The sequence below is a fragment of the Styela clava genome, chromosome 8, assembly GCF_964204865.1.
Source record: "Styela clava chromosome 8, kaStyClav1.hap1.2, whole genome shotgun sequence".
In the NCBI taxonomy this organism is placed as follows: domain Eukaryota; kingdom Metazoa; phylum Chordata; class Ascidiacea; order Stolidobranchia; family Styelidae; genus Styela; species Styela clava.
This window is the reverse complement of record NC_135257.1, coordinates 12,132,075-12,273,196: the sequence shown is the minus strand read 5'-3', so window position 1 is coordinate 12,273,196 and position 141,122 is coordinate 12,132,075. Positions and strand designations below refer to the sequence as shown.

The 141,122-nt window shown below is 34.0% G+C and overlaps 12 protein-coding genes and 1 pseudogene across 18 annotated transcripts; 8 read left to right on the top strand and 5 right to left on the bottom strand.

Moving 5' to 3' along the window:
• Positions 1–424: 424 nt before the first annotated feature.
• On the top strand, positions 425–2,140 carry LOC120346444 (adenosylhomocysteinase pseudogene; annotated as a pseudogene).
• A 9,282-nt stretch (positions 2,141–11,422) lies between these two features.
• On the top strand, positions 11,423–18,518 carry LOC120346434 (Na(+)/citrate cotransporter-like). The gene is made up of 14 exons (XM_039416172.2): positions 11,423–11,622; positions 11,888–12,016; positions 12,831–12,967; positions 13,563–13,689; positions 13,896–13,938; positions 14,083–14,198; positions 14,517–14,671; positions 15,017–15,139; positions 15,609–15,698; positions 16,072–16,176; positions 16,478–16,712; positions 17,335–17,443; positions 17,830–18,023; positions 18,143–18,518. The coding sequence occupies exons 1-14, from the start codon at positions 11,515–11,517 to the stop codon at positions 18,308–18,310; spliced, it is 1,839 nt and encodes a 612-aa protein (XP_039272106.2). The 5' UTR covers positions 11,423–11,514; the 3' UTR covers positions 18,311–18,518.
• A 1,410-nt stretch (positions 18,519–19,928) lies between these two features.
• Positions 19,929–30,866, top strand: LOC120346435 (Na(+)/citrate cotransporter-like). Of its 3 annotated transcripts, XM_039416173.2 has the most exons (14): positions 19,929–20,191; positions 20,386–20,514; positions 21,077–21,213; positions 21,616–21,742; positions 22,259–22,301; positions 22,509–22,621; positions 24,622–24,776; positions 25,350–25,472; positions 25,919–26,008; positions 28,143–28,247; positions 28,480–28,699; positions 29,046–29,154; positions 29,691–29,884; positions 30,353–30,864. In XM_039416173.2, exons 1-14 carry the CDS (start codon positions 20,084–20,086, stop codon positions 30,518–30,520), a joined length of 1,821 nt encoding a protein of 606 aa, XP_039272107.2. In that variant the 5' UTR covers positions 19,929–20,083; the 3' UTR covers positions 30,521–30,864. The 3 variants fall into 3 exon arrangements, with proteins under 3 accessions (XP_039272107.2, XP_039272109.2, XP_039272108.2); XM_039416175.2 differs by lacking the exon at positions 29,691–29,884 and having other exon boundaries at positions 30,353–30,866; XM_039416174.2 differs by lacking the exon at positions 28,143–28,247.
• Positions 30,867–31,419: 553 nt separating this feature from the next.
• Positions 31,420–32,954, bottom strand: LOC120346453 (uncharacterized). Its single transcript, XM_039416197.2, has one exon. The coding sequence runs from the start codon at positions 32,559–32,561 to the stop codon at positions 31,860–31,862; it is 702 nt and encodes a 233-aa protein (XP_039272131.2). The 5' UTR covers positions 32,562–32,954; the 3' UTR covers positions 31,420–31,859.
• An 84-nt stretch (positions 32,955–33,038) lies between these two features.
• LOC120346447 (SWI/SNF-related matrix-associated actin-dependent regulator of chromatin subfamily B member 1-A-like) lies at positions 33,039–36,999 on the top strand. 2 transcript variants are annotated; one of them, XM_078115027.1, is made up of 10 exons: positions 33,039–33,252; positions 33,437–33,544; positions 33,790–33,846; positions 34,438–34,570; positions 34,875–35,015; positions 35,154–35,281; positions 35,712–35,884; positions 36,071–36,261; positions 36,466–36,597; positions 36,820–36,999. In XM_078115027.1, exons 1-10 carry the CDS (start codon positions 33,153–33,155, stop codon positions 36,848–36,850), a joined length of 1,194 nt encoding a protein of 397 aa, XP_077971153.1. In that variant the 5' UTR covers positions 33,039–33,152; the 3' UTR covers positions 36,851–36,999. The 2 variants fall into 2 exon arrangements, with proteins under 2 accessions (XP_077971153.1, XP_077971154.1); XM_078115028.1 differs by lacking the exon at positions 33,790–33,846 and having other exon boundaries at positions 33,041–33,252.
• Positions 37,000–40,996: 3,997 nt separating this feature from the next.
• On the top strand, positions 40,997–42,693 carry LOC120346458 (adrenodoxin-like). The gene is made up of 2 exons (XM_039416202.2): positions 40,997–41,205; positions 41,477–42,693. The coding sequence occupies exon 2, from the start codon at positions 41,489–41,491 to the stop codon at positions 41,999–42,001; it is 513 nt and encodes a 170-aa protein (XP_039272136.2). The 5' UTR covers positions 40,997–41,205; positions 41,477–41,488; the 3' UTR covers positions 42,002–42,693.
• Positions 42,684–98,550, top strand: LOC120346426 (RIMS-binding protein 2-like). 2 transcript variants are annotated; one of them, XM_078115025.1, is made up of 33 exons: positions 42,769–42,860; positions 43,245–43,289; positions 44,257–44,384; positions 45,668–45,766; positions 47,519–47,712; positions 50,005–50,274; positions 50,998–51,093; positions 51,438–51,544; positions 52,124–52,344; positions 55,461–55,586; positions 56,277–56,471; positions 57,001–57,090; positions 62,968–63,192; positions 64,478–64,558; positions 67,126–67,247; positions 67,943–68,045; positions 68,284–68,404; positions 69,496–69,699; positions 76,548–76,622; positions 77,659–77,802; positions 78,203–78,326; positions 78,924–79,108; positions 79,862–79,992; positions 81,248–81,453; positions 89,322–89,474; positions 89,808–89,923; positions 90,893–92,002; positions 92,372–92,505; positions 92,957–93,094; positions 94,691–94,913; positions 95,452–95,627; positions 96,315–96,587; positions 97,053–98,550. In XM_078115025.1, the coding sequence occupies exons 5-33, from the start codon at positions 47,585–47,587 to the stop codon at positions 97,143–97,145; spliced, it is 5,370 nt and encodes a 1,789-aa protein (XP_077971151.1). In that variant the 5' UTR covers positions 42,769–42,860; positions 43,245–43,289; positions 44,257–44,384; positions 45,668–45,766; positions 47,519–47,584; the 3' UTR covers positions 97,146–98,550. The 2 variants fall into 2 exon arrangements, with proteins under 2 accessions (XP_077971150.1, XP_077971151.1); XM_078115024.1 differs by lacking the exon at positions 44,257–44,384 and having other exon boundaries at positions 42,684–42,860.
• LOC120346445 (uncharacterized) lies at positions 81,493–86,719 on the bottom strand. The gene is made up of 7 exons (XM_039416187.2): positions 86,489–86,719; positions 85,883–86,014; positions 85,472–85,590; positions 84,856–84,997; positions 84,379–84,429; positions 84,071–84,202; positions 81,493–83,539 (listed from the first exon to the last, which is right to left on the bottom strand). Exons 1-7 carry the CDS (start codon positions 86,655–86,657, stop codon positions 82,980–82,982), a joined length of 1,305 nt encoding a protein of 434 aa, XP_039272121.2. The 5' UTR covers positions 86,658–86,719; the 3' UTR covers positions 81,493–82,979.
• A 1,821-nt stretch (positions 98,551–100,371) lies between the features above and the next one.
• On the top strand, positions 100,372–107,473 carry LOC120346441 (acetylcholine receptor subunit beta-like). The gene is made up of 11 exons (XM_039416182.2): positions 100,372–100,515; positions 101,897–101,971; positions 102,489–102,643; positions 103,092–103,200; positions 103,517–103,637; positions 104,230–104,433; positions 105,075–105,231; positions 105,312–105,448; positions 105,861–105,955; positions 106,180–106,377; positions 106,864–107,473. The coding sequence occupies exons 1-11, from the start codon at positions 100,381–100,383 to the stop codon at positions 106,990–106,992; spliced, it is 1,515 nt and encodes a 504-aa protein (XP_039272116.2). The 5' UTR covers positions 100,372–100,380; the 3' UTR covers positions 106,993–107,473.
• A 2,905-nt stretch (positions 107,474–110,378) lies between these two features.
• Positions 110,379–119,981, top strand: LOC120346432 (sodium-coupled monocarboxylate transporter 1-like). Its single transcript, XM_039416167.2, has 14 exons — positions 110,379–110,555; positions 110,889–110,999; positions 111,523–111,613; positions 112,187–112,304; positions 113,957–114,024; positions 114,332–114,486; positions 114,776–114,916; positions 116,332–116,461; positions 116,623–116,711; positions 117,546–117,649; positions 117,885–118,045; positions 118,297–118,612; positions 118,940–119,076; positions 119,268–119,981. Exons 1-14 carry the CDS (start codon positions 110,410–110,412, stop codon positions 119,505–119,507), a joined length of 2,007 nt encoding a protein of 668 aa, XP_039272101.2. The 5' UTR covers positions 110,379–110,409; the 3' UTR covers positions 119,508–119,981.
• Positions 119,982–120,016: 35 nt separating this feature from the next.
• LOC120346438 (uncharacterized) lies at positions 120,017–127,753 on the bottom strand. 3 transcript variants are annotated; one of them, XM_039416179.2, is made up of 7 exons: positions 127,391–127,753; positions 126,461–126,560; positions 123,801–124,006; positions 123,450–123,557; positions 122,622–122,921; positions 121,158–122,135; positions 120,017–121,068 (listed from the first exon to the last, which is right to left on the bottom strand). In XM_039416179.2, the coding sequence occupies exons 1-6, from the start codon at positions 127,461–127,463 to the stop codon at positions 121,201–121,203; spliced, it is 1,722 nt and encodes a 573-aa protein (XP_039272113.2). In that variant the 5' UTR covers positions 127,464–127,753; the 3' UTR covers positions 120,017–121,068; positions 121,158–121,200. The 3 variants fall into 3 exon arrangements, with proteins under 3 accessions (XP_039272113.2, XP_077971555.1, XP_039272112.2); XM_039416178.2 differs by having other exon boundaries at positions 120,018–122,135; positions 127,391–127,750; XM_078115429.1 differs by lacking the exons at positions 126,461–126,560; positions 127,391–127,753 and having other exon boundaries at positions 120,017–122,135; positions 123,707–123,839.
• Positions 127,754–130,408: 2,655 nt separating this feature from the next.
• LOC120346437 (AP-4 complex subunit beta-1-like) lies at positions 130,409–133,011 on the bottom strand. The gene has a single exon (XM_039416177.2). The coding sequence runs from the start codon at positions 133,008–133,010 to the stop codon at positions 131,271–131,273; it is 1,740 nt and encodes a 579-aa protein (XP_039272111.2). The 5' UTR covers position 133,011; the 3' UTR covers positions 130,409–131,270.
• Positions 133,012–133,033: 22 nt separating this feature from the next.
• On the bottom strand, positions 133,034–135,658 carry LOC120346455 (mediator of RNA polymerase II transcription subunit 19-like). Its single transcript, XM_039416199.2, has one exon. It carries the CDS (start codon positions 134,337–134,339, stop codon positions 133,656–133,658), a length of 684 nt encoding a protein of 227 aa, XP_039272133.2. The 5' UTR covers positions 134,340–135,658; the 3' UTR covers positions 133,034–133,655.
• Between the last annotated feature and the right edge of the window lie 5,464 nt (positions 135,659–141,122).

Below are 141,122 nucleotides of genomic sequence, written 5' to 3'. Positions count from 1 at the left end.
CCACGAAGAATTCAAATATTAAGAAGAAGAGTGCCGACATAAAATGCAAAACGATCGTAATGTCCACTTACGAGTTCAATAAACTATCTATCGAACCACCCATATGTACACAAAATGTCTGAAACACAACCCCACCTCAATGGTCCCGGCCTATAATTCACCGTGCCCACATAACATTTGTCTGATTATTATTAAGGTAATTTTGCTCGCCATTACCTGATTGTTGACAAAAATATTTTTTTAGTGTTCTTAAATACTATATGTTATATAATCGTACTTGGTTTAGGAATCGCTGCTTGCTAAGCCTCAGTAACTAAAAAAGGGTTCAATCCGGATATAGTATTGTATGCTCCTGCCACCTAAAAGTTTTGCAATAGTGTTAGGTCACGGTTCAGTAACCTCCAGCAGTATATAAGCGTATTTCACGCTGTCGCGGTCTCCATTCCACCAGGTCTTCCTCGCTTGTCACGTAGCTGAGATATTGTTAAATATGACGCCGTTACCTTACAAAGTCGCTGATATAAGTCTCGCCGATTTTGGACGCAAAGAAATAAACATTGCAGAAAATGAAATGCCAGGACTCATGTCGCTACGTAAGGTGTATGGACCATCAAAACCACTGAAAGGTGCAAGGATAGCAGGGTGCCTGCATATGACAATTCAGACCGCAGTTTTAATAGAAACATTGAAAGAGTTGGGTGCAGAAGTACAGTGGTCGTCATGCAATATTTTTTCAACACAAGACCATGCTGCTGCAGCCATTGCGGCAACTGGTGTTCCAGTTTTTGCCTGGAAAGGGGAAACAGATGATGAGTACATGTGGTGCATTGAGCAAACTTTGGTTTTTGCTGATGGTCAACCATTGAACATGATTTTAGATGATGGAGGTGATCTTACAAACTTGGTACATGAAAAATTTTCTCAATATCTAGATGGTATCAAAGGAATTTCTGAAGAGACAACAACAGGCGTTCACAATCTTTATAAAATGATGGAAAAGGGAACTCTTCACACTCCTGCTATCAATGTGAATGACTCAGTCACAAAAAGCAAGTTTGACAATTTGTATGGTTGTAGGGAGTCCCTGGTTGATGGAATCAAACGAGCAACGGATGTTATGCTGGCAGGAAAAGTTGCAGTTGTTGCAGGATACGGTGATGTCGGGAAAGGAAGTGCTTCTTCCCTTCGTGCTTTTGGTTGCAGAGTTATAATTACTGAAATTGATCCGATCAATGCATTGCAGGCAGCAATGGAAGGATATGAAGTCACAACTATTCAAAAGGCTGCATCTCGTGCCAACATTATTGTTACAACCACTGGTTGCAAATCTATTGTTACTAAAGAAATATTCGAAAGTTTGCCTAATGATGCAATTGTTTGTAACATTGGACATTTTGATTGTGAACTTGATGTCGCATGGCTCAATGCAAATGCAGTCGAAAAAATAAATGTCAAGCCACAAGTTGACAGGTATAAACTGAAAAGCGGAAGACACATCATCTTACTTGCAGAAGGACGATTGGTCAATCTTGGATGTGCTACAGGTCACCCTAGCTTTGTAATGAGCAATTCATTTACTAATCAAACTCTTGCACAAATCGAATTATGGTCAAATAATCTTGACAACTGCAAATATGCAAAGGGAAAAGTTTACATGTTGCCTAAACATCTTGATGAAAAAGTTGCAGCATTACATCTCGACCATCTTGGTGTTGAGCTAACCAAATTGACAGAAGATCAGTCACAATACCTTGGTCTTCCAGTTAAAGGGCCCTACAAGCCAGATTATTATCGTTATTAATGTGTTAAATGGTTGGTGTACAGTGAATCTTGAAGGTCAGCTTATAGTTCAATTGCAAAAAGTGCTGGCAAACCGTAAAATATCAAACTATTTTTGCAAGATGGTTATATGTTTCTTCTCAAATCATAAAATATGTTACATTTTTAGCACTTCACAAATATTCCATTTGATTAAGCTACAATGTGTGTATTTTCTGATTTTTATGTACACCATGCTAATGCACAACTAGATATTGTCTCATGGATGAGATTGTACAATTCATGTATAAAAGAATTATGTGTTAGTATTTGTTTATGGTGTTTGAGACTTTAATATAATTAAATCATCAGATTTGCAAAATTTCGGAGCCTACTTGTTGGTATAGGATTGATTGTAGTTTTATAACTAAGAGCCTGAATGTGTACACCGTGGATATCCTAATTGAAATGTTTATTTAATACTCTCTGGTTGGGGGAAAAACTTTAGCATATTTCAGATTGAAAACCGAAGTTAAGCCCTATTTTTTGTTTTAATATCGTCATGTCTTTTTGTCTCTATACGCAACTCAAGTTGGAATACATCAATGTTAATTCTTCCATAGTTAGTACTTATCGATCTTAAGATCGTTAAGTATGTTGATAGGTATTTGTTTGTCTGTGTGTTAGATGCACGCGATATCTCACGAAAGCGAGGTTGAATCCGCTCCAAATTTTGCATTTGCATTCATCATAGCTCTGATCAGAAGCCTATTGATTTTGGATGGATTATGTCTTATAATTAGCGAGTTATTTATTAATTAGTAATGGGAAACACGGTGTCACTATGGAGTAAGACCACTGTTTTGGGGCATCCCCTAACCTTCGATCGATAAGTCTTCGGTTTCTAACCGATATTCTAGTTTCCATTTTGGCTACTCTTGATGGTGTACACAATTTTGAATGCACCAAGTCATATACATTTTTGTTCTGTTTTTAAGGCCTATAGTTCACAACAGAAACTGATATATAAAACTGTTATAATTTGGGGCTCAAACACTTGTGGTCTAGGACTAGGTAATAATCAGTTGTCAGAGCCTGATCAATAGAGGCATCTAGAGTGGGTGTGTTATCCTCTTTCACCATACAGATGCACACTTTTAAGGAGATCTCAATGCCCCACGTTTACCTTCATCTGCTGATAAGTAAGTCCACTTGCAGTTTTTAGCCATGTTTCAGTGGATACTAGTGACTCTACCCACAAGACGGGCGGCGATTTTTTTAGTAACGAGATTACATGAAAAGAACCATTTATATATTACCAGGCTCCTAACCGGATTATCGAATACCATTCTTTAAGTTTATAACATTACCGAATATAATAGCGCTTTGCCTCTTCTCATATCTATGGAGCGGAAGATGAAAGCTTTTGCAGAAATTTCGCATTACTCTGAAGAAAAAAGAGTTAGAGCAAATACCAAAAAAATATATTTTGCGATAGCTATTGTAATGGAGTTTTCCATGCCAAGAAGTGGGACGAATACATCAGCAGCAGAATACTGGGTCTTTTCCAACACAGGTTCAAATTTTGATAAATAAATCTTAGTATATATGCTTAAATACGGGGCTAAATCTGATGGTGATCGCATGCTGAAATACTCCGATAGAAGATTATACCGTCAGCTTCGTCGCTTCTCACATTTCGAATTCAAGTTGCGCAAGTTTTCCTCGTGGGGCAACTGTGTGCAGAGGATTACTGTATTCTTCATAGTCGCAGGGTAGCAAAGACTGGTTGCGCCTATTCCACTATTCGATTACATGCGTGTAGAACAATTATATCAAACTGTTACGATAGTTTAGTGTTACGTCAGAGGTTCCCAACCGCTGGTCCGCGAGAAATTTCGTTCAAACTGTTACGATAGTTTAGTGTTACGTCAGAGGTTCCCAACCGCTGGTCCGCGAGAAATTTCGTTGTTTTGTTATTCTCATGCCGCCTCAATCGCTTTACCGAAGACGAGGTTGCGTTTGTTTATTAGGCCATTCCTCTTTCGCCGTCATATTGCGACATCTTGGCGCCGAGTAATTACACTTTTCGCTTTTTCGGCTCCGATTCATCGCGAATGCGCTCCATCTTATCTCGCAAGATTCAGAAACATAAAAATCCGCACGAGTCCTTTTTCTGTTCTGCGTGCTTTTCTGAATTAATAGGACCATCCATATAAAACGCTATGCATATTTCTTTGTTTAAACAAGAAAACAGCCAAGAACAATATAATATTCCAGTAAGATATGAAGTTGTTGCGACTCTGCAGGTGATCACAAGACGTGCAAAAACACATAGTCTGCCTAGTTATTTTCCAGTCTTTTGTGCATACACAGTAGGATTTTGAGCCTGATGCCAAGTTACCGACGACTTTGTCATTGTAATGTAAATTCATTTCGTTTGAGGCGTCGATCAACTGCGGAGGGATTAACATGTTGAAACGACCAGATGAAAGGGAAAAAGCTTGATTAAATTTTTGATTCTACCTTACTGTCCAGATTTAAAAAAATAACCACTGTCACAATTTTGGATATCTCTTGATAACGAATACCCATCGCTAAGTAATCGAGCAATCAAACTTTTGTCCGTATTTTCAGCCAGGTACAAATGCGTTCTGCGAAAAAACATCCTCATCACTAGCTTTAATTAAAACAATGCAAACAAATGAGCTACAGCCGCTGCAGAGCTACGTGCTGCAGAAACTTCTTTGAGGCATCATATATTGGAAACGAAACAGCAGCAAAATTCTCACCAAATTCAATTGTGTTTGTTCATGATTTGGCATGTACATGTTTTTTAGGTGAGATGTTTTATGCCTGCATTTCTTACGCATAATGGGTGCCCAGCACTGCATTTCATTACACAAATATATGATATTATTTTATGTTCACCCATTTCAATTTTTTACCCGCACTAGTTTTTCTTCGTGTAAAATGTTTTAAGTGTGCCTTTTTTTGTCTAGAAGCATATTGAGTGCCCGACATTGCATTATATTACGCAAATATATGTTATTATTTTCTGTTCCACTCTTTTCAATTTTTTTGCCGGTCAGTGTGTACATTTAATTTAATTTTACCCGTCCACCACGGTAGAAAGGTCGGGAACCGCTGATCTACGTTATAAAGTAACTCCCGAAGAATCGGAATCGAAAATTCCCGTGTTACGGCTTCTAAAACATGCGCCGACTAAAGTGGGCCATGGTGTCAGCGTCTCCTTGTTCGCTGAATTGAAAAGCAGATGAAATCAAACAAACGAGAATTAAATCATCATGATTTGCTGAATAAATTCAATTCAGAAAATATAAGTTGAATATAGCGCGAGTTATGAAAAAAATGACTAAAGTAGTCAGTTGTGCTCTGAAACGTCATACACCACTAGTTAAAATGACCCCGTTTTTCATCGGTTCTTTTAGCACTGAATGCCACTTGAAATTATTTTCAAGATATCGCCGTTAGAAAAATTCCAAGGTCTGCCTTAAAATCTCGTAGAGCACAATTAGCAATTGCGCTAAGTATTCAATTCATGACCGATACGGGCGTAATTAAAATGTCTTGCTTTATTAATTTAATTGTGTTCAATGTAACCTGCTGTTCCGTCGACTGAAAATATAAAAGCATTACAAATGCTGCGATTTAAAATGTTTGAAAAGCATTTGGAGTAGGTGTATTATCTTCTTTTACCGTGCAAATACCCTTTAAGTAGACTTTAAAAGCTTCAAGAGGATGACCCGCCACTTTACGACGGAATTACGCCACGGAGAATCATATATATACTGCTCTTCGTGAGTTGGGCGAGGCCGATGAAGCTACTACCGAGGCCTTCCGTACCTGCATCAAGTCCTCCACTAGGGGTTCTGGAGAGTTTGCTGCAAACTTCTCGACAGTTTTGGCTATTCTTCTCGTAGCCGATTTGCGACCCTGTTTTCTGTTTATTCTTCGGCTTTTAATACAATTAGTCGCGCTCCTCTGGTTGATTTCCGAGTAGAGTTAAAATCTGAAGCCCGAGCCCGACCCGACCCGAAATTCGGGCCTGAAATGTCAATCACTACGTTCGGGTCGGGCTTCTCTACCGTCGACTTTTTTTAAAATGAGGCGTTTCAGTCCTGTTTTGGCGCGAGAGACCGTGGTCTGCAAAAAACAGAAGTTGCCTCATCAACACGACACATACTGTACTAAACTCATTCAATGACAATTCAATTAACTCCTAAATATAATACCAAATTTCGCGTTTGCTTCGGGCACGGGCCTGCAAATCCAGTTAATTAGTCAGGCTCGGGTCGGGTTTGATACCCACGGGCCCGGGTCGGGCTGGAATTTTTGGGCCCGACCTCTATTTCCGAGATCGTTTAAGAACTTAGCTCACCGAAATGAGTGTCCCGGTCCAATGATAGTAAATTCTGTTGCTTGCATTTTGTTCCCCGCAGAATACTTGCCTCCACAATATCAAACCTAAAGATTAGCTTGGACACAATAAAACCATACTTCACGCGTGAATTATATCACAGAAATTCATTATATATAATTTCACCATCGATACAGAAAGGTGAGCAGTGAATATTATTCTGTTGTGTATTCTTCAAATCTCAAACCCATCGCCTGGTCGGCCAACCCTATTAATCATTTTTCCAATTTCTTTTTCTGAGTAGCTTGCTGGACAGGTCAGCCATATCTGGCGTTGAAGCGCATCACCCAACTTTGAATGTGCGGATACGCCAGGTTTCGTGCCGACCTTCCACCTATTTGTTACAAATCTATTTCGTTAGGGAGCTATCCAAAGTTAGATTAATCGTAAGTTTTCTTCACATTGAAATGTTCTCGTTATACTACATTTTCAATTTGTTTTCTTTATTTAGTTATTACTTTCATTTCCAGTTGTGGTGACCTATGTCCAAGTAATTTGAGTTCCGAGATATTCAAGTTTGCATATCCTTGGGTAATGTCGATTTTATTACATTTTTTGTCGTATTTTAACTCAGCATTTGCCTCAATTTCAATATATCATACATACCTTTTATGTTTATCTTACTTATATAATAGGTTTCAGCAAATTTCATCTTATTTGTCTACTTTTATTGCCGTATTCTCACTACTTTGTCTTTCTTTCACACAAAACCCAATTTTTATATTTGGGTTTCCATTCAACGTTTTACTTTTTTCTAACGGGCCTTTATGAATGTCAGTGTCCTTTTACTTAACCATTAATCCTTCATTAAAACATTGGGTCGTCTTGAAGCAAGAGAGCACCATTCTCTTTAGCGGGCTTTTTCGTACCGTTTATGCGGCAATAAATTGGCGATTTTTTGAATTCACATTCGAGTTTGGGCTGGCATGTAGGGAACACGGTTAGTTATATACTACCAATGCCTTTTGCTTGAATCATTCTAACTATATATTTAATTATCAGCAATAACTCGTCTGTTTTTATAAGCTTGAATTCAACGGAGTATACGGTAGATCAGAAACACTGGAATAAGATACGGGTCAATTTTTCAAGAGAGTTAAATAACATAGGAGGCACAAGCCTAAAATTTCTATGAAAGCAGAGCAGTGTTAAAGTAATCACGAAATCCAATCTTTTATGCTACGCTATATTCACTAGGTTTTTATTTAAAGTATGATAGGTTTGTGGTCGTGCCTATATGCAAAGTCAAAAAAGAGTTTTCAGAGTAAGTTCTTCGTCAAATGAAGAACTTTTTCAGAAAGTGATTCTGAGTTAAAACTTATCCCACTTTATATGATGGGAATAAAATCGTTTCAACGTGGGTTGTCCCTATCATTTGTACATTTGGGAATAGTAATACAATGCGTCACTCACTTATCATATAAACCGATGGGATGGAGGTAACATCAACTTGCTTTGGATCGATTTACATCATTTTTCCCATGAAAGTGTTTCTTTCTGAACTGTACTGAACAATGTGAACATCAGTCAAACTGCAATGTTGCAAACGTCAATATGCGGATACATAGATTAATTGCTTGGTGCGCTACAGCTTTCCTGTAGCTACAATGGCGGTCTTTTGCGAAACCGTTAAAATTGAGCCTAGACAGTGGTTGTTTTTGAATCCTACTTGTAAAGTTGTAAGTCAAACTGCAATGTTGCCAAACATAAACATGCGGATACAGAGATTAATTGCTTGGTGCGCTCTGCCTTCATGCAGACTCACTTGAACAGCAGTTGAAATTTAGCCTGGAAAGGGGTTGTAAGTAAGTATAACATGGTGACCGTACATTTGAACCCACGTACATTTGAACCCATGTGTATATCAACGGGTTCAATCTATATGCGGGTGCTAAAACCCATGGGTTAGGGTTAGTGTGGGTTCAACTATCCGAAAAACAAAAAAAATTCCATAGGTGCAATAGCATACAGGTGCAATTGCCATGGGTTCAAATGTACGTGGGTTCAAATGTAATGGAACCGTATAACATAGGTATAACATCCTGCATAACGCAAGAAAACAATATAATTCATAAGCTTTTTCTAGCCGATATGCGACGTTTACGCTCCTTCGTGCTTAACTTTATTCACGTTTTTTACGAATACCCAATAATTAGTATAATATAAGTTAGAACTTATTTTTAAGAAGAGTACGTATGAGAGAATTGCAAGGCAATCCGCATAATCGATCTACCCGATAAAAAACGGCCCGGTTATGGGGCCAAAAACTTTTGCATCGATGAAACTATATTCATTTGTTGGAAATACACAAGCAGCTGAAAATTCGATTCGACTGAAATCATCGAATAAGAATATTGTGGAAAATATTATTGTCAAGATTTGTTGTTGTCAAGATTAGGCCTGTGTTACGCATTGATCCAAATATTCATCAGACGGACGAATGGCCTTTGTTGAACAGTATACACTACAGTTATATTTTCCGGCATGGTGCTTGTAATTGCAATATCTGCAATTGGCCTTCTTGCCCGACCTCGATATTTCTTGAATTTCTTCATTGGTCTTTTTCCTCTTCTTCTATGGCAGGGGTGGCCCCCTGCTTTCGACAAAAATCTCCAAAATAGCTCGCGACCGACTAATCGGTAATAAGCACAAAATAATACACAAAAACGAATGGGTACTAAATATGCAGATAACTACACACGCACTCATGCAAAAATTAGTTTGCTGCCAATAACGTCGGCTCTGTGTGCGCATTCTTAATGAAATCGTCACTAAAATTTGTATTCTATGTTCCAATTAATTAGTTAATTTGATTATGTAATTGTACCCGGAGTAAATATACCATCATTTATTTAAGATTTATTCAAATAATACAATAAGAGCTAAGGCCTGCCTACCTTTTAGTCGTGAGTGTTGAAAATTTCTCAAAAAACTTGCCAAGTATAAACAGCGAAAAATAAGTATTCTCAAACGATACATGTTACATGACTGATCAAACTTCAGTATCTCATTTACAGTTTTCTTCCAAGTCCGATTCTTCGATCGCTTGGATTTAAAAAAAATGTGCATTCTGATGTTACTGCTACCGTTGCGAATAAAATTTATCATGCGATTTTTGGAGGGAGACAATAACTTTTGCATACTGCAGAAGGTATTGTAAGATTGTTTTTAGGCAATACACGCGATATTTCCGCAAGCTTTTATATCAAGGCTATCTGGAGGTTTACACAACCTTCGGCCACTACGCTTATGCTTTATTTAATTATTTCATTGGTCTATGTTTTGCTCGATAGTGTCTTTTCAATTTGCGCTTGGTTTCGAGTTAGACTCAAACTTTGCTATTCCGTTCTGCATCAAGGTATGCAGATCCATCAACTTGAACTTATATTTGGTATGTGACGTCACATTTGTTTGTGAGGAAAGATAACGGGAGTTAAAATCCAAACTTAATTACGACGCGGTGAGGTATAAAATGTACTTTCTATGAGTTTGAAAATAGTTAAACATGTAAGTTTGCAATCACATAAAAGCGATGTCATATCAGAATTTAATAAGAAGATTATAAAATACACATCACAGTTAGTGCTTAAACAAGGTTCCTCAATATATAAAGGTATTCAAAATTAGATGGAGGAAGAATTGATGTGATGAAATCACGAATAACATTGACATAAATTAGAACTTAGCGATGAGAGAGAGATTTATTTGTTGCCACAAAACAAAGTCAACTCTATTAGAACAAAAGCCATTAAAGAAAATAATTTGACAGTAATTAACAGTGATTGATTGTTGTTTTGTGCTGGACGGTGTGTAGGACCGATGCCTGGACTTAGCTACGACAAATCGATCATTCTATTAACTCTTTCCGGGGTTGAAGCGCAACATTTTTGAGAGATCGTATATATTCATTCGCATGTGCTGCATCCGTCATTTGAAAACTGCATAATTATTTGAGGAATTTCTTTTCATTGTAAAACTATATAATAATAACATTATGCGTGTGTAGCGTGCTGCACTATTTGAAGTTCGAATCTGTAATGGAAAGTTTAATTTTGCAGTGATGGAAATTTATTGTATACAGGATTTAGGTATACAGTTGTAAATCAGTAAATATAGTAATTGCACGAGAAAGCATTGCATTGGTAGTTTGTTTTAGATATATATATATATGTATAGTTTACCGACGGGGAGGCCAACTGAATTTTCGAAGCTCGCTATTACATACTCATTATTTTATTGTCTGGGTTGCGATTGGGAAGTGAGCCCGCTCATAAAACAGTGATGAATGCAACTCAGTTACTGTGATCTTGTCTGAACAAATATTCATTGCAAACATAATCTTGTTTCAAACAATGAGCTTTACAGTTAAATTGGCTCCAGTTCGTAATATCAAATGTTATTTGCTTATGCATCCATGAAATATTATTTATTGTGACATTATAGTTCTCTTGAGCATAGAAAAACTTTTCGAAAATGACATTTCAAGATTTAGTCTGTTATTAAGATGAAGAGTATCAAGGTTATGGCATGTACAATGAGTTTTTTGAAAAAAAACTTAAAAGTGGATTTTCTAACAGAAGTAGAAAAAATTGTTTGTTACAAAGGTTCAACAGCAATATTCCAGTATTAAAACTAAATTATCACAATAGGCGTTTTTAAAATGTTGGAAACATAGATGCGCAATTATCATATACTTGATGAAATTTCACACATCGTAATTGAATTTGTTTTTATTTATTTGGTCGGAATATATAATGTTCAGCTTTTAGGATAAAAACGCGTAAAACAGACAGTCATTCAATTAAAAAAATAGATTGGAAATAAGAGAGTCGTAGGAAAGTCTACTTTCAGATTTTCTATATTGGAAGCAATTTTCTTTTCCTATAATCAGCACTATAGTAGTAAAATGCTATCTTGCCGATGGAAAATAATATAATTTTAAGTTTTGCACGTGGACTATAACTTTGGTATATGGAAACATGACAAAACTAGCGTTTCAGACACTGCAGCTTTTCATGTTGGCATGATTTGCTCATGGCTATCAGGATGCTTTAGTTAGACTCTATTCTACGGCCTCTTTTGTGGCTATCATAGCTCCACGTCTTCTTAATTTAGTATTTCTCATTATTTTTGAACGGACATTCCCCGTCGAACCGGTGCTGGTAAATATAAATGACGCTAAAAGTTAGCTAAAGATATATGCTATGGAGTTTTGTTCAGGAAACTTTCAATATAATTATCTTCATATATAATATTTTGCTGTTATTTTTATAAAGCGAGCATCGGGTGGGCACCAAAAGCCTATATATTCTAATATGTCTTTGTCGTACTTTTTCTCGTCGTTATGGAGGTTTCGCAAAAGTGCAATTCTTCTTTTGACTCCGATACTTCTTCTTCCAATGCTCATACTTGGGAATTCGAAGGTAAGACGATAATGTAAGTCAATAAAGACTATACCAAATACTGGTATTCACATCGAGTAGGCAGACTTACACAATCCAAAAACAAAAGCTTGAAATAACTCTAAAACTGCTAGTTAAGTCTATTTAATCACTATTATTTAATAATGTGTCCAATTACACTATTTTGAAATGGTTCACTTTCGTCAAAACTGATAAAATAAATCAATTAATTTGTAATGTCATGTGCCTGACGATATTTTTATAACTGAATACAATTTTCATCCAGGTGTCAAGTTGCGGATACGTGATTTGCATTATGTCTGTTTACTGGACGACTGAAGCATGTCCACTTGTTGTGACGTCACTAATTCCATTGTTACTGTTCCCGCTTTTTGGAATCCAGACAGCAGATGAGGTAACAGCTAACTTTGTTTAATTCCAAAGGTACAATGGCCATAGTTTAGTTACTGGAGCACGGGTGCAAAGTGTCAAAATATGATTGATCGGTTGACCGTGGCGTTGATTACAAAATAGTGTAGTATTTCTGTTTTGTGCGTTTACATTTATAGGTATTTTTGTGAATTTGCAAATTTCAACTTTGATTTAGTATTGTGCCAAAAATATCATTCGCCATATGAAGCGTATATTAAAATCCAAATATTTCCCACAATCGGCGGCAATTTTGTGGAGTGAATGTTGAATGTAATTTAGCTATTAGCACGTACGCGGCGCTAAAAGTCGTTTTTAGTTTTACTTTGAATTGTTATAAATCTTAAACATAAAAACAACTTCATATTTGCATCCAACATTGCCAAACTACAAAAATTATCACCGTCTACAGCAGAACAGATTCTAATATAAAATACTTATAAATTACGATGATTTTATTGCTTTTTGCTCTGAAAATGGCGTTTTTTTATTACCCTTTACTATTAAACCATAATTTTTTGACAGTGAAGTGAATATATTGTGTCAAAATTTTACGATTATTTATTTTATCCAATTTGACATTTGAGAACATCACCGCACGCAGTAATATAGTTATGCACACAATTTACTGCGCTGTATAGTATCGGCTTTGTTCACATTACCTTGATTTTAGCTAAAACGAGACACAATTTTTGTGACATAAATATCCCACCGACTCAACTGTTTTTCTCTTATAAAGTAATTTTTGTTTTGTACTTGAATGCGCTTGTCTCACATATTCAACGTTGTTATGTATCAAGGTTTCGATGAGTTACACGCGTCACACTTGTTTTCTCTTTCTGGGAACGTTCATCCTTTGCATTGCAATAGAAGAGTGGAATTTGCATAGAAGATTTTCTCTTCGAGTTTTGCTCCTTTTCGGATCTAAGCCATGCTGGTGAGCTACGGCCGATTTCCCTAATCTAATACAACTTTCAAACCATTCAATATACGTTTTTTAAAAACTATAATAAAAAATGGCCGGACCTCCTGAAGTATCCGCACCAAGATGGCGCACAACCTGAACTCAGGTTGTGTACCAGGTTAAGTAAGGTTCAGGTTATGCAACATCTTGGTGCACATACTTCAGGAGTACCAAATGACCTACTTGGTGCACCGGGTAAAGTAAAGGCAAGTGATAACCAAACCGTGATTTACTTGTGCTTGGAATTAAATTTGGATCTGGATGACGATAATCAATTTTAAATCAAAGACTGAATTTTGTTATGTCTACAATTAGGGGGTTCGGATATCCACAACAAGGTACTCCTGAAGTATGCGCACCAAGATGTCGCATAACCTGTACCCTAACCTGGTACACAACCTGAGTTCAGGTTGTGCATCATCTTGGTGCGCATACTTCAGGAGGGCCCACAAAAGATTTATCTATTATTTTCACTAAATACCATTTTTTTGAGAATTTTTTCTGAACGAACTTTGTTTACAACGAATGGAAATTACTGGTTAGATACTGTTATTGATTTCTTTTCAAGGATTATGTTAGGAATGATGTTTATCACTGGATTCCTGTCTATGTGGTTGAGCAACACTTCGACATGTGCTCTCATGCATCCGATTACTGTTGCTATATGTAGAGAGATTTCAACAGCAGAAAAGAACGTAAGTTGCAGATAATTCTCGACTGGTATAAAATAGTTTGACATTATATCTATGTGCATAACTGACATGCAGTAAAACAGTTTGGCTATGCCCATCATTTAGGTTTTCGCTTTATGATGTAGTCAGGAACGTTAGCATGAAAAAGCAAATTCCAAAACTATTAACGATGTCATCAAATCCCAAATAACATATTCTTACTTTTACAGAGACAGGAGCCACATAAGAATAAGAAGAATAAAGACGTGTCCGGTAAGTTATCTCTCTTGTTGTGTGACATTGTTAATCAAAAGTACTCGGAACATCAGGTAGAATATAAGTAATTTTTTTATTTTTCAATAAAACTATCTTTGAGGGGGCTATATATCACTATATATCAATTATATATCTTTGCAGACAACGTGTTGGAAGTTTCCGATAACACGGAAGACATGTATAATAATCCAGAAGTCACACAGTTTATCAGTAAAAACAACAACGACGATAAACTGAAAGTTCAGGAGGATAATGAGGTAGCACGTATCATTCTAATGCAGTAATATCCATTTTTGCTATTATACATCTTATCCAAATTTTTGTTTGACCAACTGCTGTCATATTAAATGTGTGGACAGGCTTAAAGTTATAGTTTTATGCTTTTTAAAAATATACAGCATCGTATTGATTAAATCGGGTTTTGCCATAAAGATTATTATGAGTTATGAGACAATAACGATTGGTACAATGTAATATTCGCAATTTGACAGTTATACTCCGTTCGGGCTTTTTTATCCGAACTCCTCGCAATAATATTTTCAAATTTCTTTCAATTTGGTTTGATCTGATTTCAGTTAGAAGAAGAATCTTCAACAAAAATAGATGGCAAATCGACCAATTTAGAAAAATCAATGCTACTCGCGGTGACATACGCTTCTACCTTGGGAGGTATATGTACTATAGTTGGAACACCAACGAACCTTGTGGCTATTGGAATTTTTATAGCAACGTAAGAATTATTAGCTTCTGCAAATTTTATGCTAAACCACACAGTCTATAATGGAACGGGTAAACAACGAAGCATTGCTGTTGAAAGAAGACGAGGGAAAAACATCCTTGCAAATATAATATTTATACACTTGAAATATGCATGTGAAATATCCAGCTTGTCGTATAATTTTTGCGGCCCGTTTCGAAGACAAGAAGCGAAAGCAAATATACAGTTACGATTCGCAGAGCCCAAGTTCAGAATACTCGTACACTTATAGATATATTATATGTCTGCAATCAAAAATTATTTCGTAAAAAACAACTAAAACTTGTCAAACAACACTATCATTGCTTATTTTTTCAGTTTTGGAGAAGAATCGGGACAAGACTTGAACTTCGTTTCGTGGTTCATATTCTGTCTTCCGATGACTATTATTTTGATAATCATCACATGGATTTGGGTGCTATGTCGGTTTCGAAGTCTTGGGTAAGCTATGATGCATTATATTTGGGATCCGGCGCTCCCGTAAAATGTGCATCAAGATGGCGGACACCAGAACATAGTATTTGTACCAGGTTAGGACATAATTTTATTTCAATTTTACTTCTATTACGAGTTCGGGAACTAGCCAAGTGACTCCCGTAGTATTAGTATTACATAAAATTATGGCCTAACACGGTACACATACTACGTTCCGGTGTCCGCCATCTTGGTTCACATACGACATGAGTACCTGGGAATGTTGGTTAAACTATTACTTCTAGAAATAAGAATTATGAGTCGGTGTGCATGAGAAAAACTATTGAAGGATATCTATATGGAATCGTTGCTAAAGAATATTCAGAATTACACAAACTAACCCAAATTCATCTTTGCGCTTTTCGGGTATATATATTGATAACCAACCAACTACATTCTATAATATTTGTTTCTATTTTCTTGATATTTATATCAGACAGTTGAGATCACGAAATACAAACACCACATCATCAAAGCGCATCAAGAAATTAATACAAGCCAACTATGACAAGTTGGCCCCTATGAGGTATGCGGTATATATAATAGTCTTTTGGAAACTTATTTGAATACATGAAATCAGAAAGTTGGGCAGAACACTTTTTTGTAAAGTACAAACATGTGGGTGAGGCCTACCGTTCCCGCCCCTGTCATATTCCGAAGGGTTGTTCATTTCATAAATTGTATAAGATAGGAACGGAAAGATTACAGTTGTTCTAACAATAATAGCTTCGAGGGCGTATATCTATATTTGGAGAATACTTTGTAGCCTAAAGATCACATAATGTTCACTTGGATAGACAACGTATACTTTACCTAATATATATGTATATACACATACGATAACTACGTACGAACCACATCTACGATAATTCTACCGTATTGCATTTTCTTTTGTTTAGTTTCGGTGAAATCTGTGTTGTGATTCATTTCCTTGTACTGATTCTACTATGGTTTCTTCGTGATCCGAAGATTATTCCTGGCTGGAGAGATTTATTCCCAAACGGGTAGGAATTTTTTAATTTTGTAGTATTACGTAATCCAGATAGCTGCCGATGCAGTATATATTTTATTGCATCAACAGACATGCATAGAATTATAATATATATACCTAACAATAAATTAAATTTGTTATAACATGATTAAAGCGATAAGCCACCACATTTTTATAATAATGTAAAACAAGACCAAACGCCATCATTCTAAAAAACATTATCATCGTCATAACATTTATAAAAATAGTTTATATATATATAGGGTGTTAGATGAGGAAAAAATACCACGTAGGCTATACAAATTTTACTCTAGATATGCAAAAGATTCTACAACTGCTGTATTGGTTGGAATGTGCGTCTTCTTATTCCCATCACAATCATCTTCCTTTACTTGGATATGGAAAAAACCGAAGACTGAGGGAAAAAAAGAATATTGTTTACCAACTACATCTCCCGCGTTATTATCTTGGAAAACATTTCAACAAAAATTTCCATGGGATGTGATGCTTCTGTTGGGTGCAGGATTTTCTTTGGCTGGAGCATGTGAGGTTAGCAAGTCTGACGAAAAGACAGTCAGTTTGGTGATTTTGACACTGTTGCCCGAAATAACGGCTGTTTGTATGCTCTGCTGGTATTGTAACATTTTGACACAATGCAAAAGAAATTCAGTCAAATAATAAAAAATATAACAAAGTATTTCATTATAATCGAGGAGGAACTATTAATTTGAATAGGAAAAGTTAAAGCATTGTCAAGATGTTTATCCTACATATTATCATATTATATCACGCACCGTCGCTTCAAACAATTCGGTCTCGTTCTGTCACAGTTTTATATTTATATGTAGCTTTATTACCAACCAAAATCTGACTTGAGCACGCATGTAGAACCATATATCGGCAATTCGGGGCTCCCGAAGTATGCGAACCAAGATGGCGGACATCGGAATGCAATATGTGTACTAGGTTAGGGTTAGGCCATAATTTTAGCTATAAATACTACGGGAGGCTCTTGGCTAGTCTTCGAACTGATAATAGGACTAAAATGAGGAAAATTGGAAAAATTTATCGCCTAACCCTAACCTGTTACCCATGTTACGTTCCGATGTCCGCCATCTTGGTTCGCATACTTCGGGAGCACCGGCAATTCTTATTTATTATTTTGCTCCAGAATTCCGGATTGTCAGAATGGTTTGGCCGTAACCTTACAGCGGGACTTCGAGGAACACCTGTGTGGATTGTGCTACTGGTGGTTTCGATTTCAATATCATTATTGACAGGTAAAAGAGGGTTTGTGCATCTAAGTTATGTTACATATATATATAATGTTATAAGCCTCTTAAATGTGCCGAGAACACAATTGCAAATATTATCATAATCTTTAGTATGCTCTGTTTGATATGCTGAAAAAATAATTTACAGGTATATATTTGTAAAAATGTGACTTCTTTTAATCAAAAACAAATGTGTGTTGCTTCCGTTAGCATTAACCAGCTTTTTCGTTAGCTTCAGAGTTTGGACTATTAGAATTTGAACAAATGTTCAATGGTATTCAACAAGCGCGTTGAAAATTTTCACTAGTAATTGTTCGGGCATGTTGTCAGATATATCCTTTTACAGTGTAGGAAAATATGACATTTCACTTACAATGTTTTCCATGTTACAGAATTCACAAGCAATGTGGCAACCACCAGCATATTTTTACCAATCATGATAGGATTATCCAGAGACCTGAGTATAAATCCAGTTTATATTTTACTCATTGCAACATTATCTTGCTCATTCGCATTCTCTTTGCCGATCGCAACTCCACCAAATGCTCTGGCATTCACATTCGGATCTTTGCGGGTAACGGATATGGTAAGTAGTAGTTTAAATAATATTTTCCCGCCAGCATAAAAATATATGTAATTTGTAATGCAGTCTATATGGGCTAAATAAATCCTCCGATTAATTTCGAAATGGCATTAATTTTTCAGGTGACAACAGGCTTGCCGCTAAATTTCATATGTGTCGGAATACTAAATGCTTTTATTCACATGACTGGCGTCTCAATATTTCATCTCGACGTTATTCCGGCCTGGGCTATGATGAATGGAACATATGTTGTCCCTCTTAATAGTACACTTACGCCGGGGCAGAACTAATTCATGACACTCGATTCCAAAAGTTTTGTCCAAAAACGATATCTTTGACTTTAAGCCCAGCACACGATAAACCGGTATAAAGAGTCTTTAGGTTTACAGTGGCCTAATTGAAATATAAATTCACTCACCTATGCCTCAACAAAAATATGATCTTATTATTTCATCGTGTGTAATTCAACAGAATTATATTATAAATATATATGCCTGCTATAAATTATTGTGTTTTTTTCTGATTTTAAGGGGGTACATTATACACACCTGCGTCAGGTATGTCATCTCTATGATGATATAACTTGTATTGTATTAGTATTGTAGTGCGATTCCACGGAGTTGTTTAGGTTTTCCGGAAAGTGATTGTGACACAATAATTGAAGTAGATTAGAAACTTTTTTGGTGTGTTTTGGGGAAGTTCAGAAAAACGCAATCCATTACTATATATATGCAAAACAAGAGAGCAATGCTCAAATATATGGACACGCAACTCAACGACAACGAACTCAATAAAGTCGGAGCTATTCTTCTCATATTGTGACATGGCAGTGATGTAATTTTTGGATGGCGTAGTCAGGTCCGAACAGACAGATATCCGTTTTTAACTCAGAGTATCAAAACTTTAACGAACCTCAAAAGATTGTTTTACTATCTGCTACATACCAATAATATATATAAAGAAATGATATGGTTGAATGCGAACAGGTTGCCATTTAGTGCCATTTTCAACTGAAACCGGTGGACTGGAACCACAACCGATGATCGATCATTCTATTCTACATGATGAGCGGACACTTTTTATTGGAGGCAGTATTCAAATATGGTTTTATAGAAGGTTGAGATCTAACATAGTTTGCCCTTTAACATACGTTGAACTCATTGATCGTATATTATTAACTTATACGTATTTGAAATACTGATCAAATTCAGGACTAATGTAGCTAGTTTTGTAGTTTTTCGTCTTGATGTTGTAATCGCGTTCGGGTAGGACCATGTTCTTTCACGACCGGAATGAGTCCGTTGAACATTGAAAAAAACTGTTGAACATTGAGTCAACATGCACTCTAATTGCCTATTGTTTCAATTTCGTCTAAACGACTTCTAAATAAATTGTTCTTTATTAGAGTTTTTTTTTCAACCCAGCCCGCTAAGCCATTTAGTTTCTTGTCTCCACTCCAGCAAACATGAAATCCTAATCCGACAGTTCATGTTTAAAAAACATGGGTAGTAATACATGTTTTACTCCTGTCGCTGCGTTAAATCTTGCATTGTGGTAATTTTTTAATCCGTTGTGTACATGGAAAAACTAAATTTGTTGTGTTGCCCATTTAAATGTCTGAAGTTGGTTCTGTGGCCAACCGACAAAAAAATGTTGCACACCCCTCATCTAAAATGATACATACCAACATACGTCAAGAAATTGGTTAAATGTTACCTCGATTTAGCAGCAAGGCATGACTCATGTTAGCATTGCTAAAATAAGTTGCTAAATTAATCATCCCTTGATAGTGAAATATGAACCTATTTGTACAAATATTGCGCGTTCGTTTTCCTCATATCAATTACAAAAGATAATCACCATTCTTAACATCTAAGCGTTCGTATATCCTTGGGCGGGTAACGCAATTGCCGTAGTATAATTTTTACTGGTGTATGTTTATTATGAAGATTTTAGAGATTAAATCTGTAAGTTTAGATAATAAAGATCAGCGAGCATAAACATTCATTCTATAAAATTTGCGAACGAATTGTACGCATTTGGTGAAACGAGATAGCAGAAATATGTCTTTGGCTTACTTTTTCACCTGGATTCGGAGGTTTCAGAAAAGTGTGATTTTTCTACTGACACCAATACTGTTTCTCCCGCTGCTGATAATGGGAACTACAAAAGTAAGATATTTATCTAAAAAAATTATATTCCGATTATTTTTTATATGGGTCCACGAAATCAAATTTTTTATTGATTTAATATATATACGTTATTGATGCCATCGTTTTCTCAAAAAAACTTTTATTTTGAACGATTAACTTTGAAATTAATATTTGTAAATGTAAACCATGTGTAATATACAAACATATTACAGGTCTCAAGCTGCGGTTACGTGATTTGTCTTATGGGCGTCTACTGGACAACTGAAGCATGTCCTCTTGTAGTGACGTCATTCATGCCAATTTTGTTGTTTCCTATTTTCGGGATTCAAACTGCAGATGAGGTAAAATACACAATTCATACTTGAAATATATTTTAATAATACGTATCTACAATAAATATTCTTAGTGTACTTGTACTTAGTCAGTTTACGTGTACAAGAACAAGTGATGAATCCAGTTTATGTAACATAGTATACTGTATATAGTGTCCAGTTTATTTACCATAGTCAGTGTATCAGTGTGACTCGAATATTTTAGAACTAGACGAAAGCGCTGACAAAAAAGTATTTAGCAAGAAAACATTCTTTTGTCGATAAAAAGCGATTTACGACGTCGCTCAGTGATTTATTCAAAACCGAAATCGCATTAGGTTGTACTCACAATAAACTAAAATAAGCAAAGTAAAAGTAGTCAACACGCAATTAAGTCATACTTTAATTTCAAAGTACGGAGAGATTAATTACATTACGAAAAGAAATTAGGACGCTAAGCACTCACACGAAGACATAATCTCATGTGCATATGTCATTGAAGCTTTGTAATAAATTCTCGCACTTTGGCGAAAAACTGAAAAACGTGAATACCAAATTGTAGCAACCCTAACCAACCATACTTTACTTTAAGGTGTCGATGAGTTATATGCGCCATGTATGCTTTCTTTTTCTTGGTGCTTTTGTGCTCTGCATTGCAATAGAAGAATGGAATTTACATAGAAGATTTGCGCTTCGGGTGTTGCTCTTTTTCGGGTCGAGACCATGCTGGTGAGTCTCGAAAATTGAAATGTAGAATTATTCCAATACGGTAACAAAATTATTTAACAAAAATTTAAGCTGGACTGGATAAAAACTGAAAAACGTGTAACCAAGCTCTTCTTTTACTGGCGATATCTCCATCTAGCTGTGACAATGCTGCATTGAGGTTACACGTTAATTGATATTTACTGGAGCAGTTTGGGAGCAAATTCGAGGTTAAGCATCAAGTTAGCAAACATAAGCGTCGTTGGCGCTATTCAAACAATCTATGTTGCAGAATACTCTTCCCACTTCTCGTTGAAAGCGTAGTATCTTCGAGAAACCTTGAATAACATTTTGTTTATAAATAAAAATCTGATAAATGACGCCAATCGTTATACACATATATTTAACATCTAATTCTCATTTAAGGATTATGTTAGGAATGATGTTTATTACTGGATTCCTCTCTATGTGGTTGAGCAACTCTTCAACGTGTGCCCTCATGCATCCGATCACCGTTGCTTTATGCAGAGAAATTTCAACAGCAGAAAAGAAAGTAAGCCGTAGGTCGTTAAACCGAATGCTGAGATGTTACAATCCAAGCATCGAAACGAGGAGCATATTTAAGTTCTTTCGCTATTGGTGTTTTTGTCGGAAGTTGACTCAGAGTCGGAAACTTCGAGATCGAAATTTTGACCCTCAGGCGCTGTAGTTGGACTTCTAAAAAATTCCTATTCTCACAAAGTCGGAATAAAAATTTTCGATAAAAACTGAAAAAACGTGTAACCAAGCTCTTCTTTTACTGGCGATACTTCCCCTCTAGCTGTGACAATGCTGCTTTCAGGTTACACGTTAATTGTAGGTTACTGGAGTAGCACTAAGTCTAGATCTAATTGTCAATATTTTCTGCAAGTCTTCGAGTTAATTCGTAAACTCACGTGAAAAACATTGATAAAATTTGTTTGAATACTATAAACTCAATGGTTCCGTTTTAGACTATACGTGTACATTATGTGTAATAGGCTACTTCTTTTTACGATTCACTCTATGTTTTTATTTGTTCATTACAAAGAAAAGGTGCGAAGAGACCCAGCAGGAAGTAAAGGATATTTCTGGTAAGCAATACAAGTCGACTCATTTATAAGATTTGCATTAATAAGTAGTTTTAATCTTTTGAAGCATGGATATAGTAAAATCTACATATCATATTGTTCATTTGGATAGGAGGATAGAGTTTACAGAAAGCAAAACTACGGGTGAAGGGATCTTTCTCTTAATACACTACCTTAAAAATCTCTGACTAGCAATATAATGTTTCACAGACGAGGTGTTTGAACTTCCCGAAAATACAGTCAACGCAGAAAATGTACAAGAAACAATTGAATTCTTACCCGAAAGTGATCGCAAAAACGAAACGAAGAAGGATGAAACTCCGGTATTAAGGTTTTCAATATTATACGTCTCTTGATAGTTACTTCCTGTGTGTATATTTTCTCAAACTTATAACAAGTGCCATTCAATTCAGTTAGATTCCGGCGCTATATGAAAGCACATTATACTCGTACCGTGCTGAATTGGGAAAACTGATATTTTGGGACTGATGCCAGCAATATTATATCAATAAATAGTCTTGCTGCACACTAACACAAATATATTTCTGTAACGTTTCGTCTGACCAAGGTCAAACTTCCTCAGACATACATATTTCAACTAAAGCAAGAACAGCAATTGCAAGCACATTTATACAATGGGTGCCATGGCAACAAAACAATATCATAACAATGTGAGTTAACGAACTCATGCAGGTGGTGATTGAAAACTTAATTAACAACAGTAAGTTTAAATTCAATTAAAGAGTCCAGCTGCACACTAACACAAATGTATTTCTGTAACGTTTCGTCCGACCAGAGTCAGACTTCCTCAGACAAGCAGTTTACAACAATGCTGATTAATTTTACAAGCAGTTTACAACAATGCTGATTGTTGTAAACTGCTTGTCTGAGGAAGTCTGACTGTGGTCGGACGAAACGTTACAGAAATATATTTGTGTTAGTGTGCAGCTGGACTCTTTAATTGAATAGAATAGTCATGTTTATTCCAGCTACAGTATCCTTGCAGTATACGCATACGGATCCACTAGCATAAAGGCATAGAGAAAAGATAGGAAGTTAGTCTCGCGCAACCCAACTCAAATTTAAGTAAGTTTAAATATTTAAAAGTAAAAAACACATGAAAGTTTCATGCACATTCATAAAATGGGTGTCATGGCAACATAACAAATCACAACAATGGGATTTGAAAAATAAATAAATTGGTGATTGTATTTTAATTAACTGCACTAAAAAAATACATGGTAAAAAAAATAAAATAAAAATAAAAAAAATAAGAAAAATTCGGTAAAATTACGAAAATATACGGTGTATAAAATGTTCCTAAATGCCCTAAACTTCTTTAATGTTCATTCCCAGTGGCTCATGCGTTCCAAGTAGGTGAATGAAATATGATTCTTTAGTTTTTCGATAAATATGGTCTTGAAACAGTTTTTCAATTCCAATTACATTAAAGTCTTTCAGTGAATGTCCAGGTTGGTTAAAGTGAGCCCCGACGACCAGGTCTCTGTTTTTTGTACTTCTAATGTGTTCTGAAATACGATATTTCAGATGCCTCCCTGTTTCGCCAATGTACTGCATGTCACATTTTTTACAGATTATTAAGCAGACGACGTTTTCCGTATTGCACGTTATTTTTTGAGTAATTTTTAGTTGAATAGTTTTTTGTTTGTTTGTCGCTACTTTCGTTTCTTCAGAATGTTTGCAGGTTATGCATGACTTCCACATTTAAAAAAACCTGGATTGTGGCTGACAGGTGATTTTGGCTTTAATTTGGCTCTGACTAGCCTATCTCTGAGTGTGGTACATTTTCGGTGAGCTAATTTGGGTAACTCACATTGTTATGATATTGTTTTGTTGCCATGGCACCCATTGTATAAATGTGCTTGCAATTGCTGTTCTTGCTTTAGTTGAAATATGTATGTCTGAGGAAGTTTGACCGTGGTCAGACGAAACGTCACAGAAATATATTTGTGTTAGTGTGCAGCAAGACTATTTATTGAATTACTCAGGATAGTTATCTTCACTCTTGCTACAGCATCCTTGCATTATATGCATACGGATCCACCGACGCAAAAGCATAGAAAACGGAAAAGTAGTTGGTCTTGTAGAAACCCAATCGATAGCACAAATGACTTTTCTTTGGGACATCTATAACAGAACACTGTTTCTGTATCTTTAGCAGAGAAACGATTGTAAAGAACGTCACAAGTGATTTGTCAGACATTTTTCAAAACTTTTATTTACAAATTTACTATTTTCCCGATTTCACTCAGAAATATTTCATTACAACTGTGTTTGCCTAATCTTATTCATCAATTTTTAGATAAACGAAGAAATTTCCATACTCCAGGATGGAGAAGCGATTAAGTTGGAAAAATCAATGTTGCTCGCAGTAACATATTCTTCTACATTTGGAGGTACATGTACAACGGTTGGAACACCATCAAACCTTGTGGCTATTGGAATTTTCGCAACAACGTAAGTATCGTGACATTCGCGACGCACTAAATTAATATTACGAAAACGATATTTAAAAATATTCATCAGTTTTTGAGCGTTCCAATTCTGGCCTTATTTTAAATTGAATTCTACACGGCTATGTCGCTATGTGCGCACTAATGCTAAATTTTTACACAAATAAACAAAATATCTAATACTAAAGCTGCGCATAAAAAATAAACCACAATCCCTTAGTGTAGAGTTGTCGATTGCCGCAGGCAGTCTGTGTCCGCGAATTTCACTTTTTATTATACATATGAAATAGCAAAGATATAATTTTCGCCAACGCAAATTTTGAACTTTTATTCAATATTATAAGTCAGTCTACTTATTTTTCAATAAAATAATATGTAAGTATATGTTCATATTTTTAACAATGCATTTGTTTCGAATTTGCACATCAAGTCTGTTTGTTGTATTTTGACAAATAAGGTATTTTGAGTGTTAGCGTAGTCGTAGACAAAACAAAATACACTACACAAATGAAATTGTGAAAAAATAATAGAAAGTCGTAACCTGCATGCCAACATTTAATGTATTTCTTTTATACAGTTTCGGGAAAGAATCATCAAAAGACTTGAATTTTGTTTCGTGGTTTCTATTTTGTCTCCCGATGGCAATTGTTTTTATATTCATCACGTGGATTTGGGTGCTATTCCGGTTTCGGAATATTGGGTATGAGTTGTAATAAATATAATTTTTTTCATTATGACAATTTATATCAAAAGTTCATATATACAGGGTGGGCCAAAAAAAAATGTTACCATGGTAACGTTTTTTAGCCTTCCATGTATATATAATAAATTTTATTGTATGCAACCTCAATAAACTCATGACATTTTGAAGTATTACTCCGCTAAAGATTTTATTGAACAATAAAAGTGTATGCATAGTTTTCAAATGTAAAAGGTAAACGATTGTCCAGTGCGTATGCCCATTTTCAATTTTTTTCACCACTTTTCGATTTCTGAAGAGAAATTCGTAACGTCAGTAAATTGTACCTTTTTGTATATGTATTCAAGCTATACAGTATATACATTCATTTGATATTATGTAAATTGTAAGATTTAATTAGGTAACGAACATCGTAAATTCACTTATTTTGTTGTGCATACTTTTAGGCAGTTGAGATCACGAAGCATAAACAAAATATCATCAAAACGCATCAAGGAGATGATACAAGCCAAAAATGATAAATTACCACCCATGAGGTAATAGTGTACAAATTTACTGACATCGCAAGCTTATTTTGTGTCAATCCGTAATCGCGCCTGTAGCACCAAACACACGTTACATATTTTACTTGTAAATTAAGCAATCATAATTTCCGTATCTCAGTTCAATTGCCGAAGAATCGAATGTACGAAACGTTTAGTCCCAAATAATTTAAATACACGATGATGATATGATGTGACTTAACTAAAGAGGTCATATGTAGAAAAACTAGGGTCGGGCATCGTTATTCGTTACCGATAGACAAGGTCAGATCATGACTTCTAGAGCATATGTTCTCAAAGTGCTCCGTACGGAGCCCCAGGTCTCCGCGAGAGAAACCCAGGGGCTCCGCGAGCTATTCGATTACTTTTCAAAATAATGACTAGTTTTGTAACTGTTCAAAGAAGCAATAACAGCTTTGATAAAATGTGACAACAATATAGCCTCGAAATATGGCAAAGAGGCGGAATTAAAAAATGACATTATTTATAAGCTGGAGCGCAGCCAGGATTCTCAAGAGGTGGAGATTTGAATCGGAAATTTCCGCGCAACATTCTTTGCGATTATAAAAAACGGATAACGAGACTTCTGTTGCGTAAAATATTCAATGTATGGCCGATGCGAGCATTTAAAGTGTCTTGTCGTAATAATTCAATTGTACTCATAGTTACTCAAGTTTCATTCGAGATTACTATTAGGATTACTAAAATGAAAGAATACTAATCTAAAAATTCATAAAATACGTGATAAACTGCCAACTATAAATAAATTGGAGTCGTATTTTTGCGATCTTGGAATTTGTCAAACTTGATTTGTTCTTTTGCACTCGAGATTATTATTAAGCAAGATATCGCCGTTTAAAAAATCACAAGATCTGGGCAAAATACGATTGGACTTTATTTTAATGCATGCGGCACCGTCGGTAGTTTCAGAATAAAAAAAAGGTAAATCGCGCACACAATTGACTGTGTTTCGATTTCGCAGTTACTATATACGATGAATAAATATTTTAGAATGCCGTTTTTCAATTAAGAAATTTGAGTTGCGGATTTACCTCTTTATTATTAATTATTATTTTTAGCATTTCGTCGCCGATGACTATATGGTAACATGTTTTTCACATTGAATTCATAATTCCCCACGAGAACAAAAAAGCAATTATTGTCGTCATTGTGGAACAATACATGTATATGCCGAAGAAAATTTTTGATTTAGGGAGAATAAACACCGGCGTAAAGATGTTTAAAAACATGCCATGCTGACGAAAACCAACGGTGATTGTAACAAAATGCAATCGCGCACGTTATTAGCGGCCTTTTAAGTCTTCCGAAAATGTCAAAAGGGAAAAGATTCGACCCCTAGTTTATTAATATGTTTGTCAAGTGTCAAATTCACAGCTTTAGTAAGAGTATATATATATAATTTATCTTTGAAATTTTGATTTATTTAAGACTTGCATTAACCCCATTAAAAAAGGTTTAGCATTTAAATCAAACTTACTCAGGGATATTTATCGGTACAATTTTAACATTTCTTTTGGGGCTCCGCGAATAATAGTCAACCTTTTCAGGGGCTCCGCAACACCAAAAGTTTGAGAACCCCTGTTCTAGAGGACCAAAAAACTTAAGACTTTGGTGCCTTATGTATGAAAAATTAATAATATATATGTATGTAACTACAGTTCCTTGTTATCTGAAATTGAATAAGTAAGTTTTAGTATTCATTACTGATTAGAGGCCAAATTATATTTAATTTGCATGATATTTTTTGAAAATATTCTCATGACTACAAACATTTATATAGGTTTAATATGATACTTGAGAAAGAAAAACAAGCAGAATTTATTTTAATCGGGACAATATCGAGGTCTGAGTCGTCGAATTCAAATTATTTCAATGAACACTAAGGCGCCATTGAAAATTCGATCATGAAAATGTCTGTGGTTTCCCCTTTTCCTCGATGCCCCAATCACGTGCTTATTTTGCCAAATTGGTAATCTAGCCCCGTCGGCAGAGCACCGAGTTTGCGGGATACGTTAACAACCATAAAATCAATGATATATATAAGTATTCTACATCCCTATCCCCTGCGAACTAATAATAATTATATCATCTATAATATTTCCTACAGTTTTGGAGAAATATGTGTTCTTATTCATTTTGTTGTGTTAATTCTGCTATGGTTTCTACGAGATCCGAAAATATTTCCTGGATGGAAAAACTTGCTCCCAAACGGGTATGAAATCGTCTGTCATATATATATATATATATAATCGTACCGTATATAGATATTTATTGAAAATCAAAAACATTGAAGCGATTATAAAAAAGTGTTAGTGCCTTTACCTATTTGGTAATAAAATAATAATCAAATAATATAATAAAGTATATATCAATATAATCTATATTTATTAGCACAAACAACCTTTCCGACAAACTTTCGTAAGTTCAAAAACTACATGTTTCAGATATGCACAAGATTCTACAACTGCTGTGCTAGTTGCAATGTCATTGTTTTTGTTTCCTTCAAAATTGTCTTCGTTTTCGTGGATGTGGAAAAAAAAGACTGAACAATTTTTGCCCCCTACATCTCCCACGTTATTATCATGGAACACGTTTCAACGAAAATTTCCATGGGATGTGATGCTTTTAGTGGGTGCAGGATTTTCTTTAGCCAAAGCATGTGTGGTTAGTATGCGATTGCCTGCAATGTTTTTAAATTTATGTCATTGTAATTTACATGTATTAGAATGAGAGAAAGTTTATATATAAATTGCACCATACGAACAACCGGGGCCGAAAAAAAAACATGACTAAAATATCACAGTGCGCGACGTAGTTGAACATACCTTCACTAATGAGTTAAAAGTCTATCGTCTTGTATCGTACAGCATCCGGTTTAATGTTGTTTCTATCAATATAACAAATATATATCTTTTGATTTCGTCATCAAGCTATTCGGCAGCATCCAATAATACACATTGTGTCAGTACTAGTTCACTGTCAGATGAAATTACACACACTCTTGTTTTAGGATTCCGGGTTATCAGAATGGTTCGGCGCCAGCCTTACAACAGCACTTCAAGGAATACCAGCGTGGGCAGTGTTGTTAGTAATTTCTATTACAATATCGTTATTGACAGGTATGGTTGGCAGCCTTGAGCTTCGCATTTTTAGTGACATCGTATTTTATAAGATTCTAGGACTGGCGGCTTGTTGGACACGTCAGTGTACATAACGATCGTTTCAATATTATGTTGTTGTTCTTGTTAGTCTTCTCTTTCGTCATGATGAAATCGCTTTTCTCTTCGAATACGGGACCAATTGCTTTGAAATTTTCAGCGGTTAAAGATTGATTTTTTTTCCAGGAGGGTATTACTTTTACTTATTTCAAAAATTTCTGTGGACTTCAAGAGATTCGTTTTTTATGTGTCAGAATAAAAAATAGCGACACCTTGTGATGTGTTCATATATTTGAGCACAGCTCTCTTGTTGCCAGCATTCCCAATTCTCGTCGCACAAGTAAGAAGACAAACGTTAAGCAAAATTGCTAAACGCTAAACAACAAATTACCTTTCTTTGTCTCTTGATTCGAAATATATATAGGTACAATTTCTAGCACCACTTCTAACTGTTGAATGAGAAAGATATTATTCAATAAATTCTGTTCATTTCACAGAATTCAGCAGCAATCTCGCGACAACCAGTGTATTTTTGCCAATTATGATGGAGTTGTCAAGAGACTTGAATATAAATCCAGTGTTTATTTTACTTATTACAACTTTATCCAGCTCATTTGCATTCTCTTTACCAATTGCAACTCCAGCTAACGCTTTGGCATTCACATTCGGCTCTTTGCGCGTTATGGATATGGTAAGTCGAGTCCGGAACTAGTCATTTATATATATAATATATATATGATTAGTTCTCACTTCGAGCGTCGTAAAATATTTTCCACTGCATCAATAACATCCTCAATTTATATGATACTCTCAGCACTAAGCCTAGAAGCTAGTATGTCGTAATTTGCATCCGGGGATAACACAACTGCACTCCGCCGCCAACTGTAGGCCAACGGTTTCTAAAACATTGCATTTTGGAGAAAATAATTTTGAAATCATTTAGAAAATATCCTATTGATTACCAATCGTTTGCTGTGTTTGCTTTCTTCAAATCATCGACAGAAGTTTATGAATTTCATAGGTGTAAAACATGGTTATGTTTATGGGACATGAAAGAGTTTTGTTGAAGCAAAAAAAACTGCTACTGAATAAAATCGTATGCGGATTTATTAAATTAGGTTACTATCGTTTAATCATGATGCGTTACATCATACCTCAGGTTACGACCGGTCTTCCACTGAATTTCGTGTGCGTGGGAATTCTGAATGTTTTTGTCCACCTCACGGGTGTTCACATTTTCCACCTGGATGCAATTCCTGTTTGGGCGCTGGGAAACAACACTAATGTTACCTTTCAAAACAACACAACTGCTCAGTGGGGAAGGTAATTCAACAATATGGAAATAAAATGAAGAGCAAAAAGAGAATTTTTTTCGGAAATCCATAATATATAAGAAGCCATAAGTATGCCTTTGTACTGGCTACTATTCAAAAAGCCTGGCAGCGCTTGGATGGGCGCCTTTTCCGCTGATGGGGAACCACAGCTCTAGTGTATTTGACAATCTGTCTGTGGCTTTGACTATTAGTTGAACTAAGCTCGTGGTGAAAATCTCAATATATATGCAGTTCACGTGTATTGCACAAAACTTTGATTTTGAAATACATTAATTACAAAAGCATCGTGAAAGTCTGACATCATTATAAAATTGAATAAGTACAGCATTGAGTGCAGGTGGTGAAGTCATCAGGAAGTACCGTAATTACCCCCAATCAGCATATATGATGCAAAGTTGTATACTTCGTAAAATTTCGACGCGGTCTCCCACGCTTAGCATTAAGTGTGAGTTTTCAACAATTACGAAAACTCGTAAAATATTCCAGTAATTTCCGATCGTTAAATACAAATATTTTGGGTATTTGTGTTATATTTGTATCAGAACATCGGAATTATTTTACTTTGATATTATGCTTTTGTTAAATATGTAAACGAAGGTACGCATAAAAAAAAAGACTACAAACGTGTTCGACCGGAATCCCATTTTTCAAGACCCTTAACATGCAGATTAATTTGTGAAATATTACAATTTGATAAAATATCAAAACTTGAAATTAAATTACAATTTCATGCATTTATCTCGAAAAGACTCCATTGTTTTTATTCCCAGTAAAAGTGAAACATTTTCCATCAGTCTGGCTGACATTTCATTCCTGTTCCTTTTTCTTTTAACGCTCTGTGTTTCATCTTCTACGATATCGAAACTAAACTCGTATGGGTTTTCAATACATGCAAAGTCGAACGTAATTTTTATTAAATCTATGATTTTACACAGCAGACATGTTTGGAAGCGCTTAGATAATGCAAAAGTGAAATATTAGAAAAAATATCAGTACAAAGCATGATGTGTGTAACTTGACATTAAGTAAAATATTTTTAGGCATATTTAGGTGAGATTGCCAGTCGCACTAACTTGCTTGCTTGTGCGTTTAAAAAACAAAACCACGCAATATCACAACCACTTATTCTTAACATATGAACTTGGTTGTAAAATGTGATTTTACAAGGATGGGCGATGTAATAAATATTCCTATGGTGTTTCACCAACTAGACTTTGGTGATTATAACTTAACAAGTAGTGAGAGTCATATTTCTGTTGCAATGCATTACTGGGGACGATCTCATTGCACAATCATAATATTTATTGTCGAATGCAATTTGAAAATCAAAAATCAATCAAGAGGGTATAACTCTTGCATAGCTGGTCTCATGTGGTATTGAGCACCATCATAAAAATCGAAGTAGTCCCATATGCCCGGATGTTGCACTTCAATGTTTGTAACAATGTCTATGTTTTCTTGTGCAACATATGTTGTTTGTATTTCTTGGCGATCTCGTTTATCAACCAAGATAGAATAATGAGGTGTCTTTACTATTGCTGGGTTATTGCCATGCATGGTAAGTATCCAAGTTTTTGGTGCTTTACAGGTTTCATCCCATCCTACAATTACTCCTCTGTATCCATATTTCTTGTGCTTTATGACTTGGCCAACTCTATACTTTAATGCTTTCGGCCGTGGAGATCGTACAGTGATAGATTTAGAAAAATATCCAGTTCCAGATGGATCTTCATACCTGAAAACTTCTTTTGCAAATGATTCCCCTCCAGGCGCAGTTTTGGCCGCTTTCTGATGCTTTTTAATTTTTTTCAAATCTAATCTGAAAGAGCCACCACTGGCCATGTATGTTCCAACAGCTTTTATCCATGATTTACATGTAGCAGCAGTCGCTTTTAAAGAACGTATGATCTCTTGAATAGACCTGGCTCTTACGCTGTCGGATCTGTTTCCATACCACTCGGTCAATATGTACTGAGCGGGAAGGGCCAACAACAAAAGGGTGAGTTGCGCAAATTGCAACCTGTTAACAGGCATTTTCTCGTCACCGAGAATTCGAAAGCAATAACAACATTTGTTAAATCGATTTGCAATAAATTTCAACTTTAGATTAACGGCACGTAATCCAATTCAATGTGGTCTTCTGCTCTGCCTTAACTCAGCAATATAACGGTGGTACTGTTTCCAGAAAACGCGGCGAATATCACTACGCGGAAACTCGACTGACAGAAAAGACACGTAGCCTAGATTGTAAAGGATACCTCTCATACGCGACCGACACCGTGAAACCTTGAATAGATTAATAAAAACTTAATTTTAATAATTTCTCTACGCATCAATTTCCTAAATAATTACAGCAGACTCTATCCACCAACAAGCTTGTCCTAAATCAGATGGTCTTTGATCCAACCACCAAAATATACTTACATCTGAATTTTCTGAAGCGTAGAAAACGCAGAGTTTAGTTAAATGTTTTGTAGTCGTGGTTCACTGCTCTGCTCTGTAGTGCTTCAAGCGACCAATTATTGCGGGTATTTTACTCACTGGTGTAAGTCACTGAATTAGGATTTTCCAATAGATGGTTTGCATATTTGTGAAAATACGCCGTTCCACAGTTCATTATTAAAAATGTCGAGACAATTAGAACCTCTCCGGACATATGGGCCAAAGCCCGCAAAGTTTCAGCTGGAAGAGAATGGAGAATATTATATGATTGGTTCGGAGGTAGGTATCAAAACTTCCTACTGTTGTAGGTACTGTATTTATAATCCCGACTTGATGCAGTATAACCTGTTTAACCTATCATTCATTCTTACCTGTTAATATACCGGTACTAATCTTCTGTCTTTAATGTATAATCTTTCAATAGCTTTTTGTCTTTCTTGTGTCAATGTTATCTTTTTTACAGGTAGGAAACTATCTTAGACTTTTCCGAGGATCTCTTTATAAGCGATACCCATCATTGTGGCGAAGAGTAGCTACTGCTGATGAGAGAAAAATTATTGCTACTAGGTCACCAGGTCTGTTCACAAACATCTTTTAGCGGAGAATTTATTGATATATTTGTAATCACTGCTAGTGTATGCAGATATCAGGAAATTTATTTTCATTATTAATTATTATTCCTGTATCCCATAGAAATTTTATCAGACAAGTTTGGATAATGAATAAGAAATTTTGATTTGTATTATATGCATCATTGCACTTGATGATTTCATTCAATATCATTTTTTGATGTAATTATACTAAATATTATCATTTTTAGACTTATGGAAAAGAATAGCAAAGAAATTATATAAGCAGGCAAAGGGCAGAAAGAAAGGTTTATGATACAGATTTTACACACTGTCAATGGAGAATGCTATATTTACCATGATGATTATGACAGAATAGTCAGATAGAATGGCAGATAAATATTTTTTTTATTGAATTGTTCATTTTTTGAAGATTTTTGCCCTATTGTATACTGCACAACTTTTTTGTTATAGAATATTCATGAAAGTAGAGTATGTTTGAGAAATAAGTTTAAATTTCAGATTGATATAAGGGGAGCTTTTTTTCAAAATCAGATTAGAATGCAATATTTTATAGTTTATGATAGATTGAAAAGTATTGTTGGCAGAAAGTTTTTTGTATTTCCCATAGTTTCATGAATCTTCTGAATTACGCGCTATTAAGCGATGTCAGAGTCAGATATATCTAAAATGCATATCGTTAAAAACATTTTCAAAGTTTGATAAAGTTTTGCAAATTAACACATCTGGTGCTTGTGCCAGTTTCATATCTTCACAAAGAAAGACTATAATCATATTTAAATAGATTTTATGTAATAATATTGAGTGGTTGATATCGTAGATAGTTTGATATCAAAGTGTAACACAATTTTAATTACATGTTATTAAATGGATTCTAGATCTTGGACACAGCACTCTTGCGACAAATGTATCTTTACTCCGCGCTGTTGAAGTGGAAGATGTTTTTGCAGGGAATGATCAAAAATACAGAGCTTCAACATTGTCACTGCCTGTTGACACTTCATATTCAAGGTTCTCATAGTAATTTCTAAATCTGTGAAACATGCTATCAAATGATGAGATTTTTGTTGTATTTCGTATTGTAATTTGTCGTAATGACCATTTTATAGTCTGAAATGGTGAATTTGATTTCTAAATAGTGAAAACCAAATTTTAAATATGATTTAGTTTTTCACTCCCAAGCAAAAAATGTGAAATCCTCTTTTGTTCAAAATCATTTTCCTTTTAATAATTAAATTCACGGAATTGCTCATTTTTTTATTTAAAACTTTCTGGATATGTCGCCCAACTGACATTTGAATCATCAAATTTTCAGGGATTCAGGAAAGAATAAAAGGAACAGTTCTTGGGTTCCAACTCTTCCTAATAGTTCGCATCATCTTGATGCTGTTCCTTGTGCAACACCAATCAGCCATGTTCCAAAATCACAAAAGAAGATTAGAACATTTCCTTTCTGGTAAGATTTTGAGTATTTGTGTATTATTCTTCATGTAGTTATCATAGTACAGAATTTCTGACCAGAAAATGTGTCAGTTCTTTCAATACAATCAAAATAAATTAAAATTCCCATGCTGCTGTATAAATTTCCTTGCAGTTATGATGATAGAGATCCAACTCTCATAAACAGCAATGCTCAACAACCTGAAGTATTAATTCCAATCAGACTTGATATGGAGGTAGATGGACAAAAATTGAGAGACACTTTCTGTTGGAACAAAAATGGTAACTATATTTACTATTTGGTTTTAATGGAAAATATGTGGCAAATATATATTTTTCATGGTTGTGGTTATTACACCTTGAGTGAAGATGGTATTTGAACTCAAGATGTGTAACCTGTGATGTCAACGTAGTTTAGTCTAATGTTTTAACCACTGGGCTATCGTGCCCATTGACATACAAGAGTGGCAGAAAGTAGGGTAACTGGATTATTAAGAGATGTGCAGAATTGTGGAATGACAAACAACCATTTACAAAGTGTGTGACAGGCCTTAAAAATTGCAGTCTTAAGAGGGCAATGATAGAAAACCTTTCGTATAATTTATTTATATGTGCTATGCTGGGTAAAGTGCACGTACAATAAATGCGGTGAAATTCATTCACCCTAAATTTTTCCCTTGTAACAAATATTGGAAATTGAAATATTTTTCAGAACAACTCATCTCTCCAGAAATGTTTGCAGAGGTGTTATGCGATGATCTCGATATAAATCCTTTGACACTTGTTCCTCTCATATCTCAAGCAATTCGAACACAAATAGAAGCTTATCCAAATGCCAGTGATAGCTTATTATCAGAGCAGTCTGACCAGCGAGTTATATTGAAGGTAAACTTTTTTTCCTATTGCACTGCAGAAGATTACTTTGGGCTGTTATCTTTGGTTACCAAGAGCTTGCTGCAATTTTATTAACACTTTTTTCAAAATTGATTTCAGTTATAGGTGTCAAATGTCTTCCTACTTTTTAATATTTATTGAGAGAGGCATGACCACAAACCATATATTTACTTGCAGTTGAATATCCATGTTGGCAACATAAGCCTTGTCGACCAGTTTGAATGGGATATGTCAGATCCAGACAACAGTCCAGAAAAATTTGCAATGAAGTTATCACAAGAACTTGGGCTAGGTGGAGAATTTGTTACAGCTATTGCGTATAGTGTTAGAGGCCAACTAAGCTGGCATCAACGAACATATGCCTTCAGGTTTGTAATTTGTGTTTTCTTTACGATATATATTTTGGTTTTAAATGTTGCTTTGTCCTCATCCGCAAACATAAATGTTTGATATAATCTATCATTCCTTTAGAAAACTTAGGATGTTAGCTGTCTTAACCCACCCATAATATTTCATTTAGTTGGAAGTATTTGATTTTGTTAATATCAAGACCAATTTTTTAATAATGGCAGTGAGAATCCTCTTCCTGGTGTTGATATTCCTGTGAGGAATACAGGGGAAGCCGATCAATGGTGTCCATTCCTTGAAACTTTGACCGATGCTGAGATGGAAAAGAAGATTAGGGATCAGGATCGAAACACAAGGTATATCTTGCACAGTAATTTTATAGGATTCGAATGGCTGCACTGGAAAGTCATATAGAGTAGACAACAGCAGTACTTCCTATCAAGGGAAGTGTTTATAAAAAAACTCGCTTTTCAAAGAAACAAATGTTTATGTTAGACAAGCTTTTTCCACATAAATAATCATTTTTTTCTCTTCCCAATTCGTTTTGCATGAAATGAAACATTCTCTCATATTCACAGGCGAATGAGGCGATTAGCAAATGCTTGGTAAATCTACTTTTGATGTGAATTATTTGCCTCCGTCGTGTCAATCATCAGTATCTTGAAGTCGCTTCATGCTGTTGAGTCCGAAGTGATATTGTGCTGGATACTATTTTGTATTTTTGTTAAATCTTTTCAATAAATTGGCAATTAAACAAGTCTGAGTCGTTTTTGAAATCAACACTGCAATTTGGGTTTTTCAATGATGTGGTTTCAGCTGAGAGGTTCATTGGAACAATGTGGATGCAATGGTTACTAGACTCGTTGCTTGTGAAAAGGGTCTGTCGACATAGTTCCTCCCACATTACAAGCTGCACTCGCTCAGGATAGTATGGTGTTGGACAAAGGAGTGCCGCAAACCGCCACCCATGTTCACACCGTTCTCTTGTATTCGTTTTCAAAATAACCAATCAGCTTGAGTCCATACATCTGGAATGTATAACTGCTTTTGATCAGCTATTCCCATACCCGACATGAACTGGTAAGCGGGGCCGTGGCACTCCTAATGAATAAGTCGTCTTGTCAACGTACCTCTGCCCTGGTATGAATATGAAAAAATTCAATCCTGACTATCACTGTTGAACGCTAAAGATTGTTTTTTTACGTCCTAGGGACTGTACGCGGACTATGTACGACCATACGGTAATTGGAGTCAGCTTCCCTCCATATTCTGGTAATGCATAGAATTCACAATTATTCGATGACACAATATATGTAAGGGCTAAATATTAGGTATTGACTATTTTATTCCATTATGAAATAATACAAATCACAGATTCAACTAATGGTCGAGGCGATAAGCTTGACTATGCAAAATAAAATTATTGAAAGTACTGTGCGATACTTGAACTAGAGATGTACCGATGTATCGGGTATCGGCAATATCGGCCATTTTTTCGGTATCGGCCATGTATCGGTATCGTTTAGATTAAGGCCGATATTTCCGATATATTTACTCTTTTGATATGGTCCAGAATGTTTTAAAAGATAAGTTGGAAATTGGAATACTACTTTTTTATTTATTTTTTGTCTGGAGAGATCGTGAGCTATGAGCCATACATGTCCCCAACTTCTATTTATCAGCCAAACTAGCTCAACTAATTTGGCTATTTTCGCTGTCAAATTTTTATATTGACATTTTTAATATTACATAGTAATTATGAAGAAATATATCAACACAGCATTTAACAAAAAGCAACTAGGCGCCCATAGTTTTAAATCATACCGTGGAATTGGGGTCCTTATTAACGGCACATGGACTTTTGGCACGGGTATAAATTCTGACTGTCTGTCATCAAGTACGAGTGTCATTTAGTCCGTCGACATCGATAAACTAAATTCCGAAATTATTATCCCTCTACGCAGGTATTAATTTTGTTTAACTACAGCTTTATAGATATATTGACATGACCGTCTAGCCCTAGAGTCTAGGGCAACGGCGCACAACCTGCGGCCGCTGCGAAAAAAAAATGCGGCCGTCCACATACAAAATCCTATGAAAATAAAATTCAAAATATAGGATTTGGCGGCTATGCTGGCGTATATTGAAGCAAAACAGAAGCACTGCAAAAAAGACAGACGACACGATGCGTCACAATCTAGATTCTAGATTGTGTATTTGGTGCCAGTTACCTGACTTTGCAAGTTTATCTGCCCACATGCAAGACCAAAGGAGTCATTAAATTGCTACAATTCTTTGCAAACTTTTATAGAATAAATTCATAAAAATATTTGACATTTTATTATACTTTTGGGGACAAGAAAATGGGGGCGACCGCCCCTCCCCGACTTTCGATTTTTTTTCAAAATTGTGCAACCATTATGCAACTTGCAGAGTATATCTGCTCTAGAATAGGTCCACCGAAAAAAAAAATCCTTTTAAAATGCGAATATTATACTTGTAGTCCTACATACTTCATAATTGGGCAGAGTGCACCTCGCACGGGTCAAATACGCGGTTATGACGTCATAAAGCCAAAAAATTCGCGCGTTATTAACCTCCTGGCGGCCGTATTGTATAATAATAAATGCAATGTGGCCGCCAATATCAAAAAGGTTGTGCACCCCTGGTCTAAGGCCTAGACTGTCTCAAAATATATGATAGCAATTGTAAAATATTATAAAATAAATAGTAAAGTAAAAAAACATCCTCGACGGTTATAGGTAGGCCTTCTTATTGTCGGTGCTGATTGATATTCTTTCATGTTGCCTTTGACTTATTGCGTCGACGATTACGATTAGCCACGAAATAAAATATTTGTAAAATGCTTTTAATTTGAACGTAGGACGGCGGCGCTAGAATGTGTGGGTGATATTCGATATTCTTTTAAACACGAATAACGATATTCGAATGTCGCGATATTAACATTAAATTCAAATTAAACATCCCGGCTTATGAGTTTTCTAATTGAACACCGAGAGGATATGGATACCAGACATCAATTTCATATTATGTGATATATCTTTTTTCGATCTGAAATAATGTGTACTATGAACAACGCTCATAGACTATTGTTTTAACCCGTCTGCCCTACACAGCACACCTAATTAGGTAATAATTACATAGTATCCGTATCGGAATATCGGTGATATCGGCATTTTTGTAGTATCGGCGTGTCGGTATCTGCGTTTTTAGCTGGTATCGGATCGGTATCGGTATCGGCGACAAAAGTGGTATCGGTACATCTCTAACTTGAACCGTACATCGTCGGCGTTTTAATTTTTGCTATAGAATTCCTACACATATATATTTATTAAACACTAATGCAGATAAAGAGATCAACAGTCGGTTATATGTTACTCCAATTGATAACAAAAAGGACTGATTGCGGAATATGTGAACCCGTAAATCAGGGATCGGCAAACTTTTGTTGTTCGCGGGCCGAAATTGAAGGTTGCAAGTCATTGGCGGGCCTCACATATTTTTAGAAAGTTAAAAACCGAAGGAATGGCCAATGAATCATATTTTTTCACACATATTTCAGTTAAATTTCAAGCAGTGCGCGAAGACTGATCATTTAAATATTTTCTGCGTCATTAAACCATTTGCACTCGGCATCAACTTTTTTACGTTCTGTTGCCATTTGTCTAATTATATTCAATTTAGGCTCATTAAACGAGTGATTGCGAATTATATACTTGCTAGGTTATAATATAATTCAGTGTCTCAAAACAAATTCTGTCACGTAAAAAATATAATCGTCAATACAGCTGTTTTGTTAATATAACTCAGTGAAGCGTCGCGGGCCGGATTATATTGCTCTGCGCGGGACGGACCAACCCCTGCCGTAAATGATCCAGTTCCAGCAAATCCACGTTATCGGAGATAATGCGTATTTAAAGGAAAATATCCCGCTACGGGGAATTCGTCTGAATTATTATCCACCAGTTAAATTGAGAAAAGTTAGGAAGTTTATATGATATTAGTCGTATGTAATTTAGCATAATCAAGTTCGACTCGGCGATGTGGCTTGATTTTGAGTTGAAAAATAGCGGGAAAAGAGAGAAATGCCATGGAACAAAATAAATTACATGCCCAGTAAACTATTGAATATTATCTGTATGTTATTCTCCATTATTATTACTGATAAATAAATGATAATAAATTAATCCCATTTTCATAAGTGGAGTCGGCCCCAGACTCGCGCGCTCATCTGGCTACATCAAGATAGTGTGATCAATGACATTGTTTAATGTCATTGGTGTGATGTATGATAATTTGGAAAAAAAACAAATTCATCAAAGAATACGGAATAAAACCATGATCCGAGCTCAAATTATTTGTTTTCAATCATACAAAAAAGAGAGATACATGCAAAATATTGTTAGATCTATGCTTGAGAAACCTGTTCATCTGAACTAAATTATTCCAAACTAACTCAACTATTTATAACAATATTTAATATTATTAATACTATTTATTTGAGAATTGAAGTATTAGTATAAGCGTAAATATATACTACCACGGTATAAGTTCATTTCGACTCCATCCTCAGCATAAAAGGCCATTAAATAATCGATAAAAACAAATAAATAAAAACTTACACCATTCCCTTCAGCTGATCGAACATGATCGTTAACTGATCTAATTAGTGTCAATGTTTTTCTATTTCCATGCATACCGCATTATAAAATAACTTAGGTAAAAAAAAGAGAGATACGCACGCCGTTTGTTGTGTTGGTTACGCTTGGATGTTAAAAGCACAGGGTTCAAATTTCGAATATTTTTGCTAGTTTGTTTACGTTTTATCAAATATTGCCCCGACGGTTTGTTCTTCGCCGGTTTTGTAATAACACTTTCATGACTCTCTTTAAAAGTGCCAGTGATACAATTCAAGACAGCCAGAACACTGAAATATCAAACAAGTACGTTGAGCAAGCTATACAGATGTACAGCGCAATATCTGAATACTGGAATATCAAAATCAAGAAAGTTTGGCGACCATTTTTGGATTGGTGTGAAATGTCAGAATAGACTGCGTCAGTTATAAACTGTAAAATACCGTTTTACATTTCATTAATCACTGTACTGGTATATTAGTTGGGGATAGTAAAACTACAAATACATCATATACAGTATTTGAGATTTTGATATTTCATTGTTTTCAACCTTATAGCTTGATACTTGTTATCACAGGATCCTTGCGTGATGAGCAACACTTCATTATTTCACACAATGAAACTATTAAATAAATTTAAAGATATCAGACCAATATGTAGGAGAGGAAAAGTCATGACAGCAACTTTTTCAAAAACAAAACTTTCTAATGCACCTTGTGTACCTTTTCACACATCAACATGTTTGGCTGAAGACAAAATCTCACTGAACTTTGTGGACAGAAAAGGAGAAACGACTGTTGTGAAAGCAGCACCATATGATACAATATTGGACGTTGTAATAGATAACGATTTAGACATTGAATCATTCGGTGTTTGTGAGGGTACTTTAGGTTGTTCAACATGTCATGTTGTGCTTGAAGATAAAACTTTTAATTTTTTAGAGGAGTCTTGTCCTCCTACAGCAGAAGAATTTGACATGCTAGATCTGGCATGTGGTTTAACTGAAACATCAAGACTTGGTTGCCAAGTTGAAATTACAAAAGATATGGAAGGATGCACAATAAAAGTTCCGAAAGAGGCTATTGATGCTAGAGATTTTTGACAGTTGTAGTTTGAAAAAAAATTACTCAATTGTTTTCGAAAGAAGCATAAAGATTTTATTTTTGAAGCTACTCAATGCTTTTATGGTGATACTTTTGTATTAATATTCATATTTCTCGTTTGCCGCAAATCATATTTCTCATACAATTGATGGAGTCCAATAATTCAAAGCCTATATAGAATGTTTATGCCATATTAGTAAAAGTTCAATTTATTGTGCAATTTTTCTTCTGTTTCTTTCGTCGTGTAAAATCAATGCTTAAAATTGATTTCAACATGAAATAGAAAATTGAATTCTACATTTCCTCTTTTTTTGCGCGAAGATATTCAATACTTCATATAATTGAATAATCAGTTTTCCAAAACGGGTACATTAAGGTCAACTGACATATTGCTTATTGGTGATATCATATCACGAAGCTTAGTATTTTTCAACATGGCTGCTTGATCTTTTGATCATAAAATGGATTAAGAGGTTTTTGTCCAGGATTGATAGCAAATTGTGTTATTTTTTAAACTTTGTCGGGTGGTATTAGGGCGTGTTATTTCATTGTAAAAAATTGTAATTTGCTGTGGGTAAAACATTTATTGACATAGCCTTTAAATGGCCAGAATAACTCGTTTTATACAATGGGTGACACTTTTGGTGTAGCAAACTTAAGCTCTGTTTAATATTTTATTTCATGATACAGATTATTTTATCTTTCATTATGTATAATGGCACTATACATGACACTGTGATCACACCAAGAGTAACGAGTTCCATGAGGTTGGACAAAAAAGCAGATCTCAATGAATTAAGTCATCAAATGAAATTGAACATCGCACAACTAAAATCTTTACTCGGAATCAAAAATAAGGTAAAACTTGATTAGAATTTTTCTTTCCACAGATGTAGTGTAGGCCTATATATTTTACACTAAATCTGAGATATATACGGTATGTAACTCAGTTGAACATCAAGTTTGAGATATGAATGGATGGAAATATTGCTACATATTATTTTAAATTTATACATTTTAAAATAGACTTCCATTTTTGTTTCGGTGTAATGGACTTGTTTAAAATCCTTTTTTCAGCTTTCTATATCTTGTGATATCAATCGTCCTTGCTTCTTAATGAGTTATCAAGTGTAAATGTGCTATACTGAAATGTATATGAAAGTATAAAATAACAATCTAGTAATTTACTGTTTTTGTTAATTATTACTATGATAAATCTGAATGATTTTGCTTATGTTTTAGGATGGAGATTTTGACCTTGGTTCAATTGAAGAATTGTCCTTTTTTGTAAGTAGAACATGCTTTTGCTGTCAGTCCAGTTTCTCTTCTGTTTGATTAACTGCTTCCTATCTCCTTCTTTAACATAGCGTTTATGAGTCTGTGTTCATCAATTTGAGGATGAAGTAAAAAGAGTAAAATTGATTGTACTATTAGGTTTAGGATCTTTGATGTCATTGTATCAGCTCTGCCACATCCAGGCCCAATACTAAAATAGTCCTACAGGCGATCACTTCCTTAAGCATAACTCGAAGTCTATGACTAATAGTAAAAGTTTCTTGAAAGTTTATATTTGACAGTTAAAGTTATTTAACTTACTTTCCCTATAATGACTGAAAAAGTTCACTTGGCTCATAACTCTGTGCAAAAGGTCTTCAATCTACTTTTACTAAAGCAAATTGCTTTTTTGATGATTTTAGCAAACAGCTTCCATCATAAGCTTGACTTTATTACTTCCTTTTCTTGACATATTTTTATAGATTAGCAAACATGATTTTCCTCTTCAAAACCTTCTTTGGGACTTGTTTGCAAATCTGTAGATTCTTCTGAACTTTTCATGCTTTTCATGAATAAAAGTAGTATCATATAAAATTTTACATTAAATGACATTTTTTGGTTGCTTTTTATTTTAAAAAATCATCTTCATTTATCGTATATATATTTACCTTTCCTAATTTAAATCTCCTTCGACTTGGCGCCATCATCGCTTTTATATTAACTTTCATTACTTTTCATTTCTAAGGCCCAAGCATGATGTATATATATTTGATATTCAAATTCTTTCTTTATGTATACTTTGTACATGGGCAATATATAATTCACTTTCACAAACTTTATCAATATAGTATGTAGTGTTTGCATAGAAGGGTGGACTGTGTGAACTCTTTACACAATAATATAAAGTAACGAGTACATGTAGTAAATTTACATTGTGTTTTTGACTCCTATCAATTTATTATATCTTGTGATGACATAGAGGCAGTGTGACAAGCAACTAACTACTTGAAGATTGTCTTTCTTTCTTATTGTGTGACTAAAATCATCTCTCTTCTAACGTTTTTCTCTGTGATCAGTCAAGTGATGTGATTGTTGATTTCTGGTACGGTAAGTTTCTTATGAGTTAGTGTGATAGATTCATACTTTTTTTTAAATCATTTTGCTGACAAAATGCTAGCAATATCCCTGAACAGATATTGATACCACAATTACCAATCATCGAGAGAAAACTCAGTTTAATTTAATATTAAAGAATGGGTATGCAAAGCAAATTTAACAAAAAATTTGCTAATTTGTCTGACATCTTTCACCAATATTAGGAATATATCCCAAAAAAGGGGGAAAGTTGCAATCAACTGATTCCTGGGAACTGTAATACAACAATATATTAATTTTGTCGTTGATAAAAGATAAAAACATATTCTGGTGCCGATTTCGGGGCTTATTCCAAATAAAATATGAACAATAGTACTTTTTAAAATTAAGTTATATAAACATTTAGGAATGCTATCATTAATTTCTTTTTTGCCTATGATCGATCTACCATTTGTTTATTTTTCTCGGCTTGTATAATTTTATTTTTTTTTATTGATCATTTTTTGTGATTTTCATAATATTGGTATTGGATGAAATTTGATTACGCTTCAATATTACCCTGCAGCACTTTTGCCTTGTTAACATATTTCATCTCTCACAGGCATCAATTATCTAACTTATAATTTAGGTATAGTCTGTATACTGATACATTCATTTGAGAAAGGAAGGAAACCAACGAGCCAGATTTTAGAATAAGTTATATTACAGCAATTTCATTTTCGTGGTCTTTCAGTAAAGTAGGAATCTATACTCTGATGTTTGCAAATTGTGTTTGAAACTAAATTTTTTGGGAGCGAAAGCATTAGACTAATCTGTGTTGGCATCGCAGGCTCCATTCGGGTTCAAATCCCATGCTCCCCACCTCATCCAGGGTGTAATAAATTGGAATTCCGAACCGAAAAACCACCGATCCTTTTTAGAATAGTAGCTTCTTACATATCGCTATATATCCGTGGTTGCTTGTTCAGAGCCTTGTTCAAGCCGGCATAAATAATTATTGTATAAAAAAGTAATACTGTATATCCTCGACCTCGCATATAAGCCGACTTAAAAACGGCCCTGAAAATAGTGAATTTATAAAATATTGCGTATAAGTCGACCCTATGAATCGTAACACTCTGTACGAGTTGCTGTTGGAATTAAGTTACCATATAAGGTCATTTCATTTGAGTGCGATCAGAGTGATGCCGACATTTTTTTTGAGTTTTAAACTCGGCTTATGTAGATTTGTATTCAAAAGGGGCTATAAATTTTATGGAACAGTGCCCATTTTGACTAATTTATTTTATTTTTAGGGTAAAAGTTTTAATTCTGTGTTGGATCATAAAGAAGAAGAATTAAGATTGTTGCAAAATGATATTTCCAAACTACATGGACTTTATTTGAAAAATCAGGTTTGCTGAGATGTCTTTTTTGATATGTGCTTATATGAAATGTTATATATATTTTAATTAATTTTTGTATTACGCTCTATATTTGAAACAAATCCATAATTTTGAAAAGTGCGGTTGTAGTTTTATGCTTGGCCGTACCTATTCATTCTACCTCTTTGACTTTATTTGAAAACCAGATATGCTGATTGCTGAGATATTATCATTGCAACTGTATGAAATGTTAGATTTTGCCCAATTATATATATATTCATTTTGGTATATCGAAATAAATCCATACTTCAGTCTGGATATGTACATATATACTATATGTCTGCCTACATCAATGTCATGCAGATGTACATGATTTAATTTACCACAAAGCATATTAGTTTTTTGATGGAAAATATAATTAGAATTATTTTCAAGTTTGGCATAGACTAAATCAATGTTAATAAAACAAAGTAAGATGATATCACAAATGTATGGAAAAAATAATGCCTATTATGTTAAGCTAAATACCATGATATATTGTTCTTATTAGTTACAGCGAAGCTTTTATCTACAGCTATTGCATATATTCAACCTAGTCAGGCCTCCCTCCAAGCATGTCCAAACATTTCTTGATAGCGCAATTTATCAATAAATCAGTCTCGATTGTGCAAATGTAAAGAAGCTTTTCTTGACTGGGCATGTGTACCTGGTATTGTGTTTCTTGTGTATTCTTGAGGCAATTCACACAAAGTCCCTTATCAAATTTCACTCCTTTCTTTACTTAAGAAATCCAATTCATACGGGATACTCTATCTTTGCTACAGTAAGATTATTGTGTCACATTCGCCCTTGTTGGAGATGCTATCTAGTCAGTCAGGTTTCATATAGTTTGTTAACTTGTTTTGAGTATACACATGGAAATAAATAGGATCTACAGAGAAAGTTAGGCATGATTGTTTATGGGTAAACTCAAATTTCGATTTGTGTAAATGTAATGATTCGAAATGGATAAAATGACATACAATTCAGAGGTGAGATGCCTTTTTGTAGTAAGTGTAATTTCAATTGTAAGATATGAGCAGCTCATTCAATTTTATTGATACAATTACAGTACTTCTCATCTTCTAAAAAATATTCTCATATTTTAACTATACTATATTTACTTTTCCCTAAAGCCAATGGACCAATGCATTTTAAATTCTCAATATCCAGGGCTGGAAGTCATTTGAAGGCTATAACTTCCATTTTTTTTACATTTCCTTTGAGTCCCATGGGACCTGATATTTAATCAAAAATTTTGCTGTTTTATTTTTAAAAATGGATAACAATTTTTATTCTGTCACGCTTGTCTGCCGATCTAATTAGCAGATCGCATGCTCTGAATGTTATCGTGCTGGTCTCGATGCGTGACCTTCAAGTTCATATGTTTTAGCATTGCTTTCTTCCTTGAATCATATTCAAATATTGGTTTAAATTTGAAATACATTTGCTGACATTTTCGAGTGGGGAATTATACCAGTGACGTCTTAAGTTAAAACGGTATTGCTTTCTTTCTCTGAAGGTTTTAGGTTTTCTTGAAATGGAAAGCCCTAGTTGACATGAAATAGCTGTTATTTTGATGTAATATTATTTTCAGTGAATATATCACTCTTATCTTTTGCTCATATTTTGAATTTTCAATGTTTTATTATCTTGCACATATATTTCTGCCATACATAGTTTCTTAATCCTTTATTATCTAAAATATGATCAAATTTAATAGTCTTTTCTTGCATATTACAGAGTTATCCTTCACCGAGACGATCTTTGAGTTCACCTTCAACTCCAAGGAAGCTGAGCACTTCATTGATGTTAGAGAGTTCAACCTTTGTTGGAATTCCATCAAAATCTTCCGCATTTTCTCCAAGATTCTCAACATCCTCGTTACCTGGGAAGGACTTGGAACAAAGGGAGCTAGAGTTTGATATGTCGCTTAGGTATGTATAATTAGCAGTGGCAAGTTAACATAGGCATTGGCCATACAGCTTACTTATGAGCTTTGTGTTGGGAGCCGTGCCTATAACATTTCTCTATATATATTTATACAAAAGCAACTTTGTTCCACACTTTGATGAATCAAAGGCATTGACAATGTGTTGTTTTTTCTAATTTCGTCCTTTTTGTGATTATCAATTTTTGTCCAAGAAGCGTATTGTCTGAAGCAGGGTTCTTCAAACTGTGGGTTTTGACCCCCCGGTGGGTCCCAAATAGGCTCAATGACGGTCGTGGTACCCATTATTGTCAGAACTAGCCATATTTACCTTTTCTCCTTTTTGCTTCCACTTCTGTATGTGAAAAATCTCTTTTGACACTAACTTATGTTAAAACAAAATATTGATCAAATTTGAAAGATTTCGAGCCAGTACCGAGACCCACCAGCACTGAAATAAAGCCGAGATTTGATCTTTTGTGTGAGAATATACATATCGGTCTTATTAAGGTTTTGTAGGGGTTGTGAAAAATTATTTGGCTGTGCCAAATGGGCCGTGATAAAAAAGTTTGAAGAACACTGGTTTAAAAAAATATAGTTATTTTCAATAAAAATATGTCAAATACTTCTCTATAGAGTACTAGTAGATGATTAATTTCTTATCGTTAAGATGAGTTGTTTATTTTATCATGGCTTTCAGTCATCATGTTTCGATAACCCTAATCAGTTTAGCAGTTGATACAATTTTTCAAAACATTTCAATAGTACTGTCAGCTAGCTGTTTATACAGTAAAAACAAGTGGTTAACATGAATGACAATGTAATTTAATTTTGCTTTGATATTGACGTCTTGTCACAACATGTCACAATTGAAGTCATGCCACTCCTTAGATCAATCATATTGTGTTGTGATAGACTTGAATACCCTTGATATATGTGATTTTCACTGTTTATTTTGAAATCGAACCATGATCGTGGGCTCGTAGATGACATCGTGGCAGCCTGATATGAGTTTGTATATGATTGTACCCAAAAGTATCACCTCTATAGGACACTATACACAAAAGTATTATTTTCTCTATTTTCAAAATGACCTGGCCACTTGGGTTCTGTTTTTTGTCATCTTATACCAGGGATGGCGAACCCTTTTCAATGAATGGGTCACAAATATTTAACCAATGTTTGTATCTATAAGAAACTTCTGAAACAAATCTCATAAGCTTCTGTTGGTGTTGGTGTAGTTTTTGGCTTCACTTATGCGGCACTTCTATCAGGGACTTATTATGGCACTCGAATATATGAAATAAGAATACGAAAACATGCATATGAATTACCAAAACTGTTTCGGATGATAGGGCAAATTATTTTATGGTTCCAAAGAGTTTAGAGGGAATTCCACTCTGATAGTGGTATATTTTTCGATCGGTTTTCAACCACATTAAGTCACTTTTACACTAGGTTTTTATTTCAAGTATGAAAAATTTTGTTTTCTCATTGGCATTGTACGCTAGAAACTAATAAAATGCAAAGTAACATCTAGTTCTCGTATAACCCCTAAAACAGTCTGCAGATGCATTTCCGAAAGAGACAAGACGTTGCGAGAAATGAACAGATCAATTGCGATCAATAAAATGTCATCAATAGATGTCAGAGTCAATAGCTGGATAGCGGTACACAGCAGTGCAGAAATGCGTCCAAGATTAAAGGTTTCCAAAATTACCATACCTGTCCAAAAATTAACAATTTGAATATGAGCAATCCCAGCCCTGACGGTACATTATAATAGTTTAGTTATTGTTCGATTAATTTAAGGCCGGTTTCATCAATATTTATCACTGATATGTTAGCATTTTTTTTAGTTTATTCGTGCCTTGGCGGGTCACGAATGAAACGCATAGGGTCACTTTGTGACCCGCAGGTCAGTGGTTCGCCATCCCTGTCCTACACTATACTATACATGATTGGCTGAAATTGTAAAAATTAAAGATTTCCATCTGACTCTGGGCTAATCGAATATTTGACTCCCAACTCTTAGGTAATGAAATTTCAAATGTGAAAGCTTTAAACCTGGATTTCAGTTGAGAGTTCTGATTCAAAGCCAATCTAATGTTTGACTCTAAATTCGTAGGCAACAAATATTGATTATGGACACTTCAACTCTGAAAACCTGTGTATAGTTACACAATTGAAAATTCAAATTCGGCCACCCAAATGCCTTCGACTATCTATAAATCTGGTTCCTTAAATAAGCTTGTCTTTATCAAAATTAAGTATCAACAAATTCAATTATAATATTTAGGAAATTCAGCCGTGAAAGTGAAAATGCTTTTACGAGGAGCAGCGACAGATTGAGTAGAGATTATGAGTTGAGGAGGAAATCATCTTCTTCTCAGTCATCCTCACTCAAGTCGAGTCCAAGGAATTTGCAAAATCGCGACTCCAATCTTTCCTTGTCACAATCGTCATCAAATAAGAGAAAAACAAGTGCTAGAAGCTTCACAGATATTGCAGAGAATTCAACATGTTCAAGTAAAAAGAGTCAAAATCGACCTTATGTTGGAGCACAAAGGTGAAGTCATAGATTTGCGTATGCTTTTTTATCTCTATTTTAGAGCATTTATGTCATTAGTGAATAATATGCTAGTTTTCTATGTAAACTGTGAAGTATGTTTATCAATAAATCTTTATGTAGTCAAGCCTAATTCATCAAGTAATCTCTCACGACTCTTCTTGCATGAGTTGGATCAGAAAAAAATATCTGAGTTCAGTCCCCCATGTGTATTTTTTTCAATTTGTCTCGCTACTGTGTTCTGAAAACTTCTAAGCTTTCCAATCTTACTAGCTACAAAGTACTGTGGCGCATCGTGCTAATCGTTGAGAATACGCCACCACACTTCTGATAACCCTGTGTGTGTTTGTAGGTTTGCATCCAATACAGGATTAATTGTGTGCGAGAAGATCGCTGGACTCCTCGCCACTGTAGGGTGGTTCACGTTAATCATGTAACTGCTGTTTGGTCAAAACTTCCTCCACCATCAACAAATCCCATACCTGGCATGGACTGGTAACCAGACAAGGGGCTGTGGTACACCATATGATCAGGCGTCTTATGGTTTTCCTCTCCCCCGGGATAAATTTGTGAATCCTATCCCATGCTAAATATTGGTCAATTGATTCAATCTGTAATTTTGTACCCCATCCAGAATAAGTCAGGATCACTTTGTATGTTTTAATATTTATTTGAAATTTAGTGGAAGTGAAAATTATTTGTGAATGTATATTTATTTATTAGGCCGCTGAATAAGACTCAAATAATCAAAGTTAGATCAAAATCAGATTCACATCAGCCATTGGCAAGAAACACGAACAACAACAATCATCATGAAAGGTACATTCACTATAGCATTTTTTCATAGCACTAACGATATATAACAATGTTCACAAAGTCTTGTGTTAAGTTAAGTGAAAGAGCTATGGTGTGGCTCATGCAATTAATGGTAGGCATATAAAGGTGTATTAAATGAAATAAAGCGTTTAAATAAACACTGATTAAAATAAACTGGTTAAGATAGTTGAAAATTGTCTTCCTAACAGAATTATGAATTTAACAGGACTTTATGAACACCATGTTTATATATTGGTTTATCCTTGCCAGAGGGGTGCTCCACGACATCCAAGTGTTTTGGGAGGGGTATCAGTTCTTTGTTATTCTCCACTAATTTTTATTTTCAGGTCTAAACAGTCAAATTCTGTCGCAAGTGATATCCGAAAACCTCAACCTAGAAAACAGAGTGGGCCCATATCTTTAGCTAGCACATATGTGGATACATCAACAAATGGTAGGTAGCCTACTTCTGTTCATTAATATATTATATATTTTGGCCAAATAGAAGATTGTGGAAACACTTGCCTTTATTTGTTTGTATCCTCCTATTCAAGCATGTGAGTACCTCAAAATTTTTTGAATTTCTCTGCTTAGTTACCATAATCAGAATGGTTAATTGCATTTATTTGTTTGTGTTCCCCTATTTAAAGTGTGTGAGCACTTCAAATTTTTTTTTGTTAATTTGATCAGAATCATAATGATCTTCAGACACTTGTCATATTGATATCTCAAGTGCTGTGTGGCATTTATTGATACAAAAATTATTTGACATGGAAGTTTGCTTTCTACAGTATAATGATGGTTTGTATTTAACCGAGACGTCCGAGAGTACTAATTTATAATGGTTTAGTAATTGTAACGCTCATTTGGCAGATTTGGTAATCTTGCAGGCAACAGAACTTTCTATGAATGGCTCATAAACATAGCAACATATCGAAAATATCTAAGTTGCCTGGATTTTAATGGAGCTTGTTTTTGAATGCCTGTTTAACAATAAACGTTGTAACGGTAGAATTGGTCGTTTTTATTTCAGATGATGTTTCTAGTAGTGATTATGATGAGAGTTCATTGAGTACCGATCCTGAGGAACCTCGAACTGAAAATTCGCGTCGAAGCAGTGGGAGAAAGAAGATACAGCAAACAAACAAGAGTAAAAATAGAAATGATGCTGTGATTAAATTTGAGGAAGTTGAAAGAAAATTATCAATGCTGCAACAACGATGTGATCTGTTGGAAAACGAAAACGACAAAATTGTAAGTAGACATATAATTATTTTGTTGAATGATAGCTGGGGGCATTACAAATGTGACATCATAATGATACAAAATCCCATGTGTCATAATGCTCTGTTACAGAAGGAATGGATCAATGCATACTCCTCACAAATCCCCCATGGGCTAATTGTTTATGAAATTTTTAGTTAACACTTTATTTTAAAATTATTAGACCAATCAGAGGATACTAATAATGAACAGAATCTATAACATGTTATGTACAGAAAATGATCCATATACACTATCTACCACAGATCAGAAGTTTTCAGAATTAAAATCATTTCACAAGCCTTCAACATACACTCTTTAATGAAGCTTCCCTCAACGAAAGGACGCGACGATTTCGCAATCATCTCACTTATGGCAAAGCTTGCTTTCATCGAATCTTTACAAGTTTTGTTTATGTCTGAGAAAAAATTTTCTGTTTTAATTTGCGATATCATTTTGTGACGAATTGTTTCAGTATAAACATGGTATTTTTCCCTGTGTAAAGATCCATAAGTTTATATTAATCTAGTTTTGTGTTAACTGCTCATATGATTCATAATCAACTAATGATCCACAACGGCACACTTCCATGATCTGACCGAAACTTGTTTATTTCGTCATAATAAAAATGCGAAATGAAATGATAAAATTCATAGTTAACATCATACTTTTTCTGGAAAAATCTCAACCACGACGCGGGCCGCAAAAAAACGCTTTGCGGGGCCGCGTGTTGGAGACCCCTGATGTAGGCAATCTGGAATGGAAAGATTCCAATTCGTTCAAAAACAGTAGCTTCTGAATACGGCGCCTTGTTACAAGCAAAGGCATGAATCAGCATCATATAAAATAGAGTCATTTTAATTTATCAATCTGGTTGAGACTAACGTCCTCATTTAGAAAACTAAATCATTCTATAATTTTTATGGTGATGAGTCATTACACGGTTGATTATTATTTAAAATAAGACTATGACTAAAAAATCGAATAAGATAAGATTTTTATTTGTTGTCAATGTAATTCAATTGACAATTTGTTATCTAGCCAGCTATTAAAACCAAGTGTTTTTGTTTTTCATTATCTGATATAACTGATTAACAGTATCAGTTACACAATACTATAAAGATAAACAGATGTTTTGTACGATAAAACAAATGATTTTGAAATCCAAGATTATCTATAATAAATGATTGAATTTTTATTTACGTGTTGTTTAAATCTGCAAAATTGACAGACTTCTGAAATATTTTTAATTTTCTCATCTTGTTTCCTGTGCTTTTTCTCTGTATATGATTAGTACCCTTGTACATAACAGACTATAATAGACTATTATTCATACTCTGATAAGAATAGTCACTGTTTTATGTCACTGAAGATAATAATTCACGTAAAACAACACATTAAAATTATCTTAGTTTATTATTAACGTAATATGTATGTCACTTCTTTGTAATATAGTCAACATGATATTCTTATCAACATAGATTAGATTATTGTTCTCATTTTATCATTATTCACAATGATAATGTAATAGTGATGACGTAAATGTATAGGATATAGCAGTTTTGATAATATTATAATTTGACATGGAAATTGGATTTTAAACAGAATAAAAGAAATAATCCACTCATTGTTATAAATAATATTAGCAATGATACATGACAAAGACATACATATAATATGTAGAAATCTCAATTCAATTTACACAATTTTTTCCCAGAATAGTAAACTAGAAGTTTACAGTATAAGGTGAAAAGCTAGTGATTTCTATCATCACTTTGGGAAACAGTTTCTTATTACTGTTATATTTGCTCAGCATCACTGATCTATCCCAGAACCAATCTCTGCTGTACTATTCAATACTCTTTTCTATTTTTCACGGGATAAAATGGGGATTTTTATAAATTAATACTATATTATTGCATATGTTATACATCAATCAGCTCTTCTAGCTAAACATGGTTTTGGTGTTCATTCTTCCTATTAAATATTTTCTTTCAAATATATGCAAATTAAAGATATGGTGGTAAGTCATTTTATTGTGTTGCAAGAATTGCATGAAATATTTGTATTCAGATCACCTATATACCTGGAATGAGTCATGTGATATGATATCCATGTTATGAGTAAATGTCTATGTTAGTGTTTTAAACGGGTGTAAATATTTTAAATGCGATGTATGTATAAATTTGTGAAATTATCTTGTATTGTTGACTTGTTATAATGCATCCTTTTCACAGTTTGTATTGTATTTTACAATAGAAGTTATGAATTAAAATACTTTCCTTTAGTGTGCAATTGTTAGTGTTTTTGATGTGAGATAAATGTTGTCCAATGATTTTCATAAAATCGACCAAAATTTGAGGTATTACGGGCAGCAAATTTGTGATGTATGCGAAAATTCCATAAAATCTTCTCTGTTTTGGTTCATCCTCAGTATTCAGAAAAATCATGTTCTAAGCTTAGTCTCACTTTATAAAACTTCAACATGATTTTTGATTCTTTTACACTTGCAAAACACTTTTGATACTGATGAAGTTTGTACATGTGACTCCATTACAAATTCAGTTCCAATAATTTTTTGTTAGATCTCTTCTCACATAATAATTTTGCACTTTATTTGACACATTAGGGTTTTTGATAATGACTCGAAATACCTATAATAATCTTGATAATTATCAAAATTGATAAAATACAACAGAAATGCCAATATTATTGAGGTCAGAAACTCTTTGCACGGAGCCTAAGGGAAATAGAAAATTCCATACCATTTCAATTTTAGTACATGCTCTTTCCAATCGCATACAAATGACCTGATAAGTTTTATTTCAAGAATCACCCTTTGATATTGAATTATACATATTGCTGTTATGATTGATACTACCAAGTGCATGCTTAGTATTTATATTTATATCACGTTTAGACACATTTGAAAGGATTATATTTATTAATTTCATCAGATTATCTTTAATATTTCCAGAAGTCATGATTTCCTCTTCAGTCTTATCCACTTGTATTTACATATATATAAGGAAGTAATTAATATTGATTACATTAATAAGTTAATTAAATTAAGTCGCCATTTGACTTTTTTCATTACTTTGTTATAGAAAAAAGAACAACATGCAAAGAACAATAAAAAGATTGTCGACTTGAAACATCAGAATTCACAACTTGTTAGTGTTGCAAGAAGGTTAGAACAGAAAGCAAAAGCTCTGCAATTGGAAAATAATAAAGTAGGTTATGTCAGTAATGTAATGAGAATTTTAGTACGGGATTTCCTTTATACGTATGGTAGCAATGCTTTGGGGTATAACCGGAAGTAAGGAAAATTTGGAAAGGTATTTTAGAAAAAAATATAATAAAATGGTATGTGTTTTAAATTTTTTCACTTGAATTCTATCAAAGTTAACAAGCATTAATTGATTCAATCAGATATGGTAATATTTTCATCTACTTAATAGCATGAAATATCATACATTTTACAGTTTAGTTGAAGAGTTTTGCTATGAACATTGACTTAAATCCTTAATAAGTAGCTATTTGGTAAATGTATGAAGCTAGCATAGTTTAGATCTAGGATATATCTTTTAATATATTTTGTTTTGGCTTTTAAGTTATTATATTAATCCAGAACTTGAAAAAATTGGCATCATCCCAAATGTAAGCAGTTAAACTCATTTTTAGACTCAAAGTATGTTTGAATTTCCTGTTACTTTCAATAAATTTGGTAGTAATTTAACTAATTTTTAGAGACAGCATAATACAAAACATTAAAAAATTTTCCAAAGATTTTCCGAGTCTGCTGTCCTGTCCTGTCAGACTTACATGGCATTACGAGTTCTTTAGTAATATGAACAGCAATTTTGTCTGATTTACCTATCTTCCACTTTTATTTAGTGAAAATTATGCTTGTCTATCTTTAGAAGACTAGTGAAACTGTTGGTGGGGCTCAGGATCTCATCCAGCAAAAGAAAACTTTTGCCAAACTCAAGACAAGAATGGAAACTGAGCATTCTAGAGCTATCACAGAAAAAGAGCATCAAATTGAAACCTTGAAAAAACAAATTGATGATCTGAAGAAAGCACTTCGACAATCTAATAATATCAAGTTTTCTCAGGTTAGTTGGAAATTAAGGGAATGTACCGTATCACCCCCTGTGCATTGAGATTCTTCATATGTCACAATCTGAATTCAGTTCTAATTTTAAATTCTGTATTTTCTACCACACCTTCAAAATTCTGAATTGATTTGTACATATCAATAAGACTTCGTTTCATTTTGAAACTAAAATGTTTTTTAGTCAATTTAGTTTATTTTGCCGGAGTTATTTGCTTTGAATGAAACAATACCATGCTGCAACATTGTTGCGATAAGTTGAAACCAACAGCGAATTAATGGGACAGATTTTGTGGGTCAGAACTCCCTCCTCTTTTAAAATGTAAAAAAAGCATTTTCTGTATCAGACATAGCAAGGCCAGACCCAAGCTATTACGGTGTAACCTCACAATTAGAAATTTCAGAAACCCTCTTTGAAAATTCCTGGGTACGCCCCCTGAATAGGACTCAAGTTTTATGTTTAGTGTTTTGTAATAGAATCATTTGATTTTTCATATGAACTTGCTTTTCAATATCTTTTCTTTTTTCAGGGTGCTGATGATACACTCGCATCATCCTTAAAATTAGCACAGAAAGAATCTCTTCAATTGCAAAAACTTGCTGCTGCTGGAAATAAGAAGGTATACCTATGTTTTTAATTTTGATATCCATTTTGAATATTTCTGTCATTCATTCATTTTGTGACATAGTAATCTAGCGATTGTATGTAAAAAGATTTCCAGCTTGAGCTTAACAACCTAGGTTGAACCAAGACATTGAAAGTCTATTATATTTCAAGCATGTACCATTCTAGTCTTTACCGCTAATCCTCTCAAAGGTTTTTTGTGAGATAGATAATCCAAAAAAAGATAACACTTTCAACAACAATACTAATACTTTAAACAAATCAGTTGTATTTTATTGTTTACTCTTTACCCATCATGCGTATAGAGGTGAATATTTTGCGATTTTTTTGAAGAATCAGGAAAAGTTATATACATTGTTGGCTATCTGTTTAGCAATACAAAAATACTTTAAACTTTTTCTGCAAGAAGATTCATAACTTGGAATAGCAATGAGTATTGTGGTAAAATACGGTACATTTAGGATTTCATTTTTTTTGACTGCTACAAATAGGATCTATCTTGTCTCCCATAAAGAAGGTTCAGCTACCTTTTTTAGTTTGTAGCATTTGAAGTTGTTTTTAAAATCTCTTGGGATATTGAGTCTCGAATTAACGCAAAATATTTTACTAAAATGACAATGACAGGTCTTATTCTTATATATGAATTGATGGAAAATTGTTTTTTTGCTCAAGAGTTCATTGAAAATTCATTGGCTTTGACTGAAAAGTTAAGACTTAAGTTAACATTATATGCCATTTTCGGGAAAGGTAAAGTTATCTGCATATCAAAATATTCAAGCCAACGTAGACTGTAATAATATATTTATGCCAAAGCAAAGGTCTCTTGAGTATAGTAGCTAAGTGCCAGATTTGCATTTAGCACTATCTTTCCTCATGTTTAATTACATATATCAGTTTATGCAGGATAGATAACATTTCCTGTGTTGTGTCCCAAATATTGACTACCATTTTATTTCTCCTCTATGGGCGTTACTAGTCTTTTTCTAGCCTTAGTAGCATTGCAGTGGAGATGATTCAACAACAGTTATTGAAGTTTGTGATTCTGTATACTTGGTTGTAAGCCGGCCTCCTATTAGTATTTGGTAACCGTAATGAAAAGTAATGTTAGTATTACTTTATTTTTTAGGTTTCAAGTACTAGCTTGAAAATTTTTTTGGCTATGTTTCATAGGGACGTTCCTTTGTTGATATTATTAATGTAAGAACAATCCTATTTAACTTTTTTTGTATATTTTTTGAAAAATATGAGGCACTACCTCAATATATGATTAGATGCTAGTTTTTATTTACTGTAATTGGTCTTTCAACAAAATATTATTTGATGGATAATTTAAAAAAAAACATTGTTAGAACTTATTAAGTAGAGTTGCCGTGCTTGATTTTTTTTAATGAGAGTCTATTTGAAAAGAATTTGAGAAAAAAAACGTTGATATAATGTAAGTAAAAAAAAAGCAAAAAACATAGGGGTTTAGGTAACGCCGCTCAGCTATGATGGCTTCGCAGTTCAAATCTAGGGTGCATCCCATACTCAACACCTCACCCAGAGTGTAATAAATTGAGTACGCATCACTTGTTCAGAGATTTGTTCAGAGAGAAAGACATATATAAATACGTCGTACAAAGAATTATGAATAGAATTTTCAATTTGCATTGTGAATTAAAATCTGTGACTTCCAGTGATTCAAGTTCATCAAAAAACCATATTTTTATACTGGTATTAAATTTATTTTCTCTACAATATGATAGGTTTGTTTTCTGTGATGAACGTCAGAAAAAATCAATTTTTGTCTATTTCCAGATCGCTGACTGTAAATTGACATTGTTTGCTTTTATTATTATAATGTGCACCTGCCATCTTATCGACACATTTCATTTTTTTTTTTCTGTATTACCTGATATATTAAATTATTTATTATTTGCCATTTATTCAAGCAAAACAAGCAATTATTTGATCTTCGACCAAAAAAATCAATATTTTCCCATCTTTATTCCATTTTTGTCATTAGCTTCCTTAACGACTACAAATTCACGGATGTTGTGTATTCGCTCTGAATTAATTACCCGAGCGGTAACAAGGCACAAATTACAGAAAGGAGTTGTTTTCAATTTTTATTCATAAATTGATCCTGTCAGCCTTAGCTGCCAATTTAAAATGTTTGTGGTTTTATTTTATTGCTTACTTTCTGCCCAGGTTAGGTCTTGTCTTCTTTGGAGGTCTGTGGTCTTTGGAAGTCTTCTTTGAATGGAAATTTGTCAGTAAATCAGCCTCAAATAATGTGAGAATAAGTGTTATTCTACAAGTGCAGGAAATATTGGAATTGTCATGTCATAGTATATATAAGACTCATTGTTTCTGAAATTTTTTCTGTTGAGTTTTGAATAAGGAATGTAGTTGAAGCAGAATTTGAAAGGGAAAAAGAAATTTAAAAATTTTGAAAATTTAAAAATAAAATTAATGTATGTCATTTATCATTTTACAATGATGCTCTGATGTATATAAATTTTGACAGACAGAAATGTAGCATAAGTATAGATATAAGCTTATTTTGTCACCATAATCAGTATAAATAATTGATAAAAACAGAATAAATAGAACTGATTACGGAATAAGGAGAGCAAACAAAACCTAATGTAAGGTTTAAAACATACAGATTTTAGATGGAATATGTCATGATATTTGCATGTAATGATACACTCATATTGCTTAGATTTGTGAAGTTAATAATAAGGTAGAATATCAAGCTATTTCATTCACTCAATATCAAGCGATTTCATTCACTCAAATTTCAGAAAAGCTTCGTTAATAATAACAGGTCTCAACATATTATTTCAAAACAATATTTGAATCAAATACCAAATGAAGAAATTCATATTTAATATGATGGCATTTAATTTTTATTTTATAACACATACATGCAATTAATTCTCCAAAATTTTGAACTTTTGAAACTGTATGTTCATTTTGAAAATTTTGATACGCTTATTCAATCTGTTGTTATTTTATTAAATTGTTTGACAGTGACCATGATTATTTGTGAGTCCAATTATCAGTTTGAAATATATTATATATATACATTTTGTTACTTTTATTTGGAGAGATATTTTTATATTTGTGTGTCCATATTTAAGTACTTGTGTTAAAGTATCTTGGTTCAGAGATACTCATATTAGAAAGTTTGTTGTTTTTATATATATTTTGCATGTCTGGTATTCAGGTGAAAATATAACAATGATTCTGATTTCACTTGTGATTCGCGAAATATAAGTATTAATGAAGACAATAATTTTGATTTCTGAATTTAATAAATTTTTATTTCTATTTTATTCATCTATCCAATGAATATTTTGATGTTTTGTCCTTCAGGATTCTACATGATTAGATTATTTTGACAAATTTCTATTTGCTTCTCGCATTCTATAGAAAATAGTCTAAATGCATATTTGATCATGTAATAACAAATTTATTGGTAAATTATTCATATTAAATATAATTTAAAAATCTCTTCTGCATCATTACTCAAACGTGATATAATGAACTAATACCATTGCCAAGTATGGTCTATACATAATTAATTCATACTGACATATTATTTCTTCTTCTAAATCTCTACAAACGTACGATAGATCAAGTATGGATATTTTATTTTTCATTCTATTTTGTCATTTATTAAACATGATTTGATCATGAATTTTTAACATGATCTTATTACATCACCTGATCTTGTTTTAAATATTGATGATATATCATAAGCAGATTCAGTGGTTCATGTCAAATGCATCATTATTGCGTCACAATCACTATTCTGCATCAACTGCAGAAATCAGTCTTCAACAATTATTCAAGATTATTATAGTGTTCTTGTTTAAAAATATTTATTCATTCGTACATGATGTGTAAGTTCAGAAAAATCTAATTTTATAAGGAATCGTGTTTTTAAAAAGGAATAGCATAATCTCTTAGGGTAATGTGTTAATTCAGAAAAAGCTAATTTTATAAGGGATTGTATCTTTAAATAAGAGTAGCATAATCTCTTACAGTAATGTGTTAATTCAGAAAAAGCTAATTTCATAAGGGATTGTATTTTTAAATAAGAATAGCATAATCTCTTACAGGAATGTGTTAATTCAGAAAAAGCTAATTTTATAAGGGATTGTATCTTTAAATAAGAATAGCATAATCTCTTACAGTAATGTGTTAATTCAGAAAAAGCTAATTTCATAAGGGATTGTATTTTTAAATAAGAATAGCATAATCTCTTACAGGAATGTGTTAATTCAGAAAAAGCTAATTTTATAAGGGATTGTATCTTTAAATAAGGATAGCATAATCTTTTACCACGAAATAGTACTGTAAGTATATTAGTAAGCTTTTGTTAGATCATAGTCTAACTTTGTCGGACAGAACAAGATGTAACTGCAAATATAGAAGACCATAATAATTGGCACAAGAAGAAGGGATCTGTAGTTCAATACACAAAAACACTCGTATCCGCTGGTATAACTTTTAACAAACTTTTATTGTTGCTAACCTTGTTTAGTATCTAATTCATAGATCACAGGTATAGCTGTTATTCACGAGATGATGAACTAGGTTTTTAACACTAATATTCTATTTAATCTACTTAAGATTTTTTTCAACAGGTTCAGAAATACGTATGTATGGTTGAAAACTGGTTAGGTTATCAGGTTTTTTATTTTTGAGAGAATTCAGGTTCAGGGCAATATCATGAATATTACTTTCTAGGATAGAAACTCAAAAAAGCTCATTATAAGTGTCTTGCTACACACAAACACAAATATATTTTTGTAAGTATTCATCTGACCTGACCTCATTTGTAGTATAATTACCTTTAACTGAGGAAGTCTGACTTTGGACAGAGGGAACATTACTGAAATATATTTGTGTTAGTGTGCAGCAAAACTCTTTAATCACTTAAAATATTATCTTCACTCCTGCTACAGCATCTTTGCATCATATTCATACAGATCTACCAGCACAAAAACATAGAATTAGAATGGTATTTTTCAAATCGACAAGATTTTTTCTTAATGTTTATCATATTATCATTCAGATTAGTTTTGTTACTAACAAGTTGTTGGAATTAAATATTGTCAATTTTGTTTTTCACATTGGTAACAACTCTTCAAGTAATTTTAATGTATATTGCTAAAATTTCTATTGAATTCAATATGCTATGGCCCAGGGACGGCCAAAATCGAATAATTTGGTATTTCAAAAACATTCTAAAATAATATTTTCGAATATAAAATATTGAGGATATGCTAAAGTGGGTCTGTTCTACGAAAGAAATTCTTCAAAACGATTGCAAATTCCTAAAAAATCAAAGTTTGTTATTCATATTTAATTGAGATAAACATCGTCATAATCAGTATTCTTCATTTTATTAGGTCAGAAGTGAGCTAATTTTTTGTCTATCATAAAATAGTAAATGCCAAAAAAGACATTTTTAAATGAAAATATTCAAGTTATTCCTAAAACAAAAATTTACTAAATCAAATATTACTACCTAATTTCGAATGTTCGATTCGTTTTGGGCAGATATATATTGTTTGTAAACATAGTAAAAAATCTAACAGTCAATTTATTTCTGAAATCAATTCTGTATAACAAATTATATGAGCAGATAATCAATAACAGGTATACTATTGCTGTTATTCGTAATATACAATATTCAGCGCAAGATTATGTGTGTGGCCATTGTGCTTCACTTTATTCCCGAGTATGCATGCATTACATTCAGATTAGCTGACTGTAACTAATCATATTATATTACATAAAGCTCTGCTCTAATTAAAATCTTTATTATGTCTAGTTTTAAATTATTTAACGTAGAACATGGATCTACTTTTAGGTTACTATACGTTCCTTGTCGATGCCAGTAACAGCGCGTCAAAAAATTTTGGAAGAATCGAATAGAAACTTAAGGCGACAATTATCACAACTTGAAGAAAAGTATCGGCAAGCCTGTAATGGATCATGTACAGAAGATTTGAAAATAGAACTTGAAGACTATAAACAGAAATACGAGAATTTGGAAAAAGAATCAAAAGAAGCAAAATTACACACTGTGAATTTAGTAAGTATTGGTTTATGATTATTAGGAATAAAAAATAAACTAAATTCTTGATTTGAAAGTGTTTTACTTTTTACCTGTCTCTACACCTAACTACAACTTACGAGTAAGCGGAGATTTACTTTATGATTTAGCCATTATGTTTGCCTACTTAATTACACTTCCTAGAGGTGAATTCAGAAATCCATATATCGTTCCTAGTATTTTAAACTGTAATCTAAGCAGGATTAGCAAATTATTGAAAATAAATTATGAACAGAACGAACCTCGAATTGATAGATTCACCAAAACAGGTTTTTGTCCACGATTTTCACATTGTATATAATGCTGTCTCGTAATTGTTGCTATAATCTATATCCATCAATGTTTCTTTAATTCAAATCTAGTTGACTATCAGTTTGGGGTACGCGAATCTAACCACTTTTGCGTGCTTTATGTCTTTGCACAAACGGATCCTGATTCATATAACACACAAGGATGCTGTAGCAAGAATGAAAATGAAATTCAAACATTCAACATAACCTATCGAAGCAATCAAAATTTTTTTTAATAAATTTCCATTTTTTGGGTAATATTTAATACTTTTAAAGAAAAACTGCTTGTTTGGAATTTTTGGAATAAACCTGTTTATGTAATGCCCTTTTATTAGTTTGGTTTTCATTTTTTGAATTTTCAATATCTGTCTGAGTGTGGGATATCAAATGCAACGTGTTATGCTCAACTTTTAAATTATGCATGTAGTGTACGTCAAATTGTAATGTGTTTATTTATAAATCTTATTTTGCCATAAACACTAATATATCTCAATATTTAGTTTTAATGAAGTAAATATATTTTATTTTTCGCTTTTGGATCAATGTATTTTATTGTGCCATGCGGTATAAATGTATGATTTATATATGACAAATTAATGGTATATATGGCAGTGGTTCTCAAACTTTTAAAGCCGCAACCTCTTTTCAGAAATTGTTAGGTCTCGCACCCCACCTCGAAAATCACTAGCTAACAATGAGCTACAAATAATAGATTGTAAGGCGAAAGTATGTTGTATTCAAAAAACATGTTGAAAATATGTGAATGGAACGTAAACATCCAAAATGAGGAAATGTAAATATCCAAAATAAGGTGGACAAGTTGAAATCTAACAAATATTTTTAGTTTTACTTAGCTTCACCTCCCTCAAAAATTGTCCACAACTCCCCTTGTGGGGCGCGCCCCACCGTTTGAGAACCTCTGATATACGATGTTTCATTGTCTGGTGAATTTTTAGGGTTAATTTATTTTTTAGGAATCAGAACTACAGATAGCAAAAGTTGAGTCAAGTGATACAAACTTACGTTTGAGTGAACTAAAGAATTCATTTAGCCAGGTATGTGAATAATATCTTGTTTACTAGTATTTAAGTTAAAGTTGGTGCTTGACTATCAGAAATTTTCCAAGGAAATGTAAAACTTTAATTCCCATGATATGGAAGTTATTTGTCTTATATTTTTAATTTTTTTTTTTTTTGATTGAATTGTTGAATTTTGGCATCACAGATAAAAGGTCAAAATCTCATACCCACTTCCTCACTCAGTGTGTAATAAACTAAAAAGGCAATCCAAAAACAGAAAGCTTTCAATTTCGTCAAAAATAGTAGGTCTAGTTCTTTTTATAGCAGTGACTGCTGTTACTACCGTGATTGGAATTGAAGGCATCAAAAAAAAAAAGTATAGAAAAGAATAGTCATACACAAATGTGTGAGAGTTGATGTCCAACCTATATCACTAATAAAATGTTGTATATGTCATCATGATATAGATTTAGTCTATTTGTTGGAAATTTTGTAAACATGTTTTGGAACTGCGAACCATTTAATTTGGAAAGTGGTTTTGTGGAGACGTCTTAGAATTCGCTGAACCAAATTCAAAATTTTTATATTTGGAAATGTTTTTGCTATGAATTCAAGTAAAAAATTGCTGCTTTTCTTAATTTGACAATATTGTAATGAAGTCATAATTAATGTTAATGTAATAACTTCTCCAACATGTTTCTACATTTAATATTTAAATTAAATATTATATACAAGGCAATTAAGACGTTCGATGTATTTAATTTTAGAAAATTTAATTTAATAGTTTTGAACAAAGATTTTAAAAAGGAAGTATTCTTGTTGTAATTTACGAGGATACTAATAATCGAAATTTTTGTATAATTTTAAATCACATTTATGTAGAGAAATTCAGTTTTATATGAATTGTAATGCAGAAGTGTCCAATTACAAGCATTACTATCTGCTTGTGTGAGCATGTGATTCATTATAACAGTTTTGAACAAAGACCCAGATAAATAATTTACTCGACCATAAAAGATTGTTCCATTAAAAATTGTTCCCATGAACTGAAATAAAATTAATATTTAAGTGAGATATCAGGTCCCATAGGATTCAGAATATATTTAAAAAAAATTGAGTATTATCGGTTCTTCTTGCGATACTGGAAATTCGAAATTGATTGGTCATTGAGTTGCATAGAAAAGTGTTTTCTTCCAACAACATTATTTTAGCGGAACGATCCGTAGGTCCTGTTTGTGTCTATTGAGACACACTTGCAATACTGACACTGCAATACCTGTAAAATTAGGTAGATTGAATTTTTATCTCCCACTATTTTTTCTTTAAATATAAAGTTTCGTTATTTAATTAGCAATTTGTTTTCAATGCAAGATACTTAATTCTGACAGGCAACAGGTTTACTGTGACCGCAGTCATGTTAAAACTTGTCACTTGGGATTCCATTTTCTGCTTGAACTTATATTACCCCATTCAAATCATGTTTACCGAAATAATTCAATTTTCTTTGCCTTTAATAATTAAATTTTTTTTTGTGATGGGAAATTCGGTGTTATGTGACTAGTAAGAAGAATATAATGACTAATGAGTTGTGTATTATACCAGGTGGTGATAAGGCTATATGCTGTATAACGGTCTGTAAATAGCAAAATTCAGAAGATATACTGGCATTTTGTATTCTGTAAAATGGAATGTTAGCTCCAGCGCAGTATGTGTTATTCTAAGCAAATATAAACCATAGAAAAGTTGTGAATAAATGCTTGAATTTATCTACATTTCAAACTTGTTCTACTATAAGGTACTATTGGACTACCATTTGGGTGAATGTGTATTGGATGGGCATTTTGGAATGTTGTTTAGGTGGTTGCATTAGTTAAGTCTGCTAATAGCGAGGAGGAAGTACTCAGTCTTACTATATATGCATTAAAGGTATTTTACCAACAATCTCCAAATAGATCTTTATCCGATAAAAGCTTTACTTGAGACGGAATAATGCGACTCTGCTGTCAATATTAAGTTGATGGATTTTGGATTAAATATTCTGCAATTACAAAATTCGTGTTTTTACTTCGTTTTTTTTTGTATTGCTAGTATTCTCTAAAGCAGCGGTGGGCAATTATATTTCTGAGTGGGCCAGTTACAGGTAATAAACTTGGTTACTGGGCCGGAGGCTCGATACTCAATATGAAAATCTATTAATAAAAAACAGTTTATTTAAAACAGCTAGGCTAACATTTTTATAATAGTAAGAAGAACAGTATAAAATCCGAGTTCATTATGACGTTATTTTCATCAATATTTTCTACAGAATGGTCTTATTATGAGTTTATGAACATAAACCCTGGATGAATTTTTGACTAAATATATGCGAAAATTGTAAAATAATTATTATTTTACTCTAAAACTTTTTTATCAACCCCACCCATTGACATTTTTTATATGGCTCTCAATGTATGTATGGAGCTGCTATTTTAGGAAGGATCAAAATTTTTCCAGTTTGCCATCGCCAACCTATTATTATACCCTGGGTAAGGTGTTAACAATAGGATTGACCCTAAACTAATAAAATATAGACATCCATCTTTTATGTTATATTCCTTTATCAGCTTGAAGAAGAATACAATACTGTGCATGAACAACTTTCTGTAGCAATCAAAGAACGAGATGCAGCAATAAAACAGTGTAAAGAAAGTGCCACAAAAATCAATGAAATGGAACTTTGTATTAAGTAAGTGGTACTTCATAATTTAAACATTCTTGCACCTTTTGGAGGTAATATTTATACATTTGCAACACTTATTTGAAAAAAACATATCTAGGGAAGATTTTAATCACATTACAAACAATCAACTCATCTGGTTATCATTCCAGGTTGGGTGTGAGGATAGTTAACAAGTTAATTTTTCTTTCATAAACTTTGATGATCCACGAGGCCGTAGTCTACCAGCAGTCAAGCGAATTACAATCATGCTCTACGAAACCTAAACCTGCTAGCCCACGCAATATAACCAGCAGTGTGGCGGCAAAAATGTTACTAACGCTCATCACATTCCGTCGCGAATTAACCTTCATATATGCAACCTTTATTTTTTACCAGGATTCTCTGCATGCTTCACTTCTTATAATATTTCTAATAATTTTGCTTTTGTTTTTTACTTAAGATATCAATAAATAAAAGGCACTTTCATTCTTTCTATTAAATATCTCACCAGGTATAATATGTATATACCTATCTCATGAAAGCCAGAAGAGATCTATAATATCTGGAAATTTTCTGGACAAACGTCATCTGAAGTTAATACTTGGCAAGAGAATCTATACTGTTGATAAAGTCACCTATCAGCTCATTATTTCTTGTGATTTTGAAATCTTGAAATCACTCTGAGGTATTCTCTTGTAAATTACTTTTGCTTTATTTTCAAGGTCAATGGATAATCATGTTGGAGGAGGTGGTGATAATGGTAAATGGACAAAAATGAATAACAAAGCTGCATCACAATATCAAATTGCTTTAGAGAAGTTACAGGTATGTGGTTTTTGACAGCATTGTATTTGTATCTTGATTTTGACATCAGAAGGGCAATATTCACCGATTGGATTGGATTTCAATTCGATTTCAATATACCTAGAAGCTTACTAAAATACCAGTTTTCAAATTGTAATTGAATGTATAAGCTTCAGCAGTTATTTAGTTACATTTGTAATTACAGCTCATGGTTTAAAATGTATATCTTGTCTAATCAAGGATTATTTATAATTTGCAGGCTAAAATTGCGGAGTTGGAAAAACAATGTCATGAACAGAATGAAACAAACAGATTATTGAATGAACAACTCATTAAATTGATGAAAAGTTCAACACAAACGTCACCTGTTGATCATGAAGGTAAAGTAGTGGGTATGGTACGGTGGTACGACAAATCATTAGACTTGGCCATTTCGGCTTCTCAGTTTAAAATCTCCTTGAAACTTCAGTTCCCATGTTCACTGGGTGTAATGGGGCGGTATATACCCATCCCTACTCTTTACTGTTAATTGGATAGGCAATACAAGAAGGGAAAGATTCTGATCCTTTAAATCAGGGGTGTGCAACAGGCGGTCTGCGGGGCACAACCTGGCCCGACCTGGCACATTTAATGTGGCCCTTGTCATCACTCAGATTTAAACACAGCAGCTTGTTGTATATCAGTTGTTGTAGGATTTTATTCGGAGTGAAATGCATATAAAATTGTTGTATCGACTTTTGTCAGATGTGACTCAAAAATTTTTTTTTCGAAAGCCTAAAATTATATATATAGGCCATTAAAAATTATTCTATTTCTATTGGGAAAATTAGAATTTGGAATAATTGTTCGGACTATTGGAGAAATTATTATAGCCGATCAAGAAATATAATGCAAAACTTCCCTCATTTTTATATTAATGTTTTCAAACTGATTATGAACCTGCCATTCTTACTTGTACCATATATAAATACTAATTCATATTACTCTTGGTCTTATCTCCTTTGCAAAACCTATTCTCTCCCTGGAATTGACATTTCATAATGCTTCATAACAAACAGCCTATTAAGAAATTTGAATATTAGAATTTTGTTGTCAAAAATTTTATCATGTAATATGTATCATAATGATATTATTTTTTCATCTTTGTCCTGTGTTTGCTGTTGTAATTTGGTTGTTAGTATCATTTTAATCGGATCAGATATAAACCATATCCGGCCGAGCCTGTTTTAGTCTTATTATCTACTTTTCTTACTCAAACATATGAATACGTATTTGAACCTGTAATGAAAATTAAATTGGATAAAAAATCAATCTTAAGCTAATTCTGAACGACATTTCACACCAGCGTCTGTGGTTAGATTTTTTCTCTTCTCTCCTTTTCCAATAGTGTATTATGAAATTTGGAAAGTTTCGCACTTCCAAATTAGCGTCGCTTGCTGTTTTTCTGATTTCAAATGTCTTTCTATCGCAGTGAAAGAAACAACACATGAAGTTGAAACAGAATTGTCTCCTTATACGCAAGTCCACAAACTTCCAACTTTTACAACGGAACTTGAAGCGCCTGCTTTACCAGTGCAGTCAGCTAAAATCAATGCTAACAATGTGAATGGTATCCAAACAGGGTATCACGAAGATAACAAGCACCAATTACCAAGAAACAAAGCACAGCATAACGGTAAGTAATGAATTAAAATATTAAATAAATAAATCTACCGGTATTTATTGGTTAACAATGTATGTGAAGATAGTGGTGCAAATTGCATTCGTTTTTCTATAATAAAATGTTGAAAATCTATGAATTGCGTTATTTATGGAGTAATTTAATATTACAATTTATAACAGTGAAGGGTTCTTTCTCTATAATGTTTTCATTCACACATACCGGTAATAAAATTTCTCAATGTGACAAGTTTTTTTAGAATGTGTTACTTCATCATTTTGAACTAGCCTATGCTATAATAGAAAATATATCATGTTTACGATGCTTTGTTTCGATTAGAGTTGCTCTGACTGCTTCACAATTATATCTTATATGAAAAATTCAGACTATGCTTTGATATAAGCTTACAAAATCTCAGATATTGTAGGATGAGAGCATATTGTTCATGCAGCATATGGATCGTTTTGCTATATTGGGAAAAATTGCAACAAATGAACGAATCTGTTTGAGATTTTGGATCTTTTGTACAAAGCCCCCACCAAATAAAAAACTCCCCCACCAAAACCCAAATTAAATAAAATAGTAATTTATCCAGTTAGGGTTTGGATTCGGAATGCAGATTGCGCTGGAAATTCAAATTTTTAAATCATTTCTAACCCCAACTCAAACGCCAACTGGATAATTACAAATTTTTTATTTGGTGGGGGTGCTTTTTTAAATTTCACAATTTTGCATCATGAGAGGCGGCTTCGCAAAAGATCCAGAAGTTAAACTATATAAAGATGGTTGAAGTCGCTAGGAGGCTACTGCCTTCATTTTTTTCAAGTCGATGGGACCTGACAACCAATGATTTGCTGTTTTATATTAATTCATGAAATCACTTAATATGACATATGGATCTTTTTTATATGACATTTGAACTTTGTGTCCATATATCGCACAGATCTATTGTTTGTATATATATGAGTAATAACTCTCAAGTAGATTCAAAACTGAAGCCATATACAGTATTAGGGTTGTGAACAAACAAGGATTTAGATATTTAATGTCTAATGTGGAATAATGCACATTGACAGTGATTCCATCAATCTAGATTTAGTTGAGTAATATAATTTTGGCAGCTCATTATAAATACAAAGTAGACATAGAATGATGCAAAATGTTTTATCAGGATTAGTTCGTCAATATTCGTCTGTCACACTCGGCTGTATGATGCATCATGCTAAGCGCTGGGAAAGATGCGTGCCATCGAACCTTTGATTCACTTGTACAGGTTCGCAGGTTCGAATCCTGTCTAGAATAATTATGTGCGAGAGAATTTGCTATGCTCCTCGCCGTGGTAGGGTGATTTCGTAACGGCTGGTCGGTTACGGCTCCCTTCAACATCAAACCCGTGCATTTGAAACGAATAACTATTAAACTTAATAGCTATTATTACGAATAACTAATAATATATGATACGAATAATTATGTGATATAATGATGATGATAGGATTATGGGAATTGCTGGACTCCTCGCCGTTGGTTCACGTAAACGCCGGTCGGTTACGGCTTCCTCCACCAACAAGTCCATGCATCTGAAACGAATAACTGGTTAATTAACCCATACCCGACATAGACTGGTAACCGGTCGAGAGGCCGATGTTTGCCATAAATATAAGCCATCTTATCGGCTTTCCTCTCCCCTGCATAAATATTATAATCCTATCCTATTTTGCCATACAGGTTGGGCTATTGTTTTGACGACCACTAAGCATTCAACAAATTGTGTATTATAAACTAGTTTTTCTGCTGACAGACGCCATGGGCCGCTGGAATATTTTTAAAATAAAAGGGGATTGAATGTAAGAAGTTTGGAAGCCCGTTTAATTACAGATTATCAATCCGCTGCATCATGGAACGACTTTTATTACCAAAATACCATTCGAGAGAAGATGCCTGCATGCTCATCCGGCTTGACTGAATCGCCGTGACTGCGTGTTAAAATAATCTCGACCGAATAAAATCTAATATTGTCATATAAACCATAAGATGACAAGAAAAGTCATGGAGTCGATTTCATTTTAAACACGACATTGATCTCGAAGTATTCGTTACGCAAGTGCGTAATTTAAAACTGACGCACGCATTGCGTGAAAGGGAAAAAGTAAAAAACAAGCCGTCTTCAAGTTTATATTGAAATAAATTTAAAACACAATATTTAAGGATATAAATTATTCATAGTCTGTACATTACCGAATTAGCGGCTCCGTCTAAAGATATTTTAAATTCAGTGTAATTTATTGTCGGCGCATGAGAATGCAGTATTTTCTATCGTCTAGTCTAGTGACTCTAGTCATAGGATGGTCATTAGTGGAGATTTAATGAGATCCAGACCAGAAAAAGAAAATCAGAATATCTAATGAAGTTTTTTTTGAACAACGAGTTGACGAATATGCGGTATAGTTTTAATACGTAATATTATATGAAGACACGGTTAAAGTAACCGAACAGATGTAGTTTGGACATTTTGGAACATCGAGACTGACGGTCTTTCCGGATGAAGTCGTGATTTGTATTAAGTGAAATTAGACTTATATATATTACAATTTCGCTTAAAAATAACTTTTTTTTTAAATTGGATCAAATTAAACTGTGAATATTAAGTCATTCAGATATTAAACTTGGCCCGCGATCCGCATGCGCCCGCCAAAGTATTTTGTGTGGCCCTCTGCTCTTTGAGAAAGTTGTGAGATTATCCTTTTTATGAACCTTAACCGGTAATGAGTTACTTTTCTTTGTCAAATAAGTTTCAGTTGACATTTTTACTTTGTCGTTTAATACATTTATTCAAAAATCTTCAATTTCGGATTTTTTAGATATTAAGTTTCAATTGAAGGTAACTATATAATATGGTATTTTGGAAAAATTAATGCGGCCCTTGCTGCAAAAAATATTTTTTGAATGCGGCCCTTGCAAAATAACTTTGCTCAACCCTAATTTAGTGGATCGAATTTGCGACTACTTTTTCGGCCCGTAACATTTTAACGTCTTCCTTCATAAAACGTTCCTATGGCATATAAAATCATTTGATTCGTCGATAAACTGCTGCAAACGACAAATGAGAATGACGTCACATAATGAATTATATTATCACTCTTACTGCCGATTGCAACAGTTATCGATCGGTTGTAAGAGATACCGCCGTCGCCGTAAATGAGGAATATGCCTTTCCGATCTTCGCTGTACGCCAGCGGTTAACACTGAAGAGAACAGAAGGGTCGTCATTAATATTTCATAGTATGAGCGTGCAGCAGTGATACTTGGTTACCGAATTTCGATTCTAGTTCCGTGAATGTTACTTTGCCCTTGAAGTTGACAAATTGTTTAGGGCAGTACGGTCGAGCTAGGTTATAGAGAGTCAGAAGAGCTTGTTTTTGCACCCGCTAATGTGTGTAATCCTTCGGACAGTGGTCTGTATAACATTTGAATTTAGCGAGTATTCGGCATTTAGTGTCTTCTCATATGAGATTTTCGGCGATCTTGATCAGCACAAATATGCATAACTCATTGAAGATTTTTTTTCTGTTTACACGTATCATTATAAACGATTTGCATGGTCTTCTTCGAACTGAAGTCCGTTTTCTCTTGGGGGATTTACATAATTTTCACAATGTGTAGAATATATTTTCGACCGCCATGATGGGAATAAAGGGAACAAAGAATTGTGTACTTTGTCCGGCCTTACATAGAACACTTCTACACGACTTGAATTATCTTTGGCCATACAAGAATGAAGGGAATATTGTTCATGGCAGTTAAATAGCGTGCAGTATTGTTATTTTATATAGCGAAATAAGTCCCGTCGCCATATGTGACTTTATTCTCATGTTCCGTCAGTCGATAATGTCGTGCGATAAAAACTATTCTTGAATATATTGTTGATAGCAGGCTGTTTATTGTTATGAAATTCACTGTATTCAGGCATTATTAATATGATATATAGATGTTTTGTAGTAGCCCAGTATGTAACGTTGGGTGGTACAAATTGTAAAAATATTTATCGTTGTGTATAATGGATTAGTGTTATGGAATCGATTTCAACTTGAATCACCATTGTCTGATTGTGTCTGTATAACAGTCAGTATGCTGATGTTTTTACCAGGTGAGTTCGAATAATTTACAAAAATTTTACATTTAATACTGATGCTGACCAATCCCATCTTAGATCGTGATTTTCAAAATCAATGATGTGTGACTAGTCATAATAATTCTAATGAGGGCTATCCTAATTATTCTGAACTTGTGTAAACCCGTAAAAAAAAATTTTAGGAAATTTTGATTTTGTACAGCTTTGATTCTTTTGCAAAAAGGGTCATTGAAGCGTGACTGGTTAGAATAATCTCATTTTAACAGTGGAATACCAAAACTGCTTGATAAAATTTAATTCAAATCATACCTGAGTTGAACAGACTAGCTAGAATTGCATCTGATATATTATAGAGAGAACTAGCATCATATGAAACAGGGTGTGAGACATTTTTTAAATATTAGGCCACATGAAAAGTGAAACATATAATTAGTAAATTTTTGATTTTACGATACAAATTTAATGGTATATATGGTGATTTTAGGAAAGTAAAATATTATTAGGTTTATTCAGTTTAATTATAACTACTTTTGAACATCATTTGAATAAAACAAGTATACTTAAAAACTTAATGCTATTGTGGTTAGGTCACCCTGTACTTTCTGTCATAAGTCAAGCTACATAGTTACGTGTATTGCAAATCCTCTTATACAATGTAATTGTGGGTACTAGACATAGTAAGTCCAATGTTCCAATCAGAGATTTCAAACTTCTAAACATTTCAAGTAGTCAAACAAATGAACATAAATGGGCGAACCCACAGGTATCTGTACCTCTGAAACTGTAGCCTATATAAAATAAAACAGCCCCATTGGTTCGACCTCGAAGAAGTTGTAAACACATGGAAAATAAATGGAGAAATGCTTTTTATTGATGATGTGACAATGCTGCTGTGTCATGCAATCACCTCTTGTTAAGCAGTTTTCTGAAGTTGATTCGAAACTTTTAAATTGATGTCGATCCAAAATTTTGAAACTTACATCCCTAGCCAATGCATATACATACCTGTCACAGCACTCATAGTGAATTCGACCGAGCCTCCATATTGCTTGTTCTGATCTTTTTACTGAAAGAGCTATATATTATAAAAAGAAAATATAATGAGGAAATCTTTTTTCATTCACTACTTTTATCCATTACATTCTAATGATGTATCATCTACAGTCAGGTTTATACCGAATAATTATTTGGTTTTGCAGTTATGAAGAAGTTCAAATTATTCATGTATTTTAATTCATCACTGATGCAACATTAAAATTTTTTTTTAATATTATCTCAGTGGTCAATTGTTAACAACTTTATACATTATGTAGAATCCTATAAAATGGGTTCCTATAAAAAATCACTTGATTCATGCTATTATTAAACTGAACTAAATACAAATCTTCATGTAAGTGGAGTTATTCAAAAAACTAGTTGAGATAATCTAAATTTATTGTAGAATATTCCATTCAATATATTCATATCATGTAAACACTAAGTCAGACATATTTTCGGTATTTTTATCACTAGAATGAATAGTTATTGATCTTCCGTATTTCAGCTATTCTATATAATCTCTTTTCTTAGGCATGATGTGCATGGAACACTTTAGATGTGATTATTATAAATATATAGCAATTTATATAATTTTCCAAATTCAGAATTTCCTTAATTAAAAATGTTTTTTATTTCCATATTCGAAAATATTTTTTTAGAATATATTTGGGATAGTGAAATGTTCGGTTTCGGCCATCCCTGATGTGGGCATTCTTCTCTTTGTGGTTAAATCATATTTTGTTTCAAAACTGACATTCGAAAAACATCTCAAATAGTAATAAATCAACCATCAATATGATTTTATATACTGTAAACCATTACAAGTTCAAAATGTATAATGTGATTGGTTATTGTGTGATTAACATTTATATTTAGCTTCAGTAATTTAAATACAACCAAAATGGAATACTGAGTAAGTGCAAGGGTATACATTCTCTTAAGCCGGATTATCCCATGTAAAATTCATGTAGGAATTATATCAGTCACATCTTGGATCATTATTCTTGTGGCTATGGTACGCATACGGTGTTTTCTCTCAGATTGAAATGTATTGCCAGTATTGATATCACTTTAGCTTATGAATGTACATTGTACCTTAGCTTTAGTTTAAGGCCAGTGTGGTTATTATAGCATTTGAAGTGTTAGCACCTTACAGTTATCTTGCTATTATGATTATTGTTATGATGAAACAATGTCTGTATAAATGTTCAAACAATTTTAATGGAGGTTAGTAGGCTGTTCTTGTCACATTGATATTACAGGCAAGAAATAAAAAGTCTTTGTTAATTCAGATAATTATGCCAGGGATGGTGAGGTTTTTCAGTGAATGGGGGTCTAAGATTATATTTCTATTGTGGAAAAGAAGCTTGTGGGCCATAGTGGTTTAATTTCTGTATCAGTGAGGTAATATTATATAATTTTGAGCTTCACACATGTAGCACTCATGTCAAGACTTAGACGATTTATAGTACTCAATTTTATGAAATTTGTGTGCGAAAATGCGTTTTTGCTATTCCTAAATTAACAAAAGAAGATTGACCAATTACAGAGTGTGTTGTCGTAAACACAACATTTTTATTCATGGTGTCTGAGTCTGATTATTTTTTCTCTGGCTACACATGGTTGCCATTGACTTAATAAAAGCTATTGCTTTAATAATATCTACAATATATTTTATTTTTACTGTTTATTGTAGTTGGAGGTAATGAAGATACAGAAGTAGAAGATTTCTTAGAGGAAGAACTCACTCAAACAATGGATCATAATGACGGTTAGTTATATCGTGTTTGAAGTTTATTACAATTGGAGCTCATTTTTTTTTACAATTACTTTATTATTTTTAATGTTTATCAAAGAAAAATTATGAAATTTTGGTATTTCCATCATTTCAATGGCCGGCCACCCCTACCTACCTTTTTCAGACGTGAATCTCATTTACTTCTGATTCAGTGTGACCTTGCTTAAAATAAATTTACTCTTGATAATAGGTAATTGCTATAAAAGGTTATCATCGACAAATATAACAAAATTAATTGTAATGGAAAGTTCTGTAGGGTCAAACCGAATTTTGATTATTTTATTAGGGTATGTTTAAAATCCCGAAAATATCTTGATAAAAATTTCTAATCAGGTATTAACTGATTGAATTAATTTTAAGAAATATTTCATAACATATCACAGATATTGTTCATCATTGCGAGTGTATGAAATTGTGGAATATTTTGAGTTTTTGTTGATTGCAATATTGTTTGTCCACAAAATGGAAGACTTATCTTGAAATAACTTTTGGCATCTTATTGGTTTTTCATAAACTATCGTTTGAATGTGTTTGTGGCCTTCCAACTATTCGGTAATAAATTATTGGTCAAATTACAGTGTACATATTTTATGGTTTGTCTGTGTGTGATGTTGTTCAAATTTTGTATTATTTCATAGAACCTCAATCTGTTTTCCAAGAGTTGTGAGTATCTAGCTGCATACGATATATCCTTTTTCCGTCATTTAAATAATTGATGTAACTGAATGAAACGTCTATTTAAGTATTCAACCTCAAAAAATTGTGTTATGACAAGCATTCATTGTTTTTCCTAATTTACAAATTAAATTTTTGCAGCTATGTACATGTGTATTGATAATGCTGATGTGCAGAGCAACAAATGATACTGTAATGACAGATAACATTTAAAAAATGGGTATTATGATATCTCATTTAATATTTAAGTGGCCATGCAGGATATGTACTTCTAGACATACTGAGATATTCCAATACTGTTGACTTATTTTCTTTAAATTTGTTAATATTTCAGGTGGAAAATTACGAGTCTATATTGCCAAATATACATACAACCCTTATGAAGGACCAAATGACAGTCCAGAGGCTGAGTTACCTTTGGTTGCTGGTGATTACGTCTATGTATATGGATCAATGGATGAAGATGGATTCTTTGAAGGTTTGTTGTATTTTATCATCCTTCTTCAGTCTATATTTCACACATGTACCGTAGTTACTTGTTAAATTATAGAAGGGGTAATGATGCAGCATTCAAAGTGTTAGACTTAACTGTGTTGGCATCGTAAATTACACTTTTCTGATTCCAAACCCATGCCCATCACCACACCCATGGCGTAATAAATTGGGTAGGGATTGCCGAACTGAAAAGCCTTCGGTTCTTTCAAATATAGTAGCCCCTTACATATCAGTCGCTGCTCGTACAGGGCCTCTCGGGCAGGTGTAACCTAAGATGAAGCAAGATGAAAAGGGCGTCATATAAAAATGGAAGCATTTTGAATGGTTGATTTTCGAATGAAATGAAATGTAATGGAACTTATAGGACAATAATTATTATTTAGGGGAATTGATGAACGGAAGAAGAGGTCTTGTGCCTTCTAATTTTCTTGAACCAGTACATGATGATGGCCATAATATGATGAATGGAAAATCTATATCAAAAGCAGATAACTCTGGATCAGCAAGGTAGGTTTATGTACAAATGAAGTCACTGGTGTAAGTGTAATACATTTTAGTTAACATTATTTTGCTTTTAACGGTTTTTCATCAGTTATTTTATTCATCACATTTAATATAGAAAAGCCAACAACGAAAGCAAAAAACTACTGTATATTAAATTATTTTACTTTATTGAAGTCATCACGAATGGTACCTCGTGAATGCTTTCGCTTTTGGCCTCCACAGAACCATTTCATGCCTTATTGGGGGATGTGGGGCATCGTGCTAAGCGTTATAAATACTCTTGCCACCACCCCTCTGATTACTCTGCGTGGATTTGAAGATTTGAATCCGAGGGGAATAATTTTGTGTGAGAGGATTGCTGGACTCCTCGCCATCTTAGGTGGTTCATGTAACTGCTGGTCGGTTACAGCTTCCTCCACCATCAAGTCCATGCATCTGAAACAAATAACTGGGTAACTAATCCACACCCAAACATGGACCGGTATCCGCATGAGATATGTAATTGACTGTCTTATTTACTTTCCTCTTATCTTTCGTTAACCTCAGGGCATCATTGCCTACATAAACAGTACATCAATATTGGTTCCTTAATTTTTACAGATGTACAAGTAGTGAAATAAGCCAGAGTGAAAGCATCATCAGTAGTTGTACGAGTGTTGGAAGTGGTAGAATCTCACAACGTGGTGATGTATCTGATTCAAACATGCCAGTTCAAATCCATGGTGTACTTCCATATCCTAAGAAACTTCGAATTGACAAGCAGTTATCTCACAGCTTGATTATCAGTAAGAGATTTTTGTGTAAATTTTTATTTGGCATAAGTATAGAACAGTTTGAGAGTTCATCACTGACTCTGTAAAATAAAGCTATAGCAATAAGTTAAGATTGCTCATGTCTGAATTATTTTGTTTTGCATAATTTTGTCAGGAATTACAATGGCTTCGGCTCTAGCTTCAGAGCGACGGTATACTTGAACCTCCAGTTTCATGCTAAGGATGTTTTTTGGTTTACCACTGCAGTGAAATATTATCCCAAATTTTAAAATCAATCTTCAAATTTTTAGATAAACAACGTGAAACCTAATAAATCAATATTAGAAATAGAATGGTAACCAAATTTGAATTCTGAAACAGATAGATTTTAATATGTATAGAGCATATTACAAAATTAGGAACGAGGAAAAATAGTTGGATGATTAGAAGCTGGAGCCACTAATATTTATGGCAGCTTCATCTCCAGCTCCAACTAAATGTCACGTCTTCAAGATCTGACTCCAGCTCCTGATCCCAAGCCTGGTTGTGTCTGTTTTTTTTCTACAATTTTAAATTTGTTTTGTGTGATAAACTCTTCTGGAGCAGTGATATTGAACCGCTTCATTGTCTTTTGAATAACCTGCATTCAACTGATGAAATAACATACATCTTTTTCCAGCGGTGCAACCAATATGTCAATAAATTGAACAACTTAATCGATGTTAATTATAGTCTATTATTAGCAATCATAGCATTATAAATATTTATATTTTCATGCATTTATAGGTTGGATACCACCTCAGTTAAATGAAGGCGAAGCAATAGATGAATATCATGTATTTGTAAACAGTGAATTTAAAACTGCTGTCAATGGAAAGAAACATAAAGCTGTTGTTGAAAATATTCGACACGATCAAGTAATGCATAAATCACATATGTCTTTGATTTCACTAAATTATTATCATTTTTATGTTTTACTAGTTTAGTGTCCATGAGATGAATTGAAATTTGAATGACGACTACCCCTCTTCTATCAGTTTCTTCTGAATTGATTGTTAAGTTGTATTTAAGCATGATAAATGTATTTTTATATGACAACTTGCCATGCCTTCTTATAACTGCTATTACTTTTTTTATTTGAAACTCAAATGAATATTGGTGACATGTTATAATCTGGACAAAAATTTTCAATTGTGTTTTTCAGAATTTATTTCATACGTTATTGCTCATTCACCTATTAGAAATGTTTTATACCCAAGATTGTATTTGAAAAATATATATGGGCCATTCCAAGCAAAAGTTGAATTCCACCAATTTTTTAAAAAGTGTAGTGAAAGTAATTTTTTTTTATTTTTGATATCAAAGGCTTTGGAATTTTATTGGACTGCATTCATTTCATCGAACAATTTAAAATTTCACCCAGGTTTTTGATGGTTTATAAAAAATGGCCTGAAATGTAGAAATTTTGGTATAATTGACATATTTTGTGATGATTCCTGGCACAAAGTGTTTGATTGTGTGGTACAGTTATTTCATATGGAATTGACACACTGGATTTAAGTTAGTAAAGTTTAAATGTTTGCAGTACTGTAGGACATTTCTTCACCCATTCAACGATTTATTATCAGAATTTTGAGAGGTAATAGATGCCGCTATTCCGAAGTGGAAAAATGTCCTGTAGTGTCACGTCCTGTAGTGTCACATACAATATGCATCTACTAAGTCTAGGTTGGGCGTAACTTTTGTGCAATTTTTTACATATTCAATAAAGCAACTGATTGGACAATGAAACAAAACATGTAGCTGAAAATGTGAAAATATATTGAATTTAACAACATGCAAAATTTCTGGAATTGTCCTGTAGTGTCACTTGAAATAGCCCATATATTTTTTCATGGAAGCCAAATTTGAAATCAAATATTAGTTCAAAAGAAGGTTTTCAAATGTGTTACACCTTACCACTAGGAACAACCACCATTGTAACATTACCTTTTTCATTATAATAATTTTCAACATTGTAGATTGGTACTTCATTCTAAAAAGTTGTTCTTATAATCGGGTTTTTATATTTCAGCCTTATCGAATGAGCGCTTGTACTGTGTCGCAGTGGGGTATCTCTGATGAAAATATCTGTGTGTTAGTTGTTCTTATAATCATGTTTTTATATTTCAGCCTTATCGAATAAGCGTTTGTACTGTGTCGCAGTGGGGTATCTCTGATGAAAATATCTGTGTGTTGTCACACGGCAGAGGAGCTGATTTAGCACCAACTTCAATTCGAATGGAGAAAGTTGGAGCCTCTAGTGCTCGTGTTGCATGGACACCATCAAGCAGTCAACAATGTCATATTGTCTCAGTTGAAGAAGAAGGAACAGAAAGGTAGGAGCAATGGTCTACTGCAGTGGTTCCCAAACTTTTTAGAGTTGGGACCCACTATTTATAACCACAGCTTATGGCGACCCATTTAACTTTAAAAATTAATAAAACATAACACAGCAATGGCTAATCATTGCAAAACTACCGTGTTTTCTCGAAAATAAGACCTAAATTGAATTTTAAAAATGATTTTAATTAAACCCTACCTTAAACTAAATTAAAAATGTGTGGGAGAGGAAAGGTTCAATGACCTGAGGTAAGGTGAAGATCACACCACTTTTCAAGATTGTGTGATGTCACAATTATGATATTTTTCACTTGATTTGATCCTAATAACCAGTATAACTAATCAAAGCTTTCTACATCTTTTCACGACCCACCAAGATTCCTTTTGCAACCCACCAGTGGGTCGCGACCCATAGTTTGGGAACCACTGGTCTACTGATTAAAAGTGTATACTTGAATAAATTAGCACATCTCGGGTCCCCTGCCAACCAATTAACACATCTCAAGTCCCCTGCCAACCAACACCATCAAGCAGTCAACAGTGTCATATTATCACAGTTAAAGAAGGAACAGAAGGGTCGGAGCATTGGCCTAAAAAGCGTAAGGCTTAAATATATTGGCACATCTCGGGTTCAAGTCCCATGCTAACCACCTCACACAGATATAATAAATTGGGTAGATAATGCTGAATGAGAAAGATTGCCGTCTTCATTAATTAAATAACTAGTAGCTCCTTACATATTCTCAAATATTAGTGACAGCTTGTAGTGGGCAATATTCGAAGCAAACTTCGCGAATAAACTTCATAGAAATGACAGATAGTGTAGGACATGGGTGTGCAACAGGCGAGTCATTTAGTGAGGCCCTTGTCAACACTCAGATTTTTCCCCACCAAGCATAAATTCCTAATCCGACAGGTCATGTTTAGAGTATTTTTTTTATTCTGCTAAATCTTTGTAATGTAATATTTAGTTCACAAATAGATAACACCATGCCATACACATTAACCCAGGCTTTGTCTATATTTTTATAAATAATCTTTTATTAAGAATCATTTACAAAATGAGACACAGAAATTCAACAATATTATGTATTTTAAGATTCTACATTAATTCTTGATCTATGTGCCATGATAACATCAAAAACATATCACTGCATCATCCCAATCCATGCCTCTTTGAGTTAAGTGATACGATGATAATACTATCATGCAGCAATTTTATTTTGCATCACTGCTTCGGTAATAGCAATTGATATGCGGTGTACAAAAATATACATTTCTCTAATTGATCTATATATCACTCGTGTTATTGCGCAATTTATTTCATTCAAAGTTTCATATATCTCATAAAGTTTACATATGCTCGCAAACAATATTTGAAATCTCATTAGTTCGGTGTTTCTTTTGCAATCATGTTCAGTATTTATTAGTAGAAGTTATGACCTGACACACTGTCATCATTCTACTTGTCACTCACAAGGGATCGATTAGTCAGTGTAAACGGTTTTGACGAATTTCATTATCATAATTCCATTTCTTCAGTGTTGGTATCTAAATATGTCCTGAGAGTATTTCCACTATCAGTACCAATGCTTGAATCTTTTGTTACTAAGGGTTGACTTTCCACAGTATCATCAATTGTATTTGCTGATATCTTCTTGTAAACACGATCCCATTTTCCTCCACCCACATGAACCTTTGTTATTTTCGGCATCTTGAGAAAAGGGCAATTTTTGTGTTTTTGAAGATCATTGCTATGAACCACAATAACATGTTTGGAGCAATGTTGCCACTTTAGGATATCAACCTCCAAGGAATGGGTGACAGCGTTGTTCGCAGCTGAAAATTTTTCTTCATCATATTCCGCATCATCTGGAATACTTGCGAGAGTGACAATGTCTGCCCATGTTATGTTTGATTGTATTTTTGGCAAAATTGGATCACTTGTTGAGTTATTTTCGAGATTGATACGAACTTCAAATTGTGCTTTTCTTGAGATTAGTTTGGAAAACTTATAGATTTCTTCTTTTAACTGTTCGTTGCCTAAAACTGCCGGATTTAGGAATATGAAGATGTTTTTCACTGAAAATTAAAAAAACAGGATTTAAAATATTGCTAGAATGAGGCTAGATAGCTACATAGCCCTGTACACTAATATTTTACCATGTGTGAACATTTTACTTGAAGTTTAATCTACATACTGTATATTGTACTGACTTGATGACCTATATCCGGTACTTAATATTACACATACCTTCCCCTTTGGATAATAATCATATTCAGTCAAAAATGTTTGAATGTTCACATGTTTTTGTCTCAATCATAAGATGACAGCAGTTTCAATTATGAAACAGGTAAATGAATTAATCTTATACGCGAACACTTGAAATTACTGCTATTTTGAAGTTACTTCCAGCTATCTGTTTTCTTATGTCTTGGTATAACGGTTTTGTCTTTTGTTGTTTTTCAATGACTCATTTCGAAGCTACTGACATAACAGTAGTTATTTGTGACTTCATTTCTGAGTAGGTTCTTTATGGTTGCTTTGATTATATGTTGATGAAAAAGTGAGAAATAATATTGATGTTCGATTTTATAAACAATATTTTGCACCTGAATTGCCGTCTTTCTTTTTGTGCAACATTTTCAACACAACTACCAAAGCAATCAGTGTTAGAGTAAAGAACGTAGCTGATATTACTATCATTATCACATATTTTTCATTAGAATTGGTTGGAGGAGAAACTGAAAAATAATGAATGCACGTTCAGCAAAGTATTACAAACCATTATCATTCACCATGGATGTGATATAAATATAAGATAACATATACATTATATAATTGAAAACATATTAATTACCAATCTTAATTTTATACCTTACAACCAATATATATTATTTATGGTAAATGAAAAGATTACCTGTTACAGAAGTACTATTCCTACATCCTTCAATTTGATCTTCAAAATAAGCTGTAAAAATGTATTCTTTATTTATAGTGTTATCTACTTGGTAAAGTTATTGATTCAAATCTGGATTTAAGATCTAGATAAAAGCTAATTTTTAGTAGAATTTATTATTTATCCATCGCGAGCTCGTGCCCATGTAAGTAAAAGAAATTAATCTCTAAATTTATAGGGTGACCACTGTAATGTCAAAAACTATATAGAAATCATATAGAATGATTGTGGTGTGTTACACACCACGCCATAGATGTTGAAATAAGATTTGTGGTTACATGTATAATTTTTTTTATTGAATAATGTCTGCATCTCATTGCCGAAGGTTTTCATCCTTGGGAATATGTATATAAAAAACTTAGTCTATTCAACTTGAGTTTCTTGATACTTTCAATTATATCCAAAATTTCCTGGCATAACTTCAGAAAAAAATCTCACTTGGTACTACTTCATGTAAGATGGCATCATTAGTTTGGCTATTTGTCATTCTTGGCTCAGAAAAGATGGTGACAGAATATCTTCCATTTCTGTATATTTCGAATGTATCTTCAGTTTTGTGATAGAAGTATTCTGTTTTTATCTGTTTACAATAATAATAACGATACTAAAAATATTTAACAAGTTGCAGCATATAAAGCAGTATATAACAAAAGAAATAAAAGAAAAGTCTTAAGTCTCACTGAGAATATAAATATAGTTATTATTATAATTAAATGTCATATAATTAATTAATTAACATTATAAAATTAATTTAGTTACCGGTATACATCATTAAGGTATATATTGTTTTATAGATTTTACATTTGATTTTTTCACGGTTGAATACAATTGTCATTAAATTGACAATGATATTATAATAATTAGCTTAAATGAAGGTCGCAAGTTAATACAGCCATAAGAACATTTTGCAGAAAAAGAAGGTGTAAGAATTTTAGAATAGAAATTTAATTTATAGCTATCATTGGTATTAAGATCATCAATTAGGTAATATTAAATATACTAAAATAATATTTGATATTTTAATTTTAAATGAACTTGATAAAATATTACATACGTATCTATTCTTGGATACATTCTTTGGAACTATTATTTTTATGAATTCATCGTTCAATAATTCATTATCTTCCAACAGTAGAACGAAATGTGTCACTAATCCACTCTCAATAAATCCACCTAAAGAAAATCAAACCCTGCTATTCTATACTGTATAACTTGTTTATAAGTGAGTTAGTTATTAATATGGGCAAATGACCAGATTTCACGTAGAAATGGAGCAATTCATTGATAATCTGAAACTTTTAACTCCTTCCTGCATTGGTATGCTTTTACTTATTTTCTATTCCCATTAGTTTAATGTAATGTAATATAATCTTGCCATTGTCATTTAATTCCAAATCTATATTCAAATTGTCATCCCAAAAGAACAAGATCAATCATGATTTTTATTCTGAAAAATTGACTTTACCTCTGATTTTCCATGATATATGAAGGCCTAATTTTATATCAGACTTGTTTCTATTATCACATTTCAATTGAATCTTAAAATCTATTGGTTTTGGTGGTGGATGATGTCCTTTTGGAAAATACCAGTCATGTCCTGAAATGTAAAAAAAAATATTCAAAATATTTTGTTTCGGAAATAGTGAAACTTTATAAAAATCAATATTTAGATTTTCAAGTAATGGTATATGAATATTTTAATGAAATAATCAATGTCCCAGTATATTGAAAAATTTCAGTTATTTCACCAACTGTTTCATGCAGGTACTAATGTCTGTTGTCATCATTTATTGTCATTTAATACTAGTTTTAAATCCACTAGGTCTACGAAAATATCTTTTAGGTAAAATGTGTGTATACCGGTATAAGTCAATGACAAGAATTAGTGCAAATACCGTATTCAGAATTTTTCATATCGATTACCGGTATATACTGCAGATAACATATTAGTGTCTCAACTTCAGCTATAGATAATCTTATTCATAGGCTTTTCCTGTTAACGTTTGGTCTTCCCCTTCATAAAATTAATGTGGGATGTCAATTCGTTTTTTATTAATTTTTTTACTCTTACGTTTCTCTATTCCACAATTCATAATTTGCGAACAATTTTTGTTGTTTTCTGTGATACACCATGATTTACAATCATCATCTTCTATTACCGTTGAGTAAGTTAATTTTATCGAAAGACAAAACAATAAGATGATAGTTTCTCCAACTGAAACATTTTTCATACTTTTCATTCCAGCTGGTTTTCTATTAAGAAAATTAGGCCTATACTGTAAAAATATAAATTGTAACAGTAAAAAAATGTTTAATTAACATTGAAATACAGCTATGATTACTATTTTGCGAAAAGTAATAGAATTAATGTTTGATTTTAGTTTTGTTTTATATCCTAGTGTTAACATATTTTTTCTGGGGGAGAGGAGAACTGATGAGATGGCTTAATCATATGGAGAACCACAGCCTATCGTCTGGTTTCCAGTTCATGTCGGATATGGGATTAGTTAGCCAGTTATTTGTTTCAGGTACATGGACTTGATGGTGGAGGAAGCCGTAACTGACCAGCGGTTACATGAACTACCCTATGGCAGCGAGGAGTTCAGCAATTCTCTCGCACATATTTATCCCCCACAGAATTCAAATCTGCGCACCTAGGCGAGCGTAATCTTAACGCTTAGCACGATGCACCACACTGCCGAACTAGCAATTAGAAGACTTACATTGAATATTTACTTGCTAAATTCCTTAGAAATAAAATATCAATTAACTTATATATACAGTATGCAGTCATATATAAATACATTTTTATCTAATAATTTTGAATTCCTAACCACATATTAACGTCAATTAATTGAAGCAAATAAAGTACAAACGTTTTTCACCACCTATCAACATCCTATGTTTTATTCTATGTGATACATTTTTCATCCCACAGACAATGTCAATTAGAATAGGACTGATAAAAGGACGAACAGAGAAAAAATCTATTTAGAAAGAATGCTCTGCTACTGTTTTCAGCCAATCTTGGGCATTGGTTAAAGTAACATTATTTGATGATATTATCTGTAGTACATCCTAGTCCGTGTATAGAATAATTGTTCTTTGAAACAAACGTCAATGTAACTCAAAACTTCTTTTTAATGAAATCTTCGCAAAGCTTGTTTTCAATTTATGTGAAACTAGACACCTAGTCTTTTGTTCGCTTTATTATGGGACTTTTCTTAACTTTGCACCATGTTTTTCATGTTGTATTCCCATTCTGATTTTTGAATATTGTAACTTTAATATGGGAAACTATTTCCTTGAATAAAATAAATTCAATTCCGCAGCAGCCACCTCCCCTATTGAAGATTATTACCAGTACTTAATTGCCAGCTTCAGATATTGTCCACTTTTTTAAAAAGTAGCACACAAGAACTATAGATAGTTAATATAATTTTTGGTTTGTGAATCTATGTTCTGCTATCTGCCCCATTAGACTTATGAACAAGTTGTTGATGCAATTGTATCAGCACCCTGATAAATTGGCTGTTCAGAGAATGCATTGGCTTTAGAAAAAATATTGTTTGAGTTTTAGAAGATTTGATAAAACAGTATAATTTATATTGAGATCAAATTTAGCCGTAGTTATAGCGTGCATGCTCACTTATGAATGAAATTAGTGCTGATTTTCAACGTGAAATCGCCAAAAAAAAGCCTGGCATTTTTCTAGTACAGTGGTTCTCAAACTTTTTAAGAATTTGTCAAGTCTCTCGCCCCACCCCATAAATAATTAGTTAACAATAAGCTACAAATTACAGATAGTAAGGAAAAGTATGTTTTATTTAAAAAAACATGTTGAAAATACATGGATGGAACATGAATAATGAATCAAATGTAAAGTTTTGAAATGTAAATATCCAGAATAAGGCGGGCAAGATCAAGTCTAACAAATATTTTTATTTTTAATTAGCTTCACGCCCCCCAAAAAAATTGTCTACGCCCTACCGTTTGAGAACTACTGCTGTAGTGGTTAGTGTGTTGGACTTATTTGTCTTGTCAGTGCACAGGAACAAAATAGGTGTATAACAAATCAACATTCAAAAGCATTTAGATAATTCAAATACTGTTTTTTATTAAATATCACACCTTTTTCAGTAAGACCATGATTTGTGTTCAATTCAAATTCAAATAAGACCATACATACAACCTACTGAACCATACATACATCAATTGTCTTCTCAATACATCAGCGGTTAGCTATGCTGAGGAAAATTTATTCTTGCAAAGTTTGTTATTGGTTTAGACAAGTGGTTCCTAACCTTTTCAGTGCCTTGGCCCCGTCAAGGATTCACCTAAAAGTTGTAGACCTCCTTGAACATAACCAGTAATTACCGTTACATACAAATGGTCTCCGCTAGGAACAATGCTTCTAATCAAAATTGTAGAAAGAGTTTTCTCTGAAGAAATATGACATAGAATTTATCCTTGTGGAAACTTTTTTTATTTATATGTTTATCAAGTTCCGCAGAAACAAGTCATTGAGCATGAAGTTCTTCTATTGAACTTGATTGCATAATAATTTCAAGATCAATGTTCAAATATTATGGATACAAATGGCCAAAACTAAATATTTTGCCTCGTGAAATTTCCGACTCTCGCGTAGCACAAGTTAATTTAAGACGGAACAGCCGGAACGGTTTGCGAAAAAATAGCTTGGGTCTCATGAATAAGATGAAAAAAGGGGAAATTTGGGGTGAAATATGAATACAGTCTCGTATTATGGATGGGAGCCATTGTTTCAGACAATTTATAGGCCTAATAGATTTTGGTGATTTGAATGTCAGTTAAAATTTTGTTCTCACTCATTCATATTATTCCAAAGACATTATTTTTAATATTATTTAAAATCTTTTCCACAGATTTTCTCCAAGAATGAAGAATCCACCTCATATGTCGTACACTGTGTCACCGCCTGCATATCGTTTTACTTTCGGTAACTTGCGTCCCAACATTCACTACAAAGTTGTTGTTAACGTTAAAGGATCACCAGATGAACCTCGGAGTTTCACAAGGTTATTATCACTTATCTCTATGCATGTGAACTAGCGAAATGATATTTGATTCAAGTCTTATATTGTGAGCAAGGTATAATAAATTGAGTTGCCTATTACCTAGTATTACTTTTTCAGCAGGAATGAATAAATTCTATTATTAAATAGGACTATGCCAAGTAAAAAAAATTGCATCTTCATATATATATTTGTTGAGATAAATGAATATAGGCAATTCTGAAAAATCTACAATGAACACTAGAAAAATATGCTAGAAATTCACTTGTGATTACTACAATTAATACAATACACATGATATTATGGAAAAATTATGTGTTTTTGATATTCCTATAGATTCAAGACACCAGAAGCAGGACCTCCTGATCCTCCACTTAGTGTTCAGATTGAAGAATGTCAGAATTCTAATTATCTTCTCATCACATGGTTGCCTGTTACACTCAACACTCTTGGTAATGGCTCTATTTGTCATTAAATATTTTTTACACATTTTGAAATTATCATTTGGTATAAACTATTTCTATAATACCTGATATCTAATCTTTTACAGTAGACTACTGGTTACCGAGCCTTCTCGACTTCCCCTGACCACCAAGTATCAACGAACGCGAAACCGCCACAAAATATGCAATCTTTAATTTCGATGACTTCATCGCACACAAAAAATAAATCTCATAGAGCCCACAGAAATTTTTGAAATAAATAAAAGTGATTGCCTTATGATAATAAAAACAAACTTTAACCACTGAAAATTTCATAACAACAACAACATGATTAAAAATGGTTCACGTAATACTTCTGAGTTATTTATGTCTATTGGCTTGAATATCATCAAAATCTCCATTTCCTGAAGCAGTTATAAATTTGTTGAATTGCTACTGATTAGTTGCCATTATTTGTTTGAACTTTGCATCTATTAGCCTTGTGTGTGAGATATATTATATATGATATGCTGATTTTGGCTTGGCCGATAACTAACATTGCAAAAATTTTGTAGTTTGGGTTCTGTGGACACTGACGCTATAGCCCCATGTGCTCCAAATTTTTTCATCACGACCCACTGGGCACGGCCAAATTTTTTGCGTCCCTCAGATACTAAAATAAATATAGAGAAAAATTTGATCGATATTTTGTTTTAACATAAGTTGGTGCCTAAAAAGATTTTAACGAGAGAATCATTAGGCCCTTTCGCGACCCATCGGGTGGTCAGGATCCCCAGGGACTCAACCCTGCTATAGCCTATAAAATATTCTTATTGGCAAGTCATGCAACCTCGATGGCTAGCCTTACCTCATGAAAACAACTATTGTGATTAAATTTAAAGGCATTGCAGGATTGTGTAAAATCTTCAGTTGAATTCATAATTTTGATTAGAATTGGGATTACCTTTTTTTAATATAGAAATAATTTTTTATTTCTAGGTACTTCGAATGGAGTTGTAGTAAAAGGGTATGGAATACATGTTGGTGATACCAAAGTATGCGATGTACAATCACCAACTATCGATCAATGTACGATAAGGACTCAAACTCTGGCTGATGCATTTGGCAAACAACTGTCAACTGGTCCAGACTTGTCTTTCTATAGACTCTCTAAGCCTTCTAAATCTGTATTGAGGTGGAATAAACATGTTCCACCTTCAATTACCATAAAAACATATGCTGTAAATGGACAGGAATCAGATCATTCTGACCCTTGTATTATCTCACAAGAACTATATAATCAATTGATCGAATTAATCAAGGAACATGCGAAATTGTCATCTCCTAAACCAAGTGAAGCAAAAGGTCGTAGGAGACCGCCTTTAATGAGAAGCGTTGAAAGCACTGACCTTGACGTGTCTTTTTCGAGTGATATTTCTATGCCTGGACTAAGTACACCCAGACTTAACGATGGTGCCAAAGAAAATCGACGGAGTGGTTCTTCCAATGATGGGCCTGGGTATCGTAAATCTAATGAAAATAAAACCGGTACATTGCTGCAAACTCGTGTTGTACCTTCCATAGAAATAACTCATGATACAAGCAGTGAGGAAGATCCTGTTGCTACCAATGGTCTCGGAAGTCGATCAAGCAGCACAAAATCACTCGGAAAACGACATTTTCATAAAGAAAACTCAAACGCAACAAGAACGAAAAATAATGTCACAGAGAACCATAAATCTTCATATAAAAATTCCGACAATGATGATGCTGTCTCTATTTCATCGAGTCACACCAGCTCATCCACTGGTGGTGGCGATAGCACAAAACATAAAAAATCAAATTCAGTTGCACATCGAGCTGCTCGTGCTATTCAAACACATAAATTGCAAAGAGGAGAAAGTGCAGAGTATTCAAATCCAGAGGATTATATGCCATTCAATGTCATTGGATCTCGGAAAAATTTAAATCCACCAGAGACAGAGAAACGCTCAACTGTACATCCCCAATCTCCTGAGTACATTCGTAAACAGCAACACAGACATCATCACAATATAAGACATACTGGAAAACGTCCACATTCTGTTACGAGCGATGAGCATTCACAAGGTATTTCTCAATGCCTGACACTATATCTGTCTATTAATAGAATATCTTGGAATTAAACAAAATCAAAATTTAATTTCAAACGTAAAACTTACATAGTGTTCTCCTTATAATCATGATTTGGTTTTGATGACTTGGAACCAGCCAGTATCAATGTAACCTAGTTTTTTTTTAATCCATGATTACGTTCTGCAACACTAGTTTGTTCATTATATGTAACAAAGGAATTTCAAAATTGATTGGAGTCATTTTGGAGTGATATTTCGAAGATGTATATGCTTATAATTGCCATTTTGTCATTAAAATCTGTTAATGATAAGCATACATAATTAGGGATTTCAATTGCTATTATCCCATTGCTACTTTCCTCAGGTTCACACCATTCTCAATCTTCATCACGTCATGGTCATGGATATTTATCTCATGGTAGACCAACAAATAGTCGCCGAAATGTAATCAGGCAATCAACTATGAGCAGCCAGAGTGGAAGTGAACTTGCATCAGAAGTAAGCACCGATAATAATTCAGATTCATGTAGTAGAGTTCTGAAAGTTCTTGTATGTCATTCATTTCGACTGAGATATTGAAAATATTGTGCTTCAGCCAAGGCACTGTGTAATTCATATTTGTGAAGTTACTATATTTTTAGAGAGCTGGAAGTTTTGATTCAGTATAATCCACCTAATATATTACAATCTGGACATGGGGTTTGATGTGGAGCTCTTTCATCTGTGATACTAGTGATACCCTGTGTGATAACTACAAGTCCATCACGCCAATGATTTAACGGTATATTAGACCAAATCAACATTTTTATGTGATCCCAACCTTTATTAGTGATAAAAAGGGTTGCCAACATTACTACAGCCTATTTTAATAATAAATTTGCTGTATTGATTTACATTGAAAATGACTTTTGAACGATAGGTATTCACAACAGTTATATATTTTTTCCAGATTGAGCCAGTGTATCCAGTTGACAAGAGCAAAGTTAGCTTGTATGTTGCATTATATAGCTATGATCCACAGATGATGTCACCAAATACTGATACTTTTGATGAAGAGCTTAGCTTCACTGAGGGTCAATTAATCAAGGTATGTGTTTAATAAAATAGACTCAATTATTTTGAATTTGTAGTATATAACTTTGGTATGTAGTCTTCTAATTTTGTATTCCTTAATTTCTTTTCATTCTGGACATGGTTTATGCCAGTGGTTCCCAATCTTTCTACCCTGGCGGACCGGTAAAATTAAATTAAATGTACTCGCGGACCGGCAAATAATTGAAAAGACCGGAACAGAAAAGAATAACATATATTTGCGTAATATAATGCAATGTCGGGCACTCAGTATGCTTTTAGATGAAAAAAGGCACACTTAAAAATATCATATAATGTGCCGGCCAAAAATTGAAATGGGTAAAACATGAATATATTTGCGTAATGAAATGCAGCGCTGGGCACCCATTATGAATGTAAGAAAGGCACACATACAACATCTCACATGAAAAACATGTAAATGCCACTGCAGTTGATCGACGCATCAAACGAATTGAATTTACATCACAATGACAAAGTCGTCGGTAACTTGGCACCAGGCTCAAAATCCAACTGTGCCTGCTCAAAATACTGGAAAAAATCTCAGCGGCCCGTGCTTTTTTGCGCGTCTTGTGACCACCTGCAGGGTCGGAACAAGTAGGCCTACATATCTTACTGGAATATTATACTGTTTTTAACTGTTTTCGGGTTTAAACAAAGAAATATGCATAACGTTTTATATGGATGGTAATGTTAATTAGGAAAAGCATGCTGAACAGAAAAAGTACGCGTGCCGATTTTTAGGTTTCTGAATCTTGCGAGATTTGATGCCGCGCATTCGCGATGAATCGGAGCCAAAAAAGCGAAAAGTGTGATTACTCGGCGCCAAGATGTCGTGAAAGAAGTCGCCAATATGACGGCGGAAGAGAAATTGCGTAATAAACTAACGTAAACTCGTCTTCGGTAAAGCGATTGAGACGGCATAAAAACAACGAAATTTCTCGCGGACCTGCAAAAAAGCTTTGCGGACCGGCGGTTGGGAACCACTGGTTTATGCAATAGCAATTTCCATAATAGTTTTCATGGGCACATCCGTTGGCGCATGGTGTAAGCGTTAGGAAAACTCTTGTAATCAACCCTCTGATCACCCTGTACTGGTTCGCAAGTTTGAATCTCGTGGGGATAATTATGTTCGAAAAGAATTGTTGACTTCTCGTCATAGTAGGGTGGTTCACGTAACCGACCACTGTTCAGTTGCGGCTTCCGACACCGTCAAGCTCATGCATCTGAAACAAATAACTAGCTAACTAATCTCGACATGGACTACTCGACATGGACTGGAAACCAGAGGAGAGGCCGTGGTTCGCCATATGATTAATCTGTCTAATGAGCTTTCCTATCTCTAAGGATTCAGATATTTATTTTTGTCATGCAACAAACATCGTACATATGAACCTAAATAAAAATTGAATAAATTCATAGAAAAAAGCGAACAATGGAGTCGCGAAAAGACTATCTAAGAAAAATATGAAAATCCTCTGCATGTGCCATGTCCTTTCACAATACTAATTAGTGGAATAATTTATGTTTCAGGTAAATTAATCAATTATTTTATGCAAATTGTTCAACTTTAAATTGTATTTTGAAACATCAGATTTATGGAACCAAAGACGATGATGGCTTTTATTATGGTGAAACTCACACTGGTAATCTCGGCTATATACCTTGCAATATGGTCTCAGAAGTAGAAGTTGAAAATATACAAATGTTGAATGACCTTTATGAAAGAGGTCATCTACCATCTGCGTCTCCTGATGAAGATGAACAGAGCACAAGTGAAACAAAAACTAAGAGTGGTGCATCACAAGTTCCAAATGGTAAAGCAATGTTAGATATTTAGTCAGAATTACAGTATATTGTAAAAAAATTCCCTTATAAAATTCACTATTGAATTTAAATCGATTTTGATAACTCCTACCAATAACCAAATATCAAAAATGGCTGGTAATGGAAATTGGTGTTGATAATTTGAAAATTATTCCTATACACACTTGCTGGGCTATAATTTTGCTACTAACTCTGTTCACAAGCATTATCATTTCAATACATCCTTTTCATTTGTGGGTTCCAAGCTATTGCTTCATAGGGCATATTAGCTCTGTTATCTATGGGCTCCACACCATCTGTCATGAGATTGTATTTGAATATTGTTCCACCATTTTTGCATTGTAATGAAGCTGCATAGGAAAATTGTTATTAGAAAATCAAGTACTATCGGATTCATTTTCCATGTATATACAAATATGAAATAACATTTTCCATCTATTTCTGGATGAATTAGAGAACACAAGAACCATATTTAATATTTACCACTCGAAAATAAAATGATTCACAGATTTCTTTTCCAAACTTCAGGTTCTGATGAACCAGACAGCGGAAAACCAGGAGGAAAAACAAGATATTTTGTTGCTTTATTTGACTATGATCCAACACACTTATCTCCAAATATTGATGTTGATGTGGAAATTAGTTTCAGACGTGATGACATTATCATTGTTGAAGGTGATATGGATGATGATGGTTTTTATAAGGTAATTGTTTGATTTATTCTATTATCACAATGAAAGATCTAAATATGGCACTGAGTTTCATTTTGAGGTGGAATGTAACCCAGACAGACCAGGACCTTTTAGATATTTTATATTAGTCATTTATATAAATTGGTCATTATCCAACTCTACAAAGTTAAGAAAGGATTGTTACTTGGACCATTGCAGAATTTGGTTAGGTATATAACAAAGGGTTCTAATGTTTTTAAAAGTTATACAAGAAATACCATTGTGATTTGTTATTTCATGGAATGGAATAGGCAGAGGTCGGAATGTAAAAGTATTTCATTGAGTATGAGCCAAAGCACTTGATTAAGTACGCTATATTTAGTTTTTTCTAGTAATTATACAATTGAATAGCTTTTTGCGAAATTACTGTTTCACTAATTCTATCCGATCAAGCATTCACTCGAATTCATATCGAGATTTTTAAAAGGCCAAACGATCTAACATTTTGCATGGCCTACCATGACTTTAGTTTACACCGTGTCTCAGGTGGTAGTCTTAGGCTGATATACCGTACTCACCAGAGTTGAAAGCCGAAATCATCAATTTGCGAAGTTAAAATATTTTCCTGCATTTTCATGCCTATAAAATGTTAGTCCAACCAACATAAGTCAACATGATTTAGCTTATTTGTGTGTGATTGAGTATTACTGTAATATCTAGGGGAGACTCCGAGACAAAGAGGGATTAGTGCCGTCAAATTTTTTGGAAGAAATCACAGAAGAACAAGCTTTATCTCTGAAGCAAAAATCTGATAATAAACCGGAGAAGAAAAGTGTGGTGGACACGAGCACGAACTCAATATTATCTCCAGTTCCTAAACCAATACCAAGGCCAAACCATAGTAATGCGACAAATTTACGATCAGCTTCATCATTACCGTCATCCTATTCAACAACAAGTAATAATGTTAATCCAAATAGAGTTGATAATGCTGTAAGTATGATTGATCTTCTCATTTTAATATATTTATGTCAGGGCCAAGAAGATTTAGGTTCAATTATAGACTTTTTTTTTACTTTTACAAATCTGTGTCAACTGCCAATTTCAGCATTTTTGGATTTTAGCTACTATACTAGGGCAGTTCTTTCAAATAATGGAATTGATAATACCAGATATTGTGTAGGATAGCTGTCTCAAAAAAAAGATAGATATTTAGTCTGAGATATGAGGCTATTATATTTTAGGAAATTCTCTAATAATACTCATTTTTAACCAACGGATGGTAAAGGGAATTATTGCAGACGATTTTCAAAATTATTTATATATAAAATTGCTAAGCTGACATTGTTCTACTAGGGTTTTCCGATATAAATTATGATAATTATTGAAAGCAAAAAAAGCAGTTTTTGTTATATCATATCTATTATATCATGTATTTTTATCATAATACTTTTTTAGGTTTCCCAACGGAAAAAGGGAAGCTTTATTTCGAAAGGCAAGAAATTATTCAAAAAATTAGGTGGATCTCAAGATGGAAAACATCGACGATGATTTATTGAAGACGATATGCTGATATTCAGTGTGAAGTTACAGCAGCAAGAGAGCAATCAAGCGCAGGACCTTTGCTATTCTACTGGATAAAGATGGATGAATATGTGTGAAACATTTATCAATTTTCAAGCAGAAAATGTAAATTATTTGTCGAATTTTGTATCCAACAATAGAATTTATTTGTGAGAAAAAATATAAATGGCGTTGCTCTGTAACTTATGTAGTAGCAAAAACCTTTTATGATAGTTAATTGGGCAGAAATCGAATCAGATTGTCGCAGTTTACTATAAATAAATCAATGATGCAATCTATATTGACCATTCCACTTGATTACATATTTACAAGTACAACTCTCAGATCCAATTTTGAAAACTGCATAGTGTGCATCAAGTAGTCCTTTCTTAGAAAAAAAAAACATTTCTCAATAATTTAACTTGATTGAATTAAGATTTTAAGTCTATTTTCTGTATATATTTCATATATATTGTATCAGAATATATTGTTCTAAATATATATTGTTCTCTAATATAAGCAAATTTTAAATTATTCACACACATTTAATGTTCATGTGTAAAGACATCGGTCGTCTCTTCTTGTTGTTTTTTATTTGCATATACAACTTATTCTTTACTTACCTTTTAATTTTGTTCATCATTATTATTATTATTATGTTGTGTTCGTTTGGATGTTGATCATGTATGAATGTGCATGGCCGCTCTCATTTCTTTCAGTTGGGGGAACTAGACAAGCAATAAGACAGAAAAAGAAAACTTAATTCATGTTGATTCATTTTTTAATTTTTGACATACTCGTTTCGAGTGTGATTAAGTGTACTTCGCGTGAGCTCAATTGCTAGTTGGAAGTTTGGTTTGGATCTTGGCTGCAAACCGAAGATATGGTGTAATAAATTGCATCGGCTATTCTGATGTTAAAAGATTCTGTTCTTACCAAACTGAGTAGTTATCGACATCGAATTGTATGCATGTATATATAGACTTATTCAGTGCATAGTGTTTATTCTTTCATTTAAAATGAATTCACTGGAAATACTTATTATTATTATTATCATGTTGGGATAACCAAATTTTCTGTGAGTGTTAATCGATTCTTTTTTCCATGACTATTTTTTTTTATATGTTTGTATTTACATTTTATCTACGGTACATTCCAATTTCGTACATCAAGATACGCTAACCACTTTTGCACAAAAGGTCCAAACACTGTTTTTGTTATCGGACGTTGATTCTAGCATTAGCATTCTATAGTACTTTGGACACCAGTGGGTCACCCATATTGCTAAATTCGGATGCTTTTTATGTGTTTTGTACCGCAGTATTATTGAGAGAAGCTCTTCTGTTAATTTCGTTTTCTTTTTTGATAATAAATGTTTCTATAATGACGAAAAGAGTACTGTGATTTTGTTCATGCACGTGCGGAATACAGGGTTTAGATTTTAGAACTTTGATTTATTTTTCTATACTGAAGAAGTTTGCAATAAATAGTAGAGAGAACCAGGAAAAGATGCAAGGGATGAGGAAACCATCGCGTGAGCACGTTGGATAGAAAAACAAAAAAATATTTCAAAAAGGAGCAAACACTGGAAAGTAATGTTCGGGTCTACTCAAGACTTGCGACTTCACCTTGCGTAACACCCGTCGAGCATGCATGCGTATAGTAATACGAACGTATATGTATGATGAAATTGTTAAAATATCGATACATTTTATATATTTTCATATGAATTGTAACTACGGCACTAACTGATATGTTCTACATGTGGTGACTATCATAAAGTATAGTATAAATGTAGCTGTAGGCGAACATTGGGAATAGAAAGCAATCTGTTTGTGCGGTCATGCATGATTGTGTCAGTCGTGGTTAACATTGTATTACAATAATGAGAGACGGTGCACTACAAACAACAAAGGTTCGTTCACTACATTCGACAGCAACAAAGTATGTGTAGATTTAACAGTTTTGTTCCCGAGATTTATGTTTACAAAGAATAATGCACATCTAATTAACGAAGGCTAAACAAATTGAGTTCTGGAGAGTAGGTCGGGATAGTTGAAAGCGCCCATTCACCTAATGCGGGATGTTAGTACTTCCATACACCTAAAATCATAAGTATGGAGTGACTATCGTCACTCACAGTTGTTCCTCGCCACAAGCGCTCGATGTAACATGTAGCGTTTTTGCTATTCTTTCACATTTCGTATTGTCAGATTTGAGTATGTATAAGTTTATTAGGCATTTGGAATCTTTATACGATGTTCGACAAATACGAAAGTATAGCTTATTAGTCTTTGCGTTAACTTTATCCTCATTTAATAAGCAATTCGTTATCATACGTCAATTTTATTACTGATCTGAGATGCCGATATAAACAAATTGCACAAAGATGAGTGCTGTGGTATGTATGCCGCAATATCACTACAAACCGCGGGGCAGGGTCCTATTAGGCAATTATCGACTGTGGAAAGATTGCGTTCGCATTTGCGGGTTTCTTCTCTGTGTCACTGGTAAGAAAGATGTAAAAGTTACTGATCAGTTGATGCTGTTACATATTTTCTTCCGTAGCCGCGAGTTCTCAACTGAGTTGTGTGCAGGCATAGAACATTCCTGGCGAAATATGAATCTTAGATAAATGTTCTCACCACACTCGATTGTCGCTGTCGGTAGGCACTTGAAATGCAGCTGTTGCCATGAAGATAAGGTTTAGTGCGAAACGCACATTTCCGTTTGATAAATCCAATCAGTAAAGAGCGAATTGAATTTCGATCAGTGTCTTTCTGTGAACTCTGGTAAGTGAGATTTGTACGGCACAGAGTTCAGGAGATGATAGTAAAATAATAGTCCCAAGAGGATTTCCGAAACGCAGCGGGATTCGGTGACGACAATCGTTTAGTTTGTCATAGGCCAATGAGTTATTAGAGCTGATTAAACGAAGACCGAAGTAACAGTGAGATTTTTAAGTTGGCGGCCTTGCTACTGTTAGTGAAATTGTATTGATTTTGAAGCCAATAACATAGAAAGGGGTACTTTTAAGTTCAGTAGCACATATTCATTGATTTTTTAGTGTTTAGAAAATAAGGAAACGAATAACTCCGACAAAACTTATTAAACCCTTATAATCAGTGGTATGCTGATTGTAAGGTATGCTTAGAAAGGCTGATTTGTTGACTACAGAGAAATATATATGAATAAGATCAATTTACTATATTTTGTTTAGGAGATGAAACTAAATTTTAAGCGTATTTTGCTATTCGCAGCATTTGTGTTGCTTTTTCAATATGGCAACGCCTTCAAGGAGTTCCAAAGCGACGAAGCAAAGTTAGCAAGGAAGCTTCTTGCTGATTATAATCCCGAAGTAAGTTGGCCAAATTGTAATTAGTTTTGGATAATGTTAGTCAATACAATGGGTATAAACACTATTTTAAAAAAATGTTGGTTTTAATATTGCTGACATAGGGTACGAAGCTAAAGGCAGTATGGAAATGCACCTATGATCAGTGGCGTATCTAGGGTGTGGCAGCCATGGTGCCGTTTGAACAGGGGCGCAAAGACTGCGAAAAAGTAATAATCAAAAAAGTTTCAATAAAATAATTTTAAATTGGGAATAATTAAAACTCGTATTTTTAGTCAAATAATAGGGTACAAGTACCTCAATTCAATAAGAGTCATTATAAATTGTCAAACAACTATCAAGGGGTGCTTTGTTAGACGTTGCCATGGGCGCCATTCTACGTAGATACGCCACTGCCTATGATATATATATATAAGCGATAAAATTTCGTATTTACCTCGGAGGAGGAGGCGTCTGATGGACAGTATGGTATTTCAGCTCGAGTAAATAGGAATAATCAACCAGTTATTCATCTAAGATGATTAAAACCCCCGTATAGTAGCGGTTACATGAGACGGCGAGGACTCCAGCAATCCGCTTATAATGATCTCCCACGGGGTTTGAAAAAAATTGCTACTCCCCACGATGATTTGTTTATTTGAAGCATGTTAAGAATGATGTATATTCAAGAGTATTGAGTTTTGCGGGAAAGGTGTGGAAATGCCATTCTCCAATGAAAAGGTCTCTTCCAAAATAAAATGGCTTTGTTGTCGAGAAAAAAATCGTTCATCTTTGCAACTGATGCACTAATTGATTTTCAGTACATACATATTGATGGAACCGGTAGAAGGCTGTTATTTTATCTGAATACCATGGACCGATATTTCATCGGAAAATTCGCTATTTTATTTGTAAACATGGAAATACCCAGTACATTTATTTAGCATTTGACCTCTTCATTCATATATTTGAGCATCTCATGTTGATACCAAGTTTCTTCTTAAAGTATCAATCAGCATCCTCGACGTGTTCCTTACGTACGTAACCTGCCTTTCAATCAACTAGTTTCAGTCATATAAACCCTTTATTCGAGCACAACAAGAGATACAAATCTGAAAACAGTATTATATACTTGTGATAAGGTTATCTCAAAAAACTGTACGGCGTAGGTAGCCTATGACGTGAGACGCATTATCAACGCGTGATTAGTAAAGTAGGCTACTCTATCATAATAAGTAAAGTGACGACGTAACACCTAAAAAAATGTTCGGGGTACAAGTCGCATTGAATGAATATTCATATATATATATATATTAATACCAGTTACTGATTTTTCATTTGTACTTGTACTTGCAAAATATCAATCATTTGATCTTACTAGAATATCGTGATTATTTTGTTCTAGATTCGTCCGTACGGAATGAGAGAAAATGCCACTAAAGTTCGACTGGGTATGACGTTATCTCAAATTATTAGCGTGGTAAGAAACGTTTTGATACTTCTACTTGCAATTATGGAATAAATTTACAGAAGTATATAGATAACCTTCTCAGTAAAAAAGACTTGTGTTTATAATAGAACAGTACTTTTTAGTGTAAATATTACGTGCAAACAACGGCTTTGAGGCACATTGCCTAAAGGGTATTTTGCGGTTTAGGATAGTATAAAATTGTAGGCCAATGGTTTGGGTGAGATTTGAAAGTTGAATTCATACTTAAATTAATATTTCGTGCATGAAGGTTAATTACCAACTCATTCGGAAGATACAATTCTCCATTCCAATGTGGTGTTGCCAATCCCATATCGAATTTCGTCTTCATCACTTCCCGCAATTTCTATGCTTTTCTATATCACTCGGTTACTAATTGCTTATTGAAAATTGTAATAAATACATTTACGTATTTATTTGTTAATGAGCGATTGATGAACACATCACTGAAAATGAAAATAATAATAAGTTATCTTCGTGAAATGTAGTAATCTTCTTTATTGTTTAGAATGAAAAAGATGAAGAACTTTCTACTTCCGTATACATGACACACGAATGGAATGATTTTCGTTTGACTTGGAATAAATCCGATTTTGGTGGAATACACATTCATAGACTGCCAGCTGATGACATATGGACACCTAGAATTATCTTAGGCAATAGGTATGCGATTTTTCCATGTCATTTTCGCCAATTTATTATTGTATCGCCGTGAAACGGCAAAACCTATTAAATCCGAAATCGAAGTCAAAATATTTCCAAATACTATATAGACTGAATTAAGATGCGTTCAACGTGGATGGTTGTAAGCTACTGCATTAATTTAACAAATCAATGTTTACGGGGTAAATTGGATAATGCAAATTCGAACAAAGCATCAATAAAAGTTTAGGGAAATTAACAGTAGTGAAATGAAACTCATTTTTGTCGTTACTGTCAGATGTCGATCGTGCAGAATGACAATTTCTAAAAGGTCACTCTTTGAATCAATCTTTTTTTATCTTGAAGTCTTTTTATTGGGGTTCATTATAAAATTTAATGTCCGTAATTTAGTTTCTCGATTATACTGTAGGAATTTTAACTTCAGTTTGTTTGTTGAAAAAACTTTTAGCAAAGATGGAGAATTTGACGTTTCACTGAGAGTTGATACCCTGATTCACAGTGATGGATTTGTGGAATGGCTACCGCCCGCATTGTATAAGAGTTCATGCAGTATAGAGGTATTTCTTGTTTAGATAGAAAAAAACATAACATAAAACATACCTTTGCAACCAAACAGCCTGAATCATTGAAGTAAGTTGAGAGAAGGCTTCGGTAATTCTAGTTTCTTAAACCTGTCTACGGTAAAATATTTGCAAAAAAATGAGGAATTTTTTTAAGAAGCATTTCATAACTTAACAAGTCATGCGAAGCCGCCACTGAATGCATATGTACCTACAATGCCTGGAAAAATACATAAGATACCTTCATTAGATTTCCAGTAGGCTAGGCTAATACAGCTTCTCTTTTATCGTAATACATCCCATTTTTGTTCAGGTTGCTTTATTCCCGTTTGACTGGCAAAACTGTACAATGGATTTTCGACTAACAACGTATGATAAATCTGAGATTGAATTGGAATTTGCTTATGGCGATGAGATATGGGTCGATCCAGCAGGTGAATAATAAATAGGATAGGATTTACATATTTATCCCGGGGGAGAGGAAAGCCGATAAGACGGCTTATCCATATGGCGAACCACGGCCTCTCGTTTCCAAGTCGGGTATGGGATTAGTTATTTATACTGTATTGTTTGTTTTCGGAAGCATAGACTTGGTGGTGGAGGAAGCCGTAACCGACCAGCGGTTACGTGAACCACCCAACGACGGCGAGGAGTCCAGCAATCCTCTCGAATCGAACTTGCGAACCCACGCAGAGTAATTAGAGGTGCGGTGGCGAGCGTATTCCTAACGCTTAACCCGTTGAGCCACACCGCCGCGCCATAAAAATCCCTACTTAAATTGAGTTAAAACTATATATTGTGCATTCAATGTTTTTCGTAGAGGAATAGTGCATTTATATCAGGGCAAAGAAGGGAGAGAAAAGATTCGTTAGATTATTTTGACTTGGAACTATACTACGCTCTCACAATCAATAGTCTCAATTACTCACTTGTGCAATCAATCTTGAATATACTGCAAATTTTATTCTTATGTATCGTATTCCACAGCTTGCATGTTTTCAATTTTTTTTTATTACACGTATCCAGCATTTCAGCCAAATGGCGAGTGGGATTTGATACAAAAGCCAATAAAAATTCATTCATCTTATCGCGATGGAGCTGAATTTCAAACGATGAGATTTTATTTTATCATGCAAAGAAGACCGCAGTTCTATGTAATGAACTTGATAGTGCCTTGCATTCTAATGACTCTCATTTCGTGTTTCGTGTTTTTTCTCCCATCTGTTTCATGTAAGTTATATTTCTATTTCTTTTCAAATGTAACTAAATATTGCTAATATTATCCGGAGGTCCAATGACTTCGTTCATGAAATCGTTCATCAGCATATGGAAATAATTGAAAAGTTGTGTGCAATTTAATCTGTACAAGAGTTATTCCTTCTCAGACCTCTTGCAATTCAGCCTTGTGAAGCAAAGTTATTTTTTGGCGAATTGCACACTTACTTTTCGTGTTTTTAATTATGGGTTGTTATAACCGCTTTGCTAGCGTTTGTGAGAACCACATCGTATCCAAATGATTAAGTTATACAAGCACATTTTTATGCATATTCCTATGATATTATTACTAACCGATACATTTCAAATTGTTTTTATTCCATATTATTGGACACGTTTAGTGGCCATAACGATCGTTTCAAAATTTTGTTGTTATTGTTATTTGTCTCCGTCTCCATTTTTAAAAAATCGCTTTTCTCTTCGAATACTGGACCAGTTGCTTTGATATTTTCAGTGGTTGAAGATAAATTTTTTTTCCAGAAGGATATTACTTTTTTTTCGCTATGACGTCATCAAAATTATTGCCACTGGGTGGCGCTACGTGTCCATATATTTGAGCATAGCTCTCTTGTTTCAACTATATTAATTCTTTGAAGGTGAAAAGATGACACTTTCCATTTCTGTTCTACTTGGCGAAACTGTTTTCCTTTTTCTGATTGCTCAACGAATGCCAGAAACATCTTTATCAGTTCCTCTAATTGCTGGTTACCTTCTATTTACAATGACTTTGGTTATTTGTTGCGTAATATTCAGGTATATATATTATAATTTCAATATGGAATAGTACGGCGAGTTACCTGCTCAATAATATTAAAACTTTATATGTATTTCAGTGTAATTGTCTGTAACATCCATTACCGCTCATCAAGAACTCATTTAATGCCAAAGTGGGTGAAGACATTTTTTATGGATTTTCTTGCTCCCATTCTTTATGTTGAAAGACCGCCACAAGCACAAGATGCCGTAAAAAGTAAGTGGCATAATTTACTAGTAAGCATGTTGGTCTCATAATATATCGCAACTAGAGATCTTGTGATTAAGCCTCGTTTAAAGTGGTCAATCCAAAAACCCAAGTTAGGAAAACGAAAAATTAGGAAAAGCAATTCAGACTTGAAAATTCGGTACATTACAGGTTTATCTGCATCTATTTGGCTTACACAAATCTTTGGTTTGGTCCATAGCCTTGGGAAGTCACTGTCGGCGCGCTGGCTGTAATTAACACAAAACTATACAAATGGGGTAGTTGTCAGAGATGTAACAAGTTGTAGGCCCATGTGAAATGACCCATTGACCAACATTTACTACATTTTATTGTATAATTACTCAAGTATGGTTACATAAGTAACAAGTGTGATAAATTGTACGATATTACAAAATTTTAGAACCAACCAGAGGCTCAAGAACAGAAAAACATGTGAAAGATATCCTTGATCGTAATGTACTACAAGCACCCAGTGAAGTTTTATTTGACAAGCAGGTAATTTGGAGTGAAATTTTGTTTAAAAATTGTGTCAACTTTGCTATTGCAACGGACCTTCGGTGCCTTTGATATCCTTTTACCTGATACCAGAATTTGCACACTACTCATATGTAGGCCATTTTTGTACTGATTGTCGACATGTTTCGTAGGAATACTTCAGAAAGCCCTTTAAAATAAAACCTAATATAACGCTATAGTGATAGGTATTATATCTTGTTCAGGCAAGACGTTACGGATTCAAAGCAAGGCACGTGCAAAATGCCACTGGATTCATTGACGTCAATTCAACGCCAGATGGCAAGGTTGACGTGTCATCGATACCTGCAGCCATGACACCATTACCATATCACTTACAATGTCTTGTTACTAATATTAAATACGTCTCGTCATCAATACAAAAGGATCAATTCGAAGAACAGGTTTGTTTAGTTGATAATTTTCATCTTATTTACTTGCAACATAAAGTAGTTTCATAGCCAGTTCGTAACTTGTGAATAACTTGTAAGTATGTGAATCGCGCTCTAAAAACCCAGATGTTTCTGATTCCTGTTCACTGTAATGTATTTTAAGCTGAAACGCTGTTTATGTACTTGTAGTAAAAATTATGGCGCTCCAGAAGTATGTGCACCAGATGGCGCACAACCTGATAACCCTAACCTGGTACACATACTATGTTTAGGTTGTGCGCCATCTTGGTGCACATACTTCAGGAGTACCAAAATTATATCTGTTGATATATTGATAGTTTTCGTGTTTATTTAGTTCATTTATAAAATTTGTGGCAACTGAAACATCGTCCGCCATAAGATAATGTTCTCTGCTGTTTGTGTGATTACTTTCCGCCACACTCTTCGAATAACAGTAAAGTTAAACAGTTCTTTTATTCTCTTCCATATTTATTTCAGGCATGTGATGATTGGGCATATGTTGCTCTGGTTGTCGATCGACTTCTGTTTTGGATATATCTTGGTGTATTTACGTTCGGAACTCTAGGATTCTTCCTGAAAACAACCACAGCCTATTACCCTACGTAATTTCAACTTTATCTGACGCATCGTTTTTTTTTTAAATTGTGCTTTCGCATTATTTATTTGCTATCTCATTAATAGATGTAACCAGACTACTTTTTCAAAGACACTTTTATTTATTTAAAATTTTGATACCCAATAAACTAAATAGTATTAATGTTAATATGCAGACATCAGATTTAATGCTGATTTCTGATCAAAATTGTGCTCAACCGTAATAGCCTTATATCACCGAAGTGGTAACTGGAGTACGAATCAGCTTTGGTTTCTATGTTCTGTAGCCATACAATAAATGAATAAAGTATTAACAACGTGATCGAAAACATTATAGTCGAAATAGGACTCAAGAATAAATATATTTTGAAAACTGAAGCCTTTTCTTTATTTAAATGTCTTTCATTCGTGTTATGGAATGAATAAAAGTAATATTTGTTGATTTCCCTTAATATATTTGATTAAGAGAGGGAGAGTGTGTTTTAAGTGAGGTGAGATAAAGGGCATCCCTCTATTGATGAATAAAATTACAAGAAACACTTTGACGAAGTTAGTAAAATAGGTTGTGCAAACTGCATAAAACTCCGTTACCAGAATTTACCACGCTATTGCAAAAACATCTGCAACTCTTAAATGTATTTGAAGCATAAAAGCTATTATTGCCCAAATCAATAAAATTACTACTATATTCGTCGACATACAGCGTTAGATGTTTTTCGGCTTCTAGCTGCTAAAACGTTTGTGTTTGTAAATAATAAATGTGCAGCACTGATAGAAATGCTAAGCATATGAATATCAAGCATGATACGAGATTATCGATAAAACGAACTACCGCAAAAAATTGACCAAGCAAAGCAGGCTTATGAAGCAAGCCCTTGCGGTCAATTTTAGCGTGAATTACACAGCACCCTTATCTATGACAATATAATTGTTATAATATTATAGTAGTATAAACGGTCTTGATTAAAAACTTCAAAAACGGTGAATATCTGCTCAGGTGGACAAAACGATATGCTTTTTGATGTTCACAATATAATATTAAGTTTACAATTGTTTAATTTAGCTACCGTGCGACGCCTTTTATTGCTTTCAATTCGCGTAAGTAATAAAAAATTGCATATGTCACCAAAATATAATTCTATGACGTTTGTATAGCCTACCGAATTCAAAAGCATCAATATCATTAAATTATTTCACCTGAAATTGTTTGTTTGGAATTCACGATAGCGCATAACAAATTTTCTTTCCATGTCATCGAACCCTTGCATTGACTGATTTTCATACTGTCTAGAAAAGACTCAGACTAGAACCCGACGCGATCATCAACTTTTCGAAATTTATTCGTTGCAAAAATTTGTTTAAGTTTACACTGCCACCAATTTTTCATCATATTCCGATAAAAAAACTAAAATAGTTGGGTACCAGATTAGGCTATAATTATATTCCGATTTTAATTATTTCAGTTCTGTTACGAGTTCGGAGACTGCCTGTGACAGCCAATAAATGCCCTGCTCATAGGCTTCAGTCCCTTTACACAACTTGATGTAAAGTATGGGCGAACATAATTAGTTACCTCCATATTGGTACACACACTTCTGAAACGGATATAAAGTCACGATTATTTAAAGTCACGAAATTTTTACCCGATATACCCAAAAACTAATCATAACGCGGCGATTAGCTCATGAAATTTGAAAATCTACACATCAATTGCAACAAAAATTAGAAGTAAAATGGATAAACTTGTAGATGAATGAGTCACCATCTGAAGTGCTTTCCATCCATCTTCCACGCTTGTCGCCTAGCCGAAATTTTATCATTTAAAACTTAGGTTCATCGACCTGGAGGGTTTTCGTTCAACATTCCCGGATTATTGTAAACTGGGTTTATATAATCGCACAAAAAGTGCGAAAATGAACAGTAGCGATCGTAAAAGTTATCAATCAAAATACTTTGAACCAACATCGCACACAAAAACGAGGTGTTGTTCGTGTACCGAGCATTTGCGAGAAAGAGATAGGCAAATGGGGTAGAGAGACGCCAATGTTTTAAACAATGTAGATGACGTACAATAAAAACAGAAGATATTATTTTGATACTTGCTTTAGTAGATTAAGCCGGATTTCCTTGTATTGACGAAATCAAAAATATGACGAAGCGAATTTCGATACGATTTGGCATATTTCTTATCAGAAAAATATAAAACGTGCTACATCATCATCGTCAGGATACGATTATTCCAACCAGCCATTCTAAATTAATTCTAGTTGGCAGAGAAGTCGGTCAGCCCGCTGCTTAGTAGACTGGACTTGAGAATGATAATAATATATGAGAGACAAATCTGTGTGAACATCAGAGACTATTTTCTTTCATGTTCAGCTATGAACAACGCATTTCTCGATATAGTGTTGCTACTTTTACACGACTGAAAGATGTGATGAAAATGTATGAAATGAGATTGTGAGCATACCTCAATCTCAATCGTATGACAAACAGTAGGCAATGGTGGGTAATCCTTTCAGGTAACCCGGAGGAAGCTTTTATTAAACAGCGCGTACCACTGAATTATGTTCATGAAATAATATAGAAGTTTAACAGCTTGGATGAAAAAAATATACAGCTTGACAAACATGAGGAAACTCAATATCTCACGCCACGCTACTTGATGAATATAGAAACGACAAACTATTCAGAGATATTGTGTTACGAAATTTATGCGAGCTAATAATTTTATGCTTTTTTGATTGGCTGGGGTCAGAAACGAGAAGATTGGATTCTTTACCGATTATGGGATACACCTCCTTGGGCAATAATGAACGAACATTTTGCTGAAATTCCACGTAATTACAGATAAATGAGAACAATTTATCAAATAAACAGTTGACTCGAAAAACCATGAGCGTTCCAATCATTTCACACTTAACATTGGCTAATATTTCCCATATGTATAAGTGCGAAATAACGTTGGCCAATGAGTAGAGCAGTAGTTTACAAGCTTTTTAAGCCGCGCCCCCTTTTCAGAATTTGTCAAGTCTCGCCTCACCTAAAAAATAACTAGCTAACAATAAGTTGCAAATCGCACATAGTAAGACGAAAGTATGTTTTTTTGAAACAACACTTTGAAAATACGTGAATTTAACGTAATTATCCAAAATAAAGAAACGTAATTATCTTAAATAAGGCGGACAAGACCAAATTCAACAAATATTTTTATTTGTAGAGTGCACCGCTGGACTAAAGATATTTATTAACGAAATAATAGAAAAGTGGTTGAAATAATGGTCTCTGATGTTTCATTTCAACTCCGTAACCTGAAGATGAATAAATCAATCATTTTTGGGCCCCGATTACTTCGTATTTCAAAAATATTTATACTTTACTCTATTCTAGTTGGGTTTTTTTTGTGGTGAATTTAGTAATCTTATAATTATGACTGAAGAAGTTGCCACTTTTGTAGCGGCTGATTATGCTGTTTTCGGTGTCATGCTTGCACTGTCTGCAAGTATCGGCTTATACTATGCATACAAAGATCGACAAGGGAAGGAAGGAGTGCAAGGGTATCTTCTTGCTGCGAGGTAACTACGACCGTACTAACATGAACAATGATAGTATTGTGTTCCGCCAGGCAATTATTCTTACAAATGTAGCCATTCACAAGATAAAAAAATTGACCAAAGACTGTGTGCGAGTGAAATTTATATATCTGCAATCAGTATACTAAGCTCCCAAACATCATTTGCATTTTTGGTGATTGGATTGATATGCTGATTGCGGAAAAGATAACATTAGCACATTCTAACTTTTGAGTGAATATTGGCCTCGAATTTGGCTCAAAACCATCCAGCTAATGCCATGTTTTTCTATAAGATCAGGAGTTGTTTATCTTCATTGTTAATTTTGTTCTACAGGCAAATGAATTTTTTCCCAGTAGCCATCTCACTTGCCCTAAGTTTTGTATCTGCAGTAACAGTACTAGGAGTTCCGGCAGAAATACACTTTTTCGGATCGATGTACGTTTGGTGAGTATCAAAAATTTATTCTTGTACGCAAATACTCGTAAAAATATTTCGCGTCGTGAAAAGATTTCAATAAGCATACACAAAGAAAATTGTTTATTTCCGATACCATAGCAATTCCCCTAATTGAAATATTTTATTTGCGCATCCTTGTTTAAAAAATACCGAGACGCAAATGTGCGTAACCGCCATGTCTTCAATTGTTTTTGCCCAACTAATTTGGTATATCAGAGGTATAAAGATGATCGAACATCACTGTAGTTATCCACGAAAAGTTTATACCAAAATTAAGTTTCTGCTACGGCTTTGCTTGACAGAATTCTACCTACACATTATATTATATATATATATATATAAAAGTAATATTTTTACGCATGATTCTAAAATTGCGTGTGTAAAAGGAAGAGACTATAAATTCGCCGGTTTAGGTAAAAATTTCGCGTTGCCATAATCACCGAACAGACATAACAACTTATTTAGTTGTATTTTTTTGCTACAGTAAAAACTACTAATTTTACTATTACAGGGTGATCGTTGCTGTCGTCTGGGTCGCTCCAGTCGTAGCAGAAATATATATCCCAGTGTTTTATAGGTTGGAAATAACAAGTGCTTTTGAGGTTTGTTTAACCATTTTTATCAAATTATAGTATTGAAGTGTTTATATATATCAGTTATTACCATTGTGCTGCCCTATTACTTTCTACTTTAGATTGGCCACCCAAGCTATATCCATCACTTTCTATAATACTAAAAAGTCTAAAGTCTAAACGTTTATTCGTTGTCGCGTTCTGTTGTTAGAATTCACCGATCAATCCCAAAGAAAAAAAATCTTTCTACCCTACAAATTTTTCATATCCGTTTCACTATTTAGTTCTCCAATATATTGTTGTTCTCCTTATGCTTTTATTAAGTTTGTAGTCGTTCTGTCTTGAGAATTTATCTGCATAACAGTTAATGGTAGAGGTGGATTGGTCCAAATCACCATTTGAAATGGCCTCCCACATAGAAGTCTATTGGGCTGCGATATAGACGGCGGTTAAAGTTTTTGGACAATTACAAAGATATGTGATGATAATCTAGTTCAATGAAGACGAGCCCTGATCACTGATGTAGCTACCTGAACATTTTACGGCATACATTTTAAAATACGTCATTCTCGTTCAAATAAAAGTAATTCATTTTTATTACAGTACATAGAAATGCGATTCAATCGAGCTACAAGACTTCTATCTACATTTATATTCCTAATACAAAACATTATGTACATTGGTATTATGATATACGCACCAGCGTTGGCTTTGAGTTCAGGTGAGCTTTAGGACCGATCAGTGGTTTTATTGTTTACATAAATACAGTGCCTGTCAAGGTCGCAATCCTGATGCATATGAATTTATATTGTAAAATTTTCTCGAAGCAATGTGACGCGCACTCACTCAGAAGTCTGAGAAAAAGGATATGCTTACTGTGTTAAGTTACCGAAGACCACGGAAGTGCCGAGAACTACTAAATTAAACCGGTATAAGTATACCGAACTAAAGTATACCCGTGTTTTGCTTACATGTTAGTAAACACCTATCGACATTAAATTGAAACAGTTCAGATCGGTACGAGCAGGAAGCAGCTATGAGACAATTATTGGAAAAACAATTTGGCATAATTTTTTGTCTGCTCGGTACGTTCACTGATTGAAAAATGGATAAAACATGTTTGCGGTTCAAGTGCCATGGACTAGGGCTAGGCTATTAATCGCACAAAACTAAAATCACAGAATAAAAATGCATCTGCTTCCTTAACTTATAAATCCCATAAATATATTACTCAGCTCTATTTGTGTTTTCTATCGTGACGAAATCACGATTTAATCCTTGATTACCATTCAATACAAAACGATGAAGCGTTAGTATCAAAGGTTTATTTATTTACCCGCGGTGTATACAGACCACTACATCTGAGCCAGGGTCGTCCAACCCGTGGCCCGCGGGTCACATGTGGCCCGCGCTGTATTTTCGAAATAAAATAGTATAAATTGAGTAAAACTTCTATTTTTTGAGTGATGTGGTTAATATGAAGATTTGATACAAACAAGTTGTTCATTTTCTTGAAATGCGCTCTGCTAGCCCTTCAAACGGGCCATGCGTGCCATCACCAACTGAAAGATATCGATACATAAATAGTAGCTTACACACTTGGGCATAATTCGGCAGCACGTGTCAAACCATGTCAAATCCCCTGTGAGATCACTAATTTCTGACAGTCACATGGAAAATTCGCTTCGCATTGCTGCATCGTCCTTTACAGCGAATATTGACAAACTTGTTAGCGAAAAGCAGTGCCAAACTTCACACTAAAATGTCTACGTGTAGAAAAAAAATTTGTTGACTTTACTGTATCTTCATTTTTTTATTGTTCTTATTATTGAGAAAGTTTGGTGCGAGGGTTTTGTTTGTTTTTTCATTAACTTTTGGTCAGTGCAGCAAAACTAGAACATAATTACCATGTTAAGTGGCCCGCGCAATTATTAGTAAACTAAATATGGCCCGTCGACCAAAAAGGTTGGCCGACCCTGATCTAAGCTGTGCACTTAAAGTAGGACAAGATAATTATGCTTAAATATATGGACAATAGGGTCCACTGACCAACGAAGCAAAGTCAACTAGTGCTCCTTACACATAAATCTGATATAATGCTCATACATATGCTTTAAATCAAAATCACAAACTTAGAAGTTGGTGGACTAGCCTGACGTAAGGCAATGGGAGTCAAATGTCAAAATAGTGTTTTCATGAATTATAATAAAACAGCAATTTATGTGCGAGTCATCGAGGTTAGAAAACAAATACAGTTAAACGATACAGTGGTGCTCCCTGTCCAATAAGCATTCTCATTCTGAGTTCTGACGTTACCTGTTTTATTTGCTTCGATTTGCTGAAATGAATTAATGATATCTTCTTACTTGATAGTCACAAACTTCAACTTGTGGGCTGCAGTGGCAACAATCGGTATCGTTTGTACATTCTACACAACTTTGGTGAGTTTGAAATCAGTATTGTGTTGATCAGAATTGTTTGTCATTCGGCATAAGTTCAATTCGATTTGAAATGAACTGTATTCCACTGTCAAGCATTATATTCACATATGACAAGTAACACATTTTTATGTTGGGTAGGGTTATGTCATCAAACTATGTCATGGGGTAAAAGAAAACACCGCTTCGCGCAACACTCCATTTCAGCAGTCAATCAGACGTCCAGTCTATCGAATTTCCTATTTACTATGGCGTACCTAAATTAATAGACATTTTACGACCTACCACGTCAAACTTTTGTTATTTGCAGGGTGGGTTGAAAGCTGTGATTTGGACTGATGTATTCCAAGGATTGGTTTTGCTCGTCGGTATGATAGTCACTCTTGCTGTGAGTGTAACTTCTGTTGGAGGATTTAACAAAGTTTGGGAAGCTTGCAGAGAAGGAGGAAGAATCGACTTTATAAAGTGAGCGTTTAACTAAGAATGAATATTTCCACAAAAAAAAATGATATCAAGTGAATGAGAGTAAGAAAATTAATTTGTTTTTAAGAATATAAAATACTTAAAATGAGATGTACTTGTCGTTTCTTCTCACTCTCACTACTACTCAGAGATGTATCGAATGAAACTTAGAATTTTCGGACCTATTTGGTAAATTTAGTAAAAAATTGAATGTAAACATCGCTAAGTATTAGTAAATTAGTGTTTGATGCATCAAAATCCCTAAAGTCATAATCTTTATTTTTACTTTCAGTTTTCAAACGGACCCAAGATACCGTAACACTTTCTGGAGCATGGTGATTGGACTTGGATTTTTGTGGCTCAGTGTTTTCGGAACGAATCAGTCTCAAGTTCAACGATATCTTAGTTGTAAATCAGAATATGAAGCGAAAAAGTAGGTCGTTGAAGGAATTTTGGGTGGTAGCATACATAGAAACAAACCAATTCTAGACTACATCGTATACATAATTTTAATGTCCGCGCAGGAAACTTCTCAAAGCCCTCTTACGACTGGAAAATATTTCCTATTGATCACAATTGTCCAACCAACCAACTTGTTGCATAGCTTAGAATTTAATATTATCCGATAATGTGTCCTGAGTAGGGCTGGGAATGGTTAACCGGTTAACCGATTTCAGATGGTTAACGGTTACGATTTATTTTAACCGTTAACTGACATCTCAGGTACAAATCATCTTCATACCTAACAATTTCTTCAAATATGATTACGTCATCGCAAATTTATCTCTTGTGGCATTTAATTCAAAAGAATATTACTAACTATGTGGGTAAGGACTCAATAAATGTGAAAAATGATGTAAGTACCAAGATTGCTTATGGAAATTTGATAATGATGAATTCAAAATCAGTTTTCGGTCGATTTTGAAATATATTGTTCACGATTTCATTGCAAAATCGGATATTCAATGTCATACAACAAGTGCGCTGTTTATGCCGTTTTTCTTTATATGATATATATCTCGAAGTAAAATTTGCACATCGAACACTGATAGTTTGTCACATAAATTGCGTTTAACAACGGAATCAGGTTTTCTAAAATACTTCCGCACGCCCGAACCACGCTGCCTATCTCTTTGCAGCAGAGCAATCATGAAACTATATCGATTCGTGAATAATTTTAATAAGCGATACCGGGATAAGAACACGCAAAATTGCTTTATAGGCTTTGTGACGTAACAAGCTGAAATTATAAATTATTAGGTCAAACGTCACGCGGCGGTTAACCGGTTGATTTTACCCGGTTAACGGTTAAAGTGTTTTCCCTGAAATTCCCAGCCCTAGTCCTGAGTTATCATTGATGGTGACCGTACATTTGAACCCATGTATATATCCGCGGGTGCAATCTATATGCGGGTGCTAAAACCCATGGGTTAGGGTTTGTATGGGTTCAAGTATCCGATAAACCATAGGTGCAATAGTATGCAGGTGCAATTGTCATGGGTTCAAATGTACGTGGGCTCAAATGTAATGGAACCATCATTGATAGCTTTGAGTAGGCTAAGTGATGAACATATAATGACCTCAGATGACATTATATGACCAAATCTTCAAATGAACGGCTGTATACTTCGTGGACTTAGGCAAAAAATTCATCTGTCATAAACTAGCTATTTCTGTGAAAGAGAAATAAATAATATCTCTACCTCAATAACAAAGATACGTAAACATATCAATTATGGTAGGCCTCCACTCCAGCAAATGCACGTTTTTGCGTGATACAAAAATCGTTGGTATTTTTTATGTTATTCCAAATAACACGGTAATGCAATGTTTCTTGTTCTCGTGTAGGGGATTTTACGTTGGTGTCATAGCTGCTATATTTTGTTTGGGCCTTTCTTATTTGACTGGATTTGTAACTTATGCATACTTCAAAGACTGTGATCCACTAGCCTCGGGAAAGATTTCTGAACCTGATCAGGTAAACAAGATCAATTACTTGACGTTACCTAGTCCTAGTCTACTTATTATATCGTAAAATATTTCGATATCTCTCAATAATCCTGGAAGTGTGATCAAGTATAAAGTATATTATGCAAACACTCGGCATGCATTACAAGAAGATTCTCTTTTAAATCATAGATTCTTCCTTACATGATACTACTAATTTTCAACAACCAGCCTGGATTGCCGGGTTTGTTTGTGGCAGGATTATTCGCAGGTTGTCTCAGGTAAGTAGGCTGCTTTCCACATATATAAGAAAAAGAAACTTTCGAGTTCTAAAATGCACAGTGACATATTACTGTTTGTTTGTGGGTAAACACACATTTGTTCAGGATGCTTGAGTTAAAGGATATAACTTAGACATCAAAAGTCATAGCACTAAGCAGCGTACAGTACAGCAGGCGATGTAGAGCAAAGCCCGTATATACGGATAGAGAGAGCTCAACAGCAACGTTCCCTCTAACTAAGAGATTGCTTAGGTGCGTGGAATAGAAGGCCATGTGAGCTTCAAAAAAAGGTCTGCGCGGAAAATTAAAGTACGTATTCAGCTTGTCTTGCTGTCAATACTTATGCAGTGCGCGGCAGAACGAAAGTACTGCGCGGGGATTCTCGGTCAACTGCGCCGCCGCGCAGCTTAGAGGGAACGTTGCTCAATAGTGGCATCGAGCGACATAGTAAACAGTAAAACATAATAATAATGACGTCATAAATATCCTCTTACAATTCGGCCTACCTAAGTTGAATATAATCTATCGCGCAATGGGCTTCCAATTTTAAGGTCGTCTCATCGCTATAATTCGAACACAGTTATATACGTAAATATACGTCGAGATAGTCCGTCCAATTTGCATAACTAGAATAATTTGGTCGATTTGGGTAATCATCAAAGTTTGAACCCGATTTCTTTCAAAGCTGAATACATATCCGCAAATCGCACCGCATTGCTACCGAGTGGATATGATCATATCATTGCCTGAAAAAATATTTTGATTTAAATGTCGCACTGATGTATATATGTGGGATGCTTTGCAAAATATAATAATATTGAATTCCTCTTTCAGCACCGTTTCCTCCGGGATAAATGCAATGGCATGTGTGACAGTGAAAGATTTCATTCAACCGTTTGTCGGATGGTCACAAAGAGTTATGACTTGGGTTTCTAAAGGTAAATAAATTTTGTGTTAGGGTTGAAAACTTACAGAAACTTGTTTCGTTTCAAGTTATCATTATTACTCCCAACCCAAAGATTATGTAGGCTACAACGAGAACTACTTTTACTAGAATTTTGAGTGATGGATCAATAAATTATATATATATACATTACATTTTAACCTTACGCTGATTAAAAACGACTGAGAAGATTTACATCACCTCAAGTATGACATACACTTTTATGATAGGAATGGTTTTCTTGTTTGGAGCTCTGTGCATCGGATTTGCTATTCTTGCTTCGACTCTTGGGGGAGTTTTACAAGCATCTCTCAGTGTTCTTGGACTCGTAGGTGGACCGTTACTCGGCCTGTTCTCACTCGGAATAACGTTCCCCTGCGCTAACTCTCCGGTATGTATGAACTAGAATATTTACTGGCGAACGATAGTATCTGTTGTGTTTTTTGTTTTGATTTTTTTGCAATTTAATTGCTAACCTGAAGGAGAACTCAGAAGGCTACACTGGCTAGAATGCCAGAATAATAATGATGAAGTACAAATTGACTGATAATTCAGATAATTCTTAAAAAAAAATTCACTCAATTCTTTAACGTGGTCGATAAAATATAGTCGAATCCCTAATCGGTGATTGTTTTTCTGCAGGGAGCTATCTCTGGTTTGATATTGGGAATATCGCTTTCAACTTGGATCTACATTGGAAGCACAATCTATGCACCATTGCCTAAGTTCATGGGTTTCAAAAGTCTCTCAATTGACGGCTGCGCTGTGGCAAATGTTACAAATAACTACACGCTTACAACAATGGGATCTACCGATGTAATGACTACAACTGTGTCAACGACAACCGCTGCCGTTCGTCCTCCAATCGCAGAATTCTATTCAGTGTCTTATGCTTACTATGCGGCCATAGGCTACGGTGCTACCTTAATTTGTGGACTTGTAGTAAGCCTCCTAAGTTGTAAGTAAATATAAATTTTTAAGAATTGATAATCGGGTTATGCACAATTTTTATCAATATTGTAAGTGAAAATTAGCTCCCTAGTGCCAGAATATATTTGGCAAAAAATTACAATTTACACATGAGTAACACTGACGACATTCCATCCTATACTATTTTTCGTTTTACTGTATACCGGCCGCTGCTTCTTCACGTCTTCCTCCAAAATAAAATTATATGCATACGCTTAAATCTATACCCAGCCTGACATTATATATACTACCGAACGAGTTGAGATTTTAGTGGGAAAATAAGAAAAAGCGATTCATGAATTTTTCTTTTTCACAGGCGGATATCGAGAGCGGAAGAATGTTGACCCCAGACTGATTCTTCCATTGTTAGATCACAAAATGTTCTGCTGGTTGCCTTCAAAATTCCGTAGATTTATGTGGTGTGGAGTTTCCCATGAAAAAGATTTTGATGAAGTAAGAATATTATTTGACAATACATAATTAAATATAATGTATGAATATGCTATTGCCGAGTATAGTATACGTATCATTCTCTGTAATTCATACTCGTTGATACATTCGCGTTTCAATTTTAAATTTATTTAGTAGTTCACAATCGATTCCTTTTCCTTTATTTTCCTTAACAAATAAAACTATAATTCCAGGAAAAGCCGGTCAAAGTAAAAGACATTAGTCTGAAGAGTATTTCCCCGTTGAATGTAGATGAAGCTAAAGTAAATGGAGACGTTTCATCTCCTGATCCACCACCGTACCCGAATTCGAATGGATTTTCGCAAAAAAGCAATTTTTCAGATTCCGAGAGGAGCTTACCGGGAGTTGCAGTGCAAGAAAACGGCGAAACAAACCAGGCGTTTTCTATGGAAGATGAACGCTCGCCTATATGAACTAGTCTTTTTTTTTATTTTTACAAATTCAATAAATAACAGCAAAGTATATATATCAGCCCACATAGGTCAACATGTTTTTATGTCTTTAGTGTTGCCTTAATAAAACTAATATCATGGTTGTAAATAATTGTCCATGAACCATCTCAACTTAAATAATATCGAAGGAGGCGGCTTTGTCTCCTAGAGTCGATTCTCGCACCACCAACCGCATTTGACGGACGATTCAACAAAAAATAAATTGTCCGTCCCTATGCGGGTGGAATTTTTGATATATAGATAAGAAATTGATTATAATATTTGAATATGAGATCTCATAAAGAATTGAGCATTCAAAATTATTGCAATATTTTGAATTAACTGTTGGTAAAAAATTCGATAAACTTTTTTCCGGGAGCGATTTTGTATACAAATATAATATATATCTATTGCTTAAATTCAGTTATTTTCAAAAAAATAATATAACATTTTCACATACTTACATACACATACATCTCATATGTGCGATATAGCTGAAAGGTTCAATTTCAATGCGTTCGAAATGGCATCAAAACGTTGTTGGTCATGAATATAAGTTGACTGAATATGGGCAGCACTTGGTTACGAATATGACACAATTTCATAAGTGAAATCGAATATTGTCCAATTTTTAGAACTCCAATCGTAGTGATGCCTACAAATAGTTCCTTAGTCGTATCAAATCTTTATACAATATTCCTAGTTTTAATGCAGGATAGCGCTTGATTTTTGGCAGGGTGGTCAAACTATTCGGGTCCTAAACTTAGCTAATGCTTCTCCTTCTTTCCAGTAATTATCAACAGCAACTCAACTGCATTGCATGACAGAAGTATTTGAAAAAACTTTTTTGGTAGAAATTTCGTTGAGAATGGTTTTTAGTGATTTTAGAAGGATAAGGGGCAGTGGTCAACCAAGTAGAGTGGTCAATTGAAAACTTTTCGGGGTAGAATGATTTTGATAAATTTGGGAAATAGAGTTCGGTAAGTCACTTACGATATTACGAAAAATGTTTGTAATCTGATAAACAGCTGACTGAACATACTCGGTAATCGGTACCCTATTATGATTAAAAAAGGAGATTCGCAACAATCGTATGAATTCTGAACATCCAGTGACTTATGCTCTATTTAAAAAAAATGCAGTTTATGAATGCTTTGCTTTATTAAATTTGGAAAAAAAAAAGATTTTACATTTTCAACAAATTTGAATAAATCTAGCTAAATGGTTCCTTTGTATTATATTTATACCATGCCAAGCAGTAGGATATCTGCAAAGAAATCTCAATTTTTTTGTTGGTGTTATATGAACCTTGAAATGTACCCTTAGAGTGCTTTGACAGAAAGTATTCTCAAAATTATTAATGTCGACCACGACTATTACGTACAGAAACCTTGACGGGACATTCAGTATTATTTCATACATATTGACAGATTTAAGGAAATCGCTTTTTAAAATTTGTACATTTTAAATAGTACGTATGCACGTAGAAGATAATTAAAAACTGTCATTATGTCAGTTCCATGTTTTTGCTCTTTGGATGTTTCTAAAAAATGATAATAGCATACTGTCAACTTTTTGCAGCATACATCAAGCGCAAAAAAATAAAAAATAAATTGTGCGTGCATGATATACCTTGTATTCAAGTTTCTGTTTTATACAAATATTTGGAGAGCGATCACGAGTAAGCTCTATCCCTCCATGATTTTTTATTAGAACTGTTTGGTTTATCGTCGCTGGAATAGTCTGAAATATTGCGTCGGTTTTGACTTTTATCTGAAAACGATTTAGTATGATGTTTTCTATTTCGTTTTTCAGGGTGGGGATTCCTGGATCCACGCGTTCCAGTTTGTGCCCGGCGTTGTTGTCCCCTATCATTTTTTTCTATTGTTATACTCTCCTTTCCCTGTTCTCTTCTGCCTTGGCCAGACCGACTTTGTTTTGGTTTCGAGTTATTTTCGGTTGGAACAGTATCGTTCGGTACTTCACGACGACGTGTTCTTCGCCTTCTTCTTTCGTGTTGCTCATGATACCCATGGTTAGACGAAGAATTGGATTCTTCTCGCTCTCTGTTGTCGCGTTCGTGACGCTGCTGCCTACTGCCCGACTTGCGCTCGTGCTCATTTTTACGGTGTTTGTCGTTAGTTGTAGGTACTGCAACTTGTACAGCCTCGACATCTTTCCTTGATTTGTCGTTGTTAGAATTTTCAGTGATTTCCGATTGCTGTGGATGGGTCCGCCGCGGATGCATCACGTTATGTTGGTCTTTACCATAGTTTTCATTGGAGCTTGCTACTTCGGAATCTCTCGTTCTCAATGTTCCGCTAGTACTTTCAGCAATGCTAGCTGAGATTGTATTTACCTTTCTATCGCCTTCCTCTTCGTCCTTTTTATTTTTTCTCTTCTTTTTGAAATGTCGAAAGTGAGCATACGCGTGCATTATTTTGCCGGAACTTTTTTTATGAGCCTTATCATAAAAAATTCTTTTCAGCAGATATAACACCAAGGCTATTGCACCTACAGTTCCAAGAACAGCCAACAAAATTTTGATTTCGTGAGGAAGCGGTTTACTTCTTCGAGATGGCAGTTCATCTTGTTGTATAATATTATTTGCTGAAAAAGAGGAGAAATGATATTTATTCAACTATTGGTACTCGCGGTCATTTTGATATTGATTGATGAGTTCAATGCCATTTTCGATGACTTACTTTCTGTGTTTTTAATTTTTTTATTAGATATTGCACGAAAACTGAAAGCACTGGTGGTCACGATCCATGGGTCGTTATTCTAGAATTAGATCTATATGGGTGCTGATATACAGGCTTAAAACATTTTCTCGAAGCATTGTCACGTGCACTCATTCCGAAATAATGGAGATCCATCACTGAACAAGGTAATGGTCGGTCAATGGAATGCTAACTGTGACTATCTCGAATTATGTCGGTATTACATGAAAGATTTTTCATGACAATTTTCTCGAAGAAAGACCACGCACAGTCAGAGATGTAAAGGAAGATCACATTTTCGATAAATTACGGACGAATGGTGATATACGAAAATCTACTGAAATGACCGTACGTCAAATTGGACACTGCTCACCCAATGTTGGAATAATCCTTGTTGTCGGTTTTTCATATTGCGATGGATTTCTACCTCCACTATAGTAAACTGGGCCGTTATTATTATGGCTATTTTCAGCTTCGTTCCTTGCTCGATTTTTAGCTTCGGTTCTTCGATTCTTAAGCGTCAACACGGCATTAGGGTTGGGTGGAAGAGGCCTTGATTTAGCAAATGGTGCTATGACATCTCCTATGGATCGAATTCCTGAAGATGATGCCGGTGCGGCAGGGGGCTTGCCAGGAGAAGCAGCAGAACTCGGTAAAAGATTCGACATGCTTGCTGAAAAAAGTAGGTTATATCACCAATTTAAATGGTTAAAATTCACTTATTCACTGAGGGGAAAATTTTTAAAAATAAAGGGTTATAGCAGTTTAGCAAAAGTCCGTTTCAGCATCACAAAGTTTGTAGTTTAGGGTTTTCGAGTTCTCTTGTCTAGGCTCTAGACTAGAAGGTATTCGACTCGACTACGCTCCACTGCACTCCGGTGCATTTTAAAAGGAAGGAAAAGGGTTAACGAGAAATCTAGACAAGACTCCGATAAATAGAGAACAAAATATCGTGGATATATTTAGGTATAATTAAATTTTTATTTATTTTATTGTAAATATTTTGTTTGCTTTCATAATTGCTTGTGATTCACTCTTGATAAGCAAAGCCGATCAAAACGTGTAAGCGCTTGCAGTTGTGCGTTCGGGCTTACACGCTCGTTATAGTATGTTTACAACAACTTATTACACCAAATTACCAAACGCTGTGGCATTCGTCTGATTGATGTTGAAATTGAATATGAAATATAAAGTACCTTACATGGCATAAACGCGGCGTCAGTTGTGTATTTATATCTTGCTGAAAATCCTCTGTATGAAGATGATGCTGCAGCAGCGTTAGAGTGCAAATTTAATCTCAAAGTATTACCTAGGAAAGTTTTCAATAAAAAACACGTTATTACAATCTCACATATATTGCAAGTTAATTTTAAATCTTTATTAAAAGTCTGTTACTGTAGAATTCATATATAAAAACTTTAAAGAAGTTCACTATTTAACCATATATGACCCTCTCACCTCCAATTGCTATTGACTGAAAAAACAGATTTTTCAACGATCCGTCATATATTCCCCTTGACATTACATAATAATTAAAATATCTATGACTGACCACTCGATATGACGATTCTTGGGCGATTAGTTCCACATAAAGTTAACATGGGCGGTTGACCTGGTCCTGTTTCATCTTCGCCTTCTTTAATTGTTCCATCTACAACATTCAACCACTGCCAAATGCATCTATTTTGTGAATTTGGTTCCACCAATGCAAAGTCAGTGAGCTCTAATTGGATTTTATATTGAGGCGGAGCAGATATTCTGGAATGAATCAAACATTTGCAATATTAAATAAGGTTACTTTATTGTGCGAGGTGTCAATATCTGCCTAACAAGAAGATGAAAATAGTAGTGCATAATAATGCACATCAAATATCGTACATCATCTTCGTCGTACAATGATGGAGATCGAGAAATAGTTAGTTTTTAATATAACTATATAGTATAACTATACGGCTAATACTAAACAGGAACGACCACTGACTTTGCCATGGTAAAATTTATTTAGAATTTCATACACTGACTAAACCTATAACCTGACTTTGCAATGAAGCTAAACTCGCGCTAGTAAACTACGTAAATTTGTGATCAAATACCTTCTTTATATATAAATCAGCGTAATAATCAGGTACTTTGTCAGCCTCGGCTAATTATCATCTGAACGTTTAGCCAAGCTGGCTTGACCAGGTTTTATAAACGATTTTACCTCAATTTAGCCTAAGGCTACGCTCTTAAATTATTGCCTGTCACAGAAACTATTTCGACAACTTCAATATCAGTAACAAAACACGCTCGCAAATATTGTACTAAGGTTACTAGTCTGGTTAAGTTAACTCAATATAAACAACTCATCCGGATGTAACAAATTGTGTAGTCTGTGCTGTAACGAAAAGATGACGGCCTTTTCAGACACAGGGCGTACTAGAATGAAAACTCCGTGATTCTAAATCAATATACACTAAACATAAGCACATTTTCAAGGTCACATAATCTTGCTATTCTTCTAAACTTTCTAACGCTATATATAATGAAATACAAAGAATGTTAACTTGGATAACATTGTTTTACCATCTCGTGTAGGACCAAGCAATATTCACAAGTAGATTGTCTGAAAAACGCGCTCTATATAAGTAAAGGGCATTTAAAAACATTCCTCCACATATATAATATATTATATGTATATCATTTTTTTGCGATTCTTTCGTCTTAGCCAAAAACTAAAAATCATCATCTATTTTAGCGATCTAGCCGAAAATAACAAAACATTTACAATAAGCAAAAGACAGGAACTTTGCATAAAAAATTAATCGTGCTAAACGGAATTTAAATTAGGTATAATAAAACTTTTAATTATTTAATTCGGGAGCTTAGGATAAACACCTGCTCTAAACAGCTGGATGTGGTTCTAAATTGTAAAATGGAGAATTTGAAGTCATAAATCGTGACAACACAAATACAGCATAAAGTGACACGAGCGTAGAAAGTTAGGTCATTTTGAGATATGTCCTTCTCTACCATTCCCATGACCTTTTCTCTGTCCTAAATTGTTTCCTAATTTGGAGTCATTACGGAATATATCTGCATATCTGTGTACCATCGTCGAAGTGGCGTACTTTGACAATGACCAGAGTTTTGGTTCTGAGTATGTGGTTTTGGACGTTCAACCATATTGAACGTTATAAAGATCCGTTGAATTCTAGTTTATCGGATAGCAGATTTATCTTGGAAATTTCCACTAACACGTTCCATGAGCTCATTCAATGCATATAAATATGATAGTGTTTAGGCCACTTTTCCATCAATATTATGACGGGACTTAATTTTGCTCTTTCATATTTTTTTTTTTCGAATATACTATCATGGGGTTGTGTACAGGAGTATACGGAGTGGGAACCAACGTTTCGACTCAGATATTTATATATATATATATATAGAAGATTTCACTTTCCCTATTCCTGACTGAACTCGAGCACCTCTGCCGACGTTGCCACTCTGCAAGATCTCTTTTTTTTTGTCTGACTACCTTTAAGGTTAAATGTCTTTTCGTTGCTACATATTTTATCTGATCAATCCGTGCCATTCAGCTGAATAACAAAATTCTTCACTTGCGTCATCAGACTGGGCAACTTAAATATTCTGAATATTTTACATACTTGGCAGCATGATATTGCAAACTATGAGCTTTCGTTTGGTCACTATGATCTATTCTAGCACTTCCTATAACAGGATTTTCGAAAATAGCTATAAAGGGTAAAATGTTCCCATAGAGCTCAACCAAGTACTCCTGTGGCTAGCAACGACGTAGACGAAGCACTTTTTAGTATCAGTTTTTCATAGCTTTCAACAGAGAAAATTAAATTTAAAAAGTCCCATAATTGCCTATTTCACTATTATATAATAGTCTTGTGCAAGTAACATAATTCGAATAATCTGATATTCGGTTTGGGAGAATCTTACAATAGTGCGTCCGCACAGGGACGAATGAAAAGAATTATTAGGCCTTGTTGTTAGGCCAATTAAATCACAAACTAATAATGGAAAGAAGAAAATGTTTCTACTACCACGACACAATTTCGATTAATCTTTTTATATCTTGCCTGTGCTATTTTTCAATACGCTATGATAATACGTACATACACTGACTACTCAAAATAATTGCCAAACACCGTTCTAATCGATCAAATAGCAAACGAAAAATTTGGAAAAAAATCATACTTCCACCAGCACTGTGTCTGAGATGGAAATTTTCTTGGATATCCAGGACTCTTCACCAATGTCCATCCATATAATGCATGTAGGTTGTTGTAGTGGCAACCTGAAAAGCATACAAAATTTCATGCTTACACAACTGGAAGAAAATTTAAAATGAAGCTGGAATAGGATTTGTTAATATTCGTAGTCCTACACCAGGGGTCGGCAACCTACGGCCAGCGGAGTAATGCAATTCGGCCCGCGACGCCTCACTGAATTATAGTAACAAAACGGCTGTTTTGACTATTATACTTTTTACGAAACAGAATTTATTGTGAGACACGTGTAGACTAAATTATATTATAACCTAACAATTATATAATTTACAATTACTGGTTTAATGAGCCTATAATTTAATTATAATTAGACAAATGGCAACAAAACGCAAAAAAGTTGGTGCTAAGTGCAAAGGTTTCAATAGCGCCGGAAATATTCAAATGAAATTTTTTGAGATGCAGTGCAATGAGGAAATAAATCTATATTTATTCGAAAAATGTATTACTGCTTGATTTTTATTTATAAAAAGTGTCATTTGTTTGGTTTTCAACTTTCTAAAAATATGTTCGGCCGCCAATGACTTGCAACCTCTAATTTTGGCCCGCGAGCGACAAAAGGTTGCCGACCCCTGTCCTACACTATAGTACACTTGTATCAAAGTAGGAAAATGTTCCATACCTATGTTGTTTCGCCATTTTATTTTAAAAATTCCCTAACGTGGCGCAGACATCTAGTTTTAAATCGTGTGACAGGATTCAGTACGCACCCATGCCTGAACAGACTATATCTAAATATTTCAGCAATCAGCTATAGCCTCAATAGGTGAGAGCAAGAAACCTTTTCATTTTTACAAGTATTTTATATCCAGGACTATTGTTACAACAAAAAAAAACTCACTCTTTCCAACTGTTAGATCTACTTCATATGTTATTATGAGGACTATCAATATTCTCCAAGTATTAACACCCATGACAAAACGTTGTAACCATGTAGAAGTTACACATTACAAAATAGGTGCTTTATATAAAACATGCATAAATGAACAACGCATTGATGATATATCGAGGCGCATGCTAAAATCAAATAAATAAGTTTTAGCGACACGCAGATTACTAACAAAATACTTGAAGAACCAGTGAATGGTAAAAATTCCAACCACCTCATATCTTTTTGTCTGACAATTACAATGGAACTATCTGATCATCAAACTAACTATGTTATACTGTAGGCTACGTGTGTCCCTGAAATTGACCGCTCTTCAGTTATGGCGCACTGTCCAATCGAATACGGGAATTAAATCACTACGCATTCAACTGTCCAATAATCACACTTTAATTTTACGATCACAATATAAGATTTCCATTAATGCAACTTATGATAGCGTTGTTATACGGAAATGTTTTAATCCGCAAATAGCCCAAGGCAATCGTTGTGGAGATGAATCCAGTTGTCAAAAACATTGCCTTACCAGATTTTGACAATAAATACATATAACAGCCACGTCATCCTCTTTACATCATTAAATACCTGATTTGAACCAAATTAAATAAACGAGTGAACAATGCTGGGATATAATCATGGTTGCCATATCGTGCTTATTTCTAAGATTTGTGCTTATTTTCTAGACTGCGTCCTATAAAATAACAATGTGCTTATTTCTAAGAAAAGTGCTTATTTTTGAGTTGCGTGCTTATTTTGTCTGAGAAGCATGGATGACTCGTTCGTATTTTGCGTATAAAGCTTCCGTGAAAACGAGGGGTGACGCTTTGCTGTGTTAGTATTGTGATCAATTCTAACATAATCTCATATCTCGGACTCGCTCTCATCGTGAACTGTTTCTGTTAACGGTAGGGTTTTCAGTATTTCCAGGCTAACTCTGACACATTTACAATAGTTGCTGTTAGTTTTTAGGGATACTGTTTTTAAGCATTAACCATAATTTAGACAATAAGTTAGCGTAAGCACGAGTTCCGTTTCGAATATGAAAAGGAATTTGACGATGTCAAACGAAGTCGAAAGGGTAAGAACGATATGCTCACTGCTTCTATTGTTACTGCGATATCAACCTATAGAGGCCATGGAGAAAACAGCAGTTAGTGCCCACAATATTACCACAAAACATGAGAATTTTGCAAAAAGCAGTGCAAGAAATCAAATTATGGAGAATTTAGATTAGTGTGGCCCTCTTCTAGTTCCCAATCCTAAACAATTCATGCTCAACCCTGTGAAATACCTTTATAAAGCAATGAAACTAGGAAGAACGGAGAGTTTTCCTGTGAGAGTCACAGGCCCCCGGTTAAGAACCACTGCTCCAAGAGCAATTTCCTGGCTGCATACAACCTTGTTCGAAGCGAATTTTAATAAACTTGGGTGGGAAAAAATTGGGAGTGCGAAAGAGTCTCGTGTATAACTATAATTTCCATCTTATTTTCATTCGCCCTGAAACGAACAAACAATGGATAAAAACCAAACAGCTAAGCTAAATTCTGTACAAGCGAATACTCAAAACTATGAGAATACTCGTTCATTCTCTGCACTGAGCTACCCGGACAAAAATAATAAAACACTAAATTGGAGATTTTTATATGTATGGGGTTTATTTAGGATGGATTTTCGTTAATTTATAAATATTGAGAACGCTCTTTACAATAGTCAAGACTATTATCTTATTCTATATTCACGAAGTGCGGTATTTTCGTAAAATTTAATAAAAATATGCGTTTTTGATATCGTTTGATGTGATTTTCCTAGAAAATTATTGAATACCTAGGGTAATTTTAACCAATGAACCATTTTGTTGCTAACCCGATTAAGAAAAAGAAAGAACCCCATTTAGGTTAATTAAAAGAAACATAATATTAAATATTAGGCAAATTGATGTAGGCGGCCCAGTCATTCGACCATGTTTCACATCCGGGAGAAATGTGCCGAGTAATAACTCTTCCCAATGTGCTTCGATCTCGACTCGGCACAAGCTGGAGGAAGCATTCTCTGGAACAAAAATATTGTTTTGAATTATGGACTGTGCCTATGGTTAGGGTTACCATATTTTTTTGACCTCAAAGCGGGACGCCTCTTGTAACTTTACAGTTTCCAATTTTACTACATAGGCCTACATTTAAGCCATCCCGACTGTCTTCATTGACCATATTGTCATCGAGAGTTCATGCACATATTTTCTGTCTGAATATCGAGTTCAGTTCGAAAAATAGAAAGAAATAGACGCTAACGATACAAATGATCCGAATTTATATTTTTTTATTTACAGCAAAAGGAATAAAGAAATAGTCTGCCGTTTTCAAGCATTGAGAATTTACTTATTCGCCCAAGCATGCTTTTCTGTAGATAAATAACATCTTACAAAAAACGTTGTTCAATGCTACATTCACGCGAACGTCCGAACAGGACCAATTAGAATTGATTTTACATGTGATACGTTCGCTAACAATGTTAGCGGGAAACAACGAAACAAACAAAATAACGCATTCACCTTCAGTAAGTACTCTTACAGGGCTGTCACTTTTCTCTGACTAAAAATATCTAGATTGACTTCAAAAAACGTCTAGATTCAAAAATAAAGCATCTAGAAAATACATCTAGATTTGAAATCATTGAATTTAATGAGAATCAACGAAACAAGAGCATACAAAGTTTATTATATTACATAATATTAGATGTCGAAGAAGCTAACACCTGTTGATGTTGTTTCTTCAGAGGGATTTTTACAAGTTTTCGCTGTACCTATTTTCTTGACAACCAAATCAGCAAGTACAAAATTGGTATTTTTGAGTCAGGCCAACTTTAATAACCAAATTGCATTCAGTAAATCTGTCTTCATGCTGTTCCTCAGTTCCCCGCCAGTCAAATATGCGTTCAAGAAATTCAAGAGCTTTGGCGGTGATAAGACCACACACACATAATGTAACATTTATTAAATAAATATATATCAATATAAAGAAATTAGAAACATATATCAACTGAGCAATAAACAAAAACGGGAACAATGATTGAATACGTGGACACAAGGTTTGACTTCAGTGCAGATGGATACGAATCACAGAGAACCCGCTATCCGATTATTCAAAGCATGTTCACCAACGTTGCAATTTACGCCGTCACCGATGAAGCCTTTGCTGTGCACGAGTTTGTCCGAAAGATAGTGGAAAATAGCAAAATTTATGGATAGAATTGCCAGGCCACATAGAAACCCCGAAAAAAAAATTGCTATTTTATGACTTGTTCCATCTTTAAATACTGAATATTTGAAATAAATGAGTCAATTGGTTGTAGAGAAAGGCGATTTTCACAACACCAACAATTTTGCAAAACGATCTACATGTAGGCTACACTGCATATTTAAATAAAACGAACTGATATATATTTTTTCTTTGCTGACACAGTAATCGTGTGTAAAAGAAGTATTAAAATGAAACAGTAGAATTTAGTGACAATAGAATACAGTATACGACTACAACTGGAGTATTCATGATTCTGGGTAGGCGATTAATTCAATTCAGATAAATTAAAAAATCCGCCAAAAATCTCGCAGTAAACTTATGTATGTATCTTATGATAATGTATATAAATAAGCTGGCAATCGTTGCTGACGGCATGTACAACACCATATATGGGTTTGAAACACAAATGTCTGGCATCATCTTTTGAAGACCTAAGGTGGAACATCAAGAATCTCCAACAAAGGTTGAAATATACAACCATAAAGGTGCGGGAGTGGAAACATCAAAATCACTTCAAAAGACACACTCGTAATAGTTAATTACAATTTGAGGAATTGCAGTGTTTGTAAACCGCACTCAGAGCGATTTGTAAAATGTTTAGGAAATTGATAGCTGAGTTCTTTTGACAAATCTGAGGCAAACGTATTTGCTGCTTGCACATTTGTCTTCAGTAAAGTATAATACATCATTGCATGTCTGTTTAAAATTAAATTATTTTCTGAAAACATTAAGTGCATTATTTCACCCAGAATTGTTTGAAAACTTTTTGGAAATTTGAAATAGAATATAAATGCAGATCTAAGAAGCACTAATTTGAATAAATAGTCTGATATATGAGACCATGTAGCAATCTCTTGTTTGAGAATTTTCATTATTATTTTCATATGAGGTTTGCTTCTTGAAAAGGTACACACAAGTGACAAAAAGGCAACTTTTGAGTAATCACATGAAAGTTTTCTGTAAATTTTGACGACCTCGTCCATTAGAGTATTAGAATCAATGGATAACTCCTTATCTTTCAAGTCAGATTTTATCTTCCACAAGGCTACCAGGGCTGAATCAACAATGGAGGTGTTATCATGCTTCAAAATACTCTGAAGAAAGGTTTCACAATTTGATGGCAAATGTTGATGTATAACTGTTAAAGAATCTACAGCTTCAAAAATTAGTTCACTTTCTATTGCTGTCATAATTATGCCAGTTATGTGACGAAAAATTGTTAAAACGTTTTCTGTGGTGGCAGTCCTAGAAAGAATTTTCAACTTTTGAACTTTCAAAAATGCATCATCAGTGGAAAGAAGAAGGAATTTTTTCCAATATGGAAACAATTTTGAATTTGAAGATTTGTCTAAAAGTTCATTGAGCATTATAAGATGAAGGCTTTGCATAGGTAATGTAACGAGCGCGAGTTTTGAAATTAAGAAATCTACTATTCTTGTCTTCACATCAGAATAAATTTTAGCAAATCTTTTTGATACATGAAGCATTGCAGTCGCACAGGATAAAGTGAAAAAAATTGGATTTTTGTCATCTAAGTGAGGATCCAAGATATTAAGAACTTGGAAGATTTCTTCATGTGTCATTTTGAGAGGATTTGAACATTTTGTAAACAGGACTACAATTTCCATTTTTGTCCATTCTTCTACCATATCCATCCTTTCCAACAACGAGATGAGAAGTTCAGTTTTAACTTCATGCTTTTTCCCTAGTTGCAAACACCTTATACATTCTACGATAACAGTTGGATCCTCATCCACATATATCATTTGTACAAGTTTGTCAAAAACAGTGGCAGTATCAAATTCAACTTTTTGAATACTAAAAAGTCTGTACAATTTTCCGATGCCTGCAACAGCATATCTTCGAACAGATGGATTATTATCTTTCAAGCAATTAGTAATGCTATTCATTCTCGTCTCATTAAGTAAAGACGATATTGAATGGGAATCAGTCAGAATAAGAATAGCAGCTTTTCTGACAAATGGATTAGGATCCAACAAGTCATTTGATATAGAGTTTGTGATGTGCAACCAAATTTCTGAATCATGTTCCCCAACAAATGAAAGGTACAAATATACAATCTTTTTCACCCGTACATCTTTAACTTGAGTCAGCTGTATAACCGAATTCAACACACGTGTAGACTCAAGTAATTCACCATCACACATTCTCAAAAGATCTTTCAGTATTTCCAATATTGCTTGAGAATTCCTATTTAAGTCTGTTGATAATTCCTTAGAAAGTCTACGACTGATATCATGGGAGGAATCATAATTCATTCTAACAATAGAGCTGTTTAGTATCTAAAAAAGAAAATACAAAAAAGATGGACATAATTTAAAAATAAGGCCTAAGATATAGTGAAAAGATAAACTGTAATATTCTGAAATAGAATATAAATACTATTCCAAATTTGATCAATCAGGATCTCAAGCAAATGACATGAAATTTACAGCAAAACTGTTATCAATATTATCACAGTAAATTCCGTTTTTACAGCATATTTGCTGATAAGATGAAAGAGCCCCCGTCATAATCCATTAGCGACATATGATTTGATGCATATAGACCTGTACATACAATCCTCTTGACTAGAATTATGACCAAAACAGTACAATTGAAATATCAAAGGGCCAAGATATTCAAACATAAAGTAAGACTATAATTTGAGAAGAGATTATCATTTCGCATCTTATTATAAATAGCTCTTTCTTGTTCAAGTTTATTGACGAAGATGAATCAATGGGACAGCAAGTTTTATTCAAATAATATATGATTGATTGCCCTGAAATTCCATCTGCAATTTTAACAAGAACTATCTGCCGGTTTGAATCGCTAGTCCCAAATGGGTGATTCACTTCGCCCTCAAGTTTTTTTGAATGATTGAACTTGATGGCAAAAAATATTCTTGTGTGTCCTGCAAATCAGGTTCTTTCTTTATCTCTTTCCCTCTTCTTTTTCTTTTCTTTTTTCTTCTTTTTCTTTTCACCATCTTCATGTTTTTTCTTTTTATGCTTTCTGGGCTCAAATTCTTCTCCTTCATTAATATGAGTATTTTGCATTGGGTCTGACCTACGTTTTTTATGATGCTTGCTTTTTCGTCGTGTTGAGTCAATTGATTGATATAAGGAACGATAATGATCAGGCAAAGGCCCAGGATGCAAACGGAAACTTGATAATAAAGGCTGTGATAGTGGTTGAATTTCTTTATTACCAACAGGGGGTCGATCGATCAACGCTTTTAAACTACTATTGTCTTGTATTGCAAGTGTGTCAATAAACCCAGGCAAATCCGGAAGAAATGAACTTAAATTTTCTTTTACTTTCTTTCCGCCGCAAAATTTGTTATATGTTGTTTCTAAATTGTAATGTGCTAGAAGATTTGTGCTTCCCGATACAACTGATGGCTCAACCTGATCTTTTAATAAATATATCCCAGTAGAAGTGCACACAGGAGGTTCAGATTTTTCAATGTTCATTTGCTGTGTCTCCATTGTGGCAGGCTGTTGGAAAAAATCATGTGAAAAATTCATACGATCATTATTAGGATGGCTACCTAATCCGGAGCTAGGAATCTGGTGATCGCCACCTTGCAAACTTATATTCATTTTACTTGTTTATGACTTAAAGCTGGAAAAATGAAATTTAATGTTAGTTCAAACAATATCGAAATATTAAAGAGGTTGACAGACTAAAGATTAACCTGATTGTCTCATGCATCATCATGAATATATCGATCAAAAGTTGGTCATCATCTTTGAAAAGATTATTTCAAATATATTACAGAATAATAATTATACAACCTGATAAACCATTGGGTTTCAACCTCTTGGTAGGGGCAGAACCCAATGAAACATTCCAGAAGCTTAAGCAACCCCTGTGCAATTGATTATATATGTTTATTTCATTATATTTGTTATCATAAAATATGCCAATTGAAATACTAAATTTGACACAGAACATGTGAAGGGACCGTTTCCCATTGCAAAAATAGCCCCCACATTAAAACACAATTATAACAGTACAAACCCCTCTTTCACTAGGTATAATAACGGTAGAGAGAGAGAGAGATTTTATTTCCACAAAACAATGTTAAGAAAGGACAATAGGTACAGATTTTTATAGAAATACAGTACAGTGAATATTTAAACATTGATTCGTGTTGGTCAGTATGCAGGCTCCGACCATTTTTTTTACGCTGTGGTCGAACTGTCAGTATGGATTAAAAAAATATGAAATTATAAAATAAAGACATAAAATGAGTCGGCTGATAAAAAAATATTTCTACTCTTCAATACTTTACATCAGATTTATTGTATAGTTGTATAGGGCATGTGTAAAATTGTATTACTACACTTTAATCAAGTACAATGGTGATCACATCCACAGAACCCTTTTTTTATCCACAGAACCTGGTTCCGTATAAAAAAGAGAGAGATATTTGGTACTTTGTCAACCAAGATACAAACAGTCATCAATACGAAAAAAAATGTAACGAAAATAAAATAAAAATTGCTTTGATATGGACGGGAGGGAGTGATACGAGTCACGACCATGCGATCATCGAACTCAACTCCAATCCTATTTGCTGATGTGATTAACGTTCGCATTGAAAATGATTATTAGAAAAGCTGGTCTGCCAAATAGAGAGTACTGTACTTTAACAAATTCAATATATAATTCAGAGAAAATCGCATTGCTGTATTGTTAGGTTATTTAAAGACATTGAAGATTACTGATATAAACTCGGATCATTCCCTACAACTGTATACTGTTTCCCATCAAATTGTTTAAAATTTTACGGACGCTTATAAATAATGAAAGAAAAATGTTTCCCTCTCTTCTGCGCTGTTTCGCGCTGTATTTAGTAAGTATTACGACCACTCATTTGAACAATAAAATTCATGGGCTTTAGATGATGGTAAACAATAACCGGGTCTCCCTAAAACCAGGCACTCGCGAATTCAGGCACTTTTTCAGGCACCATTTTAGGCACTTTGATATTTTTTTATTTTTACCGTACGTCATTGGGATTTCCAATTTACCTGACAAGATAATTGGACTTTAAATAATTTTTGCATCCCTATATTGCAATAAAACAATATTATTTCCAATTTATTAGGGTATAAATAATTTTTCAATAGTAAAATGTGGCAACATTGATTACAAAATATAGAAATCAGGCACTTGTGAAATTTCAGGCACTTGGTCAAAACCTATTTTACAATGTATCTGATTACTCTAAAGCAGAAAATTGAATATAAACACTTTGTATGGTTGAATTTACAACTTCTTGGTAAAATACAATACCGTTTGTGACTGATGGAGGCGTGTCATATTTCGCAAGTGCCTGATTTTTCATTTTTCTCGGTGACAGTTGCCATATTTTTTCGCAATTATTTTCCTAAATTATTTGCGTCAGCACTTACTATTCTTTGCTTTCTAACGCAAATTCACTGTTCCACAACAATTTGAGCGTTTTTAATATTGCAATGAGCAATACCATTTGACAACATATGGTCAACCATCGCACTTTCTGGATTTATTTGAAATTGAATATGAATAATAAAATCTGGCAACCTCAAGCACAAAATACTAAAACCAGGCACTTGTGCAATCTTTCAATCTTTATATGTAACTATAAGTGAACATTATATGCGCGTGGAAACTATATTCAATATGTAAAAATATTCTGGCTGAAAATGCTGCTAGCTTCACAGTGGTCTTGTGAAATTTCAGGCACTTCGTAAAAACATATTTCTCGGTGTTTTTATACACTTTGAAGCAGAAAACTAAAATATACACTCTTTTTTATGATTGAAATGACGTCTTTTTGGTAAAAAACAAAAACGATTGGGACTGGTGATGAGGGGTCAAATTTCGCAAGTGCCTGATTTTTCATTTTTTTCGATAACAGGTGCCATATATTTTCGCAACAATTTTTCTAAATTATTTGAGTTAGAACTTACTAATCATTGCTTTTTAAAATAAATTCCTAGTTCTACAACAATTTTAGCGTTTTTACAATGAGCAATATTATTTGACAACATATAGATAAACATCGTACTTTTTGGATTTATTTGAAATTGAATAGGAATGATAAAATCTGGCAACAGCAAGCACAAAATACTAAAACCAGGCACTTGTGAAATTTCAGGCACTTTGTAAAAACCTATTTCTCGATGTTCATACTTACTTTGAAGCAGAAAACTAAAATATACACTCTTTTGTATGATTGAAATGACGTCTTTTTTGGTAAAAAAGAAAAACGATTGGGACTTGTGATGAGGGGTCAAATTTCGCAAGTGCCTGATTTTTCATTTTTTTCGATTACAGTTGCCATATATTTTTGCAATATATTTCATAAAATCATTTTCGTCAGAACTTAGTACTTACTATACTTTGCTTTCTCGGTAAAATGTTTTTTTAGGCAATCCGATGTATATTGAGTGCTATTCTTATCGCTAATTTCAATTCGACGTCTGCCCGAAGGTGGTGCAAGTATTTATATTGGAAGTGAGTACATACCTCTTCAAAACGCCCAGATGGAAGATTGAACAAGTCGGAGTCAACAAAAATTCAATCACATTTGGAACGTTGTCGCACTGCATCGTCGCCACTCATATACTCTGACATTCCGATGCATGAATTTTGCTTTCTGGAAAATAATAATTGGAGTGTCTGTTAAAGTGCGAAATGTATACGGGAGCACGTACAATATCAATGCTTCGTTTGCAAGCGTTGGTATCATGATACATGTGAGAAAGTATCAAAAGCGAAATTGTGGAAGTGTAAAATTTGTATTCGGTAAGTCGGTGTTGCAAATGTGGGTATTTTCAGGGCGCTCCCGTAGTAGCCTATGTGCTCCAAGATGGCGCACAACCTATTACCTCTATCTTGGTACACATACTATGTTCGGGTTATGTGCCAACTTTGTGCACATACTACGGCAGCACCATTTTCTGCACAACCTGTTCTGATGCTCTTTCGCGACATGAAGAAACTATACGCCCGACATATAAAAGTAGCAAAATATACACAAAACCTTTTCATGTTCAATTTCAGAACTGACATTTAAAATTCTTTTTCTTTTTTTTCAATTCTTAGATCTGTGGTTTTACCTAATTGCAAGATACGTAAATCATATCATGTCAAAATAGAACAAATAGTAAGGATTTTCATTGGATACTCAATATTTCTAATAATTTTTAATCTGAAAGCTTCGATTAGTGTTCACTCATACACTTCCTTTGTGAAGTTGTGTTTTTAATGTTTTATCTCCTCAATAAATTTAAATTCAAATTTATATCCCCAATTACTGATGAAGAAAGATCTATAATCGAGAGATTAATACGGCTTCTGTGACATTAAAAACAAAAACTGTTTTACGTTTTTATATATTTGTAACTTTTTGAATAACGCAAAAAAATTCGTTGACTGACTACTGGCGTGTTGAATATTGAAGGATTTTTATTGTAACATTCGTTTAACGATGCTTTTAAGCCTAACTTTGGGCATATCAGCTACCTGATGTCATTCGCCGAGTGAATTTTGTTTAGGTGACATTGCCATCTCGTATTTACAATCCTGTAGCCATTCTTCTTATTTAGGAACTACGTGTTTTACAGTTAGCTGTTACAGCATGAAATAATGTACAAATAATTCTACGTAAACTATCCATGAAATCCATTCCATAAACTATCCATGAAAAGATATTACAGTCAGATCTTCAGGTTGTAAAGAATATTATACAACAGCAACAGCAAGTGATTGAATATCTTTATTGTAGCCGTGGTTGAACACCGCTGGTTGTCAATATGGATTTTGCACAGGCTTTTATACATTTTGTGAACGGTAAATTATGTTCTATTAGGGGATAATGTAACTTGGATACGTATTATAAAAAATTCTATACGACATAAGTCAATTGTTTCTGTTATGTAGTTTATATGAAGTCATAGGCCAAAATTACATTATTAAAATCGTCGTCCGATAACAATTAAAACTGGAATTTCGAACTAATATTGCCAGAAGACAAATTAGGTTCTTTATAACAATGCGATTGTTGCTACCTGGGTAATATATTACGTCGAAATGTTTATAACAAATTAGTAGAAGTTTTGAACCAATTTCAAGGGTTCCGAACATTACTATAAAGATGTCGTCTGAATAACTAATATTCTTTACAGATCTGTCAAATTTAAACCCGTATTTAAATAATACATATGTCATACTTTTGAATTTAAAAAAAATAAACAACACAATGTCATTCAAACTTTACAATATTCAAATAGTTTTGCAAAAGCGTGATTGGTTTAATTAAATACCGATTTCCGGATGTAGATACTGATGTTAAAAGTTTAATTCCATTTATGCTAAGTGGAGCTCTCATACAAACATTGACTTTTATAAAATAATGCAATAGGGAAACAACATATAAAAAAAAGACAAAAATTATAGAGATATGGCAACTATCATTGACAAAACCAAAAAATCAGGCACTTGCTAAATTTGCCACATTTTTACCAGTGACAGTTCTTCTTGTTTTGAACAATAAAAATACCAAATTCAGTCATACAAAATATGTATATTTGGATTTTCGGCTTTAAAGTAATCAAAAACATCGGGAAATGGTTTTTTACAAAGTGCCTGAAATTTCACAAGTGCCTGATTTTAGTATTTTGTGCTTGCGGTTGCCAGATTTTATCATTCCTATTCAATTTCAAATAAATCCAAAAAGTACGATGGTTATCTATATGTTGTCAAATGCTATTGCTCATTGCAATATTAAAAACGCTGAAATTGTTGTAGAACTAGGAATTTCCTTTAAAAAGCAATGATTAGTAAGTTCTGACGAAAAAGATTTTATGAAAAGTATTGCAAAAATATGTGGCAACTGTAATCGAAAAAAATGAAAAATCAGGCACTTGCGAAATTTGACCCCTCATCACAAGTCCCAATCGTTTTTCTTTTTTACCAAAAAAAACGTCATTTCAATCATACAAAAAAGTGTATATTTTAGTTTTCTGCTTCAAAGTAAATATAAACATCGAGAAATAGGTTTTTACGAAGTGCCTGAAATTTCACAAGTGCCTGGTTTTAGTATTTTGTGCTTGAGGTTGCCAGATTTTATCATTCATATTCAATTTCAAATAAATCCAGAAAGTACGATGGTTGACCATATGTTGTCAAATGGTATTGCTCATTGCAATATTAAAAACGCTCAAATTGATGTGGAACAATGAATTTGCGTTAGAAAGCAAAGAATAGTAAGTGTTGACGCAAATAATCTAGAAAAATTGTTGCGAAAATATATGGCAACTGTTATCGAAAAAAATGAAAAATCAGGCACTTGCGAAATTTGACCCCTCATCACCATTTCCAATCGTTCTTGTTTTTTACCAAAAAGACGTCATTTCAATCATACAAAAGAGTGTATATTTTAGTTTTCTGCTTCAAAGTAAGTAAAAACATCGAGAAATAGGTTTTTACGAAGTGCCTGAAATTTCACAAGTGCCTGGTTTTAGTATTTTGTGCTTGAGGTTGCCAGATTTTATTATTCATATTCAATTTCAAATAAATCCAGAAAGTACGATGGTTGACCATATGTTGTCAAATGGTATTGCTCATTGAAATATTAAAAACGCTCAAATTGTTGTGGAACAATGAATTTGCGTTAGAAAGCAAAGAATAGCAAGTGCTGACGCAAATAATTCAAGAAAATAATTGCGAAAAAATATGGCAACTGTCACCGAGAAAAATGAATCAGGCACTTGCGAAATATGACACGTCTCCATCAGTCACAAACGGTATTGTATTTTACCAAAACGTTGCAAATTCAACCATACAAAGTGTATATATTTAATTTTCTGTTTTAGAGTAATCAGATACATTGTAAAATAGGTTTTGGCCAAGTGCCTGAAATTTCACAAGTGCCTGATTTCTATATTTTGTAATTAATGTTGCCACATTTTACTATTGAAAAATTATTTATACCCTAATAAATTGGAAATAATATTGTTTTATTGCAATATAGGGATGCAAAAAATTATTTAAAGTCTAATTATCTTGTCAGGTAAATTGGAAATCCCAATGACGACGGTAAAAATAAAAAATATCAAAGTGCCTGAAATGGTGCCTGAAAAAGTGCCTGAATTCGCAAGTGCCTGGTTTTAGGGAGACCCACAATAACCTCTGTGAAGCTAGTAGCAAAACACGAAATTGTGACTGACGGAATCGCAGAAAATACCCACGCGTAAAATTAAAGGCGAAATATTTGCCCACAATTCCAAGCAGTGTTCACTTTTAAAATCATACATTGAAGGACCATTACCGCGACACATGGAAATGTACATTGCTGGGGATCAGATTGTATCTGAGCAAATCAGATG

Coding starts and splice junctions, on each gene's coding strand:
- LOC120346434 (XM_039416172.2), top strand. CDS start 11,515: ATGTCTTTGTCGTACTTTTTCTCGTCGTTATGGAGGTTTCGCAAAAGT. Junction 12,017..12,830: donor GAATCCAGACAGCAGATGAG/GTAACAGCTAAC, acceptor TTATGTATCAAG/GTTTCGATGAGTTACACGCG. Junction 18,024..18,142: donor CTTTGCGGGTAACGGATATG/GTAAGTAGTAGT, acceptor TTAATTTTTCAG/GTGACAACAGGCTTGCCGCT.
- LOC120346435 (XM_039416173.2), top strand. CDS start 20,084: ATGTCTTTGGCTTACTTTTTCACCTGGATTCGGAGGTTTCAGAAAAGT. Junction 20,515..21,076: donor GGATTCAAACTGCAGATGAG/GTAAAATACACA, acceptor CTTTACTTTAAG/GTGTCGATGAGTTATATGCG. Junction 21,214..21,615: donor TTCGGGTCGAGACCATGCTG/GTGAGTCTCGAA, acceptor TTCTCATTTAAG/GATTATGTTAGGAATGATGT.
- LOC120346453 (XM_039416197.2), bottom strand. CDS start 32,561: ATGCCTGTTAACAGGTTGCAATTTGCGCAACTCACCCTTTTGTTGTTG.
- LOC120346447 (XM_078115027.1), top strand. CDS start 33,153: ATGTCGAGACAATTAGAACCTCTCCGGACATATGGGCCAAAGCCCGCA. Junction 33,253..33,436: donor TATGATTGGTTCGGAGGTAG/GTATCAAAACTT, acceptor TTTTACAGGTAG/GAAACTATCTTAGACTTTTC. Junction 36,262..36,465: donor CAACGAACATATGCCTTCAG/GTTTGTAATTTG, acceptor TAATAATGGCAG/TGAGAATCCTCTTCCTGGTG.
- LOC120346458 (XM_039416202.2), top strand. CDS start 41,489: ATGAGCAACACTTCATTATTTCACACAATGAAACTATTAAATAAATTT.
- LOC120346426 (XM_078115024.1), top strand. CDS start 42,684: ATGATACAGATTATTTTATCTTTCATTATGTATAATGGCACTATACAT. Junction 52,345..55,460: donor AAAACGAAAACGACAAAATT/GTAAGTAGACAT, acceptor ACTTTGTTATAG/AAAAAAGAACAACATGCAAA. Junction 92,506..92,956: donor GAAGTGAACTTGCATCAGAA/GTAAGCACCGAT, acceptor TATTTTTTCCAG/ATTGAGCCAGTGTATCCAGT.
- LOC120346445 (XM_039416187.2), bottom strand. CDS start 86,657: ATGAAAAGTATGAAAAATGTTTCAGTTGGAGAAACTATCATCTTATTG. Junction 85,591..85,882: donor TATATCATGGAAAATCAGAG/GTAAAGTCAATT, acceptor GATTTTCTTTAG/GTGGATTTATTGAGAGTGGA. Junction 84,998..85,471: donor ATGTATCCAAGAATAGATAC/GTATGTAATATT, acceptor TATTGTAAACAG/ATAAAAACAGAATACTTCTA.
- LOC120346441 (XM_039416182.2), top strand. CDS start 100,381: ATGAAACTAAATTTTAAGCGTATTTTGCTATTCGCAGCATTTGTGTTG. Junction 100,516..101,896: donor TTGCTGATTATAATCCCGAA/GTAAGTTGGCCA, acceptor ATTTTGTTCTAG/ATTCGTCCGTACGGAATGAG. Junction 101,972..102,488: donor TATCTCAAATTATTAGCGTG/GTAAGAAACGTT, acceptor TTTATTGTTTAG/AATGAAAAAGATGAAGAACT.
- LOC120346432 (XM_039416167.2), top strand. CDS start 110,410: ATGACTGAAGAAGTTGCCACTTTTGTAGCGGCTGATTATGCTGTTTTC. Junction 116,462..116,622: donor AGATTTCTGAACCTGATCAG/GTAAACAAGATC, acceptor TTTAAATCATAG/ATTCTTCCTTACATGATACT. Junction 119,077..119,267: donor ATGAAAAAGATTTTGATGAA/GTAAGAATATTA, acceptor CTATAATTCCAG/GAAAAGCCGGTCAAAGTAAA.
- LOC120346438 (XM_039416179.2), bottom strand. CDS start 127,463: ATGGGTGTTAATACTTGGAGAATATTGATAGTCCTCATAATAACATAT. Junction 124,007..126,460: donor CAGACACAGTGCTGGTGGAA/GTATGATTTTTT, acceptor GATTCATTCCAG/AATATCTGCTCCGCCTCAAT. Junction 122,922..123,449: donor TGACGCCGCGTTTATGCCAT/GTAAGGTACTTT, acceptor TACTTTTTTCAG/CAAGCATGTCGAATCTTTTA.
- LOC120346437 (XM_039416177.2), bottom strand. CDS start 133,010: ATGAATTATGATTCCTCCCATGATATCAGTCGTAGACTTTCTAAGGAA.
- LOC120346455 (XM_039416199.2), bottom strand. CDS start 134,339: ATGAATATAAGTTTGCAAGGTGGCGATCACCAGATTCCTAGCTCCGGA.